This window comes from Haliotis cracherodii, unplaced genomic scaffold, assembly GCF_022045235.1.
Source record: "Haliotis cracherodii isolate W230 unplaced genomic scaffold, xgHalCrac1.p SCAF_7, whole genome shotgun sequence".
Lineage (NCBI taxonomy): Eukaryota > Metazoa > Mollusca > Gastropoda > Lepetellida > Haliotidae > Haliotis > Haliotis cracherodii.
Window position 1 is genome coordinate 17,313,462 of NW_027266330.1, and position 121,896 is coordinate 17,435,357.

The 121,896-nt window shown below is 40.2% G+C and overlaps 6 protein-coding genes across 7 annotated transcripts in view; 3 read left to right on the forward strand and 3 right to left on the reverse strand.

Annotated features, from left to right (window-relative positions):
* The window catches only part of LOC139447540 (ankyrin repeat domain-containing protein 7-like), a 9,643-nt gene extending 411 nt beyond the window's left edge, over positions 1 to 9,232 (reverse strand). The window contains exons 1-2 of the mRNA XM_071228944.1: positions 8,599 to 9,232; positions 1 to 2,576 (exon numbers count right to left, since the gene is read on the reverse strand). The exon at positions 1 to 2,576 is cut by the window's left edge and continues 411 nt beyond it. Coding sequence (XP_071085045.1) covers positions 1,918 to 2,576; positions 8,599 to 8,626 — 687 coding nt within the window. The 5' untranslated portion in view covers positions 8,627 to 9,232 and the 3' untranslated portion in view covers positions 1 to 1,917. The remainder of the gene's footprint in view (positions 2,577 to 8,598) is intronic.
* Positions 9,233 to 19,076: 9,844 nt separating this feature from the next.
* Positions 19,077 to 33,254, forward strand: LOC139447754 (uncharacterized). The gene is made up of 6 exons (XM_071229240.1): positions 19,077 to 21,541; positions 25,155 to 25,277; positions 26,291 to 26,370; positions 27,727 to 27,846; positions 28,876 to 28,936; positions 29,376 to 33,254. Exons 1-6 carry the CDS (start codon positions 19,147 to 19,149, stop codon positions 31,832 to 31,834), a joined length of 5,238 nt encoding a protein of 1,745 aa, XP_071085341.1. The 5' UTR covers positions 19,077 to 19,146; the 3' UTR covers positions 31,835 to 33,254.
* A 5,949-nt stretch (positions 33,255 to 39,203) lies between these two features.
* LOC139447216 (ras-related GTP-binding protein A) lies at positions 39,204 to 53,382 on the forward strand. Its single transcript, XM_071228441.1, has 8 exons — positions 39,204 to 39,365; positions 40,802 to 40,901; positions 41,568 to 41,634; positions 42,209 to 42,431; positions 43,062 to 43,157; positions 43,747 to 43,869; positions 47,060 to 47,267; positions 47,923 to 53,382. Exons 1-8 carry the CDS (start codon positions 39,354 to 39,356, stop codon positions 48,015 to 48,017), a joined length of 924 nt encoding a protein of 307 aa, XP_071084542.1. The 5' UTR covers positions 39,204 to 39,353; the 3' UTR covers positions 48,018 to 53,382.
* Positions 53,383 to 54,445: 1,063 nt separating this feature from the next.
* Positions 54,446 to 68,864, reverse strand: LOC139448157 (G2/mitotic-specific cyclin-B3-like). Its single transcript, XM_071229675.1, has 10 exons — positions 68,648 to 68,864; positions 67,312 to 67,422; positions 65,836 to 66,056; positions 64,877 to 64,949; positions 63,498 to 63,599; positions 62,411 to 62,641; positions 61,795 to 61,950; positions 60,850 to 60,999; positions 60,092 to 60,222; positions 54,446 to 58,375 (listed from the first exon to the last, which is right to left on the reverse strand). Exons 1-10 carry the CDS (start codon positions 68,702 to 68,704, stop codon positions 58,324 to 58,326), a joined length of 1,284 nt encoding a protein of 427 aa, XP_071085776.1. The 5' UTR covers positions 68,705 to 68,864; the 3' UTR covers positions 54,446 to 58,323.
* Positions 68,865 to 78,340: 9,476 nt separating this feature from the next.
* LOC139448093 (uncharacterized) lies at positions 78,341 to 105,841 on the forward strand. 2 transcript variants are annotated; one of them, XM_071229605.1, is made up of 12 exons: positions 78,341 to 78,420; positions 83,093 to 83,353; positions 87,326 to 87,424; positions 87,923 to 88,087; positions 88,577 to 88,843; positions 89,464 to 89,531; positions 91,055 to 91,162; positions 91,845 to 92,022; positions 92,920 to 93,019; positions 96,609 to 96,715; positions 97,601 to 97,732; positions 102,542 to 105,841. In XM_071229605.1, exons 1-12 carry the CDS (start codon positions 78,409 to 78,411, stop codon positions 102,662 to 102,664), a joined length of 1,620 nt encoding a protein of 539 aa, XP_071085706.1. In that variant the 5' UTR covers positions 78,341 to 78,408; the 3' UTR covers positions 102,665 to 105,841. The 2 variants fall into 2 exon arrangements, with proteins under 2 accessions (XP_071085706.1, XP_071085707.1); XM_071229606.1 differs by lacking the exons at positions 78,341 to 78,420; positions 83,093 to 83,353 and adding an exon at positions 84,536 to 84,581.
* Positions 105,842 to 108,559: 2,718 nt separating this feature from the next.
* Positions 108,560 to 120,267, reverse strand: LOC139448476 (vacuolar protein sorting-associated protein 4-like). Its single transcript, XM_071230023.1, has 11 exons — positions 120,243 to 120,267; positions 118,899 to 118,911; positions 118,137 to 118,266; positions 116,775 to 116,919; positions 115,620 to 115,817; positions 114,630 to 114,783; positions 114,044 to 114,092; positions 113,316 to 113,542; positions 110,937 to 111,127; positions 109,447 to 109,523; positions 108,560 to 108,685 (listed from the first exon to the last, which is right to left on the reverse strand). The coding sequence occupies exons 1-11, from the start codon at positions 120,265 to 120,267 to the stop codon at positions 108,560 to 108,562; spliced, it is 1,335 nt and encodes a 444-aa protein (XP_071086124.1).
* Positions 120,268 to 121,896: the final 1,629 nt, after the last annotated feature.

The following is a 121,896-nucleotide window of genomic DNA, read 5'->3' on the forward strand; positions in this document are numbered from 1 at the left end:
ATCAAGATCTATATTGTGATAAAACGGGTCTTACATCGCGAAATGCACCAAATCATGTGAGCACCTTGATTAAAAACATGAAAGGATTTAGAAAATATCTGCTGACAACGAATTGGCGATGCACATGTTTTGCAAACCCTGCAATCGATCGCAATCTGCACGACAGTTTACGAACCGGATTCTGATTTCGGTGCGCGATTCTGATTGGACTATGCATAGACTCGTTAGTCCAGACAAAACGTAACTCCATAATACCAGCCTAGTTCGGCAAGGGTGGAAACTGGACTTTTATAGTCAGTGAACTCCCTTGCCTCGAGAAGATGCAATACCTGGTCAACCTCTCATAGTTCCTTCCATGAATTAATTTTGATTTTTCGATTAAAGAAATATGCAGACAACAGAGCATTCTTCAAAGTTTCTAATTACATATTACAAATGTGGAAAAACAATTTTCGAAGTGTTTCTTTTCCTTACTGGGATGGTGCTTCATTTCAGTAATGAAAACACCTCAAAATAAATAACCTTTTGACACGTCTTCCTTTTTTCACAGTGTCTATGTGTTATGTTTCATGCCTTTGTTTTGTACCGTAGAATCTGTAAAATTCAGCACCTTAACCCATGATAAATGTGCAAAATTAGCCAATGATTACGTTTTACTATGCATATCAAGCAATCATAGCATTTACATATAATATTCATAAAAAGAGTCGGTGGTCAAATATATCAACAGTAAACCTTAGGCCACAACAAATTATTTACTGTTTGATTAGAAATTATTTTGCGCTTTATCAGATGAAACTAAATGTTTACTAATTCCTTGCGAAAATAACATTAAAACTGAAACTAGTAGGCGCAAATACGACGATTGGATAAACAACTTAGGGTGTTCGTTTCTGACACGTGAGTCCCAGATGTGTATGTTTCTGACGTCATTCTGATGTGTATTTGTTTCTGACACGTCAGTCCGAGATGTGTATTGTTCCGACGTCAGTCTAGGGTGTATTTGTTTCGGAGACGTCAGACAAAAAACAGTTTGTCTCGGACACGTCAAACGTCAGATGTGTATGTTTCTGACGTCATTCTGATGTGTAATTGTTTCTGACACGTCAGTCCGAGATGTGTATGTTTCTGACGTCATTCTGATAAGTGTATGTTTCTGACACGTCAGTACGAGATGTGTATTGTTCCGACGTCGGTCTAGGGTGTATTTGTTTCCGAGACGTCAGACAAAAAATGTTTGTTTCGGACACGTCAAACATCAGATGTATAATGTTTTTGACGTCATTGGCAGATGTCGATCGCCCCTCTGACAAGTGTTAAACGCACAATAGACAAAACCCGAAAAGTTTTTTTAGGAAACACCAGCACCCAAAACCACCCTAACATAAAACATGAGACGGAGAATCAAGTCCATCTACAATGAGACAGGGTATCTCGTTTACGTGAGTGAGTGACTGAATATTGCTTAACGCCGCATCAGTAACATTGAATCTATTTGCGGCGACTGTTAACTCGTCACCTTGATATATCGTGTAAGACGATGTCACTTTGTGCAATCATTGTCTCATATCCTCTTGTGTCGAAATACGGATAAATCGATATAAAGCTGAAAGCTTGGGTGTCGGACAAGACTGTGGGTATACTAAACACGGTAATCGCTCATTCCAAGAGCAGCTTATCCTCAAACGACGCTTGCATTGTCGTGCTAATTTATAGGGCATGGGTCTTTTCTACAGGTTAGTCATATCTGGTAAACATTATGACGGGTGTCCTGTTCAGAAAGGGACTTCTATTGCGACGTAATCAGGTCACGTGTTACTTTAGGTCTTCCAACCTGTGGGTATTGCTTGATAGCTTCCTTTAAGGTTGTTCCACCACACATCAACCATACAGTATTTTAGTTAATGTTACACTATGTCAAACTGATGACTCCGACGTTATTGTCTCCGACCCAATAAGGGCAGACAACCCTTCCTCGTCGCTGATAGTGGCTATTTTATGTCCAGCGTGATCGATCAGAAGCTTACAAGACTCTTTCGACTTCAACGATATTGCCATGTCCAGTGCGGTCAGTCCTTTGATGTTGGATATGTTAACATTCAATTTATGGCGTACTTTTCTGTGCTTTAGAAGTATGTGAACCGCAGTTACAGAATCAGCCGCCACAGCAAACATCAACGCTGTGTTGCCTTCGCAATCTACTAGGTTCGGATCACATGATGGGTGCCTTATCAGGTGACGCACTGCGTCATCATTGTGACGGTCTGCGCATGCGTACATGAGAGCAGAGCGTCCGTAAACATCCTGTACGTTGATTTTACTTTCGGCGTGTATGAGCATGCGCACGAGTTGACTGCAGAGATGTCCGGTTGTAGAATGTGTCGCGTGTATCAACAGTGTCTGCAGTTCGTGGTTTCTCATGTTGATGTTTTCAACTTCCGGTAAGAAGGAGGCAACTCGATGGATCTTCCCGAAGGATATCGCTAGGAAAATATTGTGATCCTGTTCAGTGAGATCACACATGATGGCGTCGCCCTTCACGGATTTCCGGTCCTTCTGCCTCGCCCCTCTCGACCCTGGAAGTAAAACGTATACCAATGATGATGTGTGATGTTTTAAGTCAGAGTGAGTGAGTGAGTGAGTATGGTTTTACGCCGCTTTTAGCAATATTCCAGCAATATCACGGCGGGGGACACCAGAAAGTAGCTTCACACATTGTACCCATGTCGGGAATCGAACCCGGGTCTTCGGCGTGACGAGCGAACGCTTTAACCACTAGGCTACCCGACCGCCCCTTTAAGTCAGAATGTTGGTGAAAGAACAGAACACAAGAAACCTTCACACAGGTTGTGGGTTCGAATCCCGTTTGCCTCCGTTCTGTTTCTAGGTTTGTCAGCACCACACCCGTGCTCGTGGATTTTATCAAAGCGGTAAACGTCTAAGACCTGCATCGCTTTCCTTCCACATTAAACTAACACGCCGTGATATTACTGGAATACTGTTCAAAGTGACTTTTAAACCCAACTCACTCACCCACTCACTTAGACTATAAGTGGTATAAGAAGATCCTAGATGTCATAACTATAAATATATTCAATCATATCGAGATGCGGTTATACAATATGTTTGTTTGTTTGTTTGTTGTTTAACGCCGCACTCAGCAATATTCCAGCTATATTACTGCAGTCTGTAAATAATCGAGTCTGGACCAGACAATCCAGTGATTGGCAGCATGACCATCGATCCACGCAGTTGGGATCGATGACATGCATCAACCAAGTCAGCGAGCCTGACCACCCGATCCCGTTAGTAGTCTTTTACGACAAGCATAGTCACCTTTTATAGCAAGCATAGGTTGCTGAAGACCTATCCTACCCCGGATCTTCACGGGGACAAACATGAGTTGCTGAAGACCTGTTCTACCCCGGATCTTCACGGATCCTGTACAATATGTACACATTGAAAAAGGAAGCAGATTTATGTTGTTTGTGTACAAGAACGCATTAGGTATTATTTAGATATACTCACAATTGGAGCTCGCATATTTGAGACTTTTCTTTAAAATTCACTCTCTATGTTTGCTGAATAGGTTACAAATTGTAAGCATTCTTGGCTTTTTGCAATGACAGGGCGTGAGAGTTTTGCGTCTTTCTGTTTTAAATACTGGGCACATTAAAAGATATCCAATGTCGTGTTTTCACAAAGGTTAAAATATTGTATATTTTTCAGCCTTCCCTACAGCCGCGAAGTCATTCCAACCCACATCTGTACACGTTAAACAGATACACGTCATTCAACAGACGAAACAATTATTACCAGATTAATATGAATAAGAAAATTGGTATGGTATTCTGACAAGGCACTAAAAAGGTGTCACACGTACTCAACACAGTTATAACAGCAACAACGTTCCTTACTATCCACAGTTTCAAAAGAAACCCAGATAGCAATCAACTCCGTCGCGCCCACTGCACAGACATACAAACCCAGACATGTATGAGAAAGTCCGTCTTTGTATGTTTACGTGTTCCAGAGGAACCATGATGTATCTGCACTCAAATACGTCCTTTTACAGGGACTTAATGACAAACATCAACAACACCTATTCACACACCTATTTTATTGGGTATTCACATATGACACATGGTAAGGTATTGTGATGTGATCAGCATGACACGTGGAATGGTATTCTGGGGTGTTCAGCATGGCACGTAGAATGGTATTCTGGGTAGGGTATTCTAGGATGTTCAGCATGGCACGTGGAAGGGTATTCTGGGGTGTTCAGCATGGCACGTGGAAATAGTATTATGGGGTGTTCAGCATGGCACGTGGAAGGGTATTCTGGGGTGTTCAGCATGGCACGTGGCAAGGTGTTTGAGGTGTTCAGCATGGCACGTGGTTAGGTGTTTAGGGTGTTCAGCATGACACGTGGCAGGTTGTTTGGGGTTTTCACATACTGCACACGGAAGGGTGACTGGGGTGTTCAGCATGACACGTGGCAGGGCGTTTGGGGTGTTCAGCACGACACTTGGTAGGGTGTTTGGGGTGTTCAGCATGACACTTTGCAGGGTGTTTGGGGTGTTCAGCACGACACGTGGCAGGGTGTTTGGGGTGTTCAGCATGACACTTTGCAGGGTGTTCGAGGTTTTCACATACAGCACACGGAAGGGTGTCTGGGGTGTTAAGCACGACACTTGGCAGGGTGTTTGGGGTGTTCAGCATGACACTTTGCAGGGTGTTTGGGGTGTTCAGCACGACACGTGGCAGAGTGTATGGGGTGTTCAGCATGACACTTTGCAGAGTGTTCGAGGTTTTCACATACTGCACACGGAAGGGTGTCTGGGGTGTTAAGCACGACACTTGGCAGGGTGTTTGGGGTGTTCAGCATGACACTTGGCAGGGTGTTTGGGGTGTTCAGCACGACACGAGGCAGGGTGTTTGGGGTGTTCAGCACGGCACGTGGCAGAGTGTATGGGGTGTTCAGCATGACACTTTGCAGAGTGTTCGAGGTTTTCACATACTGCACACGGAAGGGTGTCTGGGGTGTTAAGCACGACACTTGGCAGGGTGTTTGGGGTGTTAAGCATGACACGTGGCAGGATGTTTGGGGTGTTCAGCACGACACGTGGCAGAGTGTATGGGGTGTTCAGCATGACACTTTGCAGAGTGTTCGAGGTTTTCACATACTGCACACGGAAGGGTGTCTGGGGTGTTAAGCACGACACTTGGCAGGGTGTTTGGGGTGTTCAGCATGACACTTGGCAGGGTGTTTGGGGTGTTAAGCATGACACGTGGCAGGATGTTTGGGGTGTTCAGCACGACACGAGGCAGGGTGTTTGGGGTGTTCAGCATAACACGAGGCAGGGAGTTTGGGGTGTTCAGCATAACACGAGGCAGGGTGTTTGGGGTGTTCAGCACGACACGTGGCAGGGTGTTTGGGGTGTTCAGCATAACACGAGGCAGGGAGTTTGGGGTGTTCAGCATAACACGAGGCAGGGTGTTTGGGGTGTTCTGCATGACACGTGGCAGGGTGTTTGGGGTGTTCAGCAAGATACGTGGCAGGGTGTTTCGGGTGTTCAGCACGACACGTGGCAGGGTGTTTGAGGCGTTCAGCATAACACGTGGCAGGGTGTTTGAGGTGTTCAGCACGGCACGTGGCAGGGTGTTGGGGTGTTCAGCACGGCACGTGGCAGAGTGTTTGGGGCGTTCAGCATAACACGTGGCAGGGTGTTTGAGGTGTTCAGCACGCCACGTGGCAGGGTGTTTGGGGTGTTCAGCACGACACGTGGCAGGGTGTTCTGGGGTGTTCAGCCTGGCACGTGGAAGGGTATTCTGGGGTGTTCAACATGGCACGTGGTGGGATATGTTAGGGCACGTGGCAGAGTGTATGGGGTGTTCAGCATGACACTTTGCAGAGTGTTCGAGGTTTTCACATACTGCACACGGAAGGGTGTCTGGGGTGTTAAGCACGACACTTGGCAGGGTGTTTGGGGTGTTCAGCATGACACTTTGCAGAGTGTTCGAGGTTTTCACATACTGCACACGGAAGGGTGTCTGGGGTGTTAAGCACGACACTTGGCAGGGTGTTTGGGGTGTTCAGCATGACACTTGGCAGGGTGTTTGGGGTGTTAAGCATGACACGTGGCAGGATGTTTGGGGTGTTCAGCACGACACGAGGCAGGGTGTTTGGGGTGTTCAGCATAACACGAGGCAGGGAGTTTGGGGTGTTCAGCATAACACGAGGCAGGGTGTTTGGGGTGTTCAGCACGACACGTGGCAGGGTGTTTGGGGTGTTCAGCATAACACGAGGCAGGGAGTTTGGGGTGTTCAGCATAACACGAGGCAGGGTGTTTGGGGTGTTCTGCATGACACGTGGCAGGGTGTTTGGGGTGTTCAGCAAGATACGTGGCAGGGTGTTTCGGGTGTTCAGCACGACACGTGGCAGGGTGTTTGAGGCGTTCAGCATAACACGTGGCAGGGTGTTTGAGGTGTTCAGCACGGCACGTGGCAGGGTGTTGGGGTGTTCAGCACGGCACGTGGCAGAGTGTTTGGGGCGTTCAGCATAACACGTGGCAGGGTGTTTGAGGTGTTCAGCACGCCACGTGGCAGGGTGTTTGGGGTGTTCAGCACGACACGTGGCAGGGTGTTCTGGGGTGTTCAGCCTGGCACGTGGAAGGGTATTCTGGGGTGTTCAACATGGCACGTGGTGGGATATGTTAGGGTCTTCAGCTTGACAAGGGTAAGGGTATTCAGCATGACACGTGGTAGGGTGTTCGGGCTGTTCAGCATGGCACGTGGTAGGATATTTTAGGGTCTTCAGCTTGACACGTGGAGGGGTATTCAGCATGACAGATCGTGGCACGTGGTAGGAGGGCTTCAGCTTGACATGTTGAAGGGTATTCAGCACGACACGTGGTAGGGTGTTTGGGTTGTTCAGCATGGCACGTGGAAGGGTATTCTGGGGTGTTCAGCATGGCGTGTGTTGGGATATTTAAGGGTCTTCAGCTTGACACGTGGAAGGGTATTCAGCATGACACGTGGTAGGGTGTTTGGGGTGTTCAGCATGGCACGTGGAAGGGTATTCTGGGGTGTTCAGCATGGCACGTGGTAAGGTGTTCTGGGGTGTTCAGCATGGCACGTGGTAGGATATTTTGGGGTCTTCAGCTTGACACGTGGAAGGGTATTCAGCATGACACGTGGTGGGTGTTCTGGGGTGTTCAGCATGGCACGTGGTAGGATATTTTGGGGTCTTCAGCTTGACACGTGGAAGGGTATTCAGCTTGACACGTGGAAGGGTATCCTGGGGTGTTCAGCATGGCACATGGTAGTAATGTGTTCTTGGGTGTTCAGCATGACAGTTGGTAGGATATTTGGGGGTCTTCAGCTTGACACGTGGAAGGGTATTCAACATGACACGTAGTATGGTGTTCTGGTGTGTTCAGCGTGAAACGTGGTAGGGTATTATGGGGTGTTCAGCATGACACGTAGTAGGGTATTCTGGGGTGTTCAGCATGACACGTGGAAGGGTATTCGGGGGTGTTCAGCATGACACGCAGTAGGGTATTAGGGGGTGTTCAGCATGACACGTTGGGTATTCTGGGGTGTTCAGCATGATACGTTTGGTATTCTGGGGTGTTCAGTATGACACATGGTAGGGTATTCTGGGGTGTTCAGCATGGCACTTGGAAGGGTATTCTGGGGTGTTCAGCATGACATGTGGTAGGGCATTCTGGGGTGTTCAGCATGGCACGTGGAAGGGTGTTCTGGGGTGTTCAGCATGACATGTGGTAGGCTATTCTGGGGTGCTCAGCATGACATGTGGTAGGGTATTCTGGGGTGTTCTGTATGACATGTGGTAGGGTATCCTGGGGTGTTCACCATGGCACGTGGGAGGGTATTCTGGGGTGTTCAGCATGGCGTGTGGTAGGGTATTCTGGGGTGTTCACCATGACATGTGGTAGGGTATTCTGGGGTGTTCAGCATGACATGTGGTAGGGTATTCTGGGGTGTTCACCATGACATGTGGTAGGGTATTCTGGGGTGTTCACCATGGCACGTGGTAGGGTATTCTAGGGTGTTCAGCATGGCACGTGGAAGGGTATTCTGGGGTGTTCAGCATGACTTGTGGTAGGGTATTCTGGGGTGTTCAGCATGACATGTGGTAGGGTATTATGGGGTGTTCATTATGACACGTAGTAGGGTATTCTGGGGTGTTCAGCATGACATGTGGTAGGGGATTATGGGGTGTTCAGTATGACACGTGGAAGGGTATTCTGGGGTGTTCTGCATGACACGTGGCTGACAGCGGAGCCTGATACACTCAAGGGGCGCAACTCTGTACTTATTGTGGCGCCTAGACAACTCTGCCACCGGTGCCCTCTATTGTGGTATTACGGAGCCCTACTCCTTATCAATAAATGCTGCTTAAAAAAAAACATAAAATTCTCTACGATTGAATAACTCCCCATTATAATCTAAATGAAGCGTTCTGGACATTCAGCTGAAAACATATTCGTCGAAAACCGAAACCCTGTATAATTAAGCATGGCAGGGACTCCCAACGCCATGTTGTGTTATAATATGCATGTACTTGCTTACCTTCAGCCATTGCTGGCTTGGGCTCCATGTTTTGGGGGCTTCCTGACGTAAAGGCGTTTATTGATTTCCCTTATCCTATAGACACTGTAGATATTAGTCTGGGAAATCTATATCACCAGCAGGAACAGAAGCCCGCGGCTCAATGCATCCCGCCAATAGTTCTTCAATAACCAGTTGACACTAGAACAGTGCACGGAGCTTACGGGCGTTCTTTAAAATGTCCCGTGGATCCTTAATATGTGTTGATGAAATCTTTAAATTCCGGTGGACATTTAAATCCGAAAAGTTGAAACCACAATAATCACCACTTTTCTTCTAACGTATATGGGTTGACCTGAATTGCCACACACACCCCTGTCGTCACAAGTACTAATATCATGCCCTGGTCACTGTCTGACCAGTGAACATCACCCGAATATTCACTATTACACAGCCCTGTGTCGAGTATTCACTGTTACAACCATAGCGAACCTTGCACAAATTATGCAACGATTCACTGGAGCATGAGATCCATTTCGTTTTCTTCACCTGTCGTTTCCAAAACAAATCCCAGCGAGTCAAATGTCCGACTCTCAGTCAATTCACTTAAAAGACGGAGGTTTCCTTCATAGAAGTGTATACATTCAGGTGGTGTTGTAACTATGTTGCGCCAAAAATGAAACGTTAACCCTTGACACACAACCGTACTAACTACATACACCATAAGCTCGGTATTACAGTTACCATTGAAGTGAAAGGGTTACTGCATGAATACCAGCCAGACATGTACGTCATCAAGTCTTGGTGCTACGATCTCTATGCAGGAAAATACAGGTAAAGAACCTTCACGAACCCGATGAAGTTTCCCCAGACCATTATGGTCGTCCTCATTGTCCAACGTCTGTGAATTATATGTCTTTAATCACATCCTTTATCTTCGTGAAAAGAAACTTGAACAGAATATTCTTAACTGCGCTTAGAGAAAGCCATTAAACTATTGCTATATTGTCCTTACGGTTTTAAATGCTGTCATAATATGCCCGTATATCTTCAGTGGACAGATAGCATTCACATTCACGCATTAATCTCTTTTTATGCAGGAACCACGATGACAAAGCTCCTTTGGTCACAAGCTTGTTGTTGGGAGGGGAGCTTCAGCTTATTATCAAAGATCCAGCTCGACTTCACCTTGGGGTGAGCCAGGACTGAAAGCGTTACGACACTAACTCCTAGTGTCACCTCGGGCGGGGATTGGAGGTTGGTGTATTACAGAGCAATGGGTTTGTAATGCTGGCTTGAAAGGAAGCCAAATGTAGGATCAGGCAAGGGGCCATGGCTCTCAAGCATGAAGTCGGCGAATCGAACATATGGAATACTGTAAGGGACATTCTCGCGATCTCGACCATTGGAAACGAGCTAAATATGCCCAAAACACGAGAATGCGAGATTGCGGGAAGGCGACATTTGGCCAAATCTCGAATTTCGTACTCTTGTGTTTTGTGCATATTTAGCTCGTTTCCATAGGTCGAGACCGCGAGCATGCGAGATCGCGAGAATGTCCCTTACAGTATTCCATACGAACGTGCTATTCATGACGTGGTGAAGTTACACGCGGGCACCGTGGCTGGTGACGCACGAGACTTGTGAGGGGTCATTGAACGGTATTGTTGGTTGACGGGTATTCAGGTAAAGGATATTGATATCTTTGTAAGAATGGGTACATTTAGTTGACGGTGCTACCGAGGAATGGATGAAAAATGTGGAATAATGAGTATTCTAGGTAGGAGGGAAGTTAATTGTTGAAGGTTTCAACAGTGTGATAAAAGAGAATTCCGGGTGGTCCTTGTGGGCGGACCACATAGACGTAGAAGGTGTGCGACGTTGATCATGCTATCAACCACAGGTTCCTTATTACATGTCATACCACATCAATGACTTGTGGCACATACGTGTATCAAGAATACCATGTCATACTACATCAATGACATGTGGAGCATACATGTATCAAGAATACCATGTCACACCACATCAATGACTTATGGCGCATACATGTATCAAGAATACCATGTCATACCACAGCAATGACTTATTGCACTTAGAAGAATACCATGTCATACCACATCAATGATATGTCAGTGGCCCCCAGCGCTCTGTAAGAGGCGACTACGTAGGGTCTTGTGGTCATTGCCTGTGGCTTGGTTGATTGTGTGTCATCGTGACCCGATGGCGTTGGACTTTGCTCATAATATCAATCACTGGATTGACTTCCAGATTCGATTATTTACAGGCTGCCGCCATGAAGCGGCGTTAAACAACAACCAAACACACATGACCTTGGAAACACGCCAGTTTTTTACCTCTATTTCCCATTGACACTTTGCTCGTGTAAATTCCCACCTCGTTCCTTTCTTGAAATGAAGATCAGCATCTAGTTCATATCCAACTCAAAAGACACATCTAGCCTGTCTAGCCGTACACTTGTCTGGCTCGCTGTAGCGGCGTTGTACGTCAACATAAACCTTAATCCACCTTCGTGTGAAAAATGAGATTAAGAGATAATCCGTCGGTGGTATGCTACGTAATCAGTTTAGGTGTGTGTGTAACTATGTACCAGAAACGACATTAACACCAGCTCATCAAACGCAGAATCGCTGTTTTGTTTTTACTGATAACAAAGTAAAGTTTGCGAGTGAGTGAGTTGTGTTTTACGCCGTGTGAGACATTATTTCAGTATATATCACGGCGTTTCAGCTGAATGAAAGACCGTAATGATGCAATTGTAGGCGTTTAACACTCTTGAAAGTCACGAGCTCGGGTATAATGTCAACAAACCAAGGACCATAATCCGCGTGCGCCTAAGGGACGTAACTCTGCAGAACGAATTGCGGTGTCCTCGACGAGTGCGACATTCTGTATCTTCAAGGTTATGAAGAAGTAAGTTAAGATTATATTGTATCAATTATAAACACGGGCCATGATATTGGAAGACATGCTCACAGAGTGTGAAAAATAACTCTAAAGAACAGATGTTAAATATCATACTCAGTGTGATGGTAACTCAGTGAGCTAGCGATATAAATCGGCATCAGTCCGGACTAGTACAAGCACCCACACAAACACACACACGTATATTGTACATGCACGTCGCTATATAAGGGCAATAATCTTGGACGCGACGTTAAACCCCATTTCACCTCACCAACTGCCACTTGATATCTTAATGGGTTAGCACTATAAAACTAGCATAAGTCAAGACTGGTACAAGACTGGTACACACGCACGTGCATGCACGTCGATATTTGAGTAAACTAGATTTAACGCCACGTTCGACCTACCTAGGAATAGGAATAAATTGAAGGATTTGAAATATGCTTGTTGATAAACACGTTCAATGATTGGAATTCATGTTTACTAATAAACACGTTTTCCCGTATACAAATGCACATTATACTGACTCCGAGCTGAACAGTCTTGGTTTTATCACCTTAATGGTTGGGTAACAAGAAGTACCATATCTGTTGTATTAAGTGCCCCTCTCCAAAAAGCGCCCCTGACCAACGTCCATGTGAATCTGTAAGGGGCGGACCATTTGATTTCTTGAGGGGGTTAATAATAAAAACACAGCTCATAATTTTGTAAAAATAAAACAATTCAGCCTCCGCCTGCTTGAAGACAAAATGGTCAGCTTCAATAAAAAGTCCATCCTCATCAATACAGAGTATTTCGTGAGCAAAGCCATAATGTTTGACATCGAGACAGTCTGCCTGTAACACTTATCATAAATAATCGTTTTAAATCTTCCTTTTCAAGAGGCCATATCATTCAAGTCACTGTGTTATATCCTTGGACAAGGTTATTGACTCCGCTTGTCTCGCAGTGATATGACTGAAACAGTTGTTGACTGTGACGTGAAATACCCATTAAGAATCATGTACCCTTACTTGGAGTGTGAGTGAGTTGGGTTTAGCGCCGCTTTTAACAGTATTCCAGTTATATCGCGGCGTGTCAGCTTAATGTGGGAGGAAAGCCCGTAGTGATGCGGGTCTCAGACATCTACCACTTCGGTGAAACCCTCGAGCACGGGTATGGTGCTGACAAACCTAGAAACATAATCGGGGCGAACCGGGATTCGAACCCACAATCATAGGTTTCTGGCGTGCCCAAGAGACGCAACTCTGCACAGCGAATTGCGGCGCCTTAGACGACTGGGCCACATATACAAAAATAAAAATATTTTATTGCAAAAACCTAACTGACGAGCTAAGGAAACGTTACCAACCAACATTGATTCTAAAAACAGAACAGGACCAATTTCAAGGAAGGGAGATAGTAACTGTAGTATTATCAAAGACATGACTTAATGACATCATTTGAAGTTATACCGGGAATGAGAACAAAAATGAAGGTATTTTTGTCCACAGTTTGGAAGATGGGTTCAGTTGTTCAGTAATCGATCAACCAAGACCGAAATCAGAACATGATCTCCCTTTAATCCTTCAGAATGACCAACTTGTCAGTCAGTATTGTTCATGTCCACCGCGGACATCAGTGTTCGCCAGAACTCGACGACGAGCAGAACATGTGAGACGTCAGATCCCAAGAAATTGGATTCGACGACATTCTTCGCGGAGGGCCGGTGCTATCTGATCTCCTACAGTTCGACGTCTCGAACGCAACAACGTGACGTTCGTTATCCTCGACGATGGAAGACACAAACCCTTCCATCTGCTCTGGATCTGCTCCCTCTTGTGAACGTGATTCTTTGCCAATTTCAATGTTTGCGTCCAACGATGTCGGTGTTCCGGTGTCAGCGTTACGTCTAGTAGTGGTCTGTTTACTGATACATATGTATATGATATTGTTCCGACGCAGTATTCCGGACACTGCGACATGACTGACGTAGCTGATGACGTAACCGTGATAATTCGATTGAGGATACGTATATAGCGATTTCCTGGTGGTGGTGCGACGTGGTCAGGTGTTGCTTCTTGAAGTATCATACCAACGGCTTTTTCTCTCTGTTGCAGTGTTAATCTGTCCAACCGTTTGGGTGTGAATGAACAGTGCAGTGCGTCGTTCCTTTTATACCAATATATTTGTAGGTTTCACAAAAAACGTGTCTTTTCTTTGTTAGTTTAAACAAAAGGTTATGCTATTTATGTCAATCATCCACAACTTAGTCAATGAAAGGTACATTCCTCCCCCCCCCTCTCTCTCTCTCTCTCTCTCTCTCTCTCTCTCTCTCTCTCTCTCTCTCTCTCTCTCTCTCTCTGTGTGTTTGTTGTCTAACGCTGCACTCAGCAATATCGCAGCTATATGAAGGCGATCTGTACCAGACAAGTCAGTGATTAACATCAAGAGCATCAATACACGCAATTGGGATACTATGACATGCATCAGCCAAGTCAACGAGCCTGACCACCAGATCCTGTTAGTCGCCTTTTTTACGGCAAGCATGGGTTGCTGAAGACCTATTCTGCCCGGATCTTCACGGGTCGTACATTCCTCCAGCATTCCTGTCAGAACTCCATCAACCACCGCTGGTGGTACAAGAGCAATGTATTATATAACTTACATATAATATTGACGACAAGATGGTTATAATTTCTTACATCTTATTTTCGAGCATATAATTGATATAAACCTAAATAGAGATTTCATTTTTTTCAAACTGGATGTACAAAATAGTCGGTGGAAAGAGAGCATATTTGGACAACAAGTATATAAAATTCTTTCTTCTTTGAATACCTTACATCGAAAAATTGAATGGAATTCGAAATGATTTATATAATGTACAAGTTGTTTGTTCTCTAGGGGAGCGTGCCAACGGCCTGTTTCAACATGTAGATTATGGTTGGTAGTTATGCATCTTCAATAGGGTATAAAATCGCTCTTGGACACAGGAAATATTTGCTCATAGATGGAAGTTGTTTAACAAATTAATAGTGATTACCTTTCAGACTAGCTACAATATCGCTTCTCCATTTGGATAAAATATATCCTTAGTACGGGCCCAACAGTTAAGGCAATCCATTCGTTATGAAAACATTAAGGTGGAAGAAATACTACGGTAAGCCGCAATTATTTAGTGACTGTATAATACGTTTCATAGTTTTTCGAGTTACTTTGTATTGCAATATTATGCCAGTATTTGGTAATTCTTTTTGAAATTTGGATATGTAAAGGTACTTCCCCCCCCCCCCCAGTTCACCATATACCACCCATGTAGCCCTGAAGCAAGCTTAATGAACTTCAGTTGTATTCTCTCCATAAATTCAGAATACCCAAACCCAATATTTCAGACCCATACAGTAGAATAGGTGCAATCATCAAAACAAATGCCTTAATCAGACAATCGATTTGGAGATGAACAGTTCTAGGTCACCTGTTTTCTGTCAATTGAAGAAAAAAGCTCAGTAGGCTTCTGAATCACAAAAAGTTGTAAAAGAATGGTCTTTCATTTTAGAAAAATGCTTCATAATACTGCTGTTTTCATTGTTCTGTTAAAATCCCCTACATCATACAGTTATTGTGTTATGTTTTGGTGAGAAACAGTGAGAAAGACTTAACATTCTTTCCATATTTTGAATTAGAAATGTAACGTAAAAAATGTCAGCTCTCCTTTATGATGAAAAACCCAGTCCCTAAAACTAAAGAGAAAAAATCACGACTCTACAACAACAAACGACCCCTTCCCTACCCATCCACCCATCCCATCGCCCCCCCCCCCCCCCCCCCCCCCCCTCGTTCCCTCCATCAAAGGGGCCGCCCCTAACGGTACCACCTCATAACGTTTTTTGGTACAGATCAACCTCAGATTGAGACTATTCCTAAGGCTCTGCTGACCAGTTCCAGTCTGGTGATTTCTTTCAGGTACCATTCTCGGTATGGGTTTAATATTTCTCTAACCTATACAGGGGTCAATTAGCTTGTCGCGGAATTCTTGAACAGTCCTTCAGTGCCCGTGTGATTGTGTAATTCGAGTTATCATGGTCTGCAAATTGATCTACATTCCTATGGATTGGATTGTGTCCTTGTAATGTCAGGCAGGGGCGGTATGGATCTAGTGTCCCTGTACCAATGTTGAGGGTGGCTTGTGTGCTGCGTTTACATCAGATCTTAAGCCTGGTATATAAAGGACGCTACGCATAGGCAATAAGAATAATAGAACTACAATATCCTCGATTATGGCAGTAACTGAATGCTTACAGAACAATAGGCTCTGGCGAAATGGCAGTCACGCCTGGCGCGTCTCGGCTCTAATCATCAAGATCGATCTGGAAGTAAATCAGTACTCTATTTCATGTGTATACTAGTGTATCCAGTGTACTTATATCTCAACTCTATTATGATAAATACCCTGGAGGGGGCACGAGTGGCCCACTCGTCGAAGGCGTCGCAATTCGCTGTGCAGAGTTGCGTCCCTTGGGATATCCAGAAACCTATGATTGTGGGTTCGAATCCCGGTTCGCCCCGATTACTTTTCTAGGTTTGTCAGCATCATACCCGTGCTCGTGGGTTTCACCAAAGTGGTTAACGTCTGTGACCTGTATCACATTGGTTTTTCCTCCCACATTAAGCTGACCTGCCGTGATATAACTGGAATACTGTTCAAAGCGGCGTTAAACCCAACTCACACGTTCACCCCGGGATCCATCTCATGAAATAGCTTCGCTATGAGCCCGATTTGAATAGCACCACGTTAAAAATAGCCGTCTAACCAAATCATTTGTGTGTAATAAGAATTTGGGAGAAAGCTATAGTGGCGAATGGGCCCAAGGTATTCACATAATAGAATGGAGATAAACTGCCCTGGATAATCGAGGATGGGTCAGATACAAATGTCTGAGTTTAAACAAGGCACTTTGTACACAAAATTTGGATGATAATATTTGGCATACCCTGACGCAATGAGCGGACCAGAACAAGAGTATATTCAAGTACATTTATCCGTTAGCTAACCGTACGATTTCGCCGAAACGAATACACATTCTATTGCATCAATATTAAATGATATCAATTAAAAAAGACAGAAATACAATGAACGCCTTTTAATACCAATGTTTAATCACGGTGACAACTAGCGTATTTCACTGTCAATTTGGTGACAATCTATGCTTTCTGTCCGCTTGTCATCACCAGAGTGTATTAAGTTTCGTTAAACAACACCAGGATAGACATTGTAAAAGGGCTCTGTCACAGATTCGGGATTTTTATTGCCGTCCTTGATTGGACCATTCCCGATTAAAATTTGTCAAAGATCTGGTCAAGACCCTGTTGTTTGTTGCGGGAAAATCACAAACAATCAGATATTGTTCAGGAAGCGTCCCGATTCAGCCGTTTCCAGCTGAATTAGTCCCGATTCTGTCGTTCTCAATCCGAATCTGATCCGATTTGTATCTTCCACATGGTAAAAAACGACCGAATCTGATCCGACAGCGTCCCGATTCTCCCGAATGCGATCCGACAGAGATCAGACTGTGGCCGGACAGTGAACCGACAAAGACGGTTTGCATTCGGCAAGATCTGGACGCAATCTGGACTCAATCGACAATAAACGGCAATGAACAATTCATGCCCGTTCATCACGACAACGTCCCGATCCACAGGACACAGTCCAGACAACACAGGACATGGTTACGATTTTGATCCGATACAGCAGAATCTGTCACATTGTCACGATTGTAATCCGACTTGACAATATCGGCTACATTAACTCTAAACGACACATCCTCCTGGGGTTTCCGGGTTAGAAATAGTTCCCTAGCAACCTATGCAGGTCGTAAGACGCTACTGAATGGATCGGGTGATTGCGTGTCATCGTACCCCGACGGCGTGGATCTCTGCTCACAATATCAATCACTGTTTTTTTGTGGGGGGGTTCTGGTTCAGACTCGATTATTTACAGGTCGTCGTCATATAGCTTGAATATTGTTGAATGCGGCGATAAACAGCACACAAACATAAATGACAAATTCTAAAATATATGCTAAAGGATTTTTTTTATATTGTTATTGAAACCGGGACTCGTCAAGCTAAAACATACCGTATCTAAAAACACAACAGATGGACATATATTTGTGTCACAGATGCACCTTGAATCCTTGAATAAGCGCCGGATATAATATTTTATTCTATTTTGTTTTTTTCGGAAACTCCTTTTATTTAGCGTTTTTTTTAGAGATAAGCCCCTCAAGCTCGTTAGTCACTAATAATCAGTGTTTACAGTGGAATTGTCCGGATTAACACTTTTTTCGGATTAATACCACCCTTTTCATATGTAGTTCTACAATAGTCGGAGATTGCATTTTTGTATTTTAACAAATGATCCAGTCTGGCAAAGCACGCTTCTTGCCGATGAAAAAACTCTTTACTCAATATAGTGTAAAATAAGTGTCAGAAACGTAAATAAATCCAGTGGCCATTGCGCCATAATGTTGTTTCAATGATCCCGAAAATATTGTAGCTTTCAGTGATAGTTTTCGGATTAACGGGACTTCAGTGTACTTAACGGATACATTTTTACTACATCTATATGAGTTATTAAAAATACCTGTGAAGATCCGGGGGAAAATAGCTAGGTCTTCAGCAACTCATGCCTGTCATAAGAGGCGACCATGCTTGTCGTAATTAAGAGGCGACTAACGGGATCGGGTGGTCAGGCTCGCTGACTTGGTTGATGCATGTCATCGTATCCCAATGCGTGGATCGATGCTCATGATGTCAGTCACTGGATTGTCTGGTCCAGACTGGATTATTTACAGACCGCCGTCATATAGCTGGAATACTGCTGAGTGCGGCGTTCAACAACAAACAAACAAACAAAATGAGATATTAAAAACAATAAAGCATGCATTTCCTAAGTCATATATCATGTAAGTGATATCAAATTGACTCATTAGAAAAGACATTAAGTATCATGAAGTTGAGCTGTTAACATGTATACACGTATCAAGTAAAGAGAATACCGAATAGGCTGCTTGTTGGGGATACTTCTTCTAATAAGAACTTGGAAAAACTATTGCTTTTGCTACACAATGAATGGTCCCTTTTATTAATCTCCGGCGGACATAACTGGTACCCGTTGTCTGTTGCGAAAAGACAGCAGCCTGTGTGTTTCAGGACGGAACATCGACAGGGATCCAGTTTACACTGGACCAAGCTCCTTCCCAGCGCGTGACACCTTCGTTGCGCGTGACACCTATCGCTGTGAGGAGCTTGACACTGGACAAGGAATCTGCTCAGCGACACCTAGCAGTTATATTCATCAAGGTGTAAAATGAAAATGCCTATCATACAATTTGACGACAAATGAAAATGTTTTTTTATTACTTCTTCAAGTTGTGCATTTACTAGATATTGCATTCCGTCAACAAAACGTTCACGAACAAAACCAAAGTAAAAGCTTTTCAACTAATCGTGTTGAGACGTTTTTCATTAGTGGACCTTATATTTAGAGTTATCTTTTCCTGATATAGTTGTGACTGCTTCCTGTGATGGTGGAACGCTCGTTGTTTATGCGAGAATATTGTATACTAGCTGGCCTTAAACGGCAACATTGCTTAAGTCATGAATATTCAAGAATTGAAATTGTCCTTCCCTTATGATTTTCTTGAACACTTAATCAAGACACGACATGATTCAAAATCGCAATATTTCATTTCACACATCGGTGGAAAGGAAGATTCCATTAATTTGATTCGTACACCGGCTCCGTTATCAGTGACAGCCACATCTAGGTTGGAGAACGTGAGCATATCGATAAGTACCGATATATTTCACTGTAAGGATGGCATCTTACGCTGCGCATTTAACACATGGGAAGAAACAAAGGAGACATTTATAACAAAAACAAATGCTGAACAAACACCAGAACATCTTTCAGATTCACCAGAATCTGAAATTAAAAAATGCACCGTTGTTCTTCACGATATACTTGACAACACATCAAAGACTCGGTCAAAACAAGCTGACAGTGGAGACCTAACCCCTCAAAGTGAACATGCCAGGAAGGAACTCTCTCAATTCATCAGAAACAAACCTGGGAGTGGGTTAAAATCAAGAAAACGTGAGGCAGATACAAGCAGCCCAGGGCCAGCAATCAAGAAAGACAAAGTGTCGCCTGCATTGAAAACCAGGCAAGTGAATGTTGAACAGAAAGGTTTAACACCCAAAGTCAGAAAGTATGCAACAAAATCCAAACATCTCCCCACAACAACCAAAGTTGACTTTAGTGTTCATGAATGTGAAAAGCAGGATTTAATGAAAAGCATAAATCTTCGTCCAAGAATAAATACAGTTGATTGGTCAGCTTTGGTGGAGAGTGATGATTCTCATGACTCCAGTGATGATCCGGGAGAGTTTAGTCCAGATACTTCTCCTGTCAATACAAATGTAGGCGAACTCTCTGCACAAATAGACCCTGATCAAGTGCCTGAGGGGAAAGAACAGGTTAAAATGCAAGTCCTTCCTATCATTATCACTGTCGCCCCATCAGGTATTCTACTCACGCAGCCTGCATCCCCTCTTCCTCACCCAGCATCAGTGAAAACCTCACATCCTCTCCCCACACAAACTGCTCTGCTTTCTCAATCAACTGTGGTAAAGCTGCCGACTCGAAGCTCCACACACAAACCTTTTCCATCAGCAGCAGTTGGGAACCCACCTCTTCCTCCATCATCAGTAACACTGCATTCTACAACACCAGCAAAGACCCTGCTAACTCAGTCAACACCATCAACACCTCGTTCTCAAACAATCCTCAAAAAAACTCTTCTCTCAACACCATCAAAGCTGCTGCTTTCTCAACCAATCCCAACAAAGGTACACACTTCAAAGCATACACCACTTCTGGCAACCCCAGTGCAGAAACTTCTTCCTCAGCCTAACAATGACTGTACACAACTCTCTCATCCTAACCAAGACAATGCTAGTCTTCCTCCACCTTCCCTGGAAGAAGCACCTCTTTGTCAAGGAAAGAAATACAAGCCAATTCTCCCCAAAATGGGAATGCGCATAGCACAAGCCATTACACCAGTAGACACAAGGGTCAAAACAAGCGTGCCGAAACCTCACGTCTCAATGTCTAAGGTATTCCCAGTACAAGTAGTTCCAGGTCGATTTCAACTGACTGAAGGTCTAGACGGACAGTTAACTCTCTCAGCCCACAGCGAAACAAACTCTGATGTTTTTGAAGGCATAGACGACATAAATGTGTCATTTTATACCAATATTTCCAAAGGCATTGAAAGAAGGCCACTTGATTATCCTACAGAGTTCAAACCTGTCATGATACAAGATAACATCTCCCTTCCCATTGTCATCAATATTAGAAAAGAACAAGTTCAAAAGAAAAAGGAATTTCTAGGAAGAAAACTGGTAACACAACAGGAAAAAATTTATATGGAACTGGCGTCAGATCTCCAAGGAACATCTGAAGCTGAATATTCAGCTGATGATAATGTATCTGATCTCAACATTGAAACAGACAGTTCCACAGGAGCTCCAGCCAGTGCTGAACATGGTTTTCTAAAGGAGAAAATGGCATCAGACACATTGAAAACATTCATCCTCCTCCTCCCAAGCGACATTTCATCTGAAGACTCAGAGGCAGATTATACGGATGAGACGGAATTACTAAGGCCTCCCAGACTGTCAGTGGTGTACTCACAGATCTCTAGTGTGGTAGACTTGAACTGCAAACAGTACACCAAGTTAGGTGTCGGTAATTATATTCCTGGGATAGAGTTTCTTATCAACTCCTCTGTGTTACTGAAGACTCTTGAAGACCGGTATTACGTTCAGGGTGAGGTTGAAGATGTTGAGGGAACTGTATTACTCGGACCATTTGCGCTCATCTTTCATCCATTACCATGCCTAAACTTTGTCAAGGTGGTCGAGCCTGCAACAAGAGTACCTCGATGCATCTATGAGAGACGGAGAAAGAGATGGCTCAAGAAACATGGTAGGAATGGTTTTTTAATTTTATTTTAATTCTTTGTAGGTCTTTCTGAGGATATGCAGATATTTCTTCCCAAACCATGTTTTTTCACATAAAAATTATTTGCAGAATGTTTAACATGTTTAAGGGAGTTTTATCATGTTTATGAACAGTTGGGTTCAAAATCTGAAATTTGGAGTATTTCTTTGAAGGTTCCAGTAGAAATTGGCCCTACTCCTGTAGTCCTTGCCAAACTGCCCGATAGTTAAGTATCATAAGGACTAGTTGAAATATGCCATTTTTAAGTGTTTTGCTATTCATTATAAGGACTAGTGGACTAAAATTGTTTGTTTCTACCGATGGGGTCACCATTCAGTGAGTTACTTCGCTTCCTATATAAATCAGGACTACCTATGTGGTCTAGTTAATAGAGGTCTGCCCAGAGCAGAATACCGAAAGATGTTAAAAGATGGTGCCTGTTACCCTGCCTGGTGCTTAGCATTATGAGATAAAAGAAGGACTGTTCGGTTCAGAGTCAGTATACTGTTGCTGAGTGGGGTATCCATCTTTAACTGTGGCATGGTATCTCAGTGAGATAGCACAATGAAACTGTCATTAGTGTGGGCTAGAACAAGCAGACATATAAGTGCAATAACCTTGAATGTGGCATTAAAAAACCCACTCCAGCTCACCTCACCCATATGAAGACTTTTCATTAGGTCCTTTAACTGAAGACCTGTGAAGATGCCGGGGTAGAATAGGTCTTCAGCAACCCATGCTTGCCGAAAAAGGTGACTATGCTTGTCGTAAAAGATGACTAATGGGATCGAGTGGTCAGACTCGCTGACTTGGTTGATGCATGTCATCGATCCCAATTGCGTGGATGGATGCTCATGATATTAATCACTGGATTGTCTGGTCCAGACTTGATTATTTACAGGCCGCCTTCATATAGCTGGAATATTGCTGAGTGCAGAGTTAAACATCAAACCAAACCAAACCAAACCAAAACCTTTAACTGAAATGTTTTTTGTATGCTGGGCAAAAAGAAAATTGGAGTGACAGTGTTATTTGTCCTTTTTCTTTTCTTTCACCTTTTGTGAAATTTGGTCTGTGCAGTGCTTGACAATGACCAAAATTTGCCAGTGGTCCAAAGGACCAGCACCAAAACAAATATGACAAAGTAGAAACTATTTATGGATAACAACTTCTTTTTCATGTTTAGTTTACTGTAATATTGGCTTCCTCGTCATGTGTTCTCTGTCCATCATGTTGTTACAGTGTTATCCTTCTCTTGTTTCTTTTTAACCTATTCATCTTAATCTGTCTCAACATGCTCAAGTATGCAATTGTTGTTGCTGTTATCCTCCTCCTACTATATATATAATCTGTACCATGGTCATTGAGTGCGAAATACGCATAATGATAATGTGGAAAGCACATGTTAAATCTCCAAAAGTAAGTAAGTAAATCATCACTCAGCCTTGCTTTACAACAGTATAAGGATCTATATTGAAAACGTCCCCATTAAAGTAAAATAAAGTTGTTATCCAAAAATTGTGTCTACTTTGTCATCCAACAACTTCTAAGTAATGCCTATCAAACAATTAAAAAATATATATATTGGTCCTGTGGGATAATTTCTAGACATAATGGTGCTCCGAGTTTAGCCTTGATCTATTGCTGATTCCTAAAGTCGTACAAACTTAAATGACTTTGTTCGTCCCCAAAATAACCAGTCTTAGTGTCTAGCAATGCTGGAGATCAATGAACCTAGTAATAATACTGGTGATGCAAATATACTTTACAAATATTTTTAGCAATTATGCTGTTTTCCTAACTAATATTTTTTCCATGCAATGATACGAGGGAACAGTGTTGTGTTGGTTGATAAAAAATATGGTTAAAAATATGTCGTTTGACATGATAGAATGTCAACTCTGTATACTGAAACATCTGGACTTGTAGTATCTCCTTCTCTATATGGCATCAAGTTGATACGACACAGAAAGTTTCCTTTAATTTCCATGATTTATTGATTAGCAAATCGGGTTAAAGGAAGAAAATCTTTCATTTGTCGTTTCAAGAAACACTCCAACACTCATCTTCTCAAGGCACAATGTACCTTACCATGCTTACATTTGTCTAACTTCTGTAATTTCATTGTAAAGAAATATGTTTATTTTTTTTCAAATAAGTAAGGCCTCAGATAATGTAGATACAAACATTTAGGCTTTTATAAACTGAATTTATAACAGAATCATATATTTTACTGCTGTTTATCCCCCCGGCAATATGATATGTTGGGGATATAATTATATTGGAATATGGCCCAAATGACACAGCATAATGTCTTGAGCATGTTGAGTCAAGGTGGTTTATTCAGGTATTTATTTGGCAATGTCATTATCTGGACCGTCCGTCAGCATGGTCAGTCAGCTTGTATTTTGTTTTTGGAGCACAACTTGAAAACCGTGAAAGAATTTTCATTCAAACTTTGTACTTGTATTAACCAGGGGCTGACTTGGTGCCTTTTGCTATGGGGGGGCCAGGAGGGTTTGTCATCTTCTGACATGTCTGATGACTCGTTTTTTCGGATTTTGGCTATGATCTCTTGATCTGTACACCCGACAGAGCTTGATGTGAAACAAGCTGGTGGGTATTTACATTGCATTCAATACAATAATTGACCCGTGAAGATTCAGGGGTAGAATAGCTCTTCAGCAACCCATACTTGCCGTAAAAGGCGACTATGCTTGTAAAAGGCACGACTAACGGGATCGGGTGGTCAGGCTCGCTTACTTGGTTGATGCATGTCATCGATCCCAATTGTGTGGATCGATGTTCATGATGTCAATCACTGGAATGTCTGGTCCAGACTTAATTATTTTACAGACTGACGTCATATAGCTGGAATATTGCTGAGTGCAGCGTTAAACAACAAACCCACCAACCAAAACAATAATTAAGAGATAGACATTACGTGTTTTCAGATTTGCTGGTATCATTGAGTATTTTCAAGAAACGTATTCATGCGTAGTGTATAGTCCAGGAGATTTCTGGGCTTCGGGTCCCATTTAGTCAAGGTTTTCATCAAATCAGATTGTAGCACACATTCCCATTAGTTTTACAGTGTAGAAGGAACCATTAAACCTCTTCCTCTTTATTGGTTGTGTTATGCAATGAAGTCACTTCTACAGTGCCTTGATATAAGTTTTGGGGGCACGGGTGGCCTGTTTGTCTGGTGCACCACAAATCTATGATTGTGGGTTCGAAACCCAGTTTGCCCCGATTTCTTTCTTGGGTTTGTCAGAACCATATTCGTGAAGATGGGTTTCACCAATGTGGTAAACGTGTGAGACCTGCATCACTTCAGGCCATATTCCTACATCAAGCTGATATGCCGTTATATAATTGGTATCTATTCAAAACGACGCTAATATCACTCACTTCAGTTTTAGACTAAAGATGCATGAATTATGATTTTTTTTATTAAAATTATTTATCTCTGGGAAGGTGTAGAAAATCTCCCACCAAACATCTATATATAAATAGAAATGTACCCAGCATGCACTGGGACAGTCCCATGGTTGAGACAGATCCCTAACTGCTTCTAATCTTGTATGTTTCTTTTCAGACAGGAAGCGCTTTACACGCCCAAGAGGAGGGGCCCCAGCTGACAAGAACTTGGTTGTCATGGATCATGACTACTTCACTGACCAATCCGACTCTGAGAAACAGAAGATGGAAACAATGAAAGGTATTTCAGCTCTGTTGTTTGTGTTTTCCAGCAAGTGCACTGACCAACTAGCATCGAGATTACATTTCTTGCTTTGCAAAGTGTTCAACGTGGGTCACAGAGTTAGGACCATTGTTTCAGCCTCTTCAGACTTCAAATTCACACTAATCTACTCGTCCAAGACTACCACTGGTAAATTGTGCTGAGGTCTATATAAAATATTCCAATAATGACAGTCCTCAATATAGTCCTACAGACCAAGCAATCGAACACAATTTTCTATAATCAAACACAAAAGATTTTGCACCCTCTGTCAAGTTGTCAACAGTACTTATCCTTTAAAGAGACCATACAATAATGTTTGTCGGTATGTTTAAACAATATCTCCTGAGACGTTTATTCACTACTTGCTATGTACATCTTGGAGGAGAAAGAGAGAAATAACTTGTAAAATAAAATGCTGATTAAGTATTTGTGTTTTTGTTAGGTGGAGCTAGTTTTACTGAACTTAAACAGAAAAATGCACAAATTGACTAGTTTTGAGGATCAGTCGGGATGGTCCAATCACCAATCAGGATTTTACAACCAAATAAATTTACTCATAATTATGTGTAAGATATTGTGTATAGAAGTAAAGATTGAATAATTCTTTGTCCTCTTTGATGAAATTAATCAATTTCTACATGAAGTGTATCTCCCTGCTGTTTGATCTAGTCTTGTAAAAGTGATGCAGGAACAAACTATCAGGGTAAGTATTAGTTTCAGTATTTGTTCACCATTTATCAACCCGTGAAGATCTGGGGTAGAATAGGTCTTCAGCAACCCATGCTTGGCGTAAGAGGCAACAATGCTTGGCGTAAAAGGCAACTGAAGGTATTGGGTGGTCAGACTCGCTGACTTGGTTGATGCATGTCATTGTATCCCAATTGTGGGGATGATTATTTACATACTGCTTTCATATAGCTGGAATATTGCTGAGTGCAGGGTTAAAAAACAGACAAACAAACACTTTTTTATGTCATATTTGTTATCAGATTCTAGAAAGGAGAAGGATGGTCAAAGGGAGACAACTCCACAACCAGGATCAGTTCAAGACATCCCTCTAAAGGACGAGGTAGGATAAGAAAATGTCAAATCTAAGTGTTACAGATAATATTATTTATCAGACATGTTCAAATGCCTGGCAATTAGCTTTTTGTTTTCTACACTTTTGTTTATTAATAGTTTCTACTGTCATTTATTTGTATATTCTAATGCAATGTATTTCAGGTTGGCAGTGAAAAGATATTTTGTTAAAATGATGCATGCTTTATCAGATGTCAGCTTTGTAAAACAATTCAGTTTTGATGCTACCTGTATTGAAACATTTGATTTAAGCAAGAGAAAACCCACACAGAACACATATCCCTTCAATGGAACTCTAATTTAGATGTGATTCGCCTCCAGGGTCTGCCTGGAGAGCATCTTCCCGGAGAGCATCTTCCCGAGGCAAGAGAGTTAACTAACTATAAAAGTCCAGTTTCCACCCTTGTCGAACTAGGCTGGTATTATGGAGTTAGGTTTTGGCTGGGCTAACACGTTTATGCATAGTCAAATCAGAATTGCGTAACAAAATCGAGATCCGGTTCGTAAACTGTCCTTCAGATTTCTGTTGATTGCAGGATTTGTAAAGCATGTGCACTGCCAACTCGTTGTCAACAGATATTATCCATATCAAGGTGCTCATGTGATTTGATCCACTTCCCGATGTAAGATCTGTTTTATCATAGATATTGATTATAGATATTGATTATCAATCAGATCCTCTTGACAGGGCGCTGCCATTTTGTTTGAAGCAAATGCATGTGATATGAGAGGTGGCATCTGATTGGTCAATAAGAGGGACATAGAAGGGACGCGTAATAGCCACTGAGCCCAGGAATTCCTAGTTAGGCAAGGGTGAAAACTGGACTTTTTTAACACCCTTGCCTCAGGAGTATGGTTGAAATAATGCAAACAATGACTTGATGATGAAAATGTCCGACAGCCCGACAGACAGAAAGGTTACCACCCATGGTCAGACGGGCAGGCACTTATTTCGGACACTGGTACTTGTTGTTACCCTGCCTGGCACTCGTCATAACAGGATTAGACAAGGACTGGTTAGCTGGGAGTCGGTATACTGCGTCTGAGTTTTCATGTTCAAACTGCGACATGGTATCTCAGTGGGCTGTCTGCAGCATTAAAATGCATTGACTCACTGGATTTTTACAGCTTCCTGTAGAAGTAGATTCATATTATTAAGAATACAGATCCCAGGAACCTATGCTTTAGATGATTTAATGGATTTAATGGACTCAATATTTTTTTAAGACCCCGTTGTCATGTAGCTGAAATATTCTGGTGTTAAACAACAAACAAACAAACAAACAAACCCTGTAGCATGTGTAGGCCACATAATTTCCCCTCACCATATTGATTTCTGCTACAGGACGTGTTTGTGGTATCTGTGCGAGGCGTAGACCCAGTTGTGGTCGAGGAAGATGAAGACTCAGTTGCTGTAGAGGAAGAGGAGGATGAAGACCTGTACACATACAATAAAGACACTGAGGTAGGATAGCATAAGAAGGAGCCTTTGTCCAGCAGCGTTCTCGCTGGCTTTTGAAACTGCCAGACCTTGTGGACTGGCAACTCTAAAAATTACCAGTCCCCCAAATTTTTGTCAGTTCCAACTGAGCAAAGTCAACGAATAAAAAAACATATGATAATTATTTGGTTTTAATTCTTTCAACATCATGTTCAGCGCAAAGTTGTCATCTCTAAAGTAACTTAATTAGATCTATACGTCATTCACACAAACTTCAGTCACAATTTTTTCTCTCTTTTATTAATATTTTGAGATAAAGACGCTACAAATGGATATTTAACCTAGAAAAAGATAAGGGGAAACCCTGATGGTAACAGACAAGCTGACTTTGTTAGAAAAATGTACTTATATGAATATCACCGATGTTTTGTTCAACAACCAAGATTTAGACGGAACTTTATTTGCCGTTCCACAGGGACGGGCATGAATTGTCTGTCCATGCCTAATTTTACCAGTAGAAAACTGGTAATTACCAGTAAACAGGAAGGCTGGCCAGGTCTTCATTCAACAATGCGATCTAGTTCTATGACCATCATGTCAATGCATGGGAGTTTTGACTGTCACAGTGATATTAAAGATGACTGGCATGAGGCTATGTTTGTTTGTTGTTATTGTATAGGCAAGCTAGGTGTCTGTCAGATGAAAGAGGGGTGGTCCAGTTGTGCAGTGTTGTCCCAGCTAGGACTAACATCTGCTGATTGAACACCAGATTGACGATGATTCTTGGTTCACACCACCATACCGATACTCATGGCTTTCAAATGAATAGTTTCACCATCTGCATCACTGGATTGTCTGGTCCAGACTAAATTATTTACAGGCTGCCATCATATAGCTGGAATATTGCTGAGTGTGGTGTATAAAAACAAACAAAACATTTTGAACACAAACACTTCAGTTTCTTCACAGCACTGGTTTAATTTTAGGCGCTCTGTGAATGCAGCATTCTTATTATTATTATTATTATTATTATTATTATTAATCATTTTCCAGCTGCAGATCCCAGTTGTCGGAAGCTTAGGGGATGCTTTGGGAAATACAGAGAAAGAGAGAGGTAAATCGTCTTGGATTTAAAAATTCATGTCCAGGTGAGCTACAGCGCCATGGGATAGGTCTTCAGCAGCCCATGCTTGCTGTAAAAGGCGACTATGCTTGTCGAAAGAGGCGACTAACGGGATTGGGTGGTCAGGCTCGCTGACTTGGTTGATACATGTCATCATATCCCAATGGCATGGGTCGATGCTCATAATATCAATCACTGGATTATCTGCCCAGACTCGATTATTAACAGGCCACCATCATTTAGCTGGAGCGTAAAACAACAAACAAACAAACAAACAGCCAGCGCCATGGCACTGTTTGAAAAAAAAAATTAAAATCTAAATATCAATATCAATAAACTTTTATTGACCAGGTAAATCCCTGTGACATGGCTGTATCAATATTATTTTGCTGCACTCTTTTGCTCACTTTACCCTGGCTTTGTTTTTCAGTGGTACCCCGGGTTTCAGACAGCATCCACGAGGCAGTTTCCTTTGATGAAGTGCCCGCTGTTGTTGCAGAGTCTACTCTGGCATCTGTTGGTGTGCAAATAAACTACCGCCTGCTTGGGAAACAGAGTATTGACTGGTCTCAACTGAAGCGGACTCCTATTGTTGAGAATGATGACTCACATCACATGCCCATGAGATTCACCTGCAGATACTGCCTCAAGTCTGTAGTGGACAATTTCCGACTTGCTGAGCACATCCGTGCCTGTCATCATGATAAGCGGGGATTTATAGACTATGCCCGTCAAGTCAAGTTCAAGGAAGGCTTTCGTTGCCAATATTGTGACAAGGCGCCCATGTTCCACAGTCACGATAGCATTCGCAACCACCTCCGTGTCCACCATCCTGATAAGGTCTCTATTCCAGAACCATTTATTTCAAGGAGGACTTGTCAAACATGCAAAAAGGTGTTCAGCACAAGATCAGTTTTGCTGACACACATAAGACGCATGCACGAGCATAAACGTCTTCTTTGTGACAAGTGTCCGGGAATCTTTAAGAGTGAGCAAGGTCTCCGAGATCACATGAATGGCATGCATGACAACATAAGGAACTATATTTGCCACATATGTGGAAGTGCCTATGTGATTAATGATTACTTAAGAAGACACATCAAACGTGTTCATAATAAATCGAAGAAATCTGACGAAACCAAGGACATGGCCAAACCCGAAAAGAGAAAACGAAAACATAGAGGGGAGGTGAAGAAATGCTCCCAGTGCAGATACAGCTTTGATTCCATCAACATGAAGAAACATCTCAAACAGATTCATGGAGTGACCAAGACAATTGATAAGAAATGTCCAGACTGTTCACAAACGTTTGCTAGTCGGGCCTTGCTTGAATGTCATCGATGCACAACTCATGACTACGCATACCAGCTAAGCTGTCCCTTCTGTGGAATTGCCTATGTACACTATAAGGCTATGCAAGATCATGTATTGACCATTCATTTAGGCATAAAGCTCCATCAGTGTGCCATGTGTGATAAGATCTTTCCCAGGCCCAGTCCACTGATAGATCACATGTTGACTGAGCATAAAGGAAAAAGCATGCTGGAGGAGAACCGTAGGCTAAAGTGTCAACACTGCTCGGACATTTTTGGGACTCACAAGGCTCTGGTGGAGCATGTTTTATCACCGAGTCATCGTGAGCTGTTCCCTCACAGGTGTCCTACATGTGCCAAGAGGTTCATGCATGAGAATGTATTGAACCATCACATCAAGATCTTACACTGCAATGATGTGGAGTTTGAGATCCGATGTAACTCGGACAAAGACATGCTTGTTCAGATGGTGGTTAAGCAAGACGTTCAGAACCTCGAGGATCTTCCACCCAAGGCTCAGCAAGCTTTGAAGAGGCTGCAGAGTGAGGGGAAGCATGTGATGATTGTGTCCAAGAGAGATGACAAGAAGGATCAAAGCAGCTTGGAACAGACTCAAAACAAACCCAAGACAGTATCAAATCTAAAGACAGATATCAACTCTAATGGAAAAAAATCTATGCAAAGGTTTACTCATAATGCTTCACCAAAGGTCCAGGCAGTGACTCGAAATGCAGGTTCTCCATCTAAGGTTAATCATACTGGTTTGGTTAAAAAATCAGATATTGACTCTCTGAAGATCTACAAAATTGCTGCCAAGTCTGGAGAAACAGCAAATGCTGTGTCTATTATTCACCACCAGCAGTTGGTGGAGGGGACTAATGTGGTGGCAGAGGAGATTGGAAGGCTTGATGAAGGTGGGAACGTTGTTGAGGACAGGGGGGACATTTATGCAATGACAAATAAGACAGGAAGGCAAGGTGGGAATGAGAGTGGACTTGGGAAGTATGTGCTAGCAGAGGACACTGGGAAAGAAGAAGAGGGGGTTCTGGGGAAATGTGTCGTAGAAGAACAGATTACAATGCAAGAACAGAGTGTTCTGGAGAAGTATGAGTTAACACAGGACACTGGGAGGCTGGAGGAGAGAGTGACGCCGGAGATATATGTGATACAGGAGGACGATGTAAGGCTGAAGGTGAATGAGAGAGTTCCTGAGGTAAGGTTTGTGGTAACAGAGGACATTGGATGTGCAGCTGAAGGTGGAAATATTGAAGTTGAGAGTACACCAGAGACTACTACAGTTCTGGAGGAGAAGTTTGTGGTCGGTAAGGACAATGGCCAGCCGCTTGAAGGTGGTAACATTGTGGTGGAAAGGATAGAGAACTACATGGTACCCGACAACATGGGAAGGTTAGATGTGTGTGGTGGAAATCTGGAGAACAGTGCTGAGCAGGATTATATGGTGGCAGAACAGATAGGAAGGTTGGATGAGGATGGTAATGTAGTTGAGGACAGGGTGGTGTTTGAGGAGGAAGAACATGTCTCTGATCTTCTTTACTTTTTACAGAACCAGTCATAACCACAGACCACCTCCGTGGTCCGCCCGGAGAGAGGAAGGTCTGGGGTTCGATTCCGGCCGCTTCATACCAAAAGACGTTAAAAGATGGTACTTGTTGTTACCCTGTCTGGCGGGCAGCATTAAGGGGCTAAAACAAGGACTGGTCAGCTCAGAGTCAGTATACTGTGTCTGAGTGGGGTATTCATGTTAAACTGCAGCATGGTATCTCAGTGTGCTAGCACAATAAATCGGCATCAGTCCAGACAAGTACAAGCAGCCACACACACACACACACACACACACGTGCATGCACGTCGCTATATAAGTGCAATAATCTTGGACGCGATGTTAAACCCAATTTCACCTCACCTCACCTCATAACCATAGGTCTTTTCATTCCCAGGTTTGTGGATCGCACCGATTTTTTCCTGATTTGAGGATAAAAATAAATGAACAACATATATCGCCAACAACATTAATATATCCATCGATTTCTCAAGGTAAGGGAAGTAACTCTTCTGCAGTTGTCACTTACTGTCAGCAGTAGTGTAAATAATTTCATTGGATGACTGCTGTGTCTCTGCCGATCAAATCACTTCTTCCTGATTACTGTTGTATGCATATTTTGCATAACTGAGAGTGTCACCATGCCGAAGCAGGTTGTAGTTTGTGAATTTGCTCCACATTGACAAAGTGCTTTGACCTAACAGTCGCAAAACAAGTTTGTGATTTGTCATTGAATTTCATGGCCACATGTCCTGCAAGGTGATTTTTCGGCTTCAAGAAGTTTTGCTTCTTGGAGTTGCAAGAGGTGGTTTCCAAATATTTAACCCATAAGTCAGGAAATGTTTCACATTTTCAAGGTTGTTTTTTTTCTTCCTCCCATTTGGTCCAAAGGATCCTTAACTAGAAAAGAAAATGGTCTGGCCTGACCTGATAGGCAACTGTCAAACATTAGGAAGAGAATGTTTTTTTACCATGGTAATATTTAGGATTAATTTTCTCTGTATGAATATTTATAACTGAAAATTAGCATATGGTCTTTTACAATTACATTTTGCAGACTGTGTAGCTTTGTGATTACTCTTGCAAGAATTTCATGAAATAATTTAAACAGTATACCTAGTGATGGGGTAGACTGGTGTTAAGGTGTTCGCTTGCCACTCTGAAGACTCAGGGGTCAGTTCCCCACATGGGTACAAGATGTTTGGGCCATTTATGGTGTCTGGTGCTGTGATATTGCTGAAACATTGCAAATAGCAGTGTAAAACCATACTCTCTTCTCTCTCCCTTGGTAATGAAGCTGTGTAAAACCATACACACTCACTCCCTTGGTAATGAATCTGTGTAAAACCATACACACACACTCCCTTGGTACTAAAACTGACAGATCATGTCTGTTATCAGGTTGTTTGTTGATAAATGCTTGTCTTGTTCTTCTTGATACGTTTTGCTGTTATTCATGATTGTTACAGAATAAAACCATCATATGGAATTACAATAAATATGGTTTGAACTCCTTTTTTATTTGACCTAGTTGTATTTTCATTATGAACACACTTATCTCATCTGTGAACAAGGGAAATCAGCCTAAGGTGCACTAGGGTGGATGTACCACTGGCATACTGACCACTACTACTGTGACCACCGACTACTGTAAATTAGGGAAGTTCTGCCCATACTGACCACAACTACTGTAAATCAGGGAAGGTCTGCCATACTGACCACAACTACTGTAAATCAGGGAAGGTCTGCCATACTGACCACCGACTACTGTAAATTGGGGAAGTTCTGCCCATACTGACCACCAACTACTGTAAATCAGGGAAGGTCTGCCATACTGACCACCGACTACTGTAAATCGGGAAAGTTCTGCCCATACTGACCACCAACTACTGTAAATCGGGGAAGTTTTGCCATACTGACCACTAACTACTGTTAATCAGGGAAGTTCTGCCATACTGACCACCAACTACTGTAAATCAGGGAAGGTCTGCCCATACTGACCACCAACTACTGTAAATCAGGGACGTTCTGCCCATACTGACCACCAACTACTGTAAATCAGGGAAGTTCTGCCATACTGACCACCGACTACTGTAAATCAGGGACGTTCTGCCCATACTGACCACCAACTACTGTAAATCAGGGAAGTTCTGCCATACTGACCACCGACTACTGTAAATCAGGGACGTTCTGCCCATACTGACCACCAACTACTGTAAATCAGGGACGTTCTGCCATACTGACCACCGACAACTGTTAATCAGGGACGTTCTGCCCATACTGACCACGACTACTGTAAATCAGGGACGTTCTGCCCATACTGACCACCAACTACTGTAAATCAGGGAAGTTCTGCCCATACTGACCATCGACTACTGTAAATCGGGGAAGTTCTGCCCATACTGACCACCGACTACTGTAAATCGGGGAAGTTCTGCCCATACTGACCACCAACTACTGTAAATCAGGGACGTTCTGCCCATACTGACCACCAACTACTGTAAATCAGGGACGTTCTGCCCATACTGACCACCAACTACTGTAAATCAGGGAAGTTCTGCCATACTGACTACCGACTACTGTAAATCAGGGAAGTTCTGCCATACTGACCACCAACTACTGTAAATCAGGGAAGTTCTGCCATACTGACCACCAACTACTGTAAATCAGGGAAGTTCTGCGCCATGAAATGACTGCGAGTGGCTGCCAATAGTCTTAAAAACTGCCGCTGGAAAGTTTAGCGACATCCTGTAAGGATTACCAAATATCAATGCTACTTTTGCAGGTGTTATATTTGATGGTTGGTTGGTTTGTTGTTTAACGCTGCACTCCAGCTATATGACGGTGGTCTGTGAATAATCGAGTCTGGACCAAATAATACAGTGATTGATATCATGAGCATCGATCCATGCCAATGGGATATGAGGACATGTATCAACCAAGTCAGCGAGCCTGACCACCCGATCCCTTTAGTCGCCTCTTAAGACAAGCAAAGTCGCCTTTTACGGCAAGCATACTGAAGACCTATTCTACCCTGGATCTTCAAGTAGGATCTTCTTATAGTAGGAAGCGGCGTGATGAAATGATAACTCAGTGTCAGTCAGTGATTGTTAAACTGCCGATGCATGTGTTGTTAATGACAATGGAGGTTGGAGTAGCATGTATGGATTACCAGGTGGTGTGTAAACAACTTGTTTGTTCATTTGTTTTTTGACGCCATACTCAGCAATATTTCAGCTATATGACAGTGGTCGGCAAGTTATCCAGTCTGGACCGGACAATCCAGTGATTGACATCATCAGAAGCGATCTATGCAATTGAAATATGATGACATGCATCAACTAAGTCAGCGAGCCTGACGGACGATCTGGATCCTGTCATAGCGACTAATTTACGACATCCATTGTCTGAATGAACATTTAATTGCAAAGGCTCATTACCCTGGAGACATGACATCTGTATGCCTTGAAACACTTATAGCCGTTATTTATAAGATGCTAATCCTAATTTTTAATCCCCATTGTGTTGTACATCGACTGTCTGCCATCCTGAACGAGATGTGCAAGTATGTCACTGATGAATTACTGTTTACATTTATATTTATTACTTACTAAGTGTCAGATGACTTTGGCTATATAAGCCTTTCCAGATTTACAGTAATCAATTTTGGGTCTTCATCATATACCTGGTAAACTTTACCGCCTCTGTGGTCTACAGCGAAGCATCTTCCCGAGGCAAGAGAGTTAACTGACTTTAAAAGTCCACTTTTCACCCTTGCCTAACTAGGCTGGAATTCCTGGGCTCGATCGTAGCGCCACCAGTAGCTATTACGAGCTATGTCCTTTCTATGCCTCTCATATTGACCAATCAGATTCAACCTCTCGTATCACTTGCATTTGCTTCAAACAAGACGATCTGATCGATAATCAAGATCTATATTGTGATAAAACGAGTCTTACAACGCGAAGTGCATCAAATCACGTGAGCACCTTGATTAAAAACATAAAAAGATATAGAAAATATATGTTGACAACGAGTTAGCGGTGCACATGCTTTGCAAATCCTGCAGTCGACCGAAATCTGCATGACACTTTACGAACCGGATTGCGATTTCGGAGCGCGATTTTGATTGGACTATGCATAGACTCGTTAGTCCAGCCAAAATGTAACTCTATAATATCAGCCTAGTTCGGCAAGGGTGGAAACTGGACTTTTAATGTCAGTTAACTCACTTGCCTCGGGAAGATGACAGCGAAGAGGAAGTTCCGTGGTTCGATCCCGGTCGCTTTATACCAAAAGATGTTAAAAGATGGTACTTGTTGTTACCCTGCCTGGTGCTGGTAATTAGGGGCTAAAACAAGGGCTGGTGAAGTCTGTCAGTATACTTTGTCTGAGTGGGGTATTCATGTTAAACTGCAGCATGGTATCGCAGTGGGCTAGCACTATAAATCAGCATTAATCCATACCAGTACAATCAGACACCCACCCACCCACCCACGCACACACACACTCATGCAGGTCGCTATAAGTGCAATAATCTTAAACGCAACGTTAAACCTCATTTTACCGCGCATACTGTGTTGACCCGATGAGACCATGATAAATGGGGTTCTAGTCTTGCCGTCTGCCAATTCGAAATTTTCCACGGATTTTCTAACTGTTGCCAAGATTACTTTTTCCCACCAATGTCTGCACCCGTGAGGATTCCGGGTAAGACTATAGGTACCAGCAACCTATGCTTGTACGAGTCCACTGAATGGATCGGGTGGTCAGGCTCAGTGATTGGTTGATTGCGTGTCATCGTACCCCGGCCGACGGCGTGGATCGTTGCTATCAATGTCGTTAACTGGATTGTCTGGTCCAGACTCGATTATTAATAGGCTGCCATTATAGAGCTGCAATATTTCCGAGTGTGGCCCTTATGGCGATATTGAGGGAAGCAATCTTGTCTTTGGGACCTTACACTGTCATTATCACCAGGAAATGGATGGTGAGGTTTCTTGGGTTGGTTCAAACGTCAATCGTTGCCATGACTTGAGTAATGTAAAGGATAACAGTTATTATTCACCGGAGCCTCCCAACATCCCTGCATAAATGCAAGAGTTGTCCCCCGTGGGGATCCAGGATTAGAGTGAGTGAGTTGGGTTTTAACGCCGCTTTGAACAATATTCCAGTTATATCACGGCATGTCAGCTTAATGTGGAAGGAAAGCCCGAAGAGAAGATGCTTGTTGTACGAGGCGACTAAACTTGGTGACTTGGTTGACTGTCATCGTACCTCGACAGCGTGGATCGCTGCTCATGATATCAATCACTGGATTGTCTGATCAAGATTCTATTGTTTACATGCGGGATTATTGCTGAGGGTTGCGTTCACAAAAATTAACAAAACAAGCAAAGCCGAAACCATGGGACATCAGATGTTTGGGGGTTATGCTCTGCAGAATTATCTGGGAAATGGCACAGAGCCAGCAAGGATCACTGCAGGTCGTCCAACATCTGATTTGTAATTCTACACAATTACGCCAGATTTTCTTCCATCTTCCCAAGGCAAGGGAGATAACTGACTATAACAGCCCAGTTTCCACTTTTATAGTTAGTTAACTCCCTTGCCTCGGGAAGATGATTTTCTTTATGCCTTTCACTGATTATAAACGTAAACGTCCTTGGTTATATTTAATGTATCATAACTCAATTCTAGTAGTGTTACCCTGGACCCATTCTATATGAACACTAGTTCAAAGGTGAAGCTTATCAGCACAGTGGGTGGGACATTCACTTGATGCCTAAATCACGACTCCCAAGTGTCGCGACACATAATAAAGACACTTAACTAGCAAAATGTTTAAACATGTAATTGGAGGCTTTGTTTAAACACACAAAAACGTATGGCTCACGTCAACGTAAGGGATCGCAGCTCTAAGGATTTCTTATATAATCATAATAAAAAGTAAGTATAGCCATGTTTTGTGTGGTAAAATGGGCTAAATCTCATTCAGCTGATGAACAGGTATACATGAAGGTGACCATGAAATCCTTTGCCGCATCTTTGGTCTTAAATTATTATTTTTGTTTTTATTCGTGACCGACCAACAACAAATACCCCCCGAAATTAGAAGAAGAAAAACAAATGACTTTAAACATTATTTTGGGGGGGAGAAATGGACAAACACACACACGAGATTTTACCACCGCTGTTCATAAGAAATGGTGAATAATACGTATATTAATCTTTAGTCTAACAAACAAAAATGTCAATTATCTTTCGGTAAATTCAGTATCTTGCCATGTTAAAATTCATTCATTATCAGCAGGACTGATCTGGACGGGTTCCTCCGCCCCCGGCCACCTACAATGAATTCTTGGCCATAAACCTTGTAAACCAACTAATTAAAAAAGTCTATCCGACGGGTTGTGCATGATAAAGATTAAACAGGGAGCACTCTCAGTAGTGGCCATTACAGTCGATATTTCTCTTTCTGACAGTGTAACAGTTGATACTGCTTTTGAGGTGTCTTTAATTCATAGCCACAAAATGCCACGGATTCGTTATCTTCCCGAGGTAAGAGAGTTAACTGACTTTAAAAGTCCAGTTTCCACGGGCTTTTATAGTCAGTTAACTCTCTTGCCTCGGGAAGATGCGGATTCGTTTGTACAATCATACATTATTGGATGCGGAAACCAGAGACCATACACCGATACCGATATATACAGTCTCTGGGAAAACTTACCAAATAATGATCTTGACAGTATGTTTCTGTTACATGACGACATGGTATGATTGAACAGTGTTTCACGAGCTATTTATAATTTATTTATTTTTATTTTATTTTATTTTATTTTTTTTTAATTGGGATGGTGAGGGGGGGGGGGGTGGGGTTCATGAACTATATATTTTACATTTAACACAACAAAAATACAGTTTTGTGCTCAAATACACCCAAAGCCACATAGACGGATTGTTATTTCTGACGTGATTTCTAGTGAATAACAATCCGTCTATGTGGCTTTGAGTGTATTTGAACACAAAACTGATAAAACTCAGGCGTAACTGTGCTGACATTCTGTACCTCACAAGCCGATTTTTGTGTGTTAGAAAAAAACAGAACTTGAACAAAGCAAAACACAAAATTTGGATGATATCTCATAATCCTTTAGGAATATTTAAAGCAGTTGAAGAAATCAATTAATTAAAATCAACGGGCTACCATGAACAGACACGGCCATGAAAGTTCCCGTGTCTTCTCTAAATTTATACAATACTAAAAATGAACAGGTAGAAGCGCAACGACGCCAAATGGCATTCGAAAAATATGTAAATGGAGCCTAGGCAAGTCTATGACATCGGACGGAAGTGAATGGAAAGCGGCTGGGCGACAGTCCAAGTCATGTGATCTTGGCGGAAGTGTGTGCTTTCATTTTAGAGATAATGTCTTGTGTTTAAGAGTTATGTAAATAGCACGTTACGAAACCACATCTACAGTGTATACATTTGTTAAGAAGGTAATTAGTGAAGAGGATTCGTCAGTTCCATTATGAAGAAAAAGGTTTGTTGTACAGCATAGTTTTCGCACTGTCAACATCTGTTGAACCCGCCTTCTTTCTGCAGTGCAATGTGTATTTCGATCAGCTGATTCATTGATCAGTGATCACAGGCTTCGTTGTCATTCGTTAAATGCGAAAATGCCCCAAACTGAAAGACACATCATTAACACATCTTCCGGAAGTGGTTGCATATTGATAATATCATGACCACAAATTGTTATACTGGTAAACATTGTAAAAGTCTAAAGTAATGATGTATTGCTATAATAAAATTGGACAGCAATGGATACTATTTCGTCGTTGCGTCGGGATTGACCTGTAATAATCTCATAACTTGCCATTATTGGGAGTAAGGGTGGGTGTTCTGCATGGTTGTCTAAGGTAACACAATTTGCTGTCTTGCTTTGCCTGTCTTCAAATCCTATGTTCGTGTGTTTGAGCAGAGACAATATACCATCGGTATATGGTCTCTGGTTTGAGTTTTCTATTTGCTTGTCAATATGATACGCGTAAACAGAGGCCATAAAACAGATCTATTATATGGTCTCTGACGTAAAAGTTTCAGACATACATCGATTTGGTCTTCAGCAACTCATGTTTGCCATGAGAGGCGACAAAGGGGATCGGGTGGTCAGGCTTGCTGATTTGGTTGATGCATGTTAGGGCTGGGCTGGGTAACTCGGGTAACTTGGGTAACTCGGGTACTCGGGGCGGGTGGGTCATGAGTAGGACCCGGGTACCCACAGTACTACCCGGACCTGTGGTTACTTACGTGATATATTGTTTAATGAAAAAAACTCACTATAGCTCAGTGGTTACGCTACGAAGTAGACACAATTTATCCATAACAACTTCTTTAATACTGTAAAGGTGACATTTTGGTATAGATCCTTATACCATTTAGACACAATTTATGGATGACAACTTCTTTAATACTGTAAAGGCAACATTTCGGTATAGATCCTTATACCGTTGTCAAGCAAGTCAACTTCTAAGTAATGCCTATCAAACATTTCGTTTCACTACAAGTCGCTAATGTTCGCATTCCTTTTGACTTGTTATGTTTGAGTAAAGATAAAGCCTCAGTCAACTTCAGTGTACCATGATCTGGTCGTTTGATACATGTATCTAAATAGTTTTTGCTAGGGCTGCAGTAAAACAATTCCCAATCAGACATTTTGTTCCCAAGTCTTGAGACCTACAGCGGGTACCCGGGTAGGGTCGGGAAATAGGGGGTCGGGTACCCAGGTAGTAAATTTAACTCGAGTATGGTATGGTAGACAAGCATATATGCAGGTATGAGGCAGTGTTAATAGGCTTCTCCTCTCTGATTGTAACTACATCCCAATCGACCCACCTGTATAAACGATGCCTCATACCTGTGTATATGCTTGTCAACCAGACCGTGGTTACATACAGTTTTGTATGACTGTTTCAGGTGTTGTTGATGGGGAAGAGTGGGTCAGGGAAGACCAGTATGAGGTCCATCATCTTTGCCAACTACATTGCCAGAGACACCCGCAGACTCGGAGCTACAAGTACGACCTGGGCTAATCATGCTGAAACATTCTTGAACGTTACGAAACAGAGCTCCCGATGAACTGTGTATTGGTGTTAAATGTGCAAAAACATCACCATGTTTATTTTGACAGTTTTTTTTATAGATGAACATATTATCCATATGTTGTAAAACAGTTGTTAAAATAGATGATGATCCCAGGGCACCATCACAGCGGTAGAAACTGACAGTTTTCATCCACTAGTCCTTATAATGATAACATATAGCAAAACCCTTAAAAAGGGCAAATTTCTACTAGTCCCTATGATCCCTGTACCATTGGGCAGTTTGGCAAGGACTATAGGACTAGTGCCAATTTCTAATGCTGCCATCACTTTGTCACAGACAAACTCATGGGATTTGTGTTTCTTTGTTTAACGCCGCACTGAGCAATATTCCAGCTATATGACGGCTGTCTGTAAATAATTGGGTCTGGACCAGACAATCCAGTGATTTACATCATGAACATCGATCCACGCAATTAGGATATGATGACATACATAGTCGCCTTTTACGGCAGGAAGGGTTGCTGAACACCTGTTCTACCCGGGATCTTCACAGGTCCATGGGATGTGTGACCATGAGAAGTAACGGGTACTGTGGATATATATTGAAGGGTATAAAAGACATATATTTGGTGTTTCAGTTGATGTGGAACATTCTCACGTGAGATTCCTGGGCAACTTGGTGTTGAACCTGTGGGACTGTGGAGGGTAGGTAGATGTGTTGTAGGGGGGGACAGGTAACTCGGGTAGTCCGGTCGGGTGGGTACTGAGTAGGACCCATGGACCCCCAGAACTACCGGACCCGTGGTTAGTCATGTGATATATTGTTTAATGACCAAACTTTTCTAAACTCTATGGTTACAGTACAAGTCACTAATTTTCTTTCTGACTTTTATATGTTTGAATAAAGATAAAACTTCAGTGTATGCTTGACCAGATTGTTTCATACGTGTCTCTAAATACATTTTGCAGGGGTTTGGTCAAACTTTTGCCAATCGGACAGTTTGTACCTACCTCTTAAGACCTATAGTGGGTACCTTGGTAGGGTTGGCTTATAGGGGAGTGGGTACCCGGGTAGTAAATTTGGACTCGTCCCAGCTCTAATGTGTTGATATTGAACCTGTGGGACTGTGATTGAATCAAGCTGGAGTTCAACTTTTTCCTAATGACATTTGATGCAGCATCAGAACTGCCTATTAACCAGATCTCTTCAGCAAAAATTAACGTTTGTAACACATAGTACTGACTTTACTAATGACACTACTGACCTTGTGACCTTCAGACAAGAGGCGTTCATGGAGAACTACTTCGCCAGTCAGCGAGACAACATATTCCGGAACGTGGAGGTGTTGATCTACGTGTTTGACGTAGAGAGCCGGGAGCTGGAGAAGGACATGCACTACTACCAGTCTTGTCTGGAGGCTATCCTGCAGAACTCCCCGGAGGCCCGCATCTTCTGCCTCATCCACAAGATGGACCTGGTGCAGGACGACCAAAGAGAGCTGGTGAGGAGGGGGGGGGGTGATTTTTAAAATTTGGCTTACTGTTTCCATGCGACCCCCATAGTTGAATCATGGAAAATATTATAAATAATTTATATTTCTATGTTCCTCCTCATGTAGACCTAATGTTCACCGCAAAAAAAACCTGTAAAATGATGTTGTCGTTTTTTCGTCTTTTAATCAAGACAAACCAAAAGAGTATTATCTTGGAGCTGATGATCTCTCTTTGGCTATTGGAGGCTAATGTTAATTACTTCATTACTGTAAAAGGTTTTGATACAAACCCAAAAGGATTATACGGGCATTATACAACTGAAATTACCATGGTATATAGTACGTATAAGAGAGTATATTTGACAAAACAACGTACATTCTAGTACAAAGTAACAGCTTTCCTAAACATGATAACAGGTGACAATAGGTGGTCAGGCTTGGTGACTTGAATAGTCGTGTGACATACCCACACGGCATGGATTGTTGCTCAAAAGATAAATCACGGGACTGTCTGGTTGATTGTTTGCAGATTGTTTATCGAATGGCTGGAATATTGCTGAATAAGGCAATAAAACACAAGCAAATCAATCTTTAAATGAAGGCAAGGTTGCATGTAAGAATGTGCATTTCTTTCGGCAGATATTCAGGGAGAGAGAAGAGGACTTAAAGCGCCTGTCGAAGCCCCTCAACTGTACATGTTTTGCTACCTCAATATGGGATGAGACATTATATAAGGTAACTACAGCATGTCGGCAGTGATGGACATTGGACTTCTGTATTGTGAGTTGTAGCAGGATCACGAGGGGTCCATGGGGTTTTATGTACCCCTCGTGATCCTGCTACAACCAATTTATCTTTCCGACATGTTTTAATGTGACATTGTAAAAGAATTAACGCTAATTCAAAATTGATAGAAAACAGCTGTTCGATTGAGAGAGGGTTAACTTGTGCTATATCAGGTGACGTACATGGACCAATCAGATCTCGTCATTCTGACATGGAGGTATGATAATGCAATTTATTCATGATTCATGTATTGAGATACATACCACACTATATTGCATGCCTTCTTTCATCTGTCAATTATTAAGGGACTAAGAGAGGTATCGTATCAGAGGAAAAACTCTCATTTTATTGAGAGTGGGTAATCAAATAGAATTAATCCCATAGGGATTTTCTCCAACCTCCTTGGGAATACTTGATAATTTCATTATAGTACATGTCAGTTATTCTCTCTGTTTCTCGTTGAGTTCCTAACTATTGTTTGAGGAGTAATGTTCAATGTAGAGAAATAAGGAGAAGTTTATACTTGTTTTTTGTCTAGGGTTGGTCCTCCATCGTGTATCAGCTGATTCCAAATGTACAACAACTTGAGAACAACTTAAAGAACTTTGCTGACATCATCGATGCAGATGAAGTCCTGCTGTTTGAAAGAGCTACATTCCTGGTGAGTTATCTCATGCTGTTCAGCACATGGCAATTGGAGACAATACGTTATATCTGCAAGCCCGAGATTGTCTTTTATAGACTTTTTTTCCATAGACTTTGGTCTTGATGTATAGCCTGTTACTAGCTGAATGTACGAGACCATGCACCCCTATGAAGATCCGGTTACAGCTGGCCTTCAACAACCCATCCTTGTCGTAAGATGTGTAGCTTGATTGTCATTATGTCAATCACTGGATTGTCTGGTCCAGGCTAAATTTTTTACAGAATTTCATCTTGGGTTACAATATTGGGTAACATATGTGAGAATGTTTATAAATCCTTGGTGACGTAGCACTCTTTGGTTAAGTTAGAAAGTCCTGGAATGTTATGGTAACCCTAGCATGGTAACACTTTCCATGTTTTTAGAAAACCTTAAGAACAATGGGATGATGTCACTATAGGTTTATAAGTTATGTTCCTCTCCTCTTCCTGAGGCAAGGGAGTTAATTGACTATGAATGTCTAGTTTCCACCCTTAGGCTGGAATTATGATTTTATATTTTGGCTGGACTGATGAGTCTAGGCATAGTCCAATCAAAATCGCGTAACAAAATTGGCATCCGGTTCGTAAACTGAAGTGCAGATTTCAGTTGAATACAGGATTTGAAAAGCATGTGTACCATCAACTTAGTGTCAACAGATATTTTCCTAATCTTTTCATGTTTTTAATCAAGGTGACCATGTGATTGGATGCACTTTGCGAAGCAAGACCCTTTATGTTACAAAAACAATTTGATTATCAATCAACTGGGCGCCGCCATTTTATTTGAAGCAAATGCAAGTTTTGTAAGAGGTGGAATCTAACTGGTCAATAGCAGGGACATAACTCGTAATAGTCACTGGTGGCGCTACGGTCGAGCCTGGAAATTCCAGCCTAGTTCAGCAGGGGTGGAAACAGGACTTTTACAGTCATTTAACTCCCTTGACCCCTGTTGATACCTGCACCCAGTGTGAGTTGTCATAGTGACGTGTATCTATTTGTAGTCGGGGAATAAATTGAGGCTCTTTAAATCTTACTGAAGTCAGATAACAATGACCTGAACTGTGTGCGAACCTTATCATTGCCTGATATTGAACAAGGATTCGTACAGGCTTGAAAAGACCTTGAATTTTAAGGTCCCTCTCGAAAAAACCTTGATTCTTTAGTGTCAACCTTGAAAAGCCTTGCATTTTTAAGTGTCAATCACCAAAATAGCTTGAAAATCCTTATTTTTTTACAAAGTGAAATAAACTTAATAAGTAATAAAACACACAAAATGAATAGTTACATACCAAGGATGTTTAAGTGTGATTTTCACAGTGATATATTTGACACTTTGCCATTCCATGAAGAATTCAAGACAGACTGAATTTATTTTATTTGTTGGTTATGAATATCAATCTTGTTTGAAATTTGGTGATGGTCATATTGCTTTTTAGGTCTTACTTCTAATATATAATAATAATAGGCTATTTATGTTGCGCATATTTCCGCATCACTCAGGGGCGTGCTCAAAGCGCTATTATTACGCTATTATTATTATCATTCTCAGCTCCCTGGGGATTATAGCTGACCTATGAACATTGTATTGTAGTTAACATTTAAATGTTGTGTTGTAGCTGACCTATGAACATTGTATTGTAGTTAACATTTAAATGTTGTGTTGTAGCTGACCTATGAACATTGTATTGTAGTTAACATTTAAATGTTGTGTTGTAGCTGACCTATGAACATTGTATTGTAGTTAACATTTAAATGTTGTGTTGTAGCTGACCTATGAACATTGTATTGTAGTTAACATTTAAATGTTGTGTTGTAGCTGACCTATGAACATTGTATTGTAGTTAACATTTAAATGTTGTGTTGTAGCTGACCTATGAACATTGTATTGTAGTTAACATTTAAATGTTGTGTTGTAGCTGACCTATGAACATTGTATTGTAGTTAACATTTAAATGTTGTGTTGTAGCTGACCTATGAACATTGTATTGTAGTTAACATTTAAATGTTGTGTTGTAGCTGACCTATGAACATTGTATTGTAGGTAACATTTAAATGTTGTGTTGTAGCTGACCTATGAACATTGTATTGTAGTTAACATTTAAATGTTGTGTTGTAGCTGACCTATGAACATTGTATTGTAGGTAACATTTAAATGTTGTGTTGTAGCTGACCTATGAACATTGTATTGTAGTTAACATTTAAATGTTGTGTTGTAGCTGACCTATGAACATTGTATTGTAGTTAACATTTAAATGTTGTGTTGTAGCTGACCTATGAACATTGTATTGTAGTTAACATTTAAATGTTGTGTTGTAGCTGACCTATGAACATTGTATTATAGTTAACATTTAAATGTTGTGTTGTAGCTGACCTATGAACATTGTATTGTAGTTAACATTTAAATGTTGTGTTGTAGCTGACCTATGAACATTGTATTGTAGGTAACATTTAAATGTTGTGTTGTAGCTGACCTATGAACATTGTATTGTAGGTAACATTTAAATGTTGTGTTGTAGCTGACCTATGAACATTGTATTGTAGTTAACATTTAAATGTTGTGTTGTAGCTGACCTATGAACATTGTATTGTAGTTAACATTTAAATGTTGTGTTGTAGCTGACCTATGAACATTGTATTGTAGTTAACATTTAAATGTTGTGTTGTAGCTGACCTATGAACATTGTATTGTAGGTAACATTTAAATGTTGTGTTGTAGCTGACCTATGAACATTGTATTGTAGTTAACATTTAAATGTTGTGTTGTAGCTGACCTATGAACATTGTATTGTAGTTAACATTTAAATGTTGTGTTGTAGCTGACCTATGAACATTGTATTGTAGGTAACATTTAAATGTTGTGTTGTAGCTGACCTATGAACATTGTATTGTAGGTAACATTTAAATGTTGTGTTGTAGCTGACCTATGAACATTGTATTGTAGTTAACATTTAAATGTTGTGTTGTAGCTGACCTATGAACATTGTATTGTAGTTAACATTTAAATGTTGTGTTGTAGCTGACCTATGAACATTGTATTGTAGTTAACATTTAAATGTTGTGTTGTAGCTGACCTATGAACATTGTATTGTAGGTAACATTTAAATGTTGTGTTGTAGCTGACCTTTGAATGTTGTATTGTTAGCTGACCTGTGAACATTGTATTGCAGGTGATCTCACATTGTGAACGGAAGCCTCATCGAGACGTCCACAGGTTCGAGAAGATCAGCAACATCATCAAGCAGTTCAAGCTGAGTTGCAGCAGGCTGGCTGCATCCTTCCAGAGCATGGAAGTCCGCAATTCGTCCTTCGCTGCCTTCATCGACGTCTTCACCTCCAACACATATGTCATGGTCGTCATGTCGGACCCGGCAATACGTAAGTATAGACCCCCGTCTCAGATTGCCCCGATCATGTTCTAGGTTTGTGACCACCACATCTCTACAGAGTTGACTCTCTCAGACATCTGTGTTGTGAGGTTACTGTATTATTAGTGGTATGCAAGAAGGGCTACAAGAGTTATGCCCCATTGTAAACAGACAGTTTGTTCCATCTCACACTGTGTAGAATGTATGATCATGTATCCCTAGTTACGATATGTATTTGTGTTCTTCTTGACTGTGATGTCATGTATATGTATTTTAATGTTGTCATGGGAATGCCAGTGAGGCTGAGGGATCACCAGTGACTGAGGATTTAGTTAATGATTTTGTGACGAGGTGTAAGGCCTTGTGGGTTTGAATCTCAGATTACCCTGATCATGTGCGGATACAGCTTTTTTGAAAAGGGGGGGTGCACAATTAAGATCTATTTATTGTCTTTGGTGGTAATTTATACAGAAATAAAGATTTTTTTCGAAATAAGGATGGGGGGGGGGGCTCATGCTGATCATGTTCTATGTTTGTCACACTGCACGCACCCCTGCTCACCGGTGTCACCAGGACCTGGCACCTGCATCACTTAGTTAGCATCACAAATGTTGTTTATTTGATGGTTTATTTGCTGTTTATTGATATTTTTTCATGTTTTCCAGCTTCTGCTGCAACGCTCATCAACATCAAGAACGCTCGCAAACATTTCGAGAAGTTGGAACGTGTTGAACAACATCCAGCCATAGCCAGCAGATGATGTGGGCAGAGACACAGTACTAGCAACTGGCTGATTTGACATTGTTGTCTGTGTGTCTGCAGGGGGACATACGATGAATTATCAGTGATGGGACTTACGAATGTGTTGATGTATCCGATGATATATCAGTAATCAGTGCGGAACTGCAGTTCCAAGTCAGATCCACTCATGAGTTTTCCTGAATAATGAGGCCATTAAAGAGGTACCAATCCAGGTTGTCTGGTGACCAAATAAGGAGATATGCATGTTTTTCAGATAGATTTGCGAGTGTAACTGAGTATTTTGTGCCCTGAATTTTCCCGCGAACTTGAAGAGACATGTTTATAGACATTGTAAAATACAAAAGCTCTCAGTAATTGTAATCTCTATGATGCTATGACTTCGATGAATTAGCCTGGTTTGCATAATGTGAGAAAAGAATTATAAATATGGATCAAACTTTATATTTAATTTATGTTTTCCATTTTGTATTGTTTAATTTCAAATTTGAGACCTCTGAGATTCGGTCCTATTTAACATTTTTTCAACCAATCAGGTTGAGGCACACACTACCATTCATTTTGCAATTGTTCGTAAAACCAACATGGCTACCTTTTTGTAGGAATGTCCTTGAATGTGACTCACCACAGTCATACTGTTTCAGTATCAGCAGAACAATAGCATTCAGGCATGTCTGGTACAAGTACCCTCAGAGAATTGATATTTATATTACTACTTTGTTATGTCAGTGCATTGTAGGTTTTGTGGGTAGGTGGGGTTAGCAGCCTATGGTGGCAACAGAGAAGGCCAACTGCAGGGATTTTGTCTCGCTCTGCTCAGAGGCTGATAATCTGCCCCAAATCTGCTGTGAATGTTACTAAAACACTAAAATATGAATCATGATTTTCCCTATTCAAGTTATTATGTATAACTAATTGTAGAGGTGACTTCACTTGTAACAGAGCAAAATATAAAGATTTACATGTTAAGTTCTAGGGTTAAAATACCTAAACAACAAAACAAACAAAATGTTATGTCTTGGTGATTGGTGCTGCTTATGATAAATCAGGTAAAAGTGGCAATTCTAATTAATCATATTTCATTCACTGTGTTATTATGGCAGTAGAGGTGTCACCTACCCATGTATGAATCATTATATTGGAAAATAACTGATGACAGTTCTGGAAAGGGACATAACTCTATTCAAAGGCACAAAATGGGTTAGTTTAGCCACATCAATATGACTAAAGTTGTGGCTTTGCTTGGGTGTCTGCCAGAATACTTAAATGCTGGGTTTTGTTTGTGATACAACTTGTAACCTACATTGAATGAAATTTTGAATAAAATTAATAAAATAGGTTACAAAGGCTAAAAAAATAAAGGTCTTGGTTTTCAGGCACCGCTCGCATCATCATAATGTCTGCCGCACGTTTAGTTTTTATTTCCATTTTCCAAAATAAAAAATCTTGAAATATTCAGTGCCTCGAACACATGACCGCAGGAGTTATATTCTACAATAATTTAAAATATGATTTCCCCGAAATTATTGTAAACAAATTTGGTTACATACTAGCTTGAAAAACACAAATCACAAATAGTGTAAGAGATAATGGGTGTATCAATACATCATTGACCCCCCCAACAACCCCCAACCCATTAATGTTTGATTGAACACTAAGCACACTGACTGATTTCATTGCCCATTTTTATAGTAAACTGCAGGGGAGGTCGGGTAGCCTAGTGGTTAAATTGTTCGCTCGTCACGCCGAAGACCCAGGTTCGATTCCCGACATGGGTACAATGTGTGAAGCCCATTTCTAGTGTCCCCCGCCATGATATTGCTGGAATATTGCTAAAAGCGGCGTAAAACCATACTCTCACTCACTATAGTAAACTGCTTACAATATATTCTTATCCGTTGCGAGAAAAACGAACGTACAATCTGTAATGAAGCCATTCTTACAGAGACTGGTTCTCTGCTGTGTATGCTTTGCATCACCTTTATTCTGTGTCACAGTATTCTGAGTATTTTTCATAGGCACACATTCATGTGGAATTTCCCATGTGTTTGTACCTGACATTTCTGTACGAGTCAGGGAAAGTGCCTAATTTCGAGAATTTATTCCAATACAAAATAGAACTAAAATAATTGGTGATCACATCTTGATGACTGTAATAATGTTTGATTTTACAACACTCGCTTGTCATACCATTCTGAAGTATGTGTGAGTTAAGATTTGAAGTGGCATAGATGTCATTGTAGCAGAAATTGTATTCACTGGAAAACAGTTATTGTCATTTGTAGACTTGTTATGATGAATTTGTTACGATTCGCTGGCAGATTGTACATGATTATAAGAGCGGACCATTCATGTGCACTCATTGACCTTCCACTTCATGGTGTACAAGCCCTTCTACTCTAACATCCTGTACACCGAACTATGAGAGCAGGGCGATACTGTGAACACGGTACTAAGTGCCGATCGACTCACGTGTGATTTCGGCAGTTAATTATCATAGCACTTTCAGGATATGAATTATTGGAAGCTCAATATTACAAAAATGATATCAAATGAAAATGAAAAAATGTACATGTTTGTAAGGCTAAAAAAACTAATAGTCTTGGTTCTCTGGCACCGCCCGCATCATCATAAGGCCCCATGTTTCGTTTATATTTCCATTTAAAAAAAAGAATTATAAATCCTAATTCTAGCATGCAGTTACTTCCCTTTACATGCGCACTGCTTTACTGCACAGCTTGTGTTATGGTAATGGCGGCAATAGGAGTTTGTATACTTGTTTATGTAGGGAGACCCTTTCCTGGGTTGATGGTACAGAATTGTTTATTTGGTGACATATGTGTTTAAACAAGCAACAGCAAAAAACGCCAGTTCTAATTTTTAAGTCATTGCCTGAGAACCAATTCTTTTATTTTTTTAAGCCTAACCCAGCAGTTTCCATTACCACTGCTTTTATATATTTTTTTAGAAAATATGTACCTTTCTTTATAGACTTGAACTGTCACTGACATTGGCATAGAACCAAGAGTTATTTCCCTTTTCTCAGAGTCTTGTCTTTTGACCGCCATTTTTGTTTTGGTCTTCTTTTTGTCTGAAAATCCCAATTTTGTTTATAACACATGTACATACATAGTCCTTTGTTTCAAGTTGATATTTCTGCTAATTGGTACTTAAATATTTTAGTATGGTGTATGGCATCCTCTGGTCCAACAAGGTCCCATCATGTACGTAGTGTCTTGTACTCTTTGCTTCTATCAGTATTTCTGCTAAGTATGAGTTGATGTGAACATAATGATGCATAATGACGTAAATATTAGTAAAATTATCTTAATTTCAATCGTAAACTCTTACGATATATAAGTTACGAAGGCTTTGTGGATAGGGGCCCAGATTACTTTGATCATCACAATTTTTTATATTAAAAAAAATAAATACATGTTTCTGTCAAAATTGAACAAAGTGTCCCCAGACCTCTGGTCAAAACAAGAATTGTTTGTTTGTTTGTTTGTTTGTTGTTTAACACCGCACTCAGCAATATTCAAGCTATATGTTGGGGTTCTGTAATATTATCGAGTCTGGACCTGACAGTCCAGTGATTGACATCATCGATCCACGCATTTGGAATACGATGTTATGTATCAAAAGCAGAATGTTGTGGTCCAGATTACCTACTGGATTTGCATGCATACTCTGTCAATTTCCAACAGCAATAGAGCAAAATATTTTTTGATAATCTAGTGTCTAATTTTGAGTTCCATGTATTCTTAACATCAACATTGTTGTACACTTGTCATTCTTGTAAACAAGTCTTTTCATGTTTTTTTCTTACAATACCAAACTGGATGAGAATTGGAATTGAGATTCAGTAGACAATCCAGAAAGTGTACATGATTTCCGATGTTATTTAGATAGATTTGCCAATGAAATAGCAACCAAACATAATTTGTACTGGACTGAGAGCCAAGTCCTTTTTTGCATGTCAGAGTTGCACCCCTTTGCTGTGCCAGGAACATATCATTGTGTTACAGATTTGCCCTGATTATGTTTCTAGGTTTGTCAGTACCATACCAGTGCTGCACAATTGTTAACGTCAAAGACGTGCATCACTTTAGGATTTGGTCTTACATCAAGCTGCCACGTGATATAACTGAAATACTGTCATAAGCGGCGCTAATCCAAACTAACTCACTACAACATAGTGTTGTCCTTAGGCATGTACCATTGTCACGTACATTACTGAAAATATTAATTCAGTTATAAGTTGAAGTCTGTGAGATGCTGATTGTGGCCGAATATGTGTGTCTGATCTTATCTGCAGATTAGGGCTGGGACGAGTCCAAATTTACTACCCAGGTACCCACCCCCCTATTACCCGACCCTACCCAGGTACACATTGTAGGTCTCAAAAGTTGGGTACATAGCGTCCGATTGGGAATAGTTCGACCGGAGCCTTGGCAAAAACTATTTACATACAATATAAAGCGATCAGGTCATGCATACACTGAAGTTTACGGAAGTTTTATATTTATTCAAACATACAAAATTCAGAAGGAAATTCGAACATTAGTGACTGGTAGTGTAACCACATAGGGTTCTAGATAATCTTTGTCATTAAACAATATATCATATGACTAACAACAGGTACCTACTCAGTACCTACCAGAGTACCTGAGTTACCCATCCCAGCCCTACTGCAGATGTAAGATTGTCTATTAAATACTACATCTACATTGTAATAACATGGCATAGTAGGGTGATCATGACTGGTTGACAGACTGGCACGAGTATAGACCTCCGAATGATATTCTCTATTTATTGTGTATACAGCTGTAAATATGTTCATAGACTATAGACATGATATGAGATGTGTAAACTATATGTGCTTCTGACATACTGATTACAATCAGATCTTATGTCTTGCTATCCCTGATCCCATTACGGGTCACGTCAGACCGACCTTTCGCGACCTTTGACAGACCAATGGAATGACTCTGAAGAAATCAACATTAGCCAATCAGAAGGCAGCTTTCTCGTGCTTCAATGCACTAGTTTCAGATTGGGTACTACGCTTTTGAAACATATGTTGATAAATTCTCAATTTAAAATTTGAAAACTTCTTTTGGAATATTCCTTGTTAAATTTTTCAAGGTTGCATGATTTGACATCACATTCCGACTTGTCACTTTCCTGATGGTAAGCAACACGCTGATTGGTCAGATATATGGTCATTCTGACGTGACCTGTAACGGGATCTTTGTTTAGCGGTAGCAAGGACTAAGATCTGATTTTAATGAGATTGTGCTTCTGTTGTCCAGTGTCCATACAGGATAACATCTTCTTATTAAAAGACACCCATCGTCACTACCTGACAAGTTTTGTTTTTATCGTGTTCCTACATCCCCTTTGGAGACATGTGGTTTGTCACTGGTGCGGCTTTAAACATAAATAAAAACAACAACAGTAGACTGACTCCCAGCCAACCTGTCAGGGCCTTAGCTAGGTGAAATTAAAATGTAGGCAAATATTTTTTTCTAAGACACAAAGCTTAAATGTCAAACAGAGGCCAAGCTCAAGCTTGTCCATACAATTAATACTATTAAGAAGTTAAAGAACACCCAATGTTTTTCATATGACTATTGTTAGTCTGTCATGGTTGGTGGGTATTCTTTAACTTGTTTTGAACAGTATATTCAAAAAATATCCCTACCATGGTCTGGACATAATAGAATGTAAGTGTAGAACAGTTTGATCATTATGATCAAACTCACATATCCTCAATGTTAATGCAACAAGCAACCAAATTATCAACAGTTTTCACACTGGTTACCAGGTCAACCTGTAGATAAATGAATAGTCATGTAACAAACGATTGAAAGAAGCTTTTTTTAAAAACTGTTATTTTTGGTAATGTTTCAAAAGTGTAAGCACTTACTATGGCAGTCCTTGTTTTGTCCCCTCAATGCTAAGCACCAACAAGTTTTGTTGTTGTTTTAAGGCTGCACTCAGTAATATTCCAGGGTGCCGTTGTACAATACAACCTTAGCACTACGATAGTCGTAAGTCTATGTTAAGGTATGTGAGTTACGATCACCTTAGCGCTAAGATTGCTTTGTACAACGGCACCCAGGTATATGACAGCATTCTGTAAATAATTGAGTCTGGACCAGACAATCCAGTGATTGACATCATGAGCATCGATCTAAGCAATTGGGATACAATGACATGCATCAACCCAGTCAGCAAGCCTGACCACCCAATCTCGTCAGCTCTGAAGAGTTGCTGAAGACCAATTGTAACCCAGATCTTCACAGGTGGGTATCAAGTACCATCTTGGAACATCACTTGCTATGCCACAGCCAGGGGATTGAACCACCAACCTTCCACTCTCCCGTCAGGGAAAGAAATGAAAAAGACAGCTACGATGTGATACTTTATTTCTTTTGATAATTTGTGAATTACATGACAGGACTAGACCGAGGGATTACACTTGCTCATGATTAATGTACCATCTTCTGAAAATATACAGTGGAATAGATGCGAAGTAAGAAAGAATGTAAATACTGAGTTAAATGTGCAAAATATTCTCAATTATAGACAATTTTCAGCTGTTTTGTATGAACAACTCAGGCAAACTGTTGGCAAATATTGCTTAGCATATCATGTTTCAGTGAAAGTAAAGGACAAACATACAAATGTACTAGAAAATATTATAAAAAATATATGATGAAGATTGCACAAGTTTGATAATTTGAAGAATTACTTAGATGTGGCATCTTTTTCACTGGTGATTCTGAGAAAAGTCACAATTTTGTTGTTAGACCAAATTAGTTGGATAATGATAAGCTATTAGCACATTTGTATATCACTTTTTTATACAGACAACATTCACACAGGTGACAACTAAAGCATTTACAACTCCATTTTTTAACAATGGCACATAACTGAACAAATATTGTTATAAAAAAGGGATACAGGATTTAATAAATGCTTTGATTAGAATTCACAGGACAACCAATCACACTCACTTTCGTTCTTGACCCTGCTCCACAATGTGATATTTGCAGTACAACTACTTGAAGTCTTATGTTCAAATAGCTGGTAGAATGGGATGATCCCAAGGTCTATTGCCTAAAGCTTTGGGACAATAAGACATTGTTTTTTAATTACTAGGTTTACAGATCCAACCCAAATTGCAAAACTGTGAAATGAATATTATCAATGAGTTTTGTATTGTAGTAATGAAAGCAATCTGTAGGTGGAAATGAATAAACTCTTCGACTGATTAAAGAAAAGAAATATTTTCCATTCTTCAATTTCTCTTCTACAGGACCATCTATTTCCCGCTACTCTGCTGTACTAGACACTTTTAACAGGTCCCTGTTGAAATAAATCCATGTGAAAATTCAACAATCCTATCCCAGCACTAGTGCCTTTTATCATTTGGACACACTTCTAGTAAGTTATGTTTTAAATTCTCTATCCTTTGGAGTAACATTTGGTTCTACAAGTCTTAGTGTTAAGATCACCTTGTGCTGGTCCACATTCAGGTTCAAGTATTATCATTGTACTTGCAGCCTCCACAAACACTGGGTACGGTAGCAAGACCAAATTCTTTCTAGCTAAAGACTACTAAGATTAAATGGTTCCTACAAAATACTCAATAAATATTGTTTTTTCAAACTTCCCTTCATCAAGTCATCTCAGTGCTAAGACTTCTATATTTATGAAGCAGTAATACAGCCAAACAAAGTCTTAGTACTAAGATTTGTATTGAACATATGGACAGTCTACTGGACAGTGCCTACTGAATATATTGCTTATTGTGCTGGTTATGGAGTGGAATATTCATATCAATTTGACCTCTCAAGGCAATTATTAATCCGTTCTATTTCAACTACAGAAACTTCTGAGGAGTGGAGTGCCTCAACTGGACAGATGCAACTCTATAGAGTTCATGCCAGTCGATATACCCCATGTTCGTAGGAGATGGTGTGAGGCAAAATAATTACCCTCTTGACGGATTTTCATGAAAATTTAGTCAATGTGACATTTTGTCTTAGATGGTCATGTTATTGATATGAATTAAGGAAGAAATAATATTTTCGTATTGAGTTGCTAATTCGTAACAAATATGAAAAATTTCGGAACAGTTGGCAGCGATGCAGTTATAATTCTCATCACAAAATATTTGTTACATAACACACATGAAGTATGAGGGTTGCCCTACGGTTAATTTACATGGCTGATATGAAGCAGCCCAGTTTACTCTGACATTATGCACATGAAGTAATATCAATGTCCAATGAAAGCAAGATGCACATGAAGTAATATCAATGTCCAATGAAAGCAAGTTTAATCCAAAAGCAGTTGCAATTGCCCTGTGGTAATGTTAATGGTAGTAACATTCCCTACCACCTTATGCACTGACCGAGCATAAATGGTACACAAGGAATTAAATGGAACTGAAATATGCAGAACTTTTGAATGACCTCTTTCCTGACTTAAGGCAAACTCATTAAAATCAGATAGGATCACTCTGATATGACACCTGTCTGCTTGACGATCTGAGGTAACCCCCACAGGAGATCACCCAGTCAGATATACACAACTCTCTGAATGACTGCTTTCTTGAGCCGATCCAAGGTTAGTTTTGAAGAATGATTTGGATTCATTTCTTGACCTACTGGGCCCACTTGCACAAAGCCATCTTAGCGCTAAGATTACCACAAGCCTAAGTTAAAGTATGGCAGTTACGATCATCTTAGTGCTAAGATTGCTTTCTGCAAGTGGGCCCAGGATTTGGAAATATTGATCTTAGCAAAAGTAAACCCACTCAATTATACCCTTGCTAGTACACCCTTGTTAGTGTAGATGCCATGGATCTCCGGAAGAATTGGATGTATAGTTTTCCCCAACAATATAATAATGCAGCTTTATTATTTTGTATTTGGAGCTTCCCGGTCACATTCATTTTCAAGATTTCAGAAGCCTTGACACTGATTGGTCCATTACAAAGTCCAGTGAAAGAGGTATTGCATCAGAGTGAAAATCTGATTTAATGAGATTGCCGATTTGAGATGCATGTTCCTACTATTGTAAGTATTCAGTAAATCTGTCCAGTAGACTTCCTACAGAGCAGTTGAGGCAAGGACAGCACAGACAGAGAGAGAGAGAAGAGGCAGAAAGATGAATGAAAAGACAGTCACAAACACATGTCATGTCGCACACATACAGGGTAAAAAAAATAGGCTGAATTTGGATACAGGAATTTCATGTCAAGTTTTGCATATTGCTTTATTCCAAGCTTCTGATGTGATTGTATGTTCAACTATAGTTTACTATTAGGATTCCATATAGGTTCCCTGCAAGGACAAACATCTCCCATAGACTCATTACAGAGACAGGTCAGCTCACTTAAATGTCAAAAGCCAGCTGTTAATTTAATTTGACGACTATTAATTTCATGTCATCATTTCGTTTCACAACGCTCCAGTATTGTAACAGTGTAGTGAAGAACTATATATATATTGCATCCTTAACATAATAAACCTAAAACAGGGGATAAAAATATCTAACAAAGCATCACGATGCTGTTGTAAAAACTGTACAAGCAGGGAGGTAACGAGTGTCCTATACAACACTGAGTGTGTCCCATAGCTTGGTTGAAACTCTGAGGTATTATTCCTGATTGCTTATTTCCTCTCAGTCCGAAATATCATGCTTGATTTGGATAGACATTATGTACATATCATTGTCTCTGTACAAGTTACACCTGTCGTCAACTAAACTCATTACTACTTGCAAAATAGAATCACTATTATCTCTGAACTGAACCTCTTAATGCCCAAAACATTATACTTATAATTTTATCACCTATGAGTAAATAAGTCTAATATAATACTAATATCTTAATGGAAATACTTTACGCCTTATCATTCTAATTTGTCATGTGGGTTCTAATTCTAAATTATTATTGAAATTTTAATCTTTCTAAGGCACTGTGAAAAAACAATAAATATTTAACAATGCAAATAAAAAATATTCAGTCGTTCATATCAACTAGTTCCAATCGATATGGTTCAACAGGATGCCGAGCGGTGGTGCTTGGCTTTGGTCCTTTTCAATGTACGTCCATCAGCTGCCTTCACAACACATTAGGGGGGCGTCAACTGGCGATATCATTGTCAATTTCAATGTGGGCCACCAGGAGGTGTGTACAGAGCACAGAGAACAGTGTTCATGATTGACACTTGCTGTAATACATAACACACATGCTGCCACGGATAAAACACCTTCCACTGGAGAAACTATAAGTCGTCGTTGTCTATTGTGGTAGTTTTGGCAACCTCGTAGAAAACTCTGAAACAAAGATTTTAGCATTGTTATCATTATGTAAACACAGGGTTCATCGGGTGTCCGGAACAATATTACATCGCATACATTTTGGGGCTTCTTTGACAACAAGCAGAGGGTACTGGGTCCCTTTGCACAAAGCGATCTTAACGCTAAGGGGGTCGTAACTCTCATACTTTAACACAGGCTAAGGGCAGTCTTATTGCTTAGGCTTATGATAGTCAAAGCTCTAAGATGATCGCAACTCCAATAGTTTAATATAGGCTTATGATAGTCAAAATGTTAAGATTGCCTTGTGGAATGGGACCCAGGAGTTCTTAATCTGTCACTGCAGAAGGATAAATATCCGATTTGCAGAAAACAATATTGTGAAGTCAATATGCTTCATTTTCATTAATTATGGAAAAAAAATGTAGGGGAATCTGATAAACAAATTGTTCTGATGTGATATATTTAAATTCTGTTTCTTGGAAGGCTGTCTTTTAGTCTTAAATTCTTGATCTCATTACTTACTGGTGATAGATTGACTCAGAATGCTGTGAAAGCACAAAAATATTCATCAGTTTGAGAAGTGTCTAAATCATTTTGTCTCCTCGAGTCATACTTTATAGACCATGTAGACTGACAGAGCATCCGGTAATGTTATTTCTTTGTAAGTGAGTTTGGTTTAATGCCGTTGTGAACATTATTAGGTTATGTCAAGGCTTGTAAGTATGGGGGAGGAAGCCCGCAGAGATGCAGGTCTCAGATGTTCACCACTTGGTGACACCCACACGCATTGGGATGGTGCTGACAAACCCAGAAACATGATCGGGGCAAATCTTGGATTTGTACCCATGGGGATGATGTTACAGCCTCCCAGGGAAAGGGTACCAGGTATATGTTTCCTGCAGTGTGACAACATGCAAAATAGGGCATCCAATTCGCACACAAATTGTGAATGGACCCAAATAATTACATTGCCACTCCTGGAGGACGGAAAGCATATTGCTGTTTGATTCATAAAAATTAATCAAATTTGGAAATTGCATGTTACTGATAACTGACACTCCTTTTCTGGTAAATAATATACTCAAAGTTCATGAGCATCAATGGTTGGTTTCCTTCAATCTAAAAATTGAAATTTCCTATCTGAAGGTAATGTGAAATGGGGTTTAATGTTGCGTCCAAGATTATTGCACTTATATAGCGACATGCATGCACGTGTGTGTCTGGCTGCTTGTACTAGTACGGACTGATGCCGATTTATAGTGCTAGCCCACTGAGATACCATGCCGCAGTTTAACATGAATACCCGACTCAGACACAGTATACTGACTCCGGGCCGACCAGTCCTTGTTTAGTCCCTTAATGCCGAGTGCCAGATAGGGTAACAAGTACCATCGCTTAACCTCTTTAGGTATGACGTGGCCAGGATCGAACCCTGAACCTTCCGCTGTCTGGCGGAAGCTTTACCACCAGACCATGGAGGCTGTCTCCTATCTATAACAGGCTTAAGGCTTCTGAGCAGGTGGAATGATATGATACACTATAAACGATGGCCCAAGTCAACTTCTCGGAAATCAAGTGAAGCGTGCCACATGTTGCCAGCCTGGGACCCAGCCCAGAATAAGAACCGAGAGTCCCCTGGCCTAAAAAATAGATAGGCCCATATAAATCTCTGATTCTGTTTGTCCACGTCCTGACAGAGGTAATGACAGTTGGTAAGACGGCACTACTCACTTGTGTGCATACTTTGACCTGATGGTTGTGAGCTGTTTGTTTGGAGGAGACTTGATCACAGTGTTCAGTTGTCTGCTGAGGTCTCTCAACTCCGACACCTCGTAGCCGGTGAAGTGAACCATGGTCCGAGTCTGTTGAATAAAATGTATATGTCAGTAAAGTCGGGCGTAATCTGAAGTCTGCAACCAGTACTATGCTGTTTGTCAAACTTAAGACAAATAACAAAACAGAAAGTGAACACTGCTCAGTAATACCTTTCGACTTCAACATATTTGTAAGTTCAAAACACGAAAAAAGCAATATTTCTCGGAAAATCTTCTTATCAAAATCAAACTTTGCACTGCAATTCTATTGGTATAGAAACCGTACCACAATTGGAAAGAATCCATAAGGAGTTTATAATTTTTCAGAATAGCTTACACCCAACATAGCTAACTTTGACACTGATAGGTACTAGTCATTTACCTACTAAAATGGGTGAGTGCATGGGTTTGGTTTTACGCCGCTTTTAGCAATATTCCAGCATTATCACAGCAAGGGACACCAGAAATGGGCTTCACACATTGTACAAATGGAGAATTGAACCCATGTCTTCAGCATGACAAGCGAATGCTTTACCCACTAGACTAACCCAGTGCCCTACTAAAATTAATATCATTCTTTTTCACACAAATTTTCACACAATACAACTGTAGATATTACAAAACTGCAACATTGCGACAAGAGGCTTGTTATATGTATGATGAGTTGACTGTTACCCATGTTCCTTCCTTCTTCATGCTGAGAGCGAGGTAGAGAGTGGCCGCGGCCAGCTGGGATTCCTTCACTGACAGTAGGCTGTACTCCATCAGGGACATCTCCAGGATGTAGCGAGCCAGGGTTAGAGTCTCCATTGCAGCGCGTGCACACTGGAATACAGCACAATATGCAAGTCTCAGCTTAAACTCTCTTTGAGCAGCCTTCAGTTCATGGAGGACATCAAGATATTATTACCTAATTTCTCTAATCATACGCAGTTTTGAAGAAGCTATGAATATTTTCATTAAATCTTTTTGATCATTGACTTCAGTAACTCTTGGCTAAGTTAAGGTATGGTAGTTTTGGAATGGAAGCTGCTTTGAACAATTTTACAGTCACACCATGTGTGTCAGTTTAAAGCCCAAAGTGACACTATTGTAGACTTTGAGCACTCCTGAGAAACCTACCAGTAGATGTCTATCTACTTACAAAGAACCAGCCTTCATAAATGAATCAAACTTGGTATTTGAGCCTATCACCAACAGATTCTGACCAGAACCACAGTGGATTTGTGCACAACAGTGCATCTGATACCACTGGGCCACCAGCGGCCACTGACAATTACTAGGGTAAGAGGCAGCTCATATAATATTTTTAATATTTTGTTAGTTGCTTAACGCTGCACTCAGCAATATTCCAGCTATATGATGGCAGTCTGTAAGTAATTGAGTCCGGACCAGACAATCCTGTGATTGACATCATGAGCATCAATCCACGACATGCATTAACGAAGTTAGCGAGCCTGACCACCCGATCCCATTAGTCACCTCTTACATCAAGCATTGGTTACTGAAGTACTATTCTACCCCAGATCTCACGTGTAAATATTTTTATTAAGTCTCATAATCTATAATTCAAATTCTATAAAACAGGTGACCAGTGATTTGCTGAGTAGCTAATCCAACCTTTGCATATCTCCTGAGGAATCTGTAGGATAGGGGCATTCCAAGGTCGAAGCCAACGATGCGAAGGATGTTCATCTCCATCTGAATAAACTCCTGGCGAGTGTAGGCATCGTCACAGATGTACAGGAAGTCCTCAATAAGGGGTGGGCAGCGCTCCTGTCGGTACAACACATACATGAACCATACTCTCAACATGTAGTAAATGAGGTCAAACAGTGAGTGCATGTTGTTTTATGCCAGATTCACCAATATCACACCAATGGTATGTAAGTATGAAGTCTGGATATGCAAACCAGCTGATAACAGAAAACCTTTAGAGCTCTGCCACCTGATAATTATCAAGTTGAATCAGACTAATACATGAATCAGCAGATCCTGGCATAACCAAGGGACACAACACTGAAAAGTTAATTACTTCTTAGACGAGTGGGATGTCATGTCACAATGTTACAGTGTAACAACATTGATGAAGATTGCAGTTGAACTTTCAACAAATCACAAAAACTTCTGTTGTTTCTGTTTGCAAAATGTGACCCAGTAAAAGGAGAAATAACTCCACTTTTGAAACAAAATGTTTCTATAACAATGTCAATGTATGTTGAAAATTAAAACTCACGTCAAATTTACAAGCCACGAAGAGTGACACAGCCCCAACCAGCTGCAGTACTTCCTTGAGGATCTGTTTGCGTGACAGGTAGGTGTCGACCAGCTTGACGGCGAGGTACAGGGTCTCGTGGTTCAGCTCAAAGTTCTCCTGAACCTCCACCAGCCAGTCCACCAGGATACTCCGCATGTTGGGAGTCAGGTGGGGCTGTCGAGACATGTACTGGTCGATGTTGAACTTCAGCTGAAACACACACAGTCAAGTCATCAGACCGTCAACATTTCAGTATTGTTATACCTCCAATTAAGAATCTTGCAATTCTTTTGGTTAATCTGTACCACATGTAGACCCCGAAATCATATGACAGACACTGATTGTGAATATTGAATATATCAGTATTGACCTGTCACATGATGAATATTGACTTGTCTGCTAGAAAACAAGATGGCAACTGTTACGCACATTTTACGGTTTGCATCTAAGTTACTGTAACGAAACTGGATGGTTTATAGACTTAATAACCTAAAGTATAACAAAACAAATTATTACTCTTGATGAGGTCAATATGCGAAAACAAGGATACTGAATCTGACGCTTATCCAAGGTGAGGGGATCTGAGGCTTATTCAAGGTGAGGGGATCAGAGGCTTATCCAAGGTGAGGGGATCTGAGGCTTATCCAAGGTGAGGGGATCCGAGGCTTATCCAAGGTGAGGGGATCCGAGGCTTATCCAAGGTGAGGGGATCTGAGGCTTATCCAAGGTGAGGGGATCTGAGGCTTATTCAAGGTGAGGGGATCTGAGGCTTATTCAAGCTGAAGGGATCTGAGGCTTATTCAAGGTGAGGGGATCTGAGGCTTATTCAAGGTGAGGGGATCTGAGGCTTATTCAAGGTGAGAGGATCTGATGCTTATTCAAGGTGAGGGGATCTGAGGCTTATTCAAGGTGAGAGGATCTGATGCTTATTCAAGGTGAGGGGATCTGAGGCTTATTCAAGGTGAGGGGATCTGAGGCTTATTCAAGGTGAGGGGATCTGAGGCTTATTCAAGGTGAGGGGATCTGAGGCTTATTCAAGGTGAGGGGATCTGAAGCTTGCTCATACCTCTCTCTCTTTGTAATATTCAAAGATGTCCTTAGCATACACAGCAGCTTGTGCAGGGTCTCCGAGGTTCTCCTTGTCAATATCATCAATCTGCTCCTCCTCCTGTAACACAAGCCAGTGATTTACCTTGGTCTCTATATATTCGAGTGTTGGACTCACAGTATCAGTAATAAATCATTGGTGTCTTAGGAACCAACTGTTTGATATTTGGAAACAAAAAATCCCCCCCAAAAACCTTGGAAAAAATAAAATAAAAGCTTCGTATTGTTGGAAAAAAGAAAGAAATTGAAAAAAATTCCATTGTTGCAATGTGTTTTGTAGAAAAAAAAGAAGATTTTGTTCAGTCTTTATAAAAAAATATCATGTTTTTCAGTTGTAGCTGAAAAAATATCCCACTGCACCAACAGCAAATAAAAGGTTTCTGTGAAGCTGTATGCATATGATGTATGGGCACTTCCTGGTTTGAATCAAACTCTGACATGGACCATCCGAACATTGACTGTAAGCTATCAGAACAGAAATATCAGATAAATCTTGTGTGTATGCTTCAGTTTAATTCGTTTTGATCATTCAAACATGCATACTTCTGTACTTCCAATAAGACTTGCAGTGAAGATTGTTTGCAACCATTCCTACCTTATAAGAGAATAGGACAACATATATAAAACCAAGCTCAAGTAGCCGGTGAATCCTGCACTGAACACTCCACAACAGTCATACAGTGTTCACTATTATAAACTTGCCAGTGCTACAATACTTCAATTCTATGAGATACACTGGATCCTTGAGCATGCAAAACATGTCCATTCATCCCTCAAATGTGAGTGTGTGCCACAATCTGATCTGGTTGAAAGGCATTTGCAAAAAGGATTAGAACTCAAGATAGTTTCCTGCTTGTACTAGTCCGGACTCATGCCAATTTATAGTGCTAGCTCGCTGAGATACCATGCTGCAGTTTTAACATGAATACCCCACTCAGACACAGTATACTGACTCCGAGCCGACCAGTCCTTGGTTCAGCCCATAAATGTCAAGCGTCAGACAGGGTAACAACAAGTACCGGTACCATCTTTTAAGGTATTTTGGTATGACACGATCGGGGATCGAATCCAAGACATTCAACTCTCCGGGCGGAACCTCTACCACTAGACCACAGATGCGCTCTTTGAAGCAATGAGATTTCATCCCAACAAGACACTGAGCTGGTGCCTGCACATTTTATCCAAATTTTCTCCAACATTGAAAATAACAAGAATAACCTACTCCCAAACTAGGAATTATGGATTAATGTTGAAAAGATGGAAACATACAAGTCAATGGGGACAGATAATGTGTAATTGCTTGTAGCTGGGAGATTATTCTCACTGTCTTGACCTTACCAGCAGCAGCTCCAGCTCATCAATCTCCTCAGATATGGATCTCTGGTGCTTGCTTGCTTCACCCGACCCTGAACTGAAAGAAGGAATGAAAGAAGGTAGTTACAGACTTGTTGAGGGTGTGATTTGATGTGATGCCGCTTTTAGCAATGTTCCAGCAATATCACAGCGGGGAACATCAGAAATAGGCTTCACATATTGTACCCATGTCGGGAATCGAACCAGGGTCTTTGGCGTGACGAGCAAACACTTTAACCTTAAGGCTACCCATCCGCCCTGATTTGATATTGATATTTGAGCTATACTGCAGCAGTCTGTAAATAGTTGATAAGACATGTCACAGTCTGTAAATAGTTGATAAAACAAATCAGTCTGTAACTAACTGATGATACAAGTCATTGATAAATACCATCATGACATGCCGGGCAGCTACTTGTATCCCCACAGTGGTATAACATTACATAACGACCCAACAAAAACAGATAGTTCTGATAACGTGGGCTCCCAAATATACCTGGATCAGGACTTGACAAATCCATGATAGATCGATTTGCCAGAGAATATGCATGACAAGTGGCACATAAAACTTCACCTATTCTCCATTAAAGTCATAAATGTTTGAGAGAATGTTTATCATGGTTATTGAACTTGAAGAAAAGACAACATTTTGGCTCAGTAAACTTAGTAAAATATAAATATTTTTTACATTTGTATACTTATCATGCTTACCCTGCATTACTCCTTAATGCATCCTTAAACGTAGTAATGCAGGATAAGTAAAAAATAATGGCAAATACATTTATCACTAGAAAAACAAATACAAAGCAAACTTCTTTTTTTCGACCACCAAATTCTACTTGTCATGGGTGTCATTTAATCCAATTTGTCAACCCTTGCCAGAAAGGTATGGTGACTGCTTTGTAAGAAGGGACTACTGTTATCTTATGCTGTTCAGTACCAACCTCTGTGAGGAAAAGTCTTGTGATGACAGCACCTCTTGAGACAAAGTGATGACTTCTTCCTCAGAACTGGAATTATTCTCTTTGTCTTCTGTGACTGGCTTAAGCTTTGGTCGCGACTTCTCTACGACTGGTATCTTCCCCTGACTTGCTTTCAGCCCTTTCTGGCTGGAACTTGTTTTTTTCTTCTGTGCATCTTTTCCACCTTGGTTCTCTTTCACAGACTGTAATACAATCAGCCCAAAGATGAATTATGTGGGTTATTGATGTACAAATTACAAGTTGTCAGAAATAGTTTCAAGATACTTTTTGATTACTCATCTCTTCTTACAGAGGTAGAGACCATTGTCATCTCAAACTACTCAAGAGCTTAATTCGAACTAGTTGTTTGATGTAAAAAAAAGGTTCCTCTACAATTTCACTAGTCTCAGACTAATGGATTATTGGACAAGTGGCCATGCATATCCGATGATATATTTTATGACATACATCATAACGATTACATACCAGACAGCAGTTGTTTTTTTATTAATCCATCTTTGGTCATTAGAAAGCCAACATGTCTCTTTGTCACTGATTCATCAGGAATTTGATCTTATTTTGACTTTTACATTATATACCTTGTGGGTCATTGGAGTGTCAGAGTTGGGACTAAACATAAATGCTTATTTCAACAGTTTTTTTCAGTCATGTCATTTTATATCATTGATTGTTTGTTGTTTAACGCCGCACTCGGCAATATTCCAGCTATATGATGGCGTTCTGTAAGTCAGTAAACCTGACCACCCGATCCCATTAACTGCCTCTTACGACAAGCACAGTCGCCATTTACGGCAAATATGGGTTGCTGAAGACCTATTCTACCCAGGATATTCCTAATACATGATATTTACCATTCCAAAACACACAAACAGGACCAATCAGAACGTCACTTACCAGATCAGGTAAGTGACAGTCCAAATGTGTTTTTCAATCATACAACCGTGAAAAGATTAACACAGGGTATTCCAAACGACAGTTTCAGGCCGTATGACTGAAACCATCAAACTGGTCCAGCCTCTCAATTCCATGGGATAAACATTTGAAAGGAAAAGACTTCACATGGGATGTACCGCCATACAACCTAGGCCATCTATTCCAGAATGTACTTGTGTTCAATTTTCAGATTATGAATTGAGTATATCGTCAAAAGAATTTTCAAAATGTAGTCTGGAATGGAAGTCGCCAGTTTGAAACTAGTGCCTTATCATGCTTATAGCAGTAGTCATGGTAGTGAGAACTAAGATCTGATTTTAGTGAGATTGATCATGTCCAAAATAGGTATGTTTATATTTTTAGCTTAAAACTGAAAGCATTGTTTGCATTGTGCCTAGTGCATGAAAACAGATGTGTTGTCGTATATAGACACACCACTAACCACAGTCTATTTTGAGTAGCTACAAGTTGTAGCATGTACAACTCATGTGTGAATGTACTAACGTTTGTGATGTCTCCAAACGCTGCTCTGCGCTTGAGTGAGGGGTCGATGAGAACTCCGCCATGTCTCTTTACTCCCATGTTCATAGCATTGCTGGTGCTATCATGATGAATCTGAAATTGAAAACAATGTTACTAACAGTAATATTTCACATGCATGATAAGCATGATAAGTGAATGAAGAACAATCAAATGTTATTATTTATGATTAAGGGTTTATGGTATTTATGGTAAATTGAGGTTCAATCTTTCCATCATATGCATCACAATATCATTTTGTAATGCTCAGTATACCAAGTGCAAATAGCAATTTTTTTCAAGTATTTACTTTTATTGTTTATACACTTGTCAAATATGCGCAGTGTGCATCTGTGCATATTTATTGAATGAGGAAACTATGTTGCACCAGCATCTTGTTTTGTTCCATTTATGAACTTTAAATCATACACTGCGTGGTGTTTCAAATTGCTTTTGAATTCAAACTTTAGAATCATACAATATATTGTGATACGTATCAAAATATGGCCATGTGCATCGTAAAATATTGTGAAACACTTCAAACCACCAAAATCCATTCCTGGTTAAGATGATGTATCAAATCATTATCAATTAAACAACATGAGCAAGGCCTTCTTATCATTGCTTTCAGGCTTATGAAAAAGATTTCCAATCTTTATGTTACCTTAACCATCATGTCAACAAAGTTATCATTAGAAAAACAATGTAATTGTTCTTCAGATAATTCTTTTGTTTCAAGAAAGGAGACAGTTTATTGCACCAATTTGCAGAAAAGGGACATGTTTTTTTCGCCAGTACCCAGGTTCCTTTCACAATATCTTGATCTAACACACTGTATCTACTCTAGACAATTAATTTAGCAGTTCAGGTAACCTATATGGTAAACATAAGGGTGTTTCAGCAGTTACATAGCTTGTAAATAATGCTAATTAAATGCCTATTGTGATCATGTGTAAACTTTCGTATTCATGGTGTTCAAAGCAGTGTACATTTATCAGTTTATGCATGCATTCGTTCTCATGGTGCCTTGCTAAGAATGGGAATAAGTATATCTAAACTATTTCTAGTTTGCTAATCTTGTTTCCAAACGGATTTTGCATTGTCGTGGACCGAATCATACTGAATGATCCTCGCAAAAATGGAGAAAAAATACGGTTTTGTTTGGGGCCAATTCTAGGCCGTCAAACGTGTTAACCTAACTAAGCCATAAAACTAGTTCTCGTTTAATTCACATATGCTTACGGTGACATTATCAACTTTTCAATGCATAATAAAACGCATCTTTTTTGCAAAATATTCACTCTAATGAAACCATACACACCTGATCAAGCGGCATTGTTGCCTTTGATCTCAAAATTCGGTCTTTCCTCTTGTTCATTCTTGGGTAAGCCGACGGTCGAAAATCCGCAGTTTCTCTCTGGTAAAACTTGGCTGCTTAAGATTAACGCACATGAACCAGCAATGTTGTGAACAATTTCGAGATCCCAAAAATATTCCCTCAAAAGTTCTCACACACTGTAAACAATCTTCTTCTTAGTGTCGTGGGCCGTTTGAAATTCGCGAGTACAGTCTCAATGCTGATTGGTCCAAAATTCAGATTCGACCAATCAAATTCAAGACAGCGCCATCTGTCGAGATAACCATTGAAGGGAAGGCCACTCTCAGTTTGTTTTATTCCGCACGTGCAATTATGGAGGAAGACTACTGTCCTGGACGTCACGTTAGTGATGGTAATGCTGTAATGCTAATATAACTTATTATTAATATACGACGGTTATAATGCTTACCTAAAATTAGTTTCGCATGACAATGACTATTAGAGAAACGCCCAACAGAATGAGTCATTCATTTTGAATACATTCATTTTGCATCATGTTGTTGTTTGCTTGTTTGTTTGTTTGTTGTTTATTGTTTAACGCCGCACTCAGCAATATTCCAGCTATATGACGGCGGAATCTGGCCTACCTTTAGAATACAGTACCACACACTTTTCAAACACATGACAATACCCTATGACGTAATTTGTAGTATTTTGTTGCCAGTCATACCGGCGAAACAATGCCCTGTGACGTCAGGGGTCATTGAGTGTGCATAAGCTCCTCCCAGTGATCTATCATCTCTACACGCAATGTCATTGAATACGCCCAGCGGTGTTGAGAGTTTTGAATATTTGTTTACGAAATATAGCATGCAGCGGCACATTTTAGAACAAGTGCTAGTTTACAAAAGCACATTTCTTTTTTATATATTTTTTATTTCGTATTTCTCCTAATTCAAGTAGCTTAAATGGTTATAAATGGGAACTAATATACATATATTATTTTTCCGGTTCATTAATTTTCATTATTATGCACAAGAATGCAGTTTATTAGGGATATCGCTGAACTCCAAATGTCACCAATGTTAGGGTAGGTTACCCCGAACTTGATCCTTAGCCCTTGGATCCCCTTTAAGGTCAATCACCCCTTTACGATCATTAGGGTTAGGCTCCCATTCAGTGGCTATTATATTACCTTAGCCCTTGGATCCCCTTTACGTTCATTAGGGTTGGGTACCCGTTTTGTGGCTGTTGTAGATTCTGTAGAGGCTCCTAATATTCTTCACACCAAAATGTCGAGTAAAAAGGATGCAATGGTTTTGTGTCAACTATTTTGGCTACTGGAAACTGTCCTGGAACACTCACACAAGCCACTTTCACCCGCTACATTTTTTCAGTACTGATTCAAAGTGAACTCACCATTGTGTCGTCACTAGCCATGCTCATGCCTCCCTCGTTTCTTAATATTCATCCTTACAGTGTTCCCTACCACACTTTTTCTGTCACAAAAATCACCTGACGAATTATTAAATACCATATCATTCATGCGTACTAGAGAGTTCGACGTCTGCTGTCTGATGCCTGGAGCCGTTTTCAGTTTGCGCCATATCGGCTCATTCCTCACCACTCGGTATCTTGTAGATTACGGAATGGGATGAGTGTGCCAAATGGCATCGTGATCATTCGTTAGTGTCCGTAGACTAAAGTCACGAGACACCATGCCTACCCGTAACCTTCGTAAGTGTCCGTCACCTATTCGACCCTTTTCGTTCAGTTCCGTAACGTCATAGGCATGGTTAGGTAAATTTGCACTTTGTTTCACAGTGTGGACGTAGCTCAGTCGGTTAGCTGTCGGGCTAACAATCCGAATGGTCGTGGGTTCGCGTCCTCACGGGAAGTTGTGGTACTGTATTCTGAAGGTGCTCTGATAATCTTTGCATTCCTTAACGCAATATTTCAAAGTGAAAGTAAGACAGAACACTTATATAATATATAGGATGTAGGTTTTTTGGCAAAATTGAGATTGACATAACTTGAAATTAATTTTCGTCTTACTTGATATTTCTATATATGTCTGGCTTGGACCTAACTATGCACTAAGCTGTGTGCCAATGGCCATTATTGGGATTCCTGGTAAGCTCTGGTAATAAATAAGGTCCCTAGAAACCTATGTTTGTCTAAGAGACGATGGAATGAATCAGGTGGTCAGGCTTAGTGACTTGGTTGATGCATGTCATATCTCAGTTGCATGGACTGATGTTGATGATGTCAATCACTGAATAGTCTGGTCCAGACTCGATTATTTACAGACTGGCATCATATAGCTGGACTATTGTTGTGTGCAGCAATAAACAACAAACAAACCATAACTCATTGAAATGTATATTGATGAATTCACAGAAATCTGTCGTGTTTGATTGAAATTTATGTAAGTAATCACATTTTGGAGTTTGGGTTATGGTTTATGACCCATTGTTTGCATTATGGCATCACTCCGCAATATTCCAGCTATATGACGGCGGTCTGTAAATAATCAAGCCTGAACCAGTTAATCCAGTGATTGACATCATGAGCATTGATCTACACAATTGGGATACAATGACACCAAGTCAGCGAGTCTGACAACCCGATCACATTACCTCTTAAGACAAGCATATAGTCACCTCTTACGATAGGGATGGGTTGCTGAATACCAAATCTAACCCATATTTCTTCTTGGTTCTTAGGTTATGTTACTTTTATCAAGGGTCTGTAGAATCATTTGTTTTCAACATGATGATTATGACCATGTCCTAACTTATAATGGTAATAATTCAGACTTGCTTTATTCTATTATTGAAATGTCCGATTTTTGTGGGTTACGGTATTATAAACTTTTACAATTGTCCTCTTCATTCCACAATTCCAGGGCAATTATTATGACAACACAAAATGAAAAAATTATGATGTGCATATATCTGTTAAATTTGCACAAACCCAGGGGTTAAAAGTTCGCAAACTTTTAATTAACTTTGCAGGCTGTCCACCATTCAGAACACATGGGAAATATGTCATGGCTGTGATTATGTATTAAGAGGGGTGTCACGCTAAGGATTGGTGCTACATTGTCATGCTGCAGTGTTATCCTACAGTTACACTGCCATACTTTAGTATGTCACTAAAGACTGATTCTACACACTATTTCACAATACACTCATGCTGGATCTGATATATATGTGAATTGTCATCATGCTTCATGCCAAGTGCCATACTACAGTGTCATGCTGTAAGGCTTCATGCCAAGTGCCATACTACAGTGTCATGCTGTAAGGCTTCATGCCAAGTGTCATACTACAGTGTCATGCTGTATACTGCAGTGTCATGCTGTAAGGCTTCATGCCAAGTGCCATACTACAGTGTCATCCTGTAAGGCTTCATGCCAAGTGCCATACTACAGTGTCATGCTGTAAGGCTTCATGCCAAGTGGCATACTACAGTGTCATGCTGTAAGGCTTCATGCCAAGTGCCATACTACAGTGTCATGCTGTAAGGCTTCATGCCAAGTGCCATACTACAGTGTCATGCTGTAAGGCTTCATGCCAAGTGCCATACTATAGTGTCATGCCATAAGGCTTCATGCCAAGTACCATACTACAGTGTCATGCCATAAGGCTTCATGCCAAGTGCCATACTACAGTGTCATGCTGTAAGGCTTCATGCCAAGTGCCATACTACAGTGTCATGCTGTGAGGCTTCATGCCAAGTGCCACACTACAGTGTCATGCTGTAAGGCTTCATGTCAAGTGTCATACTACAGTGTCATGCTGTAAGGCTTCGTGCCAAGTGCCATACTACAGTGTCATGCCATAAGGCTTCATGCCAAGTGCCATACTACAGTGTCATGCTGTAAGGCTTCATGCCAAGTGCCATACTACAGTGTCATGCTGTAAGGCTTCATGCCAAGTGTCATACTACAGTGTCATGCTGCAAGGCTTCATGCCAAGTGCCATACTACAGTGTCATGCTGTAAGGCTTCGTGCCAAGTGTCATACTACATTGTGTATAATGTATCTTTCATGCTTCTTGCATGCATACAAGGAGACTGATCTTTGCTCATCAGCTGTGTGGGCGGGTCTAGGTCGATGAACCTGTTATCAGGAATAGCGGGGCTACAGAGGGGAGGACAAAAATTTCGCTGAAACAATTTTACACATTCATGAAATAATTAAGAAATCCTGAAGTCATGGAGAAATAATCGTGCTGCCAAAAGGAATGTTCAAACATAAAATAAATTATTTGAAAATTGAATAAGGGACTGAAATATTTTTTCTTGTAATTCCACCCCATTGATATCCTCATCATGAAGATGTGTTATTGTCAAGGTCAGGTGATCGGATTGTTATGTGATATTGTCGTTCTTATTTTTAACTGGTAGTCAATAACGTGATATGTAGTATCTGTCACGTATTTGTGAGAGGTAAGACAGTGTATAGAGATTAGTTCTTGGAATGGTGTAAAAATTCATAAATTATCTTTGGTTTGAAAAAGCAACTGATGATTGACTAATCATCAACCATGAATTAGAATAGAAGTATACATTTAGAGAATCTTTTGTTCTAGCCTTCATGTTAAATAACACATAATAATTTAAATATCAATACTCTAAAATAATATTTTACTGTCCTCTGCAACACAAACCCTTCCACCAGGAAACATTGCAGTACGAGCGTACCAGGCCTGTTTGTTATTAAAATTTTGATGCTTTAAACAATATTCTCAATTTTTTATGTCCCGTAAGTTTGTGGGGGGCACGGGTGGCCCAGTGGTCTAAGGTGCCGCGATTCGCTGTGCAGAGTCCCTTAGGCACGCCAGAAGCCTATGATTGTGGGTTCGAATCCCGGTTCACCCCGATTATGTTTCTAGGTTTGTCAGCACAATAACCGTGCTCGTGGGTTTCACCAAAATGCTAAACGTCTGAGACCTCCATCACTTTGGGCTTTCCTCCCACATTAAGCTGACATGCCGTGATATAACTGGAATACTGTTAAAAGCGGCGTTAAACCCAACTCACTCACTCACTCACTCCCATAAGTTTGTGAAAAACAACACTTTTAATTGGAAAATAATTCATCACAATAGTTAGTGTCTCGGTGTCTCCTCCCATGAACATCTTGGTTGGAAGGTCTTCCGCAATCCGAACTTGTCGTAAGAGGTGACTAACGGGATCGGGTGGTCAAGATTCACTGACCTGCTTGATGCACGTGATCATATCCCACATGCGTAGATCGATGCTCATGTCATTCACTGGTCCAGAGTCGATTATTAATGGACCGCCATCACATCATGTACCTGGAACATTGCTTAGTGCAGCATTTAAGAAACAAATAAATACATTGTGTCATCGTGACCGATCAGTATGGATCTATGTGGATCAATGTGGATCTATTTGGATCTATGCCCCATGCTGCCCACCTCTGGTTTGCCTGGTCCAGACTTGATTGTTTAGAGACTGACATGATGCGGGCGGTCTGGGAAGCCTAGTGGTTAAAGCGTTCACTCGTCATGCCGAAGACCCGGGTTCGATTCCTGACGTTGGTACAATATGTGAAGCCCATTTCTGGTGTCCCCCGCCGTGATATTGCTGAAATATTGCTAAAAGCGGCGTATAATAATACTCACTCACTCACTGACATGATGCAGTATTACTGACTGGCCTAAAACAACATTCATGCACCCAGTTGTAGTGTTGGCTAACGATATAGATCATAGAGGTTGATAATTGTTAACTTAATATCGATCACTTATCAATAAATATCAGAAGGGTAACTTTGAGCAAATATGCAAAAATGTCCAAAAGAAATCCACATATTTCACACCACTGCTGCATGGTGACGCATTTATACATGGACTACTTTGTGGACATCAAAGACAACAAAACCAGTTGCTTTCCAGCTTCAGAAAATGACCTGGTTGACAATAACAAGTCTGTTTTGGTAAATGTAAACTTTATGTCATCACAATAGTGTATAAGTTTTTTTATCGATGACACGATTTTCATATCAATAATCATTAAGATTACCTCCCATCTTCGTTAATTCTGATTAAGCATATTTTAGCCAGCCCTTCCTACTTGTCTTGCGTGTCAGTACCTGCAAGTTAAATGACACACAATTGTTTAAACATTACCACATTGTAAAGACTTAGTCAGCATAATTTAAATGCTGGAAAATTAAAAATGTTTGTTGATTTACCTTATTTTATGCGACTTGCTTTTGTTTCTGGGGCAGCCGTGTATACTCTGTCAAGAATTGCCTCCCTTAAGGGTGCCAGAATCCTATGATTATGAGTTTGAATCTTAACCCTCTCCCAAATATGATTCTTTGTTTATCAGCGTAATACCCATCCTCCCACATTACTCTTGCTTGGAGTGTTTAATCCATACATTCCTTCCACATTACTCTAGCATGGAGTGTTTAATCCATACATTCCTTCCACATTGCTCTAGCATGGAGTGTTTAATCCATACATTCCTTCCACATTACACTGGCATGGAGTGTTTAATCCATACATTCCTTCCACATTACTCTAGCATGGAGTGTTTAATCCATACATTCCTTCCACATTGCTCTAGCATGGAGTGTTTAATCCATACATTCCTTCCACATTACACTGGCATAGAGTGTTTAATCCATACATTCATTCCACATTACTCTAGCATGGAGTGTTTAATCCATACATTCCTTCCACATTACACTGGCATAGAGTGTTTAATCCATACATTCATTCCACATTACTCTAGCATGGAGTGTTTAATCCATACATTCCTTCCACATTACCCTAGCATGGAGTGTTTAATCCATGCATTCCTTCCACATGACACTGGCATGGAGTGTTTAATCCATACATTCCTTCCACATTACTCTCGCATGGAGTGTTTAATCCATACATTCCTCCCACATTACTCTCGCATGGAGTGTTTAATCCATACATTCATTCCACATGACACTGGCATGGAGTGTTTAATCCATACATTCCTTCCACATGACACTGGCATGGAGTGTTTAATCCATACATTCCTTCCACATTACTCTAGCATGGAGTGTTTAATCCATACATTCCTTCCACATGACACTAGCATGGAGTGTTTAATCCATACATTCCTCCCACATGACACTGGCATGGAGTGTTTAATCCATACATTCATTCCACATTACTCTCGCATGGAGTGTTTAATCCATACATTCCTCCCACATTACACTGGCGTGGAGTGTTTAATCCATACATTCATTCCACATTACTCTCGCATGGAGTGTTTAATCCATACATTCCTTCCACATTACACTAGCATGGAGTGTTTAATCCATACATTCCTCCCACATTACACTAGCATGGAGTGTTTAATCCATACATTCCTTCCACATTACTCTAGCATGGAGTGTTTAATCCATACATTCCTTCCACATTGCTCTAGCATGGAGTGTTTAATCCATACATTCCTTCCACATCACCCTAGCATAGAGTGTTTAATCCATACATTCCTTCCACATTACTCTAGCATGGAGTGTTTAATCCATACATTCCTCCCACATTACTCTAGCATGGAGTGTTTAATCCATACATTCCTTCCACATTACCCTAGCATAGAGTGTTTAATCCATACATTCCTTCCACATTACTCTAGCATGGAGTGTTTAATCCATACATTCCTTCCACATGACACTGGCATGGAGTGTTTAATCCATACATTCCTTCCACATTACTCTAGCATGGAGTGTTTAATCCATACATTCCTTCCACATGACACTGGCATGGAGTGTTTAATCCATACATTCCTTCCACATTACTCTAGCATGGAGTGTTTAATCCATACATTCCTCCCACATTACTCTAGCATGGAGTGTTTAATCCATACATTCCTTCCACATTACTCTAGCATGGAGTGTTTAATCCATACATTCCTTCCACATTACTCTGACATGGAGTGTTTAATCCATACATTCCTTCCACATTACTCTAGCATGGAGTGTTTAATCCATACATTCCTTCCACATTACTCTGACATGGAGTGTTTAATCCATACATTCCTTCCACATTACTCTTGACATGGAGTGTTTAATCCATACATTCCTCCCACATTACTCTGACATGGAGTGTTTAATCCATACATTCCTTCCACATGACTCTAACATGGAGTGTTTAATCCATACATTCCTTCCACACTACTCTAGCATGGAGTGTTTAATCCATACATTCCTTCCACATTGCTCTAGCATGGAGTGTTTAATCCATACATTCCTTCCACATGACACTGGCATGGAGTGTTTAATCCATACATTCCTTCCACATTACTCTAGCATGGAGTGTTTAATCCATACATTCCTTCCACATGACACTGGCATGGAGTGTTTAATCCATACATTCCTCCCACATTACTCTAGCATGGAGTGTTTAATCCATACATTCCTTCCACATTACTCTAGCATGGAGTGTTTAATCCATACATTCCTTCCACACTACTCTGACATGGAGTGTTTAATCCATACATTCCTTCCACATTACTCTGACATGGAGTGTTTAATCCATACATTCCTCCCACATTACTCTGACATGGAGTGTTTAATCCATACATTCCTTCCACATGACTCTAGCATGGAGTGTTTAATCCATACATTCCTTCCACATTACACTAGCATGGAGTGTTTAATCCATACATTCCTTCCACATTACTCTAGCATGGAGTGTTTAATCCATACATTCCTTCCACATTACAATAGCATGGAGTATTTAATCCATACATTCCTTCCACATTACTCTAGCATGGAGTGTTTAATCCATACATTCCTTCCACATTACTCTCGCATGGAGTGTTTAATCCATACATTCCTTCCACATTACAATAGCATGGAGTATTTAATCCATACATTCCTTCCACATTACTCTAGCATGGAGTGTTTAATCCATACATTCCTTCCACATGACACTAGCATGGAGTGTTTAATCCATGAGATCATTCAGCCATGGTGTTTATCTACGTCTATGGGGAATAACTAACCGGACACTTCCCTCTCAAATAGTATGTTGTCAAGTTGTGATCGCATGTTCGAATGTCCAGAAATGATATCATGATAGAACAATGATAGAACAACGATACATATAGTTATTTTCATTGAAATAATTATTCCACAAAGATATATTCATTTGCATTATAGTAACTAGATATGTCATCTTCAATATGTCACGTCCTCATATTAGATATAGGCCACATCTGATTACCTGTGATGAGACTACACGCAAGACCCGGGTGATATCTGTGACTGTACTGGTACAGTACAAACCCAGCCTGTCATGCTGGACTAATCACAGTCTCACCACTTAAGGCTGACAACAACCAGGTGTAATACTCATTAGAAGGGTGGAGGTTGAAGATACGCACCTTTCCTATAGAAAGTTTCATTTTTTAACAGAAAATATTTTTTCAACAAAGAAGCGGATATCTTTGGAGGATTTGTGCTGTTGTAGACCTCTGTCCATGTGTGTGGTGTTGTGGTAGATAGTTCCTGCATCATTGCGATGTGTGTGGTATTGTGGCAGATAGTCCTGGTGTCCAGGTTGCATGTAGGTCAGATGAAGATGGAGATGTAGGTCAGTTACTGGAGGGAACATGATGCTGGTATTGTGTTTCAGCTGCGACAATATCAAAGATCTTCACTGAGCCTGTATCAGCCCCGTGTTTATGATAGGTTATCTTGTTTGTTGATTTCATCGATCCCGTGAAGAGTCTATGCATGAAGATTAAGGTAGGTTGGAATGGATGTACAATGTATTGTTAAATGTTAAATTTGAGGGCAGGCTGAGGGCAGGTCTAGGGCAAGCGTGACATTGGGCTTTGTGAGCAGACCGACTTATTACTGTCAAGTGATCGTGGCCATGGGTAGAGTTTGAAACTTCATTCTTCATACAGCTACAAGTTAGTTTTTGAAACTTCGTTCTTCCATAGGGCTCAATGTTAATCAAGGATGGGAAAAATACTTTTCATTTCCTGACTTTCTGTAGAAATGGAACCAAATTCGTCGTTGTGGGGACTCTAAATGTCCTTAACCGTTTATGTTCATATGATACTCAACACTTGATGGAGGTACTGGAAGTTGTTATCCTGGTACAAAATGTACCAGGATACAATATATTTTTGAATCGTGTGCTTTTGTTCAATGAACTTGACGTGAAGCTAAACATGAGTCAGTTCCACTGCACTTTCAGATACTATCTGTATGACAACATGTCCAAACTATCAGTCTCTGTCAGTCCCAAACTGGACACTTGGAATATCCTTATCAAAGTTGAGTAGTATGATTTTGTCCTTGGTGAACATTGGCAAAATGTTGAGACCATGATGAAGGACGTTCTTTCTGTTTTGCACAAATTCAGAAAGTGAAAAGGGCCACATGAGTGAATTCCGATTTATATAAACTGTTGGGTTAAAGATAACGTATAAGTAACTGGAAGTTGTTACAAATAATGAAAGCTGACGAGTAACGTAATTTTTAACTGCATTATCAGAATTAAAAAATTGCATCAATGTAACGAAATTCTGTCCTTCCGAGGACATTTTTGTGTGCGGCCTAGAACTTGAAAAAGTCCTGCATAGATTCTTTTCAATCTTGGTGAACACTTTCTATACCAAGAGGGAAAAGTGCACTGCTAAGTTTGATTTGAATATTTGGATTTTTGGCTAAAATACAGCTTTTTTTCATTTTTTTGTACATTTTTGCAACCATTTACTTGGAAACTACTGCATGGATTTCTTTCAATTTAGGCAAAGGTTTCCATACTAATAGAAGAGATACCGTGCAAAGTTTGATTTATATATATGTATTTTCTGAAAAAATATGATATTTTTCATGTTTTAAACTTAGAAATATGTTGGAGGAGAGGTCAGGGTTATTAGTGAGCACTGCTAATTTTCTGTCTTATTTGTTTAGGGAAAAGGCTATCCTTCATTTGGAGAAATTAATAAGTCCTTTTTATTAAACATCTTTGTATATTTCCCAGATCTATTTTGAAGGAAACCCCAAATCAATATTTTTTTATTTCCTTTTTATTTTGGATCCTGAATTTTGTTTGGGCCAGAACATTTTACAATGAATTCAAAGAAATAATTTCTATTTTTTAACCTACCAATTATTTCAATTGTTCCCTTTCTCTCTTGTTAAAAATGTACCCTGATATATTGACCTTGCTATGGCCATCATCATGCATACAATTACTCAAGTACATATACTATTTTTGTGTACAGTCATCTTATTAATTATTAAATGTCCTTTGTAGGGAGAGGTGTTTAAATAGGTTTAACCTGTTTACCAATCCCATTCCTTTTAAAAAAAAATAAAAAATGTTTAAATCAAGTACATGTAGCTCTCATCTATCTACTTAAGATTGCAAGTCTACCCTCAGATTTTTTGATCATCAGTTTGAATGAAAACTGGTTGACAGACAGACACTTTAGGCTGCTGTCGTTGCCACAAGGATTTGTGGGATGCTTACCTTGAGGGCAAACAGTGGGAGACAATAGGCTTTCTTTGACGAGAGCAGTCGTTAGCACAGTCACATAAGAAGGCTGTCTGATTGAGGAGCTACCACGTCTCTTATCATTGATAGCAAGTGTGAAACACTTCACCTATTAACTGAAAGAACATCTTGTGAAGGAGAGTTTTGCTGATGCTGGAGTCCTGTATATTTGATATTACTTCACACGTTGATGACTTGCAGGACAAAACCAGGGTGAGACATGGCTGCTAGTCAGTCAAGCTAGACAAGAGAATACTTGACAGGACTAGTTTGTCTCCTATTCATTAGGTTATTGAAACTAGTGTAAGATGAGCTCATCTCACCATATTAGTCATGGAAACTTTGTATGTTGACCTCATCTCACCATTTTAGTCATTGAGACTTTGTAAGTTGAGCTTATCTCACCATTTTAGTCATGGAAACTTTGTAAGTTAAGCTAAACTCACCATTTTAGTCATGGAGACTTTGTAAGTTGAGCTCAACTCACCATTTTAGTCATGGAGACTTTGTAAGTTGAGCTCATCTCACTATTTTAGTGATGGAGGCTTTGTAAGTTGAGCTTATCTCACCATTTTAGTCATGGAGACTTTGTAAGTTGAGCTTCTCTCACCATTTTAGTCATGGAGACTTTGTAAGTTGAGCTTCTCTCACCATTTTAGTCATGGAGACTTTGTAAGTTGAGCTTCTCTCACTATTTTAGTCATGGAGACTTTGTAAGTTGAGCTTCTCTCACCATTTTAGTCATGGAGACTTTGTAAGTTGAGCTTCTCTCACCATTTTAGTCATGGAGACTTTGTAAGTTGAGCTTCTCTCACCATTTTAGTCATGGAGACTTTGTAAGTTGAGCTTCTCTCACTATTTCACCAATTGAAACTTGTGTAAATTGAGCTAAATTAAGTTTTTCTCACTATTTATTTATTAAAACTTAGGCCACACTTTTGTCATTTCACGTTTCACAGATTTATTCCAGCACAGGATGGGTCAAAATAAGATAAAAATAGATGTCAATCGTTTATATATTTTTATGAGAGTCATTGTGCCGTGGAGTAAAAACTGCAGGTTGCCTCTTGAATCACTGATAGTGATGTACACATGCAATAGACCGGCTGCTTTTCAGTACGGGCCTGTGAAACAAAAATTCAGAATTGTGGGACGATATTGTCTTGAAGCTTATCCTGTTGTAAACACAACTTTGTTATCGTGAACACAAAAGTTTGCATTTGGAATGTTTTTCAGAATAAAAAGTAATTCCTTTTCCGATTTCATCTCCTTCGCAAAATTTGTAACCCCATTTAAATGTCTCACCCAACACCGTCCTGATGTGTCAGTCAGTGAGAGGGCAGGCTCAGTGTTACATTGAGAATGTAGGAAAAAACTAAACAAATTTACTCTTTTTTCTGTTAAAAATATCTGTAAACACACACAAGCCATAGAAATTAATTAAGGCGGCCTCTGTGGTCTTGTGGAAGAGCGTCTGCCCTGAGGGTGGAAGATTCGGGGTTTGATCCCCGGACCTGTCAAACCAAAAGATATAAAAGCGGGAATTTGTTTGTTACACTGCCTGGCACTCGGCATTCAGGGACTGGTCGGCTCGCAGTCTGTTCTGTATCTAAGTGGGGTATTCATGTTAACACATGCTAGCACTATTAAATCGGCGTTAGACCAGACTAGTACAAGCAAACACACACACACACACGTGCATGCACATCACTATGTAAGTGCAATAATCCTGGATGCAACGTTTCATCACCTCAACTCTAATTATTGTGGACAACCAGTTCCCAAGTACAACATTTCAGCATTACCTCTCAGTATCTCAACTCAGGGCTCGACTTAAAGAACTTCATTTAACTTGCACCAGCTGCATGCTGACATGAAAACCACGTTGCACCAAGCAAAACCAGGTTGCATCCTGGTCACATAAATTTGTTATCCCCCGCCCCAACAAAGTTGCGTGTGTGCGTGCGTAATAGAGGTAGTATTCCTTGAATTGTTATAGATATTAATGTTACCTATTGTTAATATTTCGCCCTAGTACTGTGCAAAGATATCAGTCATGACACAAACCACATTCACCTCAAATATCACAACTTTGGCATAAGGATATGATAAGCAAGACAGTTTGCCTTTCTTGTTTTGTTTTCCATCCTGGTTTACAGGTAAACATATCAGCATGTGCACCAAGCTTCGTCAAATTAGTTTATCAGTCCTGTTGTTGTATTCATATTTGTTTTGGTCAAAATAAAAGTTTGCAGATGATGGAATAAAACCTCTGCACATACAGTAAACTACGGTTATAACGAACTCAAAGGGACCACTAATTTTAGTTTGTTATAACCGTAGTTCGTTATAAGGATATATACAGCATATATACAACAAATGGCCGGGACTAAAAAATAAGTTTGTTATATCGGTCAGTTCGTTATAAGCGTAGTTTACTGTATTGTGGTTTTTTTATCACGTTCAATTTTCTTTTTTTGGTTGATCTGTAAACCAGTCTTGGAAAAAGGTTTGCCGTAGGGACTTTGTGACTGATACACCGCAACCTCTTTGCCCTTGAGACATGTTGGGCTTACGTCAAAGGTCAAGGTTGAATAATGAGATCAGTGTCCTTAATATCTATGAGAGGTTACGGGGGGCAAAATCCGTTTCTTGTTGTGCCCCATAGACATTCCAGAACCTGGATTAAGAGTATGGGAGAGGCATCATGAAAAGATGACACAGCGGATGAGGGGGTTTGCCAAAACTTATCACGACTATAAGGGTGGCCATGAAAAAATGACAGTTTTCCAAATATTTTTTAAATAGATTTTAACATTATGCAATGAAATACAGTTCAAAGTGTTCTTAAACTCAAACTCACTCACTCACTCAAGTGATTCTTTGTTTTGTTTGATTTTTCAGGAGAAAATCTCCAAAGAGGGCTCTGACCCTGACCCTTTCATTCCCGGATCTTTCACTGACGACCGTAGCTACCTCCTCGTGATGCCCGTCGCCAACAGTCACGACTGCCCCCACACAGGGAGAACAACTGCGACATCTAGAGGTCCATCGCCTCCTAAATCTCAAAGCAGCATTCCAGCCACAATTCAGGAGGAGCTGTACGGTTCCGAGGAACTGTACTCCAACTCCTCCTCATTGACAACAAGTGCAGTGAAAGTAGAGGTAACATTGTCTCTTTTCATATGTTCCCAAATTTTAGCATCCTCTGTCATACACACCTTCAACAATTAGTTTTCAAGATCCGGGGTAGAATAGGTCTTCAGCAACCCATGCTTGCCGTAAAAGGCGACTATGCCTGACGTAAGAGGCGACTAACGGGATCGGGTGGTCAGCCTTGCTGACTTGGTTGATGCATGTCATCATATCCCAACTTCCGGGATTGATGCTAGTGATGTCAATCACTGGATTGCCTGGCCCTGACTCGATTATTTACAGACCACCATCATACAGATGGAATATTGCTGAGTGCTGTGTTAAAAAACAAAAAAAAAACCAACAAAAATCTGCAATTTGTGGAGTAAATGGGTTATGTGTTTAGAAATAAGTGTATTACTTTGGTTTTAACCATAATGGAAGAAACAAATCTTCCTGATACAGTTAATATCAGACAAATAATATTTCAAGGATGCACTGCTGTTGTCATTTTGTTACCTCCCTTGATTAGGCATTATGGTTACTATGGAGGCCTAGACTGTCTGCCAGACCCTAGAGAACAATAATTAAAACTCATGTCTAGAATGATTTGGCAAGTCTAGATTGCCTCAGCTTTTTTAAGGAGTTTTCTGGGCTCTATTTGAATTTTATTTTGTTGGTCTATATTTTTAACTTAGACAACTTTATTTCTGGGACTAAATTTCAGTCTAATGGAGGCCAAGCCTTGCGACTACAAGATGGTCCCCTACAAAGTGGGATTTGCGTACATATGGTGCTATTAAAGTCTCAGGAAAATAAAGTGCAGTTCAAAAGTGGAAGAAAGCAGTATGTCAATGGCAATATGTTGCAATATGTCTCACAATACAAACCTCAGCGTCACTATATACTTCGGTATAAAATTCATGCAGTGCACGGCCCTACTCTTTATCGTAACATGTCAGCAGAGAGCAAGCGTTTTTTGGTCCACTGAGCTCTGAAATCCATTGGGTCAAGTTGACCACTGAGTTCTTGGCAAGATAAATGACGTATGTGACACACCAGTCAGCCATGAGACGTTGCCCAGACTTTAGATATGGAGTGGGGCACTCTATCGTTTGACATTGACCTGCACTGATAACTGTATCAGTTGCCTCAGCCTGTAGTGCGTACTCGTATCATACAGATGGTAGTGGATGTACCATGCGCGGAAGCCATGTGCACGGACGAGGCAGAAAGTCAGTTGTCATTGCAAATGTCAGTAAGTTCCTTTTCCATTCTTACCGTGGGGATTCCGGGTTGGAATTGGTCCCCAGAAACCTATGCTGGTCCTAGAGGTACCAAATGGATCGAATAGTCAGGCTCGGTGACGTTGGTTGATTGAGAAGCATCGACCCCGATGTGGATCATTGTTCACAATATCAATCACAATTTACATCCAAATGCTAAACATCTGAGATTTGTATTAGTGCAGATTTACTTGTTTTTGACAACTGCTTTGAAACTACAATGCATGTGAAACTGAAACTTGGCCCGAATAATTACAGAATTCAGAGCTGATTTTCGCTGAATTGTGTGCCTTTGTCATGTTAGGAACCTATGATTGTGGGTTCGAATTTCTGTCCACCCCATATGTTTCTAGGTTAGTCAGCACCATACCTGTGCCAGTGGGTTTCACCCAAGTGGTAAACGTCTGAGACCTGCATCACTTTGTGTTTCCTCCCATGCTGTGATATAACTGGAATACTGTTGAAGCAATGTTAAACCCAGCTCCCTCCCTCCCTCCCTCACTCACTCACTCACTCACTCACTCACTCACTCACTCATAGGTTTTACCAAAGAGGTCAATGACCAAATATTGCGTCCTATAAACATACAAGTTGTGAATGGACACAAATAGTGGGCATGATTTAAACAATATTTAGACAAAGTAGTCCTGTCAAGTATTCACTTGTCTAGCTTGACTGACTAGCGGCCATGTCTCACCCCGGTTTTGTCCTGCAAGTCATCAACGTGTGAAGTAATATCAAATATACAGGACTCCAGCATCAGCAAAACTCTCCTTCACAAGATGTTCTTGCAGTTAATAGGTGAAGTGTTTCACACTTGCTATCAATGATAAGAGACGTGAAAGCTCCTTAATCAGACAGACTGTGCTAATGACTGCTGTTGTCAAAGAAAGCCTATTGTCTCCCACTGTTTGCCCTCAAGGTAAGCACCCCACAAATCCTTGTGGCAAGACAGGAGCCTAACGTGTCTGTCTGTCAACCCTTTTTCATTCAAACTGATGATTAATAAATCTGAGGGTAGACTTGCAATCTTAAGTAGATAGATGAGAGCTCCATGTACTTGATTTAAACAATATTTATTTTAAAAAAAGGAATGGGATTGGTGAACAGGTTAAACCTATTTAAACACCTCTCCCTAGAAAGGACATTTAATAATTAATAAGAGGAAACTGTACATAAAATACTAAATTTAGATTAATTGTTCCCACTGTTGCAAGTATTATGATGCTATACAAGTCACAAACAAATACACAAATACACAAATACATATAAAGGTACATAAACAAACAGCATACCAGCATATCACACATACAAACAACTATGTGAATGATGTAATGGTAAAGAAGACATTTAAATTTTAAATCTTTTAGGTTTTACAATGAACAATTGGACAGATTGTACAATAGCAAGGTTAGTATCAGTAGATGTTGCAGCATTTCCATATAATACTGAATCCAAGTCATATCCCTTTATACAGTAGTACATGTTGTTCTGAAGATTGCAGTAGTTACAACATGAAAAGAAGTAATGTGTAGGATCCTCGTAATGATATCCACGGGAGCAGGTAGTAGAATCATGAATATGTCTATGGTATGAGTGCATATTTAAATCACTGCATCCTAATCTGATGCGGGAATGTATGATTTGACAGAAACGGGTACCATAGTCTAAGTTAAAGCCAAATATTTTAGGATTTTCTGTCGTGGTGATACATTTAGTGAAGTCATTTATAGTATATTTTGACTGAACATTATCCGGTAATTCATTCCACATGTTTTGGGTAAAATGATTTGTGGTAGTTAACTGTTCTAGCATTTACAGTCTGTAGCTGTGAAGAAGTTCTTAAATTGTAACATGAACACGGTGAGACATTAGGAGGAACAAGATTACATAGATATTCAGGGGCCAACTTGTTGACCAGTTTGTAAAATGTTTTTAATTTATGAGATTGACGTCTTTTGGATAAGGGTGTAAGGTTAGTTTCAGAGTATAGAGGCTCGTGACTGGTACCACGAGTAGCTCCACATATTGTTCTCAGTGCGTCTAAATGTAGCCTTTCCAATACCAACGCTTGTTTTTGAGAACAGTTATCCCATTCCTAGTCACAATAGTCTTATATTGGTAAAATATATGATAAATATATATTCTGTAACGTTTTTCTGGACAGGCGGTATTTGAAAGTTCTAAAGCAGTTAATCATTGGGCTTACTTTATCTACTATATTATCTGTATGATTTGACCAGTAGCCATCTTGCTGTAAAATTAGACCTAGGTGTTTGTGCGATGAGACCTCTGTTTTTGGAGTACCTTTCATTTTAAGAACAGGTTTTTGACTTGGGTTAATTTTTCTTGAAAACATCATGGTTTCAGTTTTGTGTGGATTAAACATTGCAGTAAGAATGTGTGTGGGATGACATGTGACTCATGAAAATACGGGGTAGAATAGGTCTTCAACATCCCATGCTTGCCGTAACAAGTGACTATCCTTGTCGTAAGAGGCCACTAATGGTTGTATCCGATTGCGATGCTCATGATATCAATCACTGAATTGTCTGGTCCAGTCTCGATTTTTTACAGACCGCCGTCATAGCTGGAATATTGCTGAGTGCAGCATTAAACAACAAACATATATTTCATTTATTGTTTGACCACACTTACAGCACAACCTACACCCCCAGCCAGACTGACTCAGTCACTGACTTGCTACATGTTGTAGATCTCTGACATTGGAGAAGGAAGTCTCAACTTGACCACCAGTGCACTCAGGAAGTGCAAACAGTTAGTGCTGCGGCCATATTGGATGCTGCTCATGTTTGTAAGTAATCACTCCAGATTTATGTTGTGATAAAACAAGTCTTACATCGCGAAGTGCATCAAATCATGTGAGCACCTTGATTAAAAACACGAAAAGATTTAGAAAACATTTGTTGACGAGTTAGCGGTGCACATGCTTTGCAAATCCTGCAATCGACCGAAATCTGCATGACAATTTACGAACCGGATTTCGATTTCAGAGCGCAATTTTGAATGGACTATGCATAGACTCGTTGGTCCAGCAAAAATGTAACTCCATAATACCAGCCTAGTTTGGCCACGGTGGAAACTTTTATAGTCAATTAACTCCCTTGCCTTGGCAAGATGCATATAGCTGGGATATTGCTGAGTGTGGTGTGAAAACAAAGAAAGTTACTATGCCTGGTCCAGACTTGATTCTTCAGATGATTGGCTGAAATATTGCTGTCTGCAGTGCTAAACAGCATTCACTTGCTCCAGAGTGGAAGACCCAGTTTTTTGATGTGTGGATTGTGTTCAGATTGGGTGGCGAGGGTTTGGCCGTGAGTCTATCAACTCGGGAGGAAGGAGGTGGAAGGTCCTGAACATGGTCTACCCCGTGCTCATCATCCTGCTGCTGCTGTACACCTACATCTACGAGATGGTGGCGTGTGAGTGGAAGCTGGACGTCAAGAAGGACACTCAGGTAGGGTTCCCCTCAAGTGAGTGAGTGAGTATGGTTTAACGCAGTTTTTAGCATTTTCCAGCAATATCATGGCGAGGAACACTAGAAATGGGCTTCACACATTGTACCTATGTCTGGAATCGAACCCAGGTCTTCAGTGTGATGGAATTTCTAATCGGCCAATCAGTGTCTGGGCTCATAAATTCTTGTTACGAGTGAGCGAAGCATTAAGACAAGCATATCTGATTTTGTGTCTCGAAAATGGATGTAATAAGGAAGTTCTGAATGAAAAAAACATTGCCATGCTATTATATTGTTGTGGATGTTTTATACACCCTGTCTTCTGTGCGTGCCATGGCATCTGCACACAACAGGGTGAGCTATTGAGGGTTCCTTGTGTTTTACTGGTCACAAGGAAGACCCTTACAAATTACAAAATATTTATCAATTTAATGTTGGTCATCTGATATAGATCTTTTTTAACCTTCTTTTTATTGATGTTTCTTTCAGAGTACCAAAACTACAACCGTAACAATAAGACCAACTCCGCCGTCTAACGAGACCAACACCACGACACAATACATTCCGCTGTATCCCCTCGACCCGGCTGAGACTGTGGAGGCCAACCTGACTCAGACACACAGTCCCCCGTTAGCATGCGAGCATGTCATCACAACCTACGTCATCCCAAACTTCCTGCACTTCATAGCGTACATCATGGGATTTATCTACTTCCGTATCCATGACAACGAACATCTGTACGCCCTCATGGAGAAGGTATGTATTGGGATACATTAAGAATGAATTCCGAGGGACTGTTGAAATTTCTCCTTTGTATCTGTTTTTTGTTCTCTGTTTTGGAATCCCGTATTCATACAACGCTAATTGTAAGGCTTTAAATAATAAAAGAATTGGTTTTCAGGCAATGACTTTTGAAAAAGGAGTGCGGGTGGGTGGTGTTTATTTTTTTTGCTTGTTTAAACTAGTAAGTAACCAAATAAACAGTTGTGTACCATCAACCTGGGAAAAGGCCTTACTACATAAACAAGCATACACACTCCTATTGCCGCCATGACCATAACGTGTAAAGGGAAGTAACTGTGTCCTATATTTGATCACATTTTTTTAAGTATTATTTTTATTAAGATTAAGATTTATTTTTTAAAAATTCAGAATGGAAATAAAAACGAAACGTGCGAGAGACTTTATGATGATGCGGGGGGTGCTGGAGAACCAATACTTTTATTTTTTTGCCTAACCGACATTATTTTTTTTATCCACAACAACGAATGCATATGCTAACTTAACGCCTAACAGTACAACCATTATGAAGTCTTCGTGAGAATGTTTGTTATCACATCTTCAGCATTAAGGAGTTTCACTGTGTTTTTATCCAGGTTTTTTTACAAGCAACACCTTTGCAAAGCCGGACAGCTTCCCAGAAAAAGATGATCAGGAAACTAAGGTATGTCAGATGCCGATGATGCCGATGATGCAATGTGATGATGATACAACTGTCTGTATACAAAAGGTTGTGTACATGTAGGTTTGTGTCAGGTGGACAAAGAGCTGTCCAAATAGGAGGGCAAGCATGAATACAGCTTTTAGGAATAAATCTTTTTAATAGAAATATTGGGGAACAATTTGACACTTGTTAGCCAAAATTGGTCAATTTATTAAATTTTTGAAACAATCGCTAAATCATCATGATGATTAGTAAGCTTAAAAAAGGGGTATTGTGCATCTCTGCATCCCTACAAATCTGTGTATTTAGGGTCAAGGAGGAAGCTCCAGATCCCATTGGCATTCCGGGGCAGGAAAGCCCCAGAAAACTAATACCAAGAGAAGGGGCACAGGTGGCCCAGTCATCTAAGGCACCGCGAATCACCGTGCAGAGTTGCATCCCTTGGGTACGCCAGAAACCTATGATTGTTGGCTCGAATCCCAGTTAGCCCCGATTATGTTTCTAGATTTGCTCGTGGGTTTCACCAAAGTGGTTAACATCTGAGACCTGCATCACTTGAGCTGACACACTGTGATATAACTGGAATACTGTTACAAGCGGCGTTAAGCCCAACTCACTTACTCACTCAATACCAAGAGAAGTCGACTAAAATGAGTATAGGGTTTCTAGTCTCTAAAAAACAATTCATCCGTGGACATGAGATATCAATTTGTCATAAAATTTTCATTATTTTTTCCATCGAAAAATTGGGAAACACCAGTCCAGCCGATAATAACCTCTGCTTCCTGTGATCTTCTCAACACAATTGAGATGATCTCATCCCCTTGTACCATTGATGTCTTCTTCGTTATTCTTTACTTGCATATATATACCTATGTTTGAGAGTGGGAAACACAGCTACTTCAGCAAGACTTGGGCTCCAATATCAAAATAAGCAGACATTGCAAAGCTCAGTTCCTAACCGGACTTCCTATTGTGTGACATCATTGTGACCCACAAGATATCATGTCACAGTCGGATATAGAAAAGCTCAAAGTTTCAAGATTTCCATTGTCCTTAAAACATGAAATACACAATCTTAATCAATTTTTAATGCGTTTCCTGCCCAAAATGAATTGCCACACATACTTTGAATATTGTATTTACCACGACTCTGCATTTTGTAACCAACATTCGACATCTTATTTCAAAATGCCCGCTGACACTGATTGAAAAGGAAGTACTTTTCTACGTTGTGATAGTCATAACACAATTTGTTTCAATCAGAGGGAGGTTATTGTGATTTGAAACCTCTGATTGACGAATCATTTAGGAGATAAACCTAATGTGTTTTGAAATTTGATGTAGTCCCACTGTAGAGTAGATACCTCTTATTTTAATTTGGAACCGAGAGCTTTATCATGATTTGAAACCTCTTATTGACAAATCATATTGTAGTATTTCATAGTTGAATATGGACCATAGAGGGTTTAAGAAGCACGGACTCACCTTCCCAATATCTGATGATGTTTTTGTGTATGCAGGTGCTTCCTGGCTTGTGGAACTATCTGGGTGCTGCTCACCCTGTGTCTACAAGGTCTGTATGTGTGGGCGTTCAACTTCCCGGGGCTCGCCATCTTCCAGCAGATTGGGTAAGTGGAGACTTGGATGTACCTCTTCTTTAGAACTGTTGGTACTTTTAAGCCAACTCGTCTAAGCTTCCCAAAACTGCCTCAGTGAGATGTGCCAGAACCTTATGATCGTGTGTTCACATTCTGGATTCTAACCCAGGAATTGTATATTTATGAGTTTGTCAGCACCATACCTGTGCTTGTGGGTTTCACCAAAGTAATGTACGTCTTAGACCTGATTTCTGTATGATTTCGGCTTTCCTCCCACTTTTAGCTAACACACCTTGATATAACTGGAAGGGGCACGGGTGGCCCAGTCGTCTAGGGCGCCGCAATTCGCTAAGCAGAGTTGCGTCCCTTGGGCACGCCAGAAACCTATGATTGTGGGTTCGAATCCCGGTTCGCCCCGATTATGTTTCTAGGTTTTTCAGCACCATACCCGTGCTCGTGGGTTTCACCGAAGTGGTAAATGTCTGAAACCTGCATCACTTCGGGCTTTCCTCCCACATTAAGCTGACACGCCGCGATATAACTGGAATACTGTTCAAAGTGGCTTAAAAACCAAACCACATAGCAGGTTGTTGAGGGTGTCACTGGATCCAGTTTGTGTTAATGTGCTTCTGTTTATGTGAGTGAGTGAGTGAGTTGAGTTTGACGCCACTTTGAACGTTTCTGCATGTGTATTCTGTGTTGTTTCTTGCAGGCGTGAGTGTCACTGGATCCTGTTTGTGTTTGAGTTGGTGGGCCGCATGGTTCTCAATGCCGTGAATCTTGCAGTGGTTGTCAATTACGCCACACAGTGCGAGATGATTCTGTTCTTTGTCCGCGGTCTGACGCTACGGCTGCAGGAGAAGTCCACTGACCTGCGTACAGCCATGAAGGTAACAGCTTCCTTCATTTACATCACTCTCACTCTTACTATATTACTCTCCCAGCCATAACTTGAAAACTGACCCGTGAAGATCTGGTGTAGCATAGGTCTTCAGAAACCCATGCTTGCTGTAAAAGGCGACTATGCTTGTCTTAAGAGGCGACTAACAGGATTGGATGGTCAGCTGACTTGGTTGATGCATGTCATTGTATCACAATTGCGTGGATCGATGCTCATGATGTCAATTACTGAATTGCCTGGTCCAGACTCTATTATTTACAGACTGACGGCATATAGATGAAATATTGCTGAGTGCGGCATTAAACAACAAACTAAAAAACAAACAAACACTTCTGTCAGCTCTTGTGACATACTTGCGGCACTGGTCACCTATTCTTCCCAAAGGGATGTTTGTAGGGGATAGCTGTGGCCTGTTTTGCCCTTGAATCACCATGAGGAAATATTTCATGGGGATGCTGGGGATCTATTCTGACCTGAAATCCCTGTGGGAAATTTTGCAGGGGGTACTTGGGACCTTCCCTGCTCTGGAATCGCCAAGGGGAAATATTTGAAGGATGTACTGGTGATCTGTTCTGACCTGTGTTTATTTTGTGTGTTTGTTGTTTAACGCCGCTCTTGGCAATATTCCAGTTATGTGACAGCTGTCTGTAAATAATCGAGTCTGTACCGGTCAATCCAGTGATTGATATCATGAGCACCGACCCATACGATTAAGATGCCATGACATGCATCAACCAAGCCAGCGAGCCTGACCGCCTGATCCTGTTAGTCGCCTCTTACGACAAGCGTGAGTTGCTAGAGACCTATTCTACCCGGATATTCACGGGTGTATTCTTACCTGGGACCCCTTGTGTTTACTAACACTCTTCATGTTTCTCTGTTTAAGGATGTTCTCATGCTGAGACAGACGTTGAGTATGTTGAATGGCAGCATATCCAAGATGACATCTCTCACCTCTGTCATCCTGGGAGAGCTCACTATAATAGGTATGGCAGGGACATTTACGTTGGATTGATAGAAGCATTCATAAAATACAACTTTTTTTTCCAACTTTTCCGACCCAATAACATGGAGAAATTTATGTGTCAGTATTATTTATCTTCCTTGGTAAATTCCTTATTAGAATGTTTCGACAGCTACAGGTCCTCTTACCCACTCATAATTCCTGTCTCTTCAAAAGAAAAGATCTTAGGTGTTAGTCAGTGACTTGATTGTTTATGTTCCATTAGCTGATGCTAAACGAAATATTCAACATTAATATATTTTCTGAATGTTCTCAGTTCATGGGCCTTGATGTGGCCTTCATTGTCCTTAAATACTTGAATATGATGTAGCGAGTGAGTTGAGTGAGTTAAGATTTAACATCACATCGGCAGTATTTCAGCCATATCGTGATGAGAAGTACATTAATAATACATATATTTATACATTATAAAAAGCTGTCAATGGTGGACAGTACAATAACTAAAATATCACAGAGTCTATTCAAAACTAGTTGAGGAAAGTTTAAAAGCAGAAAGATTTAACAACAATATAAAAATGGGCTAGAGATCGTCAGTAACTGAAGAGAGATCACCATACTAGGGACCATGGGGACTTACAGTGCCTTTGCTTCCTGCATGGACCCTGGCTGGATTTATATCATCCCTTCAGTCACTGGCGATATTTTACCAGTTAAGACGCATATTAAAATGACAAATTCTAAGTTTTAAAATTCTGGCATGCATAAAAATACTTCGAAAGAGATGTGGGACTTACATACCCTCTTAGGGGAACAATAATTTTACGCTACTTCAACCCCCCTTGAGGGTACAGCCACTAACAATCTAAGTTATGAATTAGCACTACCAATTTTAAAACAATGCAGAATATGATGTATGTTTTAAGCGTAAAGACAGATTTATCTGATATAAACATTTGTTTTGTGAACATGTTGCCACATTGGTGCTCTTTCATATCTGAGCTGCAGTTTGTACTTTTAGCTTATGTTGTGGCGAGTCGTCCGTCTGGCGTTAACTTTTGCATTCTCGTCATCTCCTCTGAAACTACCTCCTCATAAACTACACAGCGTATGGACCTGATCCCAGCTATGGTGTCTCTAAAACATACAGAATTTCTGATCCAAAATTGAAAGGCAGCCATATTGAAAATGTCAGTTTTGGCCAGAACTCATCCATTCCTGATATAAAATATGCAGCAAGTATGTGCTTTTCAGAATTACATATATGCTTTTTTGCATATTTGGAATTTTGATCCAGTTTTGACTTTCACATCCCTCGTTTTTCTAGAGCTACTGCATATCGAGCTGAAACTGTGTATGAATGATCCCACCTGTAGTTTTGCTAAAAACTGCTCACAGAATTCCGATCCAATTTTAAACAAGGCCACCTCAGCAACCAGATTTAGAAAACACATTAATGCAACCATGTGTTGAAATTTGGCATGTGTTGGTTGTAGGTCAAACATCTGTGTCACATATTTCGCAGTATTATGAATTTTGACTTTGATTCAACCTTTACAACATGATAGTCGATTACCAAAGTAATAATGTGGTCATGGACAATGAAAATCAAATAAGGGACAAACTTGGAAAAATTATATGAGACCCTACCACACTAGTCTGCCATCATGTTTCATCTATTATTTGCATATGTTGTGTAACAATGGCAATAAGTCTTCATATGTGGCTGCCATGGAAACCAAACTTGACTTCCAAGAGAAATCGTTCGAACCACATTGGGAGAGGCTGTCTGTAGGATGGTCCAGCAAAGTGTCACCATCCACCGTTTTGATATAGGAGAAAACTGTGAAACAAGTTTCAACTGTGCCCATACAGACGGCAGGCCAGCGTTTTTGGCTTTGGATAACTTGTCAAATTGGAAAAAAACACTGGCCTGCTGACTGGACAGTTTCAGATTTTGCCATTGATGCAAGGGCTAGGGACCTGGAACACTTCAAAGTGGGGTCTCTTTCTTGTGAGGGATTACTTTCCACTTCTACCATGCTCTTAAGATACCTTCTCCTCTGTTCGTCCTTGACTGAAGCGGGGCGGTCTGGTAGCCTAGTGGTTAAAGCATTTGCTCGTCACCCCAAAGACCCGGGATTGAATCCAGACATGGGTACAATGTGTGAAGCCCCATTCTGGTGTTCCCCGCCGTGATATTGCTGGAATATTGCTAAAAGTGGCGTAAAACCATACTCGTTCGCCTTCTCACTTGACTGAAACTGAAATTTGGCTAGCAGGTTCCTTCCTACGAAGACATCTTGTCTTATTGTCCCCCGCTGCGCGAAAGCGCGAAGCAGGGGATATAGTATTCACGGCCGTCCGTACATCCGTCCCACCTGTTTGTTGCCGCGATATCTCAGAACTAAACACTGGATTGTCTTCATATTTGGAACTATGGTGTATAGACTCCGCAGACACCAGTTGGTTTTGGTGACCTTGACCCCATTTTCAAGGTCACAGCAGGCAAATCTGCTTTTGGAGTTGGAAAATGGTGTTGCCGCGATATCTAAAGAAGTAATCGCTGGATTGTCTTCATATGTGGAACTATGGTGTATATACAGACACCGCAGACACCAGTCAGTTTTGGTGACCTTGACCTCATTTTCAAGGTCACAGCAGGCAAATCTGCTTTTGGAGTTGGAAAACGCTGTTGCCGCGATATCTCAAGAACTAAACACTGGATTGTCTTCATATTTGGAACTATGGTGTATATACAGACTCCGCAGACACCATTTGGTTTTGGTGACCTTGACCCCATTTTCAAGGTCACAGCAGGCAAATCTGCTTTTGGAGTTGGAAAATGGTGTTGCCGCGATATCTCAAGAACTAATCGCTGGATTGTCTTCATATGTGGAACTATGGTGTATATACAGACACCGCAGACACCGCAGACACCGCAGACACCAGTCAGTTTTGGTGACCTTGACCTCATTTTCAAGGTCACAGCAGGCAAATCTGCTTTTGGAGTTGGAAAACGCTGTTGCCGCGATATATCAAGAACTAATCACAGGATTGTCTTCATATTTGGAACTATGATGTATATACAGACACCGCAGCCACCAGTCGGTTTTGGTGACCTTGACCCCATTTTCAAGGTCACAGCACGCAAATCTGCTTTTGGAGTTGGAAAACTGAGTGCGGCGTAAACAACCAACCAACCAACCAACCAATTAGAACCACTGGGCACCAGGTTTAAAGTTTGTGTGAATGTAATAACTATAGCAAGATCCAAGTTTGTTCAAGGCATCACTATTTGAACTCGACATTTTTACTTGTCCTAAACGATGTTGCTGAAATACTTGTTTTTCCCCCCCAGGCTGTTTTGCACCAATTTCACTTAAACTCACAATAAATATTTGTACCAAAGTAGGATAGAAGCATTTTATAATTATAACTTCATAAGTCAGGTGAGCTACAGGGCCTTTTGGCTCTTATTTTGTTGTGTGAAGAGAATCTCTATTTGTGGTATGTTTCTGTATGGTTTTACCTGAAATGACAAACATATTTTACCTTTAGCTTTTTTGTTATATCCTGTTGATATATTTACCATATGCTGGTTCCTGTTTCAGGTATTAGCATCCTGGCCCTGAACAAGTATAACACAGTGAAGGTGTGGACGTACAGAAGTATATTTCCGGTCATCTGGGCACTCATGCTCAGTTTTCCATTGTTTCAGGTACTGAGTTTTCTTGTGTATAGTAATGGGCACTAGAGTATGATAGACATCTCCGTGGTATAGTGGACAGGGCATCTGCCCGGAGACCACCCCCGTGATCTAGTGGATAGGGGACCCATGAAGATCCAGGGTAGAATAGGTCTTCAGCAACCCATGCTTGCCGTTAGAGGCATTAGAGGCGACTAACAGGATCGGGTGGTCATGCTCGCTGACTTGGTTGATGCATGTCATCTTATCTCAAATGCATGGATCGATTTTTTACAGACCGCCATCATTTAGCTGGAATATTGCTAAGTGAGGCGTTAAACAACAAACAAACATCCTACTATGTCCAAGTGTCTATAAATATATCTGACATAACTGATTATCCCTATCAAAAGTTGAGTAGTATATGTTTCTCTGTGAGACCAACAAGACTTGAACACTACATGGCACATATTCAGATAATTAAGTCCTATAGATTACTCTTTCCTTGATTATCAACTTACCGTATTCAACGTAATAAGCGCACAGGGGGCTCTTAAATTAGAAATAGGGGGCTCTTATCAGAAAACTATTTTGGTTAAAAAAAAACAGTTAAAAGATAAATTTCGTGGTTACGGCTGACAGCCTGAGTACGACAGATATATTTTTCCAGAATTTAATAGCCCATGATTAAGGGTGCATATAACACACAAGTGCATATTATACACGAATAAATAAGTCTTGTGTACATTGATCGATCAGAAGGGGTGCTAATTGGAATTGTTCACTAGCCAATATATTAGCAAATAACGCCATGGCCACTTATTAGAGCGGGGCGCTAATTACGTGGAATACAGCAAATAGTCTCAATCAAAGTTTGGCTTGATTGTGGTATAACTTGATCATGTGGTTTGTGTGCAGGCAGCACGAGTGAACTCTGTGTGTCGGAGAATAAAGAAAATCTCTCTGGAGATGCGAGTGTTTGGTTACAAGAACAACTCACAGCTAGATCTGGACTCCTTTCTCTTGTTTGTTGGCCACACAAACCTCAAGGTACAGAACATCTTTTCTTCTGTTCTGCTCAGCGTTAACAGTGCAGGATCAGAATTCCACTTTTCCTTTCATTTTCTTTCTTACCTGACTGAAAGTCAAGTGAGCTTATCTCATGGTCTGTTTGTCCAGCATCTATCGTGCAGAACATAACATCTTTTTCTGAGAAACGACCGCCCCGCGGTCTAGTGGTAGAGCGTCTGCCTGGAGAGCGGAAGGTCGAGAGTTAATCCCTGGGCGCATCATACCAAAGGACTTGTTGTTGACTCGGAGTCAGTTTACTGTGCCTGAGTGGCGTATTCATGTTAAACTGCAGCATAGTATCTCAGTGGGCTAGCACTATAAAATCAGCATTTGTCCCAACTAGTACAATCAGCCAGACAAACACACACATGCAAGCACGTGCTATAAACGTGCAATAATCTTGGACGAGACGTTAAACCCCATTTCACCTCATCTCTCCTCACCTCTCCTCAGAAACCACTGAATTTCACAAACTTGTTCCAACCTATTATGACACCCCAAATTGTTCAAATCTGAAAACAATAATATTGAAAACCATATTAAAGGTCACTACTCAGCCATTTTCTTTCAAAATATAATGTGTAGATCGTCGGGCAGGGACGATACACCAACTGTGTGATCCGATACGTATCACGATACCTTGCTCACAATCCGATACGTATCACGATACTTCCATGTGCACTTATCTGTGGTGCATCAGGCATCTCTTTCATAGACAGGATTGCCAAATACTGGCACACCAATGATTTACAGTTGGCAGTGTAAGGTATGGTGCAATGGATGAAAATATTTACGTTTTCACTAGTAATTTATATATAGTGTTTTGTGTAACACTTATTCAAGAAAACACTTAAGGTAAGAATCAATACTTTTTACTTAGTGTGCGACTGTGATCGATCACGATCCACCAATGCATCAGTGTATCATCCCACTACTGGTAGACAGTAGTAGGGGCTGAGCAGCACATGTTCTGTTTTTCGCAATATTTAAAATATTTTTATTTAATTTTTATACTTTGACCATGTTCCTAAATTCTCTCAAAATACATTACCTGGCATATGTAATGATCTCTACAGAAACCACTGGACCAGCTGAAATTCACCAATGGTGACACCTGAATTTGATCAAGTTCAAATCCCATTTTCCCGATGGCCACCATGGCAGCCGTATTGAAAAACGTAATTTGTGACCATTATTTGGCCATTTTTGTACAAAATAATATTAAATTTGGTTTTTATTTAGTCTCTTGTGGGATTCAACACGTGTTCCAATATTTTTAAGAAGTTAAATTTGACCTTGGTTTGACCATGCTCTTAAATTCTCTCATGTCTGGCTCTGTAAACTTCTTTGAAATTGCAAGACTGAAGAATTTGAACTTGAACTGGCAAGTGTGTTTCTTCTTATGATGACATATTTTGTTTAAATCATCAGATTTTAGTGTTAGTCACTGTGTTTGTTGAAATTATAAACTGTTAATGCTTATCCAGGTGAGCTACAGTGCCATGGCACTATTTGTTTCCCTTGATATGAGAAAAAAAATACCAAAATATTCCCTTTATTGCCCTGAACTGAACAAAGATATGGGGTATATATAAAATGGAAGTATCGACATGGCTATTGGCTAAAAATAGATTTATCATAATTGGTGGGGCAGAGAATCTGCCTCCTTACATCATGATATGCAAACCACTTCAGTCAATGACTAATTTACAACATTTAATGATTACAAGGGGCATTGCAATTCTAACTTTACCTGGAATTAACTTTAACTTTGTGTATTCTCTCAATATATTAGAGATGTTTTAACATTCATGAAATTACTCATGATGAGTTCTGAAGTACTTGTATCAATTTGCAGAAGATTAATCACTGCACCTGTTTTAGCTTAGGATGTTTTCAGTAACTCGATTTTTAGCACAAAGTATTTTATTTCTAATTGAGATCTTTTTCTTATCCATATATGTTATCTGTTATCTAACTTGAAACTGCAACTGTCCTAGTGATATCCTACCTTATCAGTGTTACAACTGTCTTTGTGATGTCCTACCCTATCAGTGTTACAACTGTCCTAGTGATATCCTACCCTATCAGTGTTCCAACAGTCCTTGTGATATCCTACTCTATCAGTGTTGCAACTGTCCTTGTGATATCCTACCCTATCAGTGTTACAACTGTCCTTGTGATATCCTACCCTATCATTGTTACAACTGTCCTTGTGATATCCTACCCTATCATTGTTGCAACTGTCCTTGTGATATCCTACCCTATCATTGTTACAACTGTCCTTGTGATGTCCTACCCTATCAGTGTTACAACTGTCCTTGTGATATCCTACCCTATCAGTGTTACAACTGTCCTTGTGATGCCCTTCCCTATCAGTGTTACAACTGTCCTAGTGATATCCTACCCTATCAGTGTTCCAACAGTGCTTGTGATATCCTACTCTATCAGTGTTGCAACTGTCCTTGTGATATCCTACCCTATAAGTGTTACAACTGTCCTTGTGATATCCTACCCTATCAGTGTTACAACTGTTCTGGTGATATCCTATCCTATCAGAGTTACAACTGTCTTTGTGATATCCTACCCTTTCAGTGTTACAACTGTCCTTGTGATATCCTACCCTATCAGTGTTACAACTGTCCTTGTGATATCCTACCCTATCAGTGTTACAACTGTCCTTGCGATATCCTACTCTATCAGTGTTACAACTGTCCTTGTGATGTCCTATCCTATCAGTGTTACAACAGTCCTTGTGATATCCTACCCTATCAGTGTTGCAACTGTCCTTGTGATGTCCTACCCTATCAGTGTTACAGCTGTCTTTGTGATATCCTACCCTATCAGTGTTACAACTGTCCTTGTGATATTCTACCCTATCAGTGTTACAACTGTTCTGGTGATATCCTATCCTATCAGAGTTACAACTGTCTTTGTGATATCCTACCCTATCAGTGTTACAACTGTCCTTGTGATATCCTACCCTATCAGTGTTACAACTGTCCTTGTGATGTCCTATCCTATCAGAGTTACAACTGTCCTTGTGATATCCTACCCTATCAGTGTTCCAACAGTCCTTGTGATATCCTACTCTATCAGTGTTACAACTGTCCTAGTGATATCCTACCCTATCAGTGTTACAACTGTCCTTGTGATATCCTACCCTATCAGTGTTCCAACAGTGCTTGTGATATCCTACTCTATCAGTGTTGCAACTGTCCTTGTGATATCCTACCCTATCAGTGTTACAACTGTCCTTGTGATATCCTACCCTATCAGTGTTACAACTGTTCTGGTGATATCCTATCCTATCAGAGTTACAACTGTCTTTGTGATATCCTACCCTTTCAGTGTTACAACTGTCCTTGTGATATCCTACCCTATCAGTGTTACAACTGTCCTTGTGATATCCTACCCTATCAGTGTTACAACTGTCCTTGTGATATCCTACCCTATCAGTGTTACAACTGTCCTTGTGATATCCTACCCTATCAGTGTTACAACTGTCCTTGTGATGTCCTATCCTATCAGTGTTACAAGTCCTTGTTATATCCTACCCTATCAGTGTTGCAACAGTCCTTGTGATGTCCTACCCTATCAGTGTTACAGCTGTCTTTGTGATATCCTACCCTATCAGTGTTACAACTGTCCTTGTGATATTCTACCCTATCAGTGTTACAACTGTTCTGGTGATATCCTATCCTATCAGAGTTACAACTGTCTTTGTGATATCCTACCCTATCAGTGTTACAACTGTCCTTGTGATATATGACCCTATCAGTGTTACAACTGTCTTTGTGATATCCTACCCTATCAGTGTTACAACTGTCCTTGTGATATTCTACCCTATCAGTGTTACAACTGTTCTGGTGATATCCTATCCTATCAGAGTTACAACTGTCTTTGTGATATCCTACCCTATCAGTGTTACAACTGTCCTTGTGATATCCTACCCTATCAGTGTTACAACTGTCCTTGTGATGTCCTATCCTATCAGAGTTACAACTGTCCTAGTGATATCCTACCCTATCAGTGTTCCAACAGTCCTTGTGATATCCTACCCTTTCAGTGTTACAACTGTCCTTGTGATATCCTACCCTATCAGTGTTACAACTGTCCTTGTGATATCCTACCCTATCAGTGTTACAACTGTCCTTGTGATATCCTACCCTATCAGTGTTACAACTGTCCTTGTGATATCCTACCCTATCAGTGTTACAACTGTCCTTGTGATGTCCTATCCTATCAGTGTTACAAGTCCTTGTGATATCCTACCCTATCAGTGTTGCAACAGTCCTTGTGATGTCCTACCCTATCAGTGTTACAGCTGTCTTTGTGATATCCTACCCTATCAGTGTTACAACTGTCCTTGTGATATTCTACCCTATCAGTGTTACAACTGTTCTGGTGATATCCTATCCTATCAGAGTTACAACTGTCTTTGTGATATCCTACCCTATCAGTGTTACAACTGTCCTTGTGATATATGACCCTATCAGTTACAACTGTCCTTGTGATATCCTACCCTATCAGTGTTACAACTGTCCTTGTGATGTCCTATCCTATCAGAGTTACAACTGTCCTTGTGATATCCTACCCTATCAGTGTTCCAACAGTCCTTGTGATATCCTACTCTATCAGTGTTACAACTGTCCTAGTGATATCCTACCCTATCAGTGTTACAACTGTCCTTGTGATATCCTACCCTATCATTGTTACAACTGTCCTTGTGATATCCGACCTTATCAGTGTTCCAACTGTTCTAGTTATATCCTACTCTTGTTGCAGGCCAAGTTATTCCACATTCCTATCCAGCCATCGTATGTTATATCAATCCTAGTACTCGGAGCATTTGTCTTACTGATCCTGTTTCAAACAAGCAGCATAGGGCCAGTTGACTACATATTCTAATGAACTATGGTACTGAAGGACCAACCAATGTGTGGCAACAGACATGTCTGGAGCTTGAAGACAGGAACAGGTGCTTTCAGTGACATTACTCCCAAGTGTTCATGGTGAGGAGGTACTGAATAAAGGTGAATGTGAAGGTTCAACCAGAGTTTACTGTTCCAGACAAGACGTGGTGATGACCTGGATTAAAAGACTGAACATGAAGTGTCACATTTCTTTACTCTTTACCATAGCAGGATGTAGCTGTGATATGACCATAGATCCAAGAAAACTCCAGACATAACAGGGACAGAAGATCCTGGCATGGCCGAGGGAGCTCTGGTGGTTGGTTTGAATTCCACCTGATTATGATTCTATGTTTGTCAGCACCATACCTGTATATCACTGACACATGTCTGAAGACCTTTGTCACCCTCCTTCCACATTAATAATGCTCAAAACCCTGTGAAGATCCAGGTTAGAATTGGTCTTCAGCAACCCATGCTTGTCATACTAACAAATAAGGGATCAAGTGGTCAGGCTCGCTGACTCAGTTGATGCATATCGTCTTATCCCAGTTATTTAGGACATTGATGATGATGATGTCAATCACTGAATTGTCTGGTCCACACTTGATTCTTTACAGACCGCCGTCATATAGTTGGAATGTTGCAAGGTGCAGAGTTAAACAGACAATAATAATACTCAATACATGATGATACTCGGCAACTTCAACTGTTTTTGCACACCATAATTTGTATATTTAGTCGCTGCAGAAGTCTGCCTTACATTGCCATTGCACAGCAATACAGTCATACAGGCCATGAAACAAATATACCCAATACAGCCCATGCAAGTCAATAATATTTGGCAAGTCTATGTTACTGCAGTATCTGAAAATCAAAGTCTCTTGGCTCTTTTTTTATTATATATAACAATAATTTAACAGCTGTTTTCTTCGGTAAAATATGTTCATGTCAGAGACTTAGTCTAAGCAGGACATACAAACATGGTAATAGTATTCTGGAATTATATAAGATGGGCTATTGCTAAAAGTTTGTGTGTTGTTGTCATATTATTAAAACAGTCTCCTTTTCTCCTTGAACAATTAGTCAACAATCCAGGTAGTATTTTGTACTAAGCTACATTGAACCGTCACTAGCTGGAGAGCTATAGGCGATGTGTCCTGTTCATTAGTAAACTGATGGTGATATGGTAAGATGTGTGGATATGGTAGGCATGTATTTAATGGTGCCTATACAGTGAAACTGCCACACATGAATGTTGTTCAGAAGATTCAGGTCATTTGCCTTTGAGGATCCGGTGCTTGCAATGTGTGACTGACTGGCAGATTGTAGGTCATCTTGCCCAGTTGCGTGGATCAATGCTCATGCTGTTAAATAAACCCTGGTTTGCCGGAACACACTTGATTATATATCACCTACCATGAATTGTCTGTAATATTGCTGACTGCGGCATTAACTAATATTCACTCCCTCACTTTACACAGTGCCTTTGTCTGATATTATGCTGTTTACACCAAATAATACCTTTATGAAAAATACTCAATACGTGTTTATAATCGTGTTTGAACACCAAAATGCTCAATAAGGGTTTTTGTCACTGCAAAATGCTGCTTACATTGCCATTACTTGAATAGCACAGCAGAATATGCAAACCTAACAATAGTATTTTGAGATTATATATCATGGGACAAAGCGAAAATGTGGGTTTTTTGTGTCTTTGAAACTATGGCCCGGTTATTTATCTTGAACCTCTGTGTTGTTTCAAAGAATAATCAGGACAAGGTTGACAAAAAATTACCAGCTCAGGAAGTTACATACATTTTGGGAGGACCCTTTATAAGAATGTTTCTTGTAACAAACTGTTTTGGAACAGAGGAAGAATCAGCGATGGACAAGCTGAAAATAGTCCATTACATCAGGGAGGATCTATTATTATTGCTGCAATTTGTTCTTAAATAAGAGAGGCATACAGACTTAACTGTGTCAAGTATCACTGCACATCGCGGTAACATGAAATGCTCTGCAGGGGGCATCTAACAACATCTAAAACGCAACAAAATTTGCACTCAAATATCAGAAGTGTTTGGGCGAGTTGATAGAACTTTGATCAACTTGGAAAATATTTGTCTTCGCTTAAGTTTCCGAATTATTTCAGGGCAAATTTGACAGGTGATGGCTGCAACCACGCTTTCAGAACCCAGATGTTGATTTTGTTAAACGTTCTCTGATTGGACCATAGTATGTGCCATAGTCCTCTCATATGTTAGTGCAGAAAAGAAGGCTTAAAATGGCAAAGGTTGAAAGTTTGATTTCAGATAGGCAAGTGGACACTCTTGCCTCTGGAAGATGCAAAGTAGCTGGAGTAATAAATTATTCCGATATACATATGTTCTATACATGATAATTGCCACTGCAGTGCTAGAAACATTGTTTTCATCCATGTCTTTCATTTTATACATTATTACCCAGGTCCTTTATATAACAAATATCCTGTCTTTCATTTCAAATATAGTTTGTGCTTGTTATAATTGTGAGCTACTGTATATGCTGTTGTACCGTGGAGTCTTTTGCCACAGTGTTATATCACATGCCTTGTGTATAGCTATATATTTGTAATGTATTGTGTAATGTTATGTATGACATTGTTATATTGTATTCAGTACTGTTGTGACATTTATACACCAGTGTAATTATGGCTTGTGGATATAGTTCAATTCAGCTCACTATAAACATGGTTTGTTAAACAATTAATTTGCTTTGATGTCAAGACTGAATATATTCATGTATACAACCTGCCAGTCCCTTCTCACCACATGCTGTAGCCTGGTGGTTAATGTGTTCGCTGACGACCCGGGTTCGATTCCCCACATGGGCACAATGTGTGAAGCCAGTTTGATATTGCTGGAATATTGCTAAAAGTGGCGTAAAACAATACTCACTCACTTTTCGCATCAACTCTCATCACTGTTAACTTTAGCCTGATCACCATGAAGATACCATGTTGTGTGGCCTTTTGTGATATTTATATTGATGATGATGATGATGATGATGATGATGAAGGGACCAAAAGAATAAACTAATGTGAAAATTTTGAAGCTTTCAGCTGTAAAATAGAGATTACTACACAAGTGTGTGTCAGATTCCATATATCTTACAACTTGTTTCAAAGCGTATCGAAGGAGCATAAGACATGAATGAGTGCAGTAATCTGTTCCTTACTCACCCTACAATCCCACCATTTAAGCATTGGCTATTCTCATGATCACAGTGGCACATAAATACATAACACGAGTGATGTCATTCGGTTTACTGCTTAATAATACTCATACCTAGTGTAACCTTTCACAAAAATGTGTCAGTTATATCTGTGGCATATCAAGGCGATGATGGTAATGCAAACTAGATACCACCAAAGGACATATATTAAATACTTAAAAACATAATGTTTTGACTCAGATGGAGGTGAATTCGACTGGAGCATGAGAAACTTTATCAGGAAAGTAGTCTGTCATAATCTGAACTTAGGTCATCACCATAGTGTTGCCAGTCATGTACCTGGAATTTGATATATCTCTCACACGTTTAATACCTTTTTTCTTAACATGAATCACTAGCATTAATTCTCTTTAATACTTGCAAGTTTTTCCAAGAAGTACAACAGAATAAGGAGTCAGTAGCCCATGTTGAAATTTTCACCAAATTATCACTTCACACATATCTTGACAAAAGGCTTGGCACCTTTGAGACATCAACCGTCAAATTACTATTAACCCTCAAAAGTATTTTTCACTAGATCCGAAATGTATTTGTGTTTTTACAACTAGGTCTAGTATATACTCTCCATGATGCAGTAGGGGGGCACGGGTGGCCCAGTCGTCTAAGGCGCCGCGATTCGCTGTGCAGAGTTGCGTCCCTTGGGCACGCCAGAAACCTATCTTTGTGGGTTCGAATCCCGGTTCGCCCCGATTATGTTTCTAGGTTTGTCAGCACCATACCCATGCTCATGGGTTTCACCGAAGTGGTAAACGTCTGAGACATGCATCCCTTCGGGCTTTCCTCCCAAATTAAGCTGACACGCCGCGATATAACTGGAATACTGTTAAAAAGGCGTTAAACCAAACTCACTCACTCATGATGCAGTATATAGATGTGCCTTCAACAGATGAGGGCAGGTCAGGTAGCTTGGTGCTTAATGAGTTCGCTCATCATACCGAAGACCCGGGTTTGATTCCCAACATGGGTACAATCAATGCGTAAGCCTGTTTCTGGTAAAACCATACGCACTCACTCACTCTACAGATAACATCTCTGTACACACATCGGCGCAAATAGAAGATTGCTGATGTGGCATAATAAAGCCCAGATTTTTGCACAACGCTGGAATATAATAATGTAGAAATTGTTTATGTGATCTTCCACATGTCTTATTGTGTATTGTGTTTTTGTATATAACATGGCAGCCCAAGTGTGTGGTAATATGCCTGATATTGTTCTGTATCAACTGTTATGAAGAGTACTGAAGACACCCCTTCTACAATAATTCATTAAAATGTTATTTGTTGAAATGTTCTATATTTCTATTTTCAGCTCACAATATTTGTTGTGAAATATATTTATGATATCAACATATAAAACATGAATATTGTTTCAATAAATAAATGAGCATCTTGCTTTTGTAAGTCACTATGTTTGTCATAATTGCTTACAAAACATTAAATGTATACAACTACATCCAGTTTTCTAAAATATATGACCACCTCTGTGATGTAGTGGTTAGAGGGTCTGCCTGAAGAGTGTAATGTCGTTCCCTGTCCTCTTTATACCAAAAGATGTTAAAAGATGGTACTTGTTGTTGCCTTTCCTGGTGCTTGACATTAAGTGAATAAAACAAGGATTGGTTTGCTCTGAGTCAGTAAACTGTCTGAGTGGGGTATCCAAGTGGCATGGAATCTCAGTGGGCTAGCACTATAAATCTGGACTTGTAGTTGTAAAAGCAGCCACACATTATCTAATCTAATAATAATCTTGAATGCGATGTCAAACCCTTTTTCACCTCACCTCCTCAACATAATTTTAAACCATGACCAACAGTCTGAAATATTGACTATCGTAAACCTATGTTTAAGTATGAGAGTTACGATCATCTTAGCACTACGAATGCTTTGTGGAATGGGCCCCTGGTCCAGTTTCCTTCAAAACATTATCACTCAGTACCACCTATTCCAGTTTCCTTATGACATTATCAGTAAGTACCACCTATTCCAGTTTCCTTTAAACATTATCACGAAGTACCACCTATTCCAGTTTCCTTTAAACATTATCACGCAGTACCACCTATTCCAGTTTCCTTTAAACATTATCATTCAGTACCACCTATTCCAATTTCCTTTAAACATTATCATTCAGTACCACCTATTCCAGTTTCCTTTAAACATTATCACGCAGTACCCTCTATTCCAATTTCCTTTAAACATTATCATGCAGTACCACCTATTCCAATTTCCTTTAAACATTATCACGCAGTACCACCTATTCCAGTTTCCTTTAAACATTATCACGCAGTACCCTCTATTCCAGTTTCCTTTAAACATTATCAAGCATGACCACCTGCTCCAGTTTCCTTACAAACATCTGATGCTCATAGTTAAGTTGGAAGGCTGCCGTTTTCACATTTGATCCCTATTACTGTATTTGTTCATGAAAATCAAGAAAAACAAGATTCATAAAAAGGTAGTTGAACATGACCCATAACTTCCATCATAGACGTGCATTTGACCCCATATAGTTCATCAGAATCTCACACGAAAACAGATATTAACTTTCAAAGATGTCCCAACAGATACATTATACTCTAGGCAAGGGTTGCAGAAGCTGTCATACATGTCAGTTGTCAACCTTTTTCTCCAAAATGTTGTGTGAACTTGTGAAACTTCTCCAGTTCCTCGTCTGTCACAGTCCTTCTGTGTGCCTGCAGAGCCTTGAGGAAATCGCTCAGATTGATGTCTCGGGGTACGATCTGTAATTAATGATTATTTCACAAGCTCATTTTCAAAATGACCAGGTCATCAGGTAGTTTGTTTCCTTTAAACAGCAGAACATGAGCTTTTGTCTTTTCTCATCTGTCATAACCTTTCCACGAAAAAGCTCAGTCAATATCAAAATTCACACATGCTTACTACAACAGACAATTTTAGTTTTATATAAACACCATGCCAGTATTGAAAACAACATGGTGTTTACAAAAACCTTCTCTTCTCTGTCAGTGCCTGAAGAGTACACACAAACTTTCAGCTTCATAATCCCACAGGAAATGTGGAAAATGCAGTGATACAGATACACATAGGAAAGATCATAGATAGGTCAGAAAATAGAATTTGGAACAAAACACAAAATGACATTATTATGCATCCTGCAAACTTGCTGACTATCCAATTTCATAATGATATATGCATAAATGGCTGAATAATGGCATATATAAAACCGGAATGGAATTCTTCAAGAGACACAATAGCTTGGATCATTCATGGAATGTTTCAGCTTCATTGGCCTTGTAAAGGAGGCAATTTCAAAATTGTGAAACGATGAATTGACAACGTAGCCAACACATCACAGCATAATTTAAACTAAAACATTAACCACAGAAAAATAATACAAGATTAATTTGAGGATAAAGTGGCTACAAATTTCTGAATCTGTAGATGAACATGAGTCTTCACACATGGCATTGAAGCTCTGGATGTCAAAATATAGTATAATGTTTATCCACTGAACAAATACCTGGTCTGGAGGTATATCTGACAAGGTGTAGGAGAGAGCCCCTGGGAAGGATGAGTTACATGGTGCCAGTTGACCATCTGAAACAGCAATGTGTACATTTCTTCTCATACTTTGACGCCAGGGTGACCCACTGACCTAAGGTACCAAAGTTGCTGTGCTGACGTGTCCATTTCCCATGCCAGGATCCATCTACTCTGGGTTTGAATCCCTGATTTGCCTGATTGTTATCTTTACTTACCACCAGAGCCCAGGGATATATCTTTGATTCCAAACTAAGTGCTCTTGGCAGGAAAATTGGGAAAAAATCATGATAATGTTTAAAATTAGATTTTGTAAATTCTGAGGAATCGGGAAATTTTCAATTCAAATTGGGAATTTTTACTGTCATTTGCTGTAGAGTTTGGGCCGAATATCGGCTTCAGAGGAGGTCTATATAAATACCATGGTGGTCACAAGAGAGATCAAACATTTTACAGAAAATATATCCATAGCTGCCATAGTAATCGGTGTCACCAAGATAAACGTCTGCATCATGTGATGCTTTTGACTAGCCTCCACATTAAAACGCAGTGGCGGTTCCACATATGGTTCTGTGGTTTGAAAGTAATATTAGGGAACTGCCTGTGAATTAATATGCTGTGATATATTACTGGTACATGGATACAATATAGCTGAAAGCTTCATAAAACCCAACACTCACTCAATATATGGCATGCATAACTTTGGACTTTCCTCCCACATTGTGCTGACACACCATGACATAACCCTTCTCACTCCATCACACTCATTACTTGATGTGATTCCTCACAAACAATACCTTGATTATTTCTACAGAAGACATCCTTACATATTTGTTGATCACACAGGCTTAAATAGCACCTTAGGATGATTAGGAGTGTCACTACCAAAATGCCTTTAATAGTCCTCTGTCTGGGCCACATTCTTACAACAGTCATACCACTGAGACCGTGGCCCAACACAGTAGTGTTGTGAGGAATCATCGTTCCGAGGCAAGAGCACCCACTTGCCTTTTTACCAAAGTCTTGTTTCCACCCTAGCCACATCAAGCCCACTTTCCTGTGCTAAATATGATTGGACTATCGCACATATCAATAGTCCAATCAGAGAACGTTTCACAAAATCAACATCCACGACTTGTACACCGTGTGAAAGTGATTTACCGCTGCCTGTCTTTTTCATCTTTTAAACCCCCCAACGATTGCCTATGTTTTTGTGTCAGGGATGAAATCGTGAATGTTTCCGCTATACAAGGTCGTCACCTATGGTAGCTGCCATTTCTGTGAAGCTATACAAGACAAGATCAGTGATCTGATTGGATATTGCGTTTTCAATACAAGGGTCACAACTCATGATCTATGCAAGGTGGCACCAGTGCCAAAAAAAGTGGCCTTGAGGTAGCAAGGGTAGAAACTAGACTTTGATATATGCTCGTAGACACGCTTGCCTCGGGAAGATGGTGAGGAACATACTTGCCAACTGTCTCCAGTGAAGTGACGCCTGTAGGTCTCGGACCGGTTCAAACAGTGCCCCGAGTGTGAAGGTGGCAATGTCGCTACCTGAGTACCCCTCCGTCTTGTCCACCAGCACGCCCCAGTCTTCCTCACTCAGGTTCATCATTGTGTCCTTGCTGTGGAGCTTGATCAGCTGCAGACGTGCAGCACTGATAAAACCAAGCGTTTATTTTCTCAGAGCTCGCGATAAGCTGTTTATTTGCGTAAACTATGCATTAAATATACTGAAATATGCAGATAAAGCAAATCCCTGCATATCAAATCACAACAAAACTATAAATACGCTATTCAAATAAAAATTAATTTACAATTTAGATAAAATGATTGTGTATGAGCCGATCACCAAATGCACTTACCGACAGTTACATTTGGAAAAGCTTCTGCGACAAACATACTGATGGATGCCACATTGAAAAACACATCGTGCCTCGACAATGTACATGTTGTATCCTAATAAGTCACTGATTGGAAATAAAAACAACAGCGCCTTTCTTACAATGCTAGGTTTTGTAGACAAAAAATGGCTTCCGAGGCAGGGAGCCGCAAGCAGACACAGATAGGTGTACTACTATTCACATAGTTTTTAATGATTTACAGGGATTGTTACACAACAGGTTTTAAGTTAAATACCCAAATGTCAAGAAACAGGTGGGTAAAAAAAATTGAATACCCTCTAAAACTTGTGGATACCAATCAAAATCAACCCCCTGAGTAAAATACCCAAATAATCAAATGCTTTATATCTATAGCCCTGTTTTCTTACATCATATGATTATCCATGAACTAGGAGCCTCAGATATCCTGACCCTAAAAATGTGAATATTTGAGAGAGAAACTATGAATGTGCTAATTGTTTGTATTCATATTCAACACAAAAAATTGTGCAAAGGCCAAAATATATTAAACTTTAAGACCAATTTGACCAGCTGCATGGATATTGGCAACATATTCCAAAAAATTCTTGAAGGTCAAAAATGAAATCTAAAATTGCCTTTGTTATGTCCCCTATCCCACTAACCAAAGCTGGGTTCAATATTATCCTACAGTCATCATTATTCAAAATTGTGTTTCTGGGCACCATTCCACAAAGCAATCACAGTGCTAAAGGTGATCGTAACTCCCAGTGCTAAAAGGTAACTCCCATACTTTAACATAGACTTACGACAATCGTAGCACTATTAAAGATAGCTTCATGGAACAGGGCACTGGTTTGCCTGCTTAAGACTAAAGATTGTCATGTTACTTTATGCAATGCCCTGATAGAATCAACGATGCAAAGAAACTGACTTTATCAGTTGGTGACTTTAGCGACTAGCCCTAAACCCCGTGTCTAGTAAAATTATGGTTGGTCTAGTAAGCTGAGCTCATAATAGTTCATATAATAACAGTAAAATCTGCTGAAAATGAGCCATGTTGGGCTGGTCGCCTCAAACGTTTTTTGGCCCAGATTTCTGCTTGAAACCTACCTTAATTCAACCACTAACCTACACCACTGGGATGCAGGGGGCATCAGTCACTGTGCAGTGTTGCATTCCTTACACATGTCAGAGTTCGATGATCGTGGGTTTGAATCTCAGGTTCTCCCTAATTATGTTTCCAGGTTTGTCAGCACCATACTGGTGCTTGTGGGTTTCACCAAAGTGGTAAATGTCTAGAAACTGCATCACTTTTGGCTTTCCTCCCCCATTACCTTGACATGTACATCTTCCGGAGGCAGGAGCATTAACTGACTTTAAAAGTCCAGTTTCCACCCTTGCCGAACTAGGCTGGAATTTCTGGGATCGATCGTAGCGCCACCAGTGGCTATTACGAGTTATATCCATTCTATGCCTCTCCCATATGGACCAATCAGATTCCACCTCTCGTATCACATGCATTTGCTTCAAACAAAATGGTGGCGCCCAGTCAAGACGATCTGATCAACCATCAAGATCTATTTTGTGATAAAACGTTTCTTACGCAAAGTACATAAAATCACGTGAGCACCTTGATTAAAAACATGAAAAGATTTGGAAAATATCTGTTGACAATGAGTTAGCAATGCACATGCTTTGCAAATCCTGCAATCGACCGAACTCTGCATGACAGTTTAAGTAGCAGATTTCGATTTCGGTTTGCGATTTTGATTAGACTATGCATAGACTCGTTAGTCTAGCCAAAATCTAACTACATAATCCTAGCCTAGTTCGACAAGGGTGGAAACTAGACTTTTATAGTCAGTTAACTCACTTGCCTCGGGAAGATGTGACATGTATTGATGTAACTAAATTACCCTAAGTAATGTTCACCAAACTCACACTCTATCATTTTACCTGTAAAGCTATAACATCTACATACCTTTCTGGTAGTGGGATGTAGATCCTTTTCTGAAATCTCCTCAAAAAGGCTGAATCTAGTTCCCAGGGACAGTTTGTGGCACACAGAAGGAATATTTTATCTGAGGTGCCAGAGTTGTCTGCCCCTTCCATCTGTTTGAGAAGTTCAGTCTTAACTCTCCGCGTGTGCTCCTCTTCGCGGCTGCTCCTCTGACGACAGATACTGTCTATCTCATCGATGAAGATCACCTGAAAGATCACACAGTTCTTACAGTTCATTATTATTATTTATTTCAAAGAAATATGCATTAAGCATCTGTTTATGTTGGAAAATATAATTGAGCCTCTAAACATAGGTCTGATCTCAAACCAAAATCCTTCCCAAAGTGGGACGACATTCCATTAATGATGTCATACAGATGTCAGGCAATGAGGTTATAATGTTGTGACATCATATTTCAAAGAACATTGAGGCACTACTAACAATTGTTTTTGCCGTAAGCAATATGCAACATGTCGTGAAAGGATAATTCATTTGTTTTATTTGACATAGATAACAGGCTTTAAGGCTATGATTCTTGGCTTCACTGCTTGCTATCAGTTATAGATTGACTTACATTGTTGTTAGAACACTCCCTTACACATGTGGCGCAGTGATTACAAAATACTATCCGCAGACATTCTTTAAACAAGCATGGAGTACAAGGAACCTATTCTGCCCTATCAATTCATGCATGATGGTGTCCTTACAGATCGTCCGGGTTGACTTGTGGCATGACAGAACAGCTCTTTTATTAATCTGAAAATAAAACAACACTGACACACAAGAGACAAACTTACCTCATATCAGTAATACATAAATTACAATCGCAGTTGGTTATCTCACGATTGCAAATAATAAAAGTGACAAGCATTTTGCTGATTCTCAATAGAATGCTAGTATGATCAGAATCATATCCATATCTAGCACATGATAAGATTTAAAGCATTGTGAGTTTTTACCAATACTTAAAATTCAAATATGAACATGACCCTGCAGGGTTTTACAAGAGCCATAAATGAGCGCCCCGCAAACACAAATGTAGATGATGGATGTAGACAAAAAGAAATTGAGTCCAAGGAACACACAATAATATTCATTGTACCAAATTCTTGACAAGAAATATGAATGTCTTGCATTTAATTTGATTGGAATAATTATCAAATCTACCAGTACAGTACACTACACTGTTTCATTACTTTACAGGACTCTCATATTTTCTGTAAGAATCCTTGCAGTTTATCATCCCCTGGATCCTGACAGTTTTAAAAAGTTAACATATTTATGTTCAAGTACTTCTCACTCTCCCCAACCCAGCTGGAGATGAGGTCCGCACTGGATACACTGTAAAAGGTGGAGTTGATCTCTGCAGCCACGGCCTGGGCCAGACGAGACTTGCCAGTTCCTGGAGGACCAAACAGAAGGATACGTTTCCATGGTTTCCGACCTCCTGGGGGAAGACAAAACACAGTTTTTACTCTTCACCTTCACCCCTTCACTGTCCACACTTCATGCCCCTACACTGTCCACACTTCATGCCCCTACACTGTCCACACTTCACGCCCCTACACTGTCCACACTTCATGCACCTACACTGTCCACACTTCATGCACCTACACTGTCCACACTTCATGCCCCTACACTGTCCACACTTCATGCCCCTACACTGTCCACACTTCATGCCCCTACACTGTCCACACTTCATGCACCTACACTGTCCACACTTCATGCACCTACACTGTCCACACTTCATGCCCCTACACTGTCCACACTTCATGCCCCTACACTGTCCACACTTCATGCCCCTACACTGTCCACACTTCATGCCCCTACACTGTCCACACTTCATGCACCTACACTGTCCACACTTCATGCACCTACACTGTGGATAGTCCAGGGACATGCAGGGACATAATATTGACAATGCAGGGACATAATATGTGGATAGTGCAGGGACATACTGTGCGGATAGTTTCCCATGCAAGAAAAGTGAATGTGTTACCTGACCGGTTAAGATCCGGGGTAGAATAGGTCTTCAGCAACCCATGCTTGCGGTAAAAGGCGACTATGCTTGTCGTAAGAGGCGACTAACAGGATCAGGCTTGCTGACTTGGTTGATGCATGTCATCGTATCCCAATGATGTGTTTCAATGCTCATTATGTCAATCACTGAATTGTCTGGTCCAGACTCAATTATTTACAGACCGCTGCCATAGAGCTGGAATATTGCTGTGTGCGGCGTTAAAAAGCAAACAAAACAAACAAACAAAAAAAGGAATGTGTTACCTGTAAAGAGTTTTGGATAGTGCAGGGGCATGATAATGGCCTCAGTGAGGGCCTGTTTAGCCTCAGCAAGTCCTGCCACATCACAGAACTTAATGTTCCTGCTGTTGAGAATGGTGTCCTCTATGGCCGACCTCCGCTCTCTCTTCTGGCTTGTCTGCCCTTCACTGCCTCCTGGCTCTGAAACTTCTGGAAATGTCCCTATTGAGTCACAAAGCAGTCTCAATGTCTTCTGTTAGGTATTAAGTTTTTCAATTTCATAATAGAAACCTAATCATATCTCAGATCAGTGCATGTTTTAAACACTACCTTACCGTTTATCGTGTTTAGTGGCAGAAACCTAAATCGTAAGTTAATTAGTCACTGGCTGTCACTCTTTCTATATATGTTGTATGTTTTAATGAGACCCCACTCTTATTATGATATCCATGCAGAATCAAGCCATGTACAATAAAGATTGTAATAATATAACTCCTATTCAGATATTCATTTCACACACATGTATTCAAAAATAAGATTTAGAAAAGTTTTATGTGCATTGGTTTAGGAATTTGCCAATCCATTTCCCATGTCCCAAAAGAAGAGAAATAGAGAATTTATGACGATTGAGAACAGTCAATCTTATTCTTACTGATTCTTTTAATATATTTCACAAGAAGAAAAAAATAATGGTGTTGCTGACATAGGCGCATCTTGTAGACATTAACATTAAGTGGTACAAAATAGTATGTGTGTAATAAGTGTAACCACTGCTTACTTGACAGAGGTCTTGGCTCCAGAATTATTTGCTATTACTATTATTAATAGTCAATAATGTGTCATATATTTTTTTTGTATTTTTCATTTTTACCTTACCAACTATACTAAATAGTAACTACTTAAAATATTACTGTTTTGCAATTTTATTTTTATTTCAACCACACACTCAATGTGTTTTGACTAAATATTGAAAAACTGTGTCTTAAAAAAAAAGACTGAAACTAGTCTGAAGCATGATGAGTGAAATATTAGACTGTGGCGATATTAGAGGGTACGGGTACATCTTAATTCTTTTTAATAAACCTTATCAATTTCAGAGGGCTGTACTTCCATTTCACAAATCAAGGTAAGACTAGATAAGACATGCATAGTTCTCTTGACTGTAAATCTTTGAAACACCTGTTGTAGTGGTTGTAGCTGTTAATGGCTGATGTCGGGATGGTGGCAGCAAGTTTCCACAGAGGTTGGTATTTAACTGGGTTATCTTCCTCTCCAAGATGTCTGCTTGGGAACATAAGCTTCTTCCGAGTTTCTCAAGGGCCGACTGAAATGGATATAGGAATTTCTGCCCTTATTTGTTCAGAAAAATAATGATACAAATTCTTCATAAAAATTCAACAACGTATGCTATAAAAAAAATTACCAAGTGTAAATTCATGAGGTTTTGATTTGCAAATTGGATATCACTTACATGAGAGGTTAGCACCAAATGCAAAACCTGACTATTATTGAAAATACAAGGACATTATCATATACCAAAGATTCATTATTCCAGATCTGACTCACCAGGAAATGTACTGTCTGAGTTAACAGGATTTAATAATGAAAGTTCATTACTCAGGCTAATTTCTACTAAAAAAATAAGGCCAAAAGACAAATGAAGGCGTGTGAATTAAAACTAATTATCAAAAGTTTTTGGCACAGACCACATCAATTCAATGCATTATGATTTATCATACCTATTTAAAACATGATAGATGAAATAGTGCTAAGCTACTCCATGGCACTCTCCTGAGTGAGTGAGTTGGATTTAACATCACTTTGGCACTAGTCCTGTGGTCCTTACCCAGACATTTACCCTATTTAAGAGTTTTGCTACACGTCATCATAAAAAGGACTAGCGGACTAAAAATGTTAGTTTCTATTGCTGTGTGTGAGTGAGTGTGTGAGTGAGTGAGTATGCTTTTACGCCGCTTTTAGCAATATTCCAGCAATATCATTGCGGGGGGACACCAGAAATGGGCTTCACACATTGTACCCTTGTTGGGAATCAAACCCGGGTTTTCGGCGAGATGAGCGAACGCTTTAACCACTAGGTTACCCGACCGCCCCTGGGATGTGGGAGGAAAGACCCAAAGTGATGGAAGATGTAGACCTGCACCACTGTGGTAAAACCTATAAATCCAAGTGTCGTGCTGACATATATAGAACCATAATCAGGGTAAATCTGCGATTCATCTCACAATCAGCAGATCCTGTCACACTGCAGAGAAAATTGTTGTGACTTCTGGACAAACCTCTGGACAAACTGTGCCTCCCAACTTTCATGAGATATTCGTGATTGCTAAACTCATTCAGGGTTAGAACTAAACTCAAAAGCTTTGCTAGCCCGGGTAAGGAAAATTGCCCTCGTAAAGTTGAAACAATGGCGAAATTGGAATATTTGTACCAGCCTTCAGAAATTTGTACTAGCCCCAGGCTAGCGACCTAGTGTTAGCTCTAACCCTGCCATTCCTTCACTCACTCGCTCATCATGTGTACCTTGAAGAACTGGTCCTCTTGATTGTGCTTCAGTTTCTCCACCGATGTCTGACATCTCTGGATGTTCCTCAACATCAGCTGTATGTCAACATTGGAGTCCTTATCGCCCTCACGCAGAGTCTGCTTCAGACTACGGGAAAACTACACATATCATATCACAAAACAATCAAAATGAATATTATGATGATATGCATTGTTAAGCCTAGCTATTGAAAAAACCTAGAAGCTATGAACTGTTAACATCAAGGGGACAGTAGGGTGTGGGTCCTGTTTAGATGGACTCGAGTCCTAGGCCAAGGACTAGTGTCCCCCCCAAAATAGGGGAGATAACTCAAATCTTCACCTATATAAAATGTATGTGGCAGATATGAGAGAGAAATGAGACAGAGTCTGAATGCATTTTGAGTCAGATGATGCTAAGAAAACAAAAGAAAAGCTCATTTGGTGGCATATTCCTGTTGAATTTGGGTACTTGAGTAAAAGCCAAGTTTAGCAATGAGAGTACTCATGTTCATGTTTCTACTCATGAAACCCTTACAGTCAATGAATACATTAAATTGAAACAAAATTAGTGATTTTACAACAGATTGAGTAACCTTTATCCTATTATTAATCTAAAAATGTTCAACAAACACTTTCTAAATTTTCTGATGAGTGCCAATCACTGACTGGCTGGTGTTGATTTTTGCTTCAACTTTAATGCATGTATGTAACATGTATTTGTATGTTGTTTAAAAGGATAAGTAATAATAACATACATACCATGCTATAGCATCTTCATACCATTGTGAGAATATGAAAAGACAAGAGGGGTTGGAAATTAAAGCCTGGCCTGTGATTACTATATCACTATAAAGTGTTTTAATCTCTAAACAAAATTAACATAAAATTAGCTAGTAAAATTATTAATAGCCCTGATGAATATGAACCAGCAACTACTTATGTTAAACTACATTGTTAATAGAATCTGTGTAGGCGAGTTTTCCAATATTGGTTTCAGGAGCAGATATTCACTGAATCTGCAGTATCACATAGTTAACAATTGGTCTCTGTTTTCAGGCAATTTTGATGACAGATATTTGTTTAGCAGTAAGACAGTTCTCTGCATGTGGGCTCGTAACGACAATTAAGTTGGGAAATTGTCCATTCCCAAGGGTTGACTTAGCTGCTGGTCCTTTGGCCTATACCCAGCAATAGTAACAATGACATCTTATCAGTGCATCTTTTTAAGTAAATTACCTGGCAGAATTAATTTATAATGAAAGAATGTAATGGGTCATGAACATTCATGGGCTTGACCCTTGAAAGAAATATCATTCCAGTGTTCCCGTTTACCATAATTACCATTTTTTTACCGGTAAAATTAGGCATGGACTGGTAATTCATGTGACTGCCAGTCCATGTCAACCGGCAAATAAATTACCTAATATATCTTTGTTGTTGAACAAAACATTGGTGATATTCAGTATATTTTTCGAACCAAGTCAGCTTGTCTGTTACCATCAGAGTTTCCTGTTGTCTAATTTTTGTGCAAGGAAATAAAATTTCGCTTTGCTTTGATGTTAAATATATATTTGGAGTGACTTAGTCTCGAAAACCAAAACTAAAACGAGAAAAATGTGACGGAACTTTGTGTGAATGATGTGTAAATCTTTATTTGTTGAAAGTTGGGACTTACAAAAATTAGAGGGGACTGGTAATTTTTAGAGTTGCCAGTCCACCAGGACCAGCAGTTTCAAAACCCAACGGGAACACTGCATCCATATTAACAATGCAGATGTGTGACAACCAGGCATGTCCTAGAACATGAACCGATCTGAAACCATGTTATATTGTTAATATTATTAATATTAATTTTACAGGAAATTGGGTTTTATTTTGTGACTGGAAACCATAATAATGTAATTCAGTTGTCATAGGCTAAACGTATGCATTGTAGTCACGACAGTCAGAATTCTAATTCTGGTTATTTTTTTACATGTCGGACATTGACAAATCTGCAAAAAAGACAATCTCAAATATCTAAGAAACTAATCATACATATCATGGCCCGAAGTATTTTTATTGAATGTGAAAAGGACGTTTGCAGATAACGCTTTTAGTTACCTGTATAAAAACCAATTTCCTCCATGACTTCAAGTTAAATTCAGGTAAGAAAGAGAACAGTTATTTTTTCTTGCTGAAAATGAAAGCATTCGTCTGCTATGAAAAGGGGATATAACTCTCGATAATATACCTTATTAGAGACCGCTAGTGAAATATTTGATTTGGCTTTGTCAATAACAACTTGTTACCATTATATCTTAAAATCATTTCGACTTTCATAACTTTTTCTTTAAAGAGAAATGCTGTATTCTCATATGGTGCCTTAAAGGTTACAACCCATGAAACAATTTGGCCAAATAATGTTGTTGAAACACTATGAAAACATACTGTACTCAATAACGACCAGTCGCCATTGTTTCGTGTTAGTTCAGACAGAACTATTAATTTTGATATTCGTGAAACTTTGAGCAAGTACGCTTATCTCTGTCCGCGGTAAAGTTTTAGTTGATTTCTGTTATAACGCGACGAGAGGGAATAAAAACTGTGAAAATAGAACTTTCCCGTTGACAGAACAAAATATGCATCATCGTGTTTTTGGATTTCTGTTTACGCGAGGAAGTCACGTGACACCACCCGCCTCTCTTTTCTTATATGCTAATATAGTATGTTCTTTAACATTTTGCTGACAATTGTCATTTTTGTTTATCGTTACCGCATAAATATTTCTCTCTTCTAATGAACACGAGCAAAAGTAATACGAGATGTGATAACGTGCGCGCTATAACGGGGGTTGGCAAAACAAATTCCTCGGCGATAACTCAATATGAAATACGAGATCGAAATGGGTTTATCCAGTGCAGTGCATTTTCCTAAGGCCTGAGGTTTTATTTTGAGAAAGAATGCTGCCTCTGTCAGTGCCACAAAACATAAAACAATGTTTTCCTCTGAACTTTTTTTCTCAGGTATTTATTGTGATTTGAAACCTCTGTCTGACCAATTAGAAATGAATGTCTTCCAATTTCATGGTAGAAAGGTCGGTATCGCTGCAAGTACACTAAACTTTACTTTGAGGGTTGAAAAATATATATCCAACGTCCCGGCCCAAGACCGGTTTGTCCGTCTTTTTTTTAGACAGTAATAACGCCGATAATCATGATGATGATGGTGATGATGATGATGATGATGATGATGCTATTATCAACACAAATAAAAATTACGATGATGATGATAGAAATAACAATGACATTAACAACATACAATAATGCTAATTATTGAAGAATTTAAAAAAATAATAATCGATATGATCACTCATGGCGGTAAAACAGTATTTTCACATGTGCGTTCCTGTAGTGTATTCCATGTCCACAGCTACTGTTGTATACTCTGTCGTATATATCTATAAACAGCGGGGAATAGACAGCTCGATTCGCGTAGCCTGGTATTACACAATGTCGTGTCGGGATCTCTCCCTCCCACGCGTCACGAGGCCCCCGCACAGAGCGACGAGCTGGGGACGAGAACATGCTGACATGTGAAATCTGTTCCTGGTAAGGCTGTCAACGCACGATTGAAACGTTATAATCTCCTTTTACCCTACAGACATGAGAACCTATTCATTGAGGACCTCTAATCTGCAGCAGACTGTCTACATTCGTCATAGAAATGTAAAAACAAAATTCATACAAGATAACTTTGATCCAGAGAATCAACACGG

Bases quoted from the DNA above. Each gene is read 5' to 3' on its own strand.
- LOC139448157 (XM_071229675.1), bottom strand. From the start codon at position 68,704: ATGAACAAGAGGAAAGACCGAATTTTGAGATCAAAGGCAACAATGCCG. The intron at 62,642-63,497 runs GTATGAGCAAGC...TGTGTGTTTCAG, and splicing joins AATATTACAAAGAGAGAGAG to CTGAAGTTCAACATCGACCA. The intron at 61,951-62,410 runs GTGAGTTTTAAT...TTGTACCGACAG, and splicing joins TCGTGGCTTGTAAATTTGAC to GAGCGCTGCCCACCCCTTAT.
- LOC139448476 (XM_071230023.1), bottom strand. From the start codon at position 120,267: ATGGAGGAAATTGGTTTTTATACAG. The intron at 109,524-110,936 runs GTATGTTCCTCA...TTGCTGTTTCAG, and splicing joins TCACTGGAGACAGTTGGCAA to ATGGTCAACTGGCACCATGT. The intron at 108,686-109,446 runs GTATTTGTTCAG...CATTAATTACAG, and splicing joins CAGATATACCTCCAGACCAG to ATCGTACCCCGAGACATCAA.
- LOC139447216 (XM_071228441.1), top strand. The intron at 41,635-42,208 runs GTAGGTAGATGT...TGTGACCTTCAG, and splicing joins AACCTGTGGGACTGTGGAGG to ACAAGAGGCGTTCATGGAGA. The intron at 47,268-47,922 runs GTAAGTATAGAC...CATGTTTTCCAG, and splicing joins CATGTCGGACCCGGCAATAC to CTTCTGCTGCAACGCTCATC.
- LOC139448093 (XM_071229605.1), top strand. The intron at 87,425-87,922 runs GTAAGTAATCAC...GATTGTGTTCAG, and splicing joins ATTGGATGCTGCTCATGTTT to ATTGGGTGGCGAGGGTTTGG. The intron at 92,023-92,919 runs GTAACAGCTTCC...TCTCTGTTTAAG, and splicing joins ACCTGCGTACAGCCATGAAG to GATGTTCTCATGCTGAGACA.
- LOC139447754 (XM_071229240.1), top strand. From the start codon at position 19,147: ATGAATATTCAAGAATTGAAATTGTCCTTCCCTTATGATTTTCTTGAA. The intron at 26,371-27,726 runs GTAGGATAAGAA...TTTCTGCTACAG, and splicing joins ACATCCCTCTAAAGGACGAG to GACGTGTTTGTGGTATCTGT. The intron at 28,937-29,375 runs GTAAATCGTCTT...TTTGTTTTTCAG, and splicing joins AAATACAGAGAAAGAGAGAG to TGGTACCCCGGGTTTCAGAC.